Here is a 104,679-nt window from a genome sequence, read left to right as displayed (position 1 = left end):
TCACTGAATTATGGTCACTGTCACCAAAGTGCTCACCTACTAACACTTCTACCACTTGCTTTAACGATGTGCTAAGTTAATTACTTCTAAACAACCTCTCTCATGCAGAAAATTAACTATCACAAGTGTGGAGTCTCATTCCTTCAGGTGTTAATTGTTGTTGGAGATTAAAAAATATAACATTTAAAATGTAACTTTTATTTTTACTTTTGCTTTCTTTCTCTTTTTCTCTCTCTCTTAATCCAATCTTTCTTTCCCAATCTTTCTTTTTCAGTACCTGATTTGGCCTTGAATTCACCCACTCTAATTTACACTCCTTCTCAGTCCATGCGCTGTTTATTTCTCAATCCTTCAATCTAATTAGTTAAGGGGATACACAGTTGCTTGCCCTGTTCAGTCAGATCCCAGATGCCCTGTTTCCCTCACTGCGATGTTATCAGCTCGCACTTTCAGCAACTGCGGCACAAAATATCATTGTGATTAAATGGGCATGGGAACTCTAAATAACGGCAAATGCCGTCCGTCGTTACTACAGCAAATTATGGCCCATTATGTAAAGTTCCTTTTTTTAAAAAACAACCTATATGCCAACCATTGGTGTATCATGTCCATGTTTTGGAAACAGTGTCTGCATTTGTGGCCAGAAATCAACATTGCTCCTGGCTCAAGCTCACATCACTGTCTCCCAGCACAGACTCTCACTACCATTTCCAGCTCCTCCACTCACCAACATTCCTGGCTGCTACCTGATGGCCCTGTTGGATGGAACTCTGTTGCACACAGTGGTAGGAATTCTCATGATAGTTCAGTGTGTTCCATCCTCCACAGCAGTAACGTCAGCAGAACAGCAGTGAGGGAGGAAGGGTGCTAGCTACATGAGAAGGGAGTGCCAACCTGAACTGGCAGAGAGGACTACACCAGCCTGATCTGAGGTTGAGGGGGGATGAAGAGTACTTGCTTGAATTGAGGGGGGAAAGAGTGCCAGCATGAAAAGAAGGGGGAGAAGGGTGCCTCCTTGAACTAATAGGAGGAGGAATGTGCTGGCATGGAGAGAGGAGGAGTGTGCTGGCATGGAGATAAGGAGAGGGGAGAAGTGCCATTTTGATTTACGGGGTGGGGGGGGAAGAAAGAGTAGCAGTGTGAACTGGGAGGCTGCAAGAGTGTGTTGGATTTAGCTGCAAGTCTCCTATAAGAGCTCATCAATAGGTCCCATAGCTGCTGGACACAGAATTTGTAATAGTACATATCTACAATCTGTAAAAAGATTGTTACAGTTATTGCATCCGGGCCTTTCCAAGCACCTTTCCTATCGATAATTTATTGAAGGTAATCCCTTAAACTAGTGTGTGTTCATTGTTAAATTAATTCCCTATAAGAATATTAGAACCTAAGAAATAGACGCAGGAGTAGGCCATTCGGCCCCTTGAGCCGGTTCCGCCATTCAATAAGATCATGGCTGATCTTCTACCTCAACTCCACTTTCCTGCACTATCCCCATATCGCTTGATTCCCTTAATATCCAAAAATCTATCGATCTCTGTCTTGAATATACTCAATGACTGAGCCTCCACAGCCCTCTGGGGTAGAGAATTCCAAAGAATCACCACCCTCTGAGTGAAGAAATTTCCCTCACCTCAGTCCTAAATGGCCGACCCCTTATTCTGAGACTGTGATCCCCTGGTTCTTGTTATTATGTTCATAAATAAATAGACGTTTTCATTATGAACAGCTAGCTTGAGCTAGTCATTTATTCAGCCATGTGGACTAGTGTACAGGCATCCATCTTGACTACTGCCTTGTGGGTAGCCCACTACTAAACATACAGCTCCACCTAGTGTACCATTCTAGAATGACATGTTACTGATCATTACATCCCCCTTCCTTAGAGGTTAAACAAAATCAATATCAATCAATCATAACGACATAAACATCTTCACAACAGTCAACACATTTTCAAAGCTTTACTTTATGAACTCTAAGCTTTTCATTCTTTTATTATAGTTTTCTTTGTACTCAAAGATTAAGTCTATCAGGCTTTTTTACTTCACGTGTGGATCTTCTCAGCACAGGTAAGTCTGATGTGTTTTCATGAGAGCCTGTATGTGTGTTTGTGTTAGATTGTTCTGGTGGTGAGTGACAAGATTCAGTTGCGGCATTGTCATCGGTTTGCTCTTGGATAGTTTCTTGTGTTTTCAGGAAGGAATGGTGGTTCCTCCTGAGAATCTGTCCTTCCTCAGTTCTAATGGTGTATGACCTTGGTCCTACTTCCTCAAGAACTGTAGCTTTCCTGTTTCATGCATCTGGATCCTCAATCCTGACAACATCATCCCTTGTCAATGGTTTCAGAGTTTTGGATGACTTGTCATAGTGTGATTTCTGTTTCAGCTTTAACAGTTGAAGTCTCTGTCTCAGTTCCTTACTCTGCTTTTCTTTTGCACAGCAGGGTAGCGTGGTGTGCAACTTGCGACCCATTAGGAGTTCAGCAGGTGAAGAACCAGAGTCTAAAGGCGAGGCTCGGTAGCTCAGCAGGGCAAGATAAGGATCAGACTTTCTTTCTGTTGCTTTCTTCAGTAGCTGTTTGAGAACTTGAACACCTTTCTCTGCCTTACCATTCGACTGAGCATACAGAGGACTGGATGTGATGTGTTGAAAGTCATAATGTGCTGCAAACTGTTGCCACTCCTTACAGTTGAAGCATGGACCATTGTCGCTAACGGCAATCCTGGGAATTCCATGTCTGGCGAAGATGGATTTAACATGCATTATGACACTGCTTACTGATGTGCTTGAGAGCAGCGCCATCTCAGGATAGTTAGAATAGTAGTCAATCACTATTAGATAGTCTTTACCATTCAAATGAAAGAGGTCCATACCAACCTTTTGCCATGGTGCTGTTGGTAAGTCAGCTACTATCATTGGTTCCTTTGCTTGTTTGTTTTGGTGTTTCTGACATGTCTCACATATGCCTATCATGTTCTCAATGTCCTTATTTATGCCAGGCCAATAAATAATGTCTCTTGCTCTCCTTTTGCATTTTTCAATTCCGAGGTGTCCCTCATGAATCCTTTTGAGCATGTCTTGATGTAGAGCCTGTGGAATGACTATTCTGTTCTGTTTTAGTAATAGTCCACTTGCGACACTTAACTCTGACCTGATGTGATAGTACTTTGGACAGGAACCTTTTGGCCAACCATGATGAATGTTCTCTATTACTGTTTGTAACACTGTATCTTTTACTGTTTCTTCTGCTATTTGCTTTGATTTTGTGTCTGACAAATCTTTGCAGCTTCATCATGAGTCGTTGAATCCTTGGAGACATTTCATTCAGATTTTTTTTAATGATGGCAACCAATGGGCAGTGGTCTGTCTCAACTGTGAAGGTGGGAAGTCCATATATGTAGCCATGGAACTTTTCTAGTCCAACTACCAAGCCTAGACATTCCTTTTCAATCTGGGCGTATCGACACTCAGAATCAGTCATAGACCTGGAGGCATAGGCAACAGGCTTCCAATCTTCACCCTCTACTTGTAGCAAGACCGCACCTAGGCCATCTTTTGATGCATCCGTTGACACTTTGATTCTCTTTGTTGGGTCAAAGAAGGTGAGTACAGGTGTGGTTGTCAGCACTGTTTTGAGGTTCATCCACTCTTGTTCATGTCTTTCAGTCCATGCGAACTCATTTATTTTATGTAGCAGGTCTCGCAGACAGGCTGTCTTGGCTGACAAGTTAGGAATGAACTTTCCAATGAAGGTTATCGTCCCCATGATGCGTAGCACTCCTTTTTTGTCAGTGGGTCGGAGCATGTTGAGTATGGCATTTACTTTTTCCATATCTGGCTCTATTCCTTTACCAGATAGACTATCTCCTAGGAAAGTGACTTCCTGGACGCCAAACTGACACTTGGCTTTGTTGAGCTTCAGTCCATTCCGGCGTATGCTCCATAGCACTTTAGTCAGTCTCTCATTGTGTTCTTTCAGTGTGGAGCCCCAGATGATGATGTCATCAACATAGAACCGAACTCCTTCCAGACCTTCAATTATGTGTTCCATCGCTCTATGAAAGATTTCAGATGCAGATAATATCCCGAAAGGCATTCTGAGGAAACAATACCTGCAAAATGGTGTGTTGAAGGTACAGTATTTGGTGCTCTCTTCATCCAGTTTTAGTTGCCAAAATCCTTGTAAGGCATCGAGCTTTGTGAAGTATCTGGCACCTGACATTTCACTGGTGATTTCTTCTCGCTTGGGAATCTGGTAGTGTTCACGTTTTATGTTTGCATTTAAGTCCTTTGGATCCATGCATACTCTTAGATCATTGTTCTTTTTCTTTACACATACCATGGAGTTAACCCAGTCTGTTGGCTCTTCGACTTTCCTGATGACTCCTAGTGTGGTCATTCTGTCCAGTTCTTTCTTGAGCCAGTCACGCAGGGGTGCTGGAACTCTCCGTGGAACATGTACCACTGGCTGAGCATCCTCCTTTAGCTGGATCTTGTAAGTGAATGGTAGAACTCCAAATCCTTTGAACACTTCCTGGAAATTACTCACTACAGAATCCACCGAGTCATCTGGTCTACTTATGGCACAGTTTATACGGTAGACTCTCTTGACCAGTTCTAAGTCCTCACAAGCTTTGTCACCCAGTAGTGAATCAAGTCCTTCAGCCACAACAGAAAACATGAGATGATGCACTTTGTCTTTGACTGTCACTTTAAGTCTGCATACACCTAAGCTATCTATTTTCTGTCCATTATAGTTCTTCAGTAGTACTGACTTTTTCTGTATTTTGGGCTTTTCTTTCATATTTTTAATGTCACTCATACTGATTAAGTTTGCTTTTGCCCCAGTGTCTAGTTTCAATGTAACTAATGCTCCATTTACCTGCAGTGGCATCATCCATTTGTCCTCTTTTACTGCATTAACTTTATGTTCAGCATTGTCCATTCCTGAGGGCTGCACATTTTCTGTATCCTTTTCTATATTGTCACATGACACCATTCCTACAAAAAATGTCTCACTTAAATCAGTGTCCTCAATCACATTGACTTGTTGCCCTTTCTTTGTTTTTACTTTTGAAAAGCATTGTTTGGCAAAGTGATTCTTTCCATTACATTTTGTGCACATTTTCCCAAACGCTGGGCATTGTCTTGACTGGTGCTGCTAACCACAGCGTTTACAATTAAAAATTCCATCCTCCGATTTCTTTGCATTTCTGTTCTGCCCATGTTTCTTCCCCTCGTAGGACACAGCACCGACAGCAGCACAGTCACTCATTACAGTCGCATCATTATTAATTTCACTGAAAATCTTTGCGTGCTGCCGAGCTAGCTCACTGGCATGGCATATTTTCACAGCATCCTCCAATGTTAGTTCGGTTTCTCTCAACAAACGTTCCCTGACCTTTTTATCATGAATACCAAACACAATCTGGTCACGAATCATGGATGATTTCAGTTCAGAGAAATTACATGTCTGTGCTTTCAGTTTCAGATCGGTCACAAAGCTATCAAAAGTCTCATTTTGCTGCTGTGTCCATGAATGGAACACGTACCTCTCATAGGTCTCGGTCTTTTTGGGAGAACAATGTGTATCAAACTTCTTTAGCACATCGTCCATTTTTTCTCTGTCCTCCTCTTGATCAAATACAAATGTATTAAATACCTCTATTGCCTGCGGGCCTGCAACCGTGAGCAGTAACGCTATTTTCCTTGCATCTGGTGTCGTACCGAACCCGATGGCGGCAATGTAGAGTTCGAATTGTTGTTTGAAAGACCGCCAATTGCAGTCGACATTCCCCGTGAGTTTCAAACTCTCCGGTGGCTTCAAATTCTCCATGTCGCGTTTCACAATATTTAGCAGATATTACCAATCCTGGTACCATGTTATGTTCATAAATAAATAGACGTTTTCATTATGAACAGCTAGCTTGAGCTAGTCATTTATTCAGCCATGTGGACTAGTGTACAGGCATCCTTGTGGGTAGCCCACTAGTAAACATACAGCTCCACCTAGTATACCATTCTAGAATGACATGTTACTGATCATTACAGTTCTGGACTCCCCAGCCAGGGGAAACATCCTCCCTGCATGTACCCTGTCAAGCCGTGTAAGAATTTTGTATGTTTCAACGAGATCACCTCTCATTCTTCTAAACTCTAGAGAATATAGGCCCAGTCTACTCAATCTCTCCTCATAGGACAATCCCCCCATCCCAGGAACCAGTCTGGTGAACCTTCATTGCACTCCCTCTATGGCAAGTACATCCTTCCTTAGGTAAGGAGACCAAAACTGTACACAATACTCCAGGTGTGGTCTCACCAGGGCCCTGGTTATAATTGCAGTAAGACGTCTTTACTCTTATACTCAAATCCTCTTGTAATAAAGGCCAACATGCCATTTGCTTTCCTAATTGCTTGCTGTACCTGCATGTCCCTCTGAACACCAACATTTCCCAATCTCTCACCATTTAAAAAATACTCTGCTTTTCTATTTTTCCTACCAAAGTGGCTAACTTCATATTTCTCCACATTATATTCCATTTGCCATGTTCTTGTCCACTCACTTAGCCTGTCTATATCCCCATGAAGCCTCTTTGCATCCTCCTCACAACTTACATTCCCACCCAGCTTTGTATCATCAGCAAACTTGGATATATTACATTTGGTCCCCTCATCCAAATCATTGATGTAGATTGTGAATAGCTGAGGCCCAAGCACTGATCCTTGTGGTACTCCACTAGTTACATCCTGCCAACCCGAAAATGACCCACTTATTCCTACTCTCTGTTTTCTGTCCATTAACCAATTCTCAATCCATGCTAGTATATTACCCCCAATTCCACGAGCCCTAATTTTGTTTAATAGCCTCTTGTGTGGCACCTTATCGAATGCCTTCTGAAAATCCAAATACACCACATCCACTGGTTCCCCCTTATCTATTCTGCTAGTTATATTTCACCTTATACTAAAAAAATTTAAACGTTAGTTACTTAAAAAGTTAAAGTAACAATAGTCCAATGTTATATAAGGAAAGAAAATTATATAACGAGTAATGTAATTAAGAGATTTTAATATCAATACAAAAATAGATTTTGCATATAACACATTAAAAAAAAAGTTAACATTTAATGTTGCAGACTAAAGTATAGCTGAGAAGACCACAGAAGTTTCTTCTCATGAATTTTTTGATTAAATGTATCGGGATGAACATTTTATAATATCAAGAGTCCTTTTGATACTAGAGTGCAAAATTATACCTGCACAATGCTAGAAAACAAATTGTCTGAGCCTGTAATTGCAGACCAAATCTCCAAGATAAAAACAGAAAATGCTGGAAATACTCAGCAGGAAGGGAGAAGGGTGCTAGCATGAACTGAGGAGGGAGTGCCAGCCTGAACTGGTGGAGAGGCCTATGCCAGCCTCATCTGAGGGTGAGGGGGGAGAAGAGTACTTACTTGAATTGAGGGGTTGAGTGCCAGCATAAATAGAAGGGGGAGAAGGGTGCCACCTTGAACTAGTAGGAGGAGAAGTGTGCTGGCATGGAGAGAGGAAGTATAGTGAACAATGAGGAGGCACTTTACAGCCTTCTGGACTCAACATCGAGTTCAATAATTTCAGACCATAACTTCTGCCCCTATCATTTTTTTTCTCTCTCTCACATGGCAGCTGTCAATCATTTTGCCATTGCCATTTACACTTCATCTAGAGTCATCTTTTGTTTCTTAACTTGTCCCATTACCATCTCCTTTTGCCTTGCACCATCATCCCTTTTGTCTCTTAATCTCTCCTGCCTTCCATCCTATCACAGACCTTCCCTTTTGTTTTTTCCTCCCCTCCCCCCTCTCCCTGCCCCTACACTTGTATAAATACCTGTTACATCTCCAACTTTTTCCAGTTCTGACGAAGGGTCATCGACCTGAAACGTTAACTCTGTTTCTCTCTCTACAGATGCTGTCTGGCCTGCTGAGTATTTCCAGCATTTTCTGTTTTTATTTCAGATTCCCAGCATCCGCAGTATTTTGCTTTTGTATTAGTGAGGAGGATAGTGATAGACTTCAAGAGGACAAAGACAGGCTGGTGGAATGGGCAGACATGCGTCACATGAAATTTAATGCTGAGAAGTGCGAATTGATACATTTTGGTAAGAAGAACGAGGAGAGGCAATATAAACAAAAGGGTACAATTCTAAAGGGAGTGCATGAACAGAGAGTCTTGGGGGTATATGTCCACAAATTGTTGAAAGTGGCAGGGCATGTTGAGAAAGTGGTTAAAAAAGCATACGGGCTCCTGGGCTTCATAAATAGAGGCATAGAGTACAAAAGCAAGGAAGATATGATGAACCTTTATAAAACACTGGTTCAGCCTCAACTGAGGTATTGTGTCCAATTCTGGGCACTGCACTTTAGGAAAGATGTGAAGACCTTAGATAGGGTGCAGAAAAGATTTACAAGAATGGCTCCAGGGATGAGGGACTTCAGTTACATAAGAAATAGGAGCAGGAGTAGGCCATTCGGCCCTTCGAGCCTGCTCTGCTGTTCAATGAGATCATGGCTGATCTTCTGCCTCAACTCCATTCACCGGCCCTATCGCCATATCCCTTGATGCCTTTACTAGTCAGAAATCTATCGACTTCTGTTTTGAATATACCCAATGACTGAGCCTCCACAGCCCTCTGGGGTAGAGAATTCCAAAAATTCATCACCCTCTGTGTGAAGAAATTTCTTTTCATCTCAGTCCTGAATGGCCTACCCTTTATCCTGAGGCTGTGGCCCCTGGTTCTAGACTCCCCAGCCAAGGGAAACATTATCCCAGCATCCACCCTATCAAGCCCTGTAATAATTTTGTATGCTTCAATGAGATCCCCTCTCATTCTTCTGAATTCAAGAGAATACAGGCCTAGTTTACTTAATCTCTTCTCATTCGACAGTCCCACCATCCCAGGAATCAATCTTGTGAACCTTTGTTGCACCCCCTCTATGACAAGTATATCCTTCCTTAGGTAAGGAGACCAAAATTGTACACAGTACTCCAGGTGTGGTCTCACCAAGGCCCTATATAATTGGAGTAAGACTTCTTTACTCCTGTACTCAAACCCTCTTGTAATAAAGGCCAGCATACCATTTGCCTTCCTAATGGCTTGCTGCATCTGCACATTGTGGAAATTGACATTATACTTAGCATGCTGGGTAGAATAAAATGGCCAAGTAAAAGAACAAACTTGCTTAGGTTGTAGCTAAAGCAAGAAAAAGTAAATGTGTCACAACGTGTCCAGGACCAAGAGATCTTTCATAATACCCACCCACATTGAGGATGTGATAACAGCTATAATTGACTCACTAGCACAAGGGAGGCATAAGGCTATAGAATAGATAAACTATTAATGATTGTCACTAGACAGAGAAGCAAAACTATTGAGTAAGCTAATCATCTTGGTAACAAGATGATCAGACATGGGTAAGTAAATACATTTTGGTAACAAGATTCAGACAGAACCTCCTGACAGAATATATGATTAACTAACCTTGTCTGGAGATATTTCTGTCCTGCTGACCTTTTGATTGTCCTTGTGCAAACTCTTAATTTGTTTAAAATGATACAATACCATTACACGTGATTTATGGAACGCTTGCTTGTTTGAGTGTATAAATATGCTGCATTCGCTGATGTCCTTTAGAGATGTTGGCCTAGCCTTTGTCCAGGCAGCTCTCTCCTTGTGCAAGTAAAAATTAAACGAACAATCTGACGGTACTGCTTATGTTTTAGAGTCTTACTCGGAGTCGAGATTTCGACAACATTCACTTTCAGTGACTCATGTACAAGGACACCCAGGTCCCTTTGAGCATCTGCATTCCCCAATATTTCACCATTTAGGAAATACTCTGCCTTTCTGTTTTTTCTACCAAAGTGGCTAACTTCACATTTATCCACATTATATTCCATCTGCCATGTTCTCGCCCACTCACTGAGCCTGTCGAGAGCCCCTTGAAGCCTCTTCACATCCTCTTCGCAACTGACACTGCCACCTAGCTTTGTATCATCAGCAAATTTGTAAATGTTACATTTCGTCCCCTCATCCAAATCATTGATATAGATTGTGAATAGCTGGGGCCCAAGCACCGATCCTTGCGGGACCCCACTAGTCACAGCCTGCCATCCTGAAAAAGACCCGTTTATCCCTACTCTTTGTTTTCTGTCTGTTAACCAACTGTCTGTCTGTCTGTTACGTGGATAGACTGGAGAAGCTGGGGTTGTTCTCCTTAGAGCAGAGAAGGTTGAGAGGAGATTTGATAGAGGTGTTCAAAATCATGAGGGGTCTAGACAGAGTAGATAGAGAGAAACTGTTCCCATTGGCGGAAGGGTCAAGAACCAGAGGACACAGATCTAAGGTGATTGGCAGAAGAACCAAAGGTGACATGAGGAAAAACTTTTTACTCAGCAAGTGGTTAGGATCTGGAATGCACTGCCTGAAAGGGTGGTGGAGGCAGATTCAATCGTGGCTTTCAAAAGGGAATTGGATAAGTACCTGAAGGAAAAAAAAATTGCAGAGCTACAGGGGAAAGGGTGGGGGAGTGGGACTAGCTGAAGTGCTTTTGCAGAGAGCCGGCACGGGCTCGATGGGCTGAATGGCCTCCTTCTGTGCTGTAACCATTCTATGATTCTAGGCCAGGCAGCATCTGTGGAGAGAGAGAAAAAAGAGTTAACGTTTCAGGTGGATGCCCTTTCCTCAGAACTGGAAGAAGTTTAGAGACGTAAGAGCAAGTACAGAAAGCAATGAAGGTAAAAGGGACAAACGGAAATCCCGTTGGAGAGAACAGCAGAACTTGCTCAAGGGTGGGGGGGGCATTGCTGGAGGAGAAGGAAGTGGCAGTGGCTTTGAAACACTGATGGAGCCAAAGTGTTGCTCTGGGCGGGCGGACAGTGATTGACAGGCGGGCCAGCCCGGGTGCGCGCGCAGCACCATTCCCTCGGGCAGGGCGCCTGGGAGCGTCACTCAGCTGCCAGCGTGGACACAGCGCTGATAGCGGAAGCGGGAGCCCGGCTGCCGGAGTGAGAAGGGCCGCCGCTGCACCCGCTGCTGGACACGGAGCGAAAACCAGGCCGTCTACCCTTTTAAAAAAATACAAAGCATGGAAACCTCCTTGGAGAAGGTACGGCGCCGGTCTGGGGTTTGATGTGACGGGAGAGAGCGGCGTGGCGCAGGCCAGGCCGACTGGGCCCTGTGCCCTGGGCCACCGATAGGGCCCAGGGACTGCAGGCCAGTGAGGCCAGCTAGCCTGTCACTGTCAGTCGGTCGTACCCCAACCTTGTATCTCGGTTCGTTATTTAACATTAAATGACAGTTCGTGCACCGGGACGCAATTTTTTTCAGCCCTTCATTTCCGGGTGGGGGAGAACTCGAGGGCCCACTTGAGGTGTTTGGGTTCTTGGTTAGTTTGTGATTAGCTGGTAGTAACGATGATATATATATTTAAAGCTCCCGCACTCCCAGCATCTCCCTTGCTCAAAGTCCCAGCTTTATTCTGTGCGTTTCTCAAATAAAACTGCAAAGGTCAGAGATCAAATAAAAACAACATGCTGGGAATACACAGCAGAGAAAAGACAGATTATGAATGTTTCAGGTGTAGATTCTTGGTCAGAACTGAAAACATTTTACACCCAAAATATGTGTAATATGCACTGAAGTATGCAGGGATAGTGTTAGGATAACGTGAATTGATAATTTTATGGGGAGCCTCTGTGTCCTTTGAAAGATTTATATTTTGGTTATAAACTGTTGCACTGTAAAGCGTGGGGTACACAGAAACCAGTGTGTATAGCAGAGATATCATAGTCTTAAGGTCCAATTATTCAAATAGGAAAACAGTCGTTCAGTGTTGGTTTGATACTGATTTTGACATCAGATTGTGCACTACTCCACATTACTAGTTTTCAAAATGAGTGGGGAAAGGGAATTAATTAATGTAGGATGTTTGCTATGCAGTATGTTAAACATGTATGAATAATAGATTTCTGGGGTTTCAAAGAAGTAAAAAATAACTGGATTTGGATAATGAGAAATACTTTTTAGAGATTTGTATTCTTGGAGTTTTTTTTAGGCTGCATTTGTACTGTACTTACCAGTCTGAGAGGTAGCTGGAGAATCAATTCAAGCCTGACTGTTCTTTCTTTACACTGTCTGGTTTAGGATTGACTCTTAGGACTAGGAGAGAGCTTGTGTACATATTTATAATTCATTTTAAATTTAATGATTCATTTTAAAATGTTTTGAAGCTTAGATGGAATTGGAGCATCCACACATTAAAAATTGTAAACAACTATTGTGTAACTTCATTAAGTGTCAAAGGGGTGGTGGTGCAAGGAACCCCAGATAACTTTAGGGCAGTGTTACACCTGGTTTAAAGGTTGCACACTATAACGAGATGTGAAAAGGCCTCCCTGAGGGGGTCCTGCATTGTTTTGGAATCTGATCAATACCTTAGTTATGCTGCCAAGTTTGATTTGAAAAAGCATTACAGAGAGTACAGTGGTGTATTTAGCTTGTAACATTTGGTTTTCATTTGAAGTAAAACTTTGAACATTTGTTTTAGGCTGGGAATGGCAGAATGAGCCATGTGGAAATTTGAGTTTTATTTCAACAGTCCTGCAATAACTTATTGTATTATCCTTCAATACATATATCCAGAAGAGAGCTGATTTAGTTATGCTTGTTTGACAAAAGGAAATATTTATATTGGACATTTTGTGAATACAGTGGTTTTTAAAACAAATTAAACCACTTGATTTATAAGTTTTAATACAGACTATTAATGTGGTGGGCACTTTAATATGCTCCATTATTTCAAGTAGCAACTCTTGTCTCTTTCCAGAGATGACTGACAATCTATTTTTAACGCATTTTAAAGATGATAATGTAGTGCATTGACAGGGCCTCAGCCTTAAATATTACTTAATTTAGTAATTATTCACAAAGCTAGGATGAGTTTTGATTTTCTCATGGTAAATGCTGAAACATGGAATTTGTTGCTCTAAACTTTGCTACTGTAAAGTAATCGGAGCCATGCTTACTGCTTTAATGTGTATGGATATGGTAGCCTTGTGATTATGGTATTAGACTATCAATCGTGAGTTCAGCTTCCTCCATGGCAAGTTGTCAGATGAATTCATTATCTCTGGTAACTTTGGGTTAGCATAACCATGAAAGCTGCCAGTTCCTTCATCGTTAAAAACCAAACTGGTTCCCTAATACCTTTCAGGGGAGGAAACCTGCTTGCCCTACCCAGTCTGGCTTATATGTAACACCGATCCCACATTATGTGGTTAACTCTTAATGCTCTCAGGGCAACTAGAGATGAGCAAAAAATACTGCCATGGCAGTGCTGCCCATATTTCAAGAACAAATAATTTTTTTAAAAACACGCCTCTAAGCACAAGTTATAATTTTCATAGTGGCCGCTGAATTTGAAGACTTATTTTTTTCTTTTAGTTAGTGAGATGAAGTTGTGAAGCTAAAATGTTAAGTAAGCTCTGTGTCATTGGAACAAGTTGCATTTTTGGCTGAAAGGTCTATTGATCAATTTCTGGCATTTGATCCAGTGTGGGGCTAGAAAGGAAGCTTGGTTCCTAGTAGCTGATGATTATAGTCTGCATTTTGGAAATATGACCTCCATTGGTGTATGTATTTCTGGGACTACATATATGTGATATAATAATTCAGCTGGAGCAACGCGCCACTTGGGAAAATTGTCATAATGCTTCTGCAGCACACCTTAATTCATGTACAGAATGATTAGCTATTTACAAACCCCTTGTTTCTTCAATGTCATAATGCTTCTGTCCATTACTTGACTGAGATGATCTGTTGCATCATATCTATATTATATCTATATATTATAAATGTATATACACACACATTAGTACAGTCAGAAAAACAGGAGGATTGGATTTTTCCTATTTTCCCCTTTTTCTGATTATACAAACATTTTGACGAAGGGCCCGCATCCAAAACACTAGCTTCTCTGTTCTATCCACAGATATCGACTGACCTATATATTTCCAGCATTTTCTGTCTTTATTTCAGATTTCCAGCATCTGCAGTATTTCATGTTTAACTGCTTTATCTTTTCTTCTGTGTTTTGTTCCCATTAAAAGCTGTATTTGGTCAAAACACTCTATAATTTACTTGTATTTCAGAATGTTGTTACACTCTAGTTCCTTCAGTCAAAACCTGCAGCTCAGACCAGGCCACAATGAACCCTCTTCTCATTCTCTCCCTGCCTCACAGCCCCAGCCACTATTCGATGTGCATACCTGGATGATTCATGTCTTGCCTTAGTCTAGCCTTTCTTTAACTGTTGGTGTGTTTTTGAAAACCTGCTGCATCTGATCTATTGGCTTAGAGTTAACCTCAAATTTTGGCTGTGTTGTTCTATAATAGTTTCAAATGTGTTCCAAACATGGTAATTCAAAAATACTCACTTGTGATGTGAAGAAAACATTTTAAAAATTTCATTTATGGAATTATTTTTTTCATAACAATCTTTGTCCCTGAGCTACAAAAGCTGGAGGCAACATGAATGTGCAGGTTGCAGAAGAATTATTGGAAAGTTAGTTATTATTGAACTTTCGCAGGTCTCTCTGCTGCATTGTAAAATAGTTTACAACAAATTAAAGACGATTATTGAGGGCTAGCGGGAGAAGTTACTTTATTGTAAATTACTTGTCCCTTTATGTTTCCTGTAAGAGCATTGCATGGTGGTAGTTATGCTTTATGGGTGGGTATACTTAGCAAGCACACACACCAGGAAGAGTGCTGAGAAAGAAGGGCAATGCAACGTAGGCAACACAACTCACATTGATGCACTGACCTGCTTTGTTGAAGTTTTTTAAAAAATAGGTTTGTCTTGATTGCACCGTGTCAGGAAGGCAAATATTTGAAATTTGAGAAGCTGGGTCAAGAGTTCCTCAGTTTTTAGCTGCCAACAATGTTGACTGTGTATGCACTTTGTAAGAAAAAATTTGGAGAGTCTCTGGTAACTTAAAACATGAAGAGTGAATATAAAGTCAAGCTGGTTATCAGCAGCTCTGTTGTACATTAATTGTGTATAAAATGTCCGTAGTAACTTCTAGAAAGAATATACGATTCAGTGTGTTTTACAACACGTTTCTCCTCTCTTTCCAAATAATGGTTGATTAGGCAACCTGTTTACTGTAAATTGGAGGATTCTGGAGTAGTTTCACAGATATTTTAAATAAAAATAGGTATACATTTGAATCCACATTACTTACCTTAACCATTACATGTTCCTAGTAACAGCGTACAATGAAGTCAAAATCTTCATTCGATTCTTGGGGCAGGTATTTATAAAGGAGGATTATATATGTTTTGAAATGTGCTGAAGGCCACAGTAAATAGCTTCTAATCAGAAACTTGGATTATTTCTGCACCTGACAGTGTTTAGTCTTGTAATCTAAAGGCAGTATTTCACTCACTAAAGATGGTTAAGAAGAATGATGGTGACTGCAGGTTGTTTCACTGGCTGACTTGAGCCCTGTTGTCACTATTTACGGCTTTCATCTGTCCAGACCTATGATGAATGCATAAATTTGGCAATTATTAGCTAATTTTCAGCTGCTATCAGGCACAGAAAATTCTATCTCTTTAAAGAAAATATATGTATTTAAAATATAACAACAGAAAATGCTGGCAACACTCAGCAGGTCAGGCAGCATCGAGGAGAGAGAAACAGAGTTAATGTTTCTTCGAGTCGGGGTCCCCTGCTGAGTGTTTCCAGCATTTTCTGTTGTTTCAGATTTCCAGAATCCGCAGTATTTTGCTATTGTATATGTATTTAATAATGGATAGTTGCCTGCACTACACGCAGTTTACAACATAGAAATTTCCTCAATCTGCCTACTGTCCTTAATTCCAGAGTAGTATTAACAGAGACAATCGTACCATTCAGATCGGTTTCAGACACTGTTACATGGAGGATATTCAATAGTTTACAGTTGAGCATTCTTTTTATGCTACCAGGAAATTAAAAAAACATTAAATTCTGGAAGATCTTGGTTTTGACTACTGTGAATGGGAAATATGCTTTAAAAGTGACGTTTGAGCTCGGGAGCCCAGTCCGATTGGATAGTCTCACACTGATTAGAGTTTGACTAGAGTACTTGATTGGAGTATAACTCCAGTGTAGTGTCAAATCGTCTTTACAATATGCTCCTAATTTACCCGCTGGGAGCAGAGTTCTGCATATGATTATGAGGATACATGCACGGAGCTCTGCTGGACCTGATGTTTAAATTTCAGAAAGGCAGTATAAACGAGGCACTAATGGCTGCAAATTAATATTGCGGCTATCAATCTGAGACGGGTGGCTTCAGTGTAACAGCACTTCAAAAAATTTAGTACGTAGGCATAGAAAGTCAGACATTGTATATGTTAAGCAGATGAGAAATGATTGAATAGCAAACTTTTACTCAATGATGTTTACCCTCACTTAAATGGTGTAAGTTGTGTTTCTTTGTAACACTTTGCACACTGCTTGACAGCAAAGAACACTGCAGTGCCTTTAATAATGTAGGAGAGGCTTAGCCTATTTTTCTGCATTAGGATCAACTGACAACATTAAGGCCAAACTTTGTGTTGTCACTAGGGTTATTTAGCGTATAAATACCCTCTTAGAAAAAATATCCCACTTAAGCCAGTACATTTTAATACATGGTTTGTGTTATATTTTTAATTCTTCACCTCAAATTCCTCCGATCACTTCCACCATCAGTACGTCACATGTTAGGTAACTCTCCAGACACTATCCATGTTTGGAAACTTCAAATGTATAACTGTACTTGGTTATTTTTCACAGTTCAAGTGGACAGAGTATGAAAATTTCACACCTATTGTGGTTACTGAAATCCTAGTGAAAAAAACATTCCTACCATTGTGTGGAAATTTCACCCACCACTAATACTGAAAGTTATCGGCAACACTGTCAGCTAAGTTTGAGAGTGGAATGTTTAGCCAGTCAGCATTTTGACCCGGAATTTGGGTTAAGAATAACGGTGCTCACCGTTATTGTGGAGTAAACTGGACAGCAGCTTCCGGAGTACACACATGTGCAGTTAAATGCGGAAATCCAGAAGTTGCGGGCCGAGTTACCCTGCTCCTCCACAAGCTGCGCTGTAACAATATCTCGCCGATAGACTCGGCATTGAAATCCATGTAAAGGTGTAAAGTTGCTTTACTTACCGACTAAATGCGGCAGAAAAAGTTAGGGCTGGTGCATTCAGATGTAATTGAATTTTTAATGCCATGATAAGTCATAATTACTGTCAAACAACCTCTCTGGCACTGAAAATTTAATTTACAAGTGTGGAGTCTCATTCCTTCAGGATTGAATTGGTGTTGCAGATTTAAAAATATATTTTTTTTACTTTTTCTATCTGTCTCTTATTTCTCTCTCAATCCCATCTTTCCCTCTTTATTTTGCTTTCTGTACATGATTTAAATCTAATTTATACTTCCTGGTTTAGGCATTCGTGGCTCAGTGAGGATTTAAATCTAATCAGACTTCCCGGTTTAGACATCCGTGGTTCAGTGAGAATTTTTTAGTCTGATTGGTTGAAGAGCATGCCCTGCTCTCTCACGCCACAGATCTCCTGTAGAGGGCGTCATGTCGGATCAGATGCCCGATGACTGCAAGTCGCCGCTGAAAAGCCCACAAAAAGGCAGTGGGCAGCTGTCGGGGAAGTGGACAGCGAGCACCGTTCCTTCGCCGCTGACCGCAAAATCTGGGCCGTTGTATTTCAAATACTCAAATTTTAAAAAAAGTTCAAAAATCTTTTAAAAAATATTACTGTGTTTTGTGGAATTGCTGCTACAGCATCCTGCAATGTTGCAATCTTTAATTGGAATTCAGTAAAACCCCACCTAGTTATATATGTGAACAATGCCTGTTGCATGTAAATGTCACATTGAAACTGTACTTTAGTATATCAATTTGCATACTGTTTATATAGACATCTTATTTTACAACACCAAATGTTCCCACATGATGCCCATTGTGTTAACTATTTCATGATCTACTGTTTTGTTTGTAACATGATTTTAAACTGTATTCAGAACTCGCTATATAAGTAGCATTATAGTGTATTGTTTTGAAAGGTCAAATTAATAGTTTAATTCTTAGTGCTTTTTTTTTTACTGACATAATTTTGTCGACTTCGTACTACGGCACTAGGTGCTACTGTAGGTGTTAAGAAGTTACGATTGAAAATTTCTTTAAGCTTTGTTTCTGTTATTGATTCATATGTTTATAGTAGCTTGTTATGACATTCATACTGCCCAGAGTATTGCAGGCATTGCACAAAACAAAATGGTAATGATCAAGCTGCCATTTAGGCAACATTTTTAAATCCAATTGATTTGATTGGGGTGAAGTGATAGTGTATAAGTTTGATTTTTTTTTTTAGTTGTTCCTTCACTTCCAATCTCAATTATAAGTTTAAGTCCATTTCAGCAGTAAGATTGTATTGTAAGATGATCAAATAACTATATATAGCATAGTCTGTGCATTCAAGGTGTGATTTTTGCCCTGCACTCTTTGTTTTGCCCTACCTACTGATGCCAGAATTTACTTTGGCTGGACTTATCTGAATACAGAGCACGGTGGCATAGTGGTTAGCACTGTTGCCGCACAGCGCCAGGGACCCGGGTTCAAATCCGGCCTCGGGTGACTGTCTGTGTGGAGTTTGCACATTCTCCCCGTGTTTGCGTGGGTTTTCTTCGGGTGCTCCGGTTTCCTCCCACAGTCCAAAGATGTGCAGGTTAGGTTGATTGGCCATGATAAAAATTGACCCTTAGTGTTAGGGGGGATTAAATACGTGGGTTACAGGGTTACAGGGTTATGGGGATAGGGCTTGGGTGGGATGGCTGTCGGTGTAGGGACCGGGTGCTAGGGTTTGGATGATCAGCCATGATCTCGTTGAATGGCGGAGCAGGCTCGAAGGACCGAATGGCCTACTCCTGCTCCTATCTTCTATGTTTCTATGACTTGTAGCAGTCGTACTAGGCGGGATACTGCAACAAACGCAATTCTTTCTCGAGCGTGACACTCCTACTAGATACATATTGGGGCCATTATGCTTCAATTAACTTCTGTACTTTGAAATATTCAAATATTTGTTTGCATTTTTATTTGACAGATGGTGGATCCCACTTTAGCTGAGATGGGGAAGAACCTCAATGAGGCTATGAAGATGTTGGAGGATACTCAGAGGTTAGTTTGTAATCTGTAGCACTTAAATAACTTCCTAAAAACTGAGCGCTTTTGAGTGGTTTAGGAGGAAAGAATGTGAATTTTCTTGCATGCAGGAAGGAAAGAGAAAAATTAATGTTGGAATTATTACCAGTCAGTGATTTGGGAACATGTCTACTCAATAACTTAAGGTTGCACAACCACATTATAAAACATATTTGTTGTAAATGTCTTCTCTCATAATAACTTTGGTTGTTTCTTACAATTGTCAAAACTTTGAAACATTCACATGTCCTATTCACCAGTTTCTGAGAAATCACCTCAGTAACTTCAGAACTCATTTTGGAATTTTGCCAAAATTTAAGCAATTTCCTCTGACTCTGTTACAGGAAAAGTTCTGATATCCGGCACCGACGGGACCGAGCTGCTGCCGATCTATCAAAACTTCCGGATAGACCAGCGCAAATGTTGAAGGATAGGAGGTTTTCATCTCCGTATCTGGCAACAAACACTGTTGCTTAGCAACAGCTTGTAAACACTCGGCCCGTACCTTGGAAGCGTCTCTGAAGCTGTTGCTAAGCTACAGAGACGTTTTCCAGAGCCTGACTGTTTTTATAAAAAAAAAAAAAAAAAAAATGCTAGGAGAAGAAAAAAAACCTAACCAAAACGGCTGCTGATTTCTGCCGTTAGATCGAGGTTGCCGGGCATACAACCTCCGGATAAACCAAAGTTTCCTGTACTTGGAGATATTGGGCCGAATTTTGCGATCCCCTACGGGTGCGTACGATGTGCGCATGCGCCTGTAGGGGCTGCGCAAGTTCCGGGTTTAGGCATGCGAAGGGCATGCACAGAAACCTGGCGCTTGTGATCTGTCAAGGATCTTCTTGACAGATGCTCCGCATCCCCAGGAAAAGGGCCTCTGGGTGGAGAATGGGTGGAGAATTGCACTATTTGCCCAACTTGTGCCCGCTGAAAGGCCTGCTTTTACCGGCATAAGATGTTTTTAAAAAATAGAAAAATAAAATGTTATCACTCACTTATACATTAGAAACCCTGCCCAATAAGGTAAGTTTATATGTAACCCCGTTAAAACATTTTAAAAAATTCAAAAAATTAAATTTTTGTTTAAAATATTTAATTAAATGCCATTTTAATTAATTTTATATATGTAATTTAAAAATTTTTTTATTTCATGTGTTCGTGTATTTTTTAAGTCATCCCCATTCATACTTATGACAGCTCCGTACGTATGGAAACCCCATAAGTATGAATGGGAATTCCCTTCTTTCATTGGTTGGGCCAGCCTACGTGATCCCAGGGGCGCATTTCTACCCGGAGAGGCCCAGGATCGCAAGCCTCCGTATCTCCCGGACCACCAGGTAAATGCGTAGATTTTTTGATGATCGGCGGCATCTGCCCGCCGGAAGCCTCCGATCGCAAATTCAGGCCCTGTATGTTCATTCTCCATCGTGTGTTTTATCCGTTAATTAAACTAAATACAGTTCACACATTTTTGAGAGCTGTGGTAATTGTGGGCTAGACTAAGCAGCTATGGAAAAAATTGATTGTGTCAAATGATCTTTAGTTTGACCGTTATGGAACTTGTGTTTTTAATATTTCAATAATGACAGCAAAAAATTAGAATAATACTTTAAATATTTGGTAATTGTTTTACAATGGTTATGACTTCATACACAGGACTAAAATGAAATATATAAAGTAACAACCACAGGTTACATCACCAGTTTATTGTAATTGAAATTATTTAAGCAGAGGTATCTTTTAAAACAGTTTTCAATAAAATTGGTAACTTAAATGTATCTTTTCAAATAACATTTTGTCTATGTAAGGTCAGTAGAGATGTCGCTGTTTTGCAAGGCATGATTCAAATTAGTGATGTCTTCAATTTTATTAATCAAATTAGGGAAGCAGATGAAGAGAGAGAGAAAAAGAAATATGCCAGAAAAGATATTCCTGGCCCATTGCAGGGCAGGTGAGTAATGCTGCAAATCAAGTTTGTGAAGGACCTTCATTATTTCTTGTGTGTATTTTTTCTTTTTTGCAGTGTATTCCCATTTTACTTCTAGTTTTATATACTGTGGTAATGTTATTGGAAACATAGTTAGTCTGCCAAATTCTGGATGTTAATTTTATTTGTGTTCTTTTGATGTGATTTCTAAATGGCTACAATTATCCCATACAGAGACTTTTTATTTTGAATTACATTTACTTGAACACCTACCATTGTTAAATTTAGTTATTTTAAGTTTGTTACATTCAGTATTGCCACCCTATTGCCTCATGAATCAGGAGACAAACTCTTAAAAAGTCATGAGATTTGGTATAGAAATCATGAGTTGCTATTTTTTCCCAAACCGAACTCTCGCTCACCTTTGCTCCCGAACAGGAAGCACATTCCGCGACTTTTGCTCCCAGACAGGAAACTCATTCCGCGACCTTTGCTCCCAGACAGAGAGCGCATTCTGCGACTTTTGCTCCCAGACAGGAAGCGCAATCCGCGACCTTTGCTCCCAGGCAGGAAGCACATTCCACGCCCTTTGCTCCCGGACAGGAAGCGCATTCCGCGATCTTCGCTCCCAGCGTATCAGCTGTCAATAACCGATTACTGACATCAGAACATAAGAAATAGGAGCAGGAGTAGGTGGATCGGTGGCCCCGCTGTCGTGTCACTCACAGGTCGGCCTCACTCTTCTTTTGAGCGTTACTCTTTCCGGAACACTGTCATTCTAATCTAGACTCTTCAATCACAGAAAACCGTCTATTTCTACCTATTCTTTCTAATCCCTTCATAATTTTAAACACTATAAAATCACCTCAATCTCCTCTGATCTATTATATTTCAGATGTCCAGCTCTTGTTGTCATTTCCCCCCCCATCCCCAAGTAGAAGGTTTAGTGACTTTCTGCACGGTTAAGAAATAAAGATGGAGCTTTCTGTAAGAATGAAGGGAAGGGAAACATTCAAATGTAACTAACCACTGAATTAAACACCAACGATCATACACAATTCAGCTTGCTTTTCACCACCATGCAAAATAGTCACTTAATTCAGGAAAAAAACCACTATTGAAACATAGCAGGAAGACAGTAATTGTCTGCAAAGCCTCCTACCTGGCCCATTGTCATACCTTCCATCGGAACGTGCTGCTGAAAAGGTTCGATACAATTCGACAGCCTCGGCCTTTCTCTGATTTGCACTTCTAATGTCCTTGTTGACAACACAATTGTCTATTGGGTAGTAATGATGTCAATCAAATCATTTGCCGCCACTTCCGGTAACAATTGTAATCTCCGACTACACGTGCGCCAATCTTAGACTGCCCTCAATCTGATACCGTTTGTAATCTCCATGATTGGTGAAACAGTGTCATCTCTCCTGTCAATGAGAGCAGATGTAGTGTAGGGGGCTAGGCGGTAGGCAGCAGGCTGAAGATTTTTTTTTGCTGGAGCTGAGAGGGCGGAGTTTAATAAAGTAGGGAAAAAAATCATGGCTTTTCAGAGTTGAATCGTGAGTTGGAGTAAATTTTCATTAAAAATCGCGTGTCTCACGATTAATTCACAAGAGTTGGCATTACCGTACATGAAACATGACCTGATTCCATTTATGCTAGCAGCAACTTAGACTAATAGAGCAAAACTTCACAGATGGTAATAACCAGACAAAAACAAATGGAAGGAGGAGGATTAATGGTGGTGATGAAAAGTAACATCAAAGGTGTTTAATTTCCAGGAGACTTTTGAAGGGGAGAAGAGCGCTCGCGAAACCGAGGGGCTGAGAGAGAATTTCCCTAAGTGTGGGGCTAAGACAGCTGAAGTAGTCTGAAAAGGAGGCCAGAATTAGAAGCATGGAGGATGTAAACAGAAAAATTAGGCGAAAGGAGGCTGCAGATGTAGGGAGGTGAGAGGTGTAAAGAGATTTGTAGATGAGGACAGGACTTTGCAATTGATGTGCAGGTAGATAGGGAGCCAGTGAAGGTAGGCAAGCACAGGGGTGATAGAGGAATCGATCATCTTAGTGCAGAATAGGATGTGAGCGGCAGAGTTGCAACTTAAAAAGGATAGAACTCAGAAGACCGTCAAGGAGAACATTGAAATAATCTAATCTGGAAATGAAGATGATGTGGATAAGCATTTCAGCGGCGGTAAGGGTGGAGCTGGGAAATGTTGCAGAGATGGAAATAGGTAGTCTTGGTGGCAAGACTTTAGGGTTCATAGCTTGGATCGGTCTCAAATAGGATGGTAAGGGTGTGTAGTGTCAGGCTTAGTCTGAGGGAGCTGCCAGAGGGAGTGGGATGTGTGTGGAATTATAGGAAGGCGCCGGACATAGTGGCTTCAAGCTTGTTGATACTGAGTTGAAGAATATTCTTGTTCATCCAGGACTTGCTATGGGCTAGACAGTTGGGCAGTACAGTGGTAGTCGAGAATGGTGGCAGAGGGATAAAGATGACTATTGCCGGAATACATCTGGAAATTGAGCCCAGTGTTGACAAATGATATCACCATGTAGATAAGGAAAAGAAAGGTACCAAGGATGGAGCCTGGGGCACACCCATCTGTCAGTGGGTTGAAAAGTCATTACAGATGAGGTGCTGCCTATGTTGGAACAGATAGGATTGGAACCAAGCTAGGATGGTGCCATTGAGATAGACCACAGAGGAGAGACCGTGGCGAAGTCATTGTTTGTGTTGAATGCTGCAGAGAGGTCAAGGATGAGGAGTGTTCGTGCACCATGTCACAGTATGAAGATTTCATTTGTGACTTTGACAGGAGCAGTCTCTGTGCTGTCAGCAGGCCAGAAACTGGATTGAAGGGATTTGAAGAGGGACAGGTGGTTTTGGAGCTGGATAGTGAAGAACAAGTCTGAGTGGTTGGAGAAATTGGAGTTATTTGAAAAGACAGATGGATCAAAGGAGGTTTTTTGAGGCGTGGGGTGATAATTTCAGAGGCACTAGGGAGAGCAGGAGTAATTGTGTGAAAAGGGGTTGAGTGAGGAGGTTAAGGCAACAGGAGGTGGGCCTTGGAGAGGAGCTTGGTGAGGGAGCTGAAGAAGAAGCTGATATGGAATTGGGTAAGGATGTGGAGAGGACTGGAGAATGAGACAGCTGAGGCTCTTGATCATATATATGGTCTCAGTCTTTGAGATGAAAAAATCCATGAGCTCCTCCTATTCTGTGTTTCAGCTAAAAATGTGGGAGGCAGGGGAAAGGGTGGTAAGACATGGTTTGCCATTAAGAAGAGAAGTCTAGGTTCTTGCCCTCCAGGTGCAATATTGCTTTCGAGGATCGAGCTAGATCTGCTGGTGAACAGCATTTTGTGCCAAGTGTGTTTCAATCTGCAGAACTCTGCTTTAGGAATAAGGAAATGACAGTTATACCAGAGCAAGCAGTGGGAATGGGAGATAGTGAGGGACTTGGAGGGATCAAAGGCAGAGGCAACGCAGCTGTTGAGCTGATTGGATGCAGCAGATGTGTTGAGGTGGGTGAGAAGGCCCAAGGAATGGGAGTTGGGAGTTTGAGAGGGTGTTGGACTGGGAGCTGGGCGATTGTTTTCTCCAGGGATGGAAGAATTCATCATTAAACAAACTAGAATGCACACGTGCATTTTTGAAAACAGCTCTGCAACTTAAAATTGTAGTTATTTCTATGCAGACTGTTTCTTGGGTTAAATTGCTGAATGGATTTTAAAGGGCTGCATTATGTGCATATTAAGATATTTGAATTCATTTTTTAAATGAATTCTAGGACAGCTTGAAATCATTTCAAATATTTGCTTGTAAATCATGTAGTCATTTACTAACATTAGTGAAGACTAAATTGGTAAAAACAGTTTTTACAGCTGTGTTTCAATCCAAAATTCAGTGGTGAACTTGAGAAGTAAAAAAATAAAGTTTGAATTCACATGCCCTATAAATACATTTTAGCAAATATTTCAATATTTTGACTCGTTTAAAAGATCTGCATATTATATCAATAAACCTGAAAAACGCTTGTCACTTAAAAACCATGATTCTCTAACAGTGTTCGTCAATGGAATGCTCCTAGATAATGCCCCACAACTGCAATAAGTATATTTCGCTATGAAAATATACTCCTTTATGGAAAGCATTTTTAACTGAAAATAATTTGATGAAAAATACTATGTGAATATTGGGCTTCCAATTGGAGACACTGATGGGGCTAGTTTGCCGAGAAATGCTATTTCATTATCGCATCACCGGGACTTCTAATGGGAATCCACCCGGCCTCATTATTTTTGAAACAGTAGAATATAGATGAGTTTTTAACTGTCGCCAACTCTACAGGGAATCTCTATCTTGTGGATTCACTGAAAAGTACGACTGCAAAATGTTTATGTACTATATTTTTAAAAATGTAATAGGTATGCCACGCTGAGCAATGTTACATTATTCACAGTGGGGTTGCTGGAAACCAAGGCTCCGCACCCCAGCCTCAAAATGGCATTTCCAATCAGGAAGTAAATATGTTCTATTTTCAATTGAGAAACTGATTTTATTTTGTTTTATTTTTAAACACAACACTTTTTTTTTTCCAGTGGACAGGACATGACAACTATTCTTCAACTTGTACAGAACCTTATGCATGGAGAGGATGAGGAGGAATCACAGTCCCTTCGGTAAGTAGTGAATTTTTAGATATATTTCAGAAGGGGTAAATTAGACTAATATGGTTTTCTTTTTGGTTTTAAAAGTACTTCAGTAGTACAGTTAAAACTTATTTTGCACTTCATTAGTCAGGGTTTAGACTTCACTATTAGTGCAGTCATAAAGGTAATGAGCCAGTTGTGCAATACACATCTTTTAAACTACAAATTCATCACCATCAATTGCAGACACGTAACTATGAGCGCTTAGTGTTGTACAGCTCAAAATGTTATCGCTAGACAACCCAACTTTTGGGAAGACGAAATCTCTAATGGTGTAAATCACAATTCAAGTGGGCATTGTACAGAAATTTTGAGTCACTTGGTAGCACTCGCCTCTGAGTCAGAGCTTGTGAGCTCATGCCCCACTCCAGGGCTTGAACACATAATTTAGGCTGCCTATTTAGTGCAGTAATGAGGAAGTGCTAGAGTGCTGCATTATCAGAGGTGCTGTTCGTCTGATGAGACATTAAACCAAGGTCCCGACTGCCTATTGTGGTGGTTCAGGTAGACATTAAAGATCCTATGGCACTACTTTAAAATGGGCAGGAATTTCTCCCAGTATTCTGGCTGACATTCCTCCCCCACCCAACATTACCAAATAGATGAACTGGTCATTCCTCTCCTGACTGCTTGTGGGACTTTGCTGTGCACAAATTGTTTACCTACGTAACAACAACCATGGCATTTCTAACTAATGCCACTAATGTGAAGTGCTTTGGGACATTTTTGCAAGATAAGGTGCTTTAGATTGTGTCTTTTTCTTTCTTTACACATCTTCAGTAAATGGTATGTAGAATAAAATATCTTGGGTAAAATTAATTACTTCATCATTAAGTTTACTGGTTTAATACAAACTAAGAAATACTTGTACTGTTTTCATATTTTGTGAATTATCAGTATAATGCTTATATTTAGGTGTTTGGGACAGAAAGCAAGACTACTATTCATATGCAGTATTGGTCTAATTTGTAATAAACTGGGCAAGATATAAACATTTCATAATGGAAATACATTTTGAAGTGTTGTGTCCAAATGTGACAAGTAAAAATAATGTTTGTGTTTGCAACTAACTTCTGGGGGTAATATTGTAAGGACTATTACTACAAGGCTTTCGTTAGTAATGAGACAAATTAACTATTGGCAAATTAATGATATTTTACATCTTCATTCTATTGCAAGGCAGTTAATCCAATGATACAATGCTGGCTGCTTCCTTGGTCAGAACATTAATAAAAACTATGTAGACAATTAATTAAATTAGTCAGCTTCTTTGGCTTCAGAAATTGGCCCTAAATTACCTGTCAAAAATTAGCTTTTTCATGACATGACTCCTTATTTTTGTAATACAAAGATAGTCTTATTATCTTGATTTAGTATCCAGCTCATGCAGATAGTGCGGCTTTAGTAGAAGCATTTTTTTCTGCCAGTAAGAATTTTTACAGTAAAAGAATTTATGTGAAATTATAACATGGTAGAACACTATTTTGAAAGTTAAGGTAGCAACCTCTTCAACACAATATACGTTAGTTTTATGGTCAAAAAAATGGGAGACAGTGTGGTTAGATGCAGGTTTGATCTCTGCTCTGTTGTTCCTAATCTCTCCAATACTGCTATGGGGAGCTATTAAGTAGAAACAAAGTATTGTTCCCTCCTCCCCAGTAGGGTGGAGGAATTATCAGTTAGTTCGAGTGGCCTCAGTGGGTCTTTTCCTCACATGCCCCTTGGTGGTTGACAGCAATGTAGGCTTGGGAACAGACTGCCCGCACCACTCTCTTGGATACAAGAGATGCACTGCCTCGGGAAAAGTCAGCCAGGGCACAAAAGAGGATGCAGGCCCTCACAGGAGAATAAGATACTGTCAAAAATTAAAGAAAAAATGATGAACTGGTACAATTGAAGAAATGTTGCAGTGTTCCATGCATTTTCTTAACTTTAGTCAGAGCCCTTAGAGCTGTGTAGATTTTCAATGCCGATTTCCGTGACAAAGTCACCAAATTGTGCAGAAAGTTTGCCCAAGGTTTGAGGACATCTCAAGATAACACTTGAAATACAGCAAGAAAACAATGCTGAGAAAAATTGGTCATTTTTACATAGTATTTACAGCACCGAAATAGGCCATTCAGCCCAGCAGGTCAATGCCAGTGTTTATGCTCCACACGAACCTCCTTCCAACTTACTTCATCTCGCCCTATCAGCATATTGAAGCAGTTTACTGTGCTTAGCTTTTGAGTGTCCGTGTGGTACTTAGCTATTTATAGTCATAGCTGCTATTCTTTATCTAATACCTAGATGTTTTGTCTGAATTTTTGCCGAGATATGTGAGATAGCTAGGTGGCAGGTTAACCAATACTTAGTCTACCAGTAGCTGATTATGAATAAAGTCAATTGACACCAATCTTCTAGTCCCCATTATTTTGCATCTCTTTAATCCCTTGCGTTCCACACTTTTCCTCCTAAATCAGACGCAAAAAGTTTTTCCAAAACCAGTTGATTGAGGATCTGAGATCAATGGGGTTACGTATTTCTGGTGAATTGTACAAGGTGTGAAATACATAGGGGTCAACGAGCTGCAAATCAATGGGATTAGAAGATTGGTGTCAGTTAACACTGTATGGATTCAAGCACTTGGTATTAGTTCTAATCCATCTACAGTGGAGAAAATTAGAAAGTAAACGAGGGAAAAATACATTGGGAGAGAAATTCTGTGGCATTTCCCACGGTCACTAATTTTAATGTTATATTTATACTAGTATGCAAACCTACATAAATTAATGTGAGCAGTTGTGTTGATAAATTTAAATATTGCTCTTTCATTACTAATGCATTTTGTTTGAACATATATATTTTCAATGTGAGGGAATTTTCTCATGAAAACTATTGCTAGATTTTAATAACCTTTCTATGTTTAGCAGATTGCAGAACGTTGGAGAGCAGGGTCATATGTCCTTACTGGGTCACAGTTTGGCAGCGTACATTTCTGTGCTAGACAAAGAAAGACTGCGAAAACTGACCACTAGGATTTTGTCGGATACCACACTCTGGCTATGCAGACTTTTCAGGTAACATTTCTTGATAGTGCAAAGCACATGTAATTACATATTGTCCTTATTTAAGATAACTGAAAAGTAGCGTGGTACAGCATGTTATATTGTAACATTCTATCACAAGGTGGTATGATGCAAGTTTGTTGCTTTAATTCCTAATGTTGGATGTGGTAAATAGAAAGGCATTTCACCACTGGGAGAGAGGAAAGAGGGGCAAAATCAGCAGTGCCTTCCTAGAGACAGGCTGAAGCTATATTGTTAAGAATCTATAATGTTCTCAGACTGTCTTCTGCTGGGGAATTTTCAGTCAGTTATTTGTAAAATATAAAATAATAAACCAGTTTCTATAAAAACCAAATTAACTCTGGAATTAAATGTAGAACAACTTATTTTAAACCTAATTTGGCAACTTTTGATTTAAGACTTCTGAGTTTTTTATGTAGAGAATACAAAGATTATCCTCAAAATAAATGTTGTAGAAGCTTACAAGGACTGTTTTATTTATTTGATGTGCTCTGAAATTGGAAAATAAATAGTTGCTTTAAGTGAAGACAGCACAGAACAAATGGATTATCCTCCCTCCCCATAAAATGTAAAAATGTCTGACTTTTATTTGGATGTATACAGTGACCACTTACTGAGTGCATGATGCATTAACCATTAACTGTTCACAGCTCTTCAGCATTTGTGTGCTGTTTTAAGATGTGCTAATACAAATCTGATCTTTATGGAAAATGGTCCTTGGTATCATTTATAAGAATGGATTGATATGTGATTCATTTAATTTTACCAAGCCTCCACATATTTGCTCTTAAAAGAAAAGGAAATTGTTTCATTTGAAGTGAATAACTTTTTGCCTCTTTCTGTGAGGATACAAGGTTACAGTAACTAGCTAGTTTTTTTTTTGCATGGGTTTTATCTAAACATGAAAAATGAACCTGGAGAAAGCAATATACTAATACAGTTATGAAGAGACTCAAAATACTGCTGAAACTATTTCCAATGGAGCAAAGAAAGCTAAGGGATTTAACAGGTTTTTAAAATTAGGAAGGGCTTTTATACAGGTAGTACAAACCAGGAAAGACTATTTTCTCTGGTTGGGTAGTCAGTGATGAGTTATTTAATTTGAAGTGTCACTTAGAGCGAAAAAAGAGGAAGGTTGGAGCATGGAGTGAAGCTAAGAGGTGGGTAGTCTCACAGTGCTTTATCTTTACTCTGGTTATGACTCCAACCTGCTACAGAAGCATGCTCTGGGTCTTCGGGAAACTTAGTATGGAATCCTTTTAAGGAATGTTAGAACGCAGACGCTCTCATTCGCACTTTCATAATAATTAGTCATCCAGTGAGTGGCGCTCTGAGTCTGGCACCCAAACTCTCGAATTACACCATAGCCTTGTAATAGCTCTCACTCATCTTTTCATAATAGTTAATTTTCCATGTCATTGCATATGGGATTCACGACAAATGTAGTCTGCAAATGAAGCTGTGTTTGAGGGCAGAGATGAATTGGACCAGGGTGCATAGATGGGATTTGGTGGCCATTTAAAGGCACATAATATGTCTTTATTTTTATATAATACTTTGATTTGGTGCTATTTATAGTTAAAAGCAAAACCCATGGCAATTTGAGAAGCAGAGAAATAGAGTTGGTTGGAACATGGGAGAGTCTCTGCAATATAGGCTAAAGAGCTGGGAGATGCAAAATTGAGTCAGCACTGGTGGGAGGGTGTAATAACAGAGTAACAAGTTTACATAGGCAGTTTCCATTATGAATATGGACATAGGAATTTATTGTGGGGAAAGTTTGTCTCACATTGTGGCAAACATGACAACAGTACTGTTTTGTAGATCGGAAGTGCTGTCATAAGATTTTTAATATAGATATCTAGAACAGGGCTGGGCCAATGTCCTCGCGGGGAGGTTAACTAGTGCTGTGTGGGAGGGTTTAAACTAATTTGGCAGGGGGCGGGGGACCAGGACGTAGCAGCAGAGAGGAGAGACAAGTTGCATAGAAAACTAAGAGGGACAAGCAGCAACAGGCTAAAGAATAGTGTAGAAAGAGCAGGGATTAGATAGAGGTAAACAGCAAAGCAGACTATTGGCATGGTGTTGGAATGCAAGAAATGTTACAAATAAGGTTGATGAGCTGAAGACACAAGTTGCCACATGGGGTTATGATATAGTAGCTATAATGGAGACCTGGCTTAAACATGGGCAGGAATGGGAACTAAACATTCCTGGCTACAATGTATTCAGGAGGGATAGGGAAGGGAAAGGAGAAAGGGTGGCAGTATTGTTCAAGGATAATATTGCAGTTCTGTAGAGGGACGATATACTAGAGGGTTCAAAAGCAGAATCTATTTGGTTACAGTTAAGGAACAGAAAAGGAGCTGTTACATTGTTGGGTATTTACTTAAGACCCCAAAATAGTGAGGCGATAGAGGAGCTAATCTGTAAGCAAATTTCAGAGAAATGTAAAAATAATAGAGCAGTAATAGTAGGGTACTTCAATTACCATAATATCACGTTAAACAGTGTAAAGGGCAAGGAGGGTGAAGAATTTCTAAATTGTGTACAGGAGAACTTTCTTAATCAGTATGTTTCTAGCCCAAAGAGGAAGGAAGCAGTGCTGGATCTAGGGAATGAATTAGGGCAAGTGGAGTGTGTTTCATTGGGAGAACATTTGGGCAATAGTGATCACAATATAATTAGGTTCAAAGTACGGAAAGGGGATAGAAAAATCAACGGTGAAAATACCCAACTGGAAGAGAGCCAATTTCAGTGATTTGAGAAGGGATCTAGCACAGATGGACTAGAAACTAAGATTGGCCAAGTAAACAGTAAATGAACAATGGCAGGCCTTCAAGGCAGAGATATTGCGGGTACAAACCAAGCATATTTACATAAGGATAGATGGATCATCCAAAGCTAAAGCTCCCTAGAGGACAAAGGAAATACAGGCTAAAACAGAAAAATTAGGTTTATGACAAATGTCAGGTACAGAATGCATTAGAAACGCAGGCAGAATACAGTGAGTGCAGGGGGACATTGGAAAAGGATACAAGAAGGGCAAAGAGAAAGCATGAGAAAAGATTAGCAGGTAACATAAAAGGGAACCCAACAATCTTTTATAAACCTGGAAAAAGGATAGTTAAAGAAATGGCGTGGACGATTAGAGACAATAAAGGAAATCTTCTTGTGGAGGCAGAGGGCATAATTGAGATACTGAATGAGTAATTTGCATCTGTCTTCACAAAAAAAGAGGATGAAGTTAATGTCGCAGTAGAGGTGCAGGGAGTAGAGATATTGGATAGGATAAAAATAGAGAGAAAAGAGGTGCTAAATAGGTTGACATTACTCAAAGTTAACAAGTCACCTGGTCCAGATGGGATGCATCCTAAGTTGCTGAGGGAAGCAAGCATGGACATAATTGAAGCTCTTACAATCCTCCTTGGATATAGGAGTGGTGCAAGAGGACTGATGGATTGCAAATGTTACACCACTGTTCAGAAAAGGGGAGAGGGATAAACCTAGTAACTACAGGCCAGTCAATCTAACGTCAGTGGTGGGAAAACTACTACTGACCATTGTCGAGGGTAAAATTAATTCTCACTTGGAGAAGCATGGGTTGACAAGGGACAACCAGTACGGATTTATTAAAGATAAAGCATGTCTGACTAACCTGATTGAGTTCTTTGATGAAGTAACAGCGAGGGTTGATGAAGGTGGTGCAGTAGATGTTGTATATGTGGTCTTTCAAAAGGGATTTGATAAAGTACCACATAATAGACTTAGTCGGAAAACAGAATCACATGGGTTTAAAGGGATGGTGGTAACTTGGGTACGTAATTGCCTAAAGAGGTAGGAGGCAGAGAGAAGTGATGAACGTGTTTTTCTGACTGGAGAGAAGTATGCAGTGAAGTCCCCAGGGGTCGGTATTAGGACCATTGCTTTTCTCATATATAAATGACCTGGACTTGGGTATACAAAATTTGGCAATGTAGTCAATAGTGAGGAGGATAGATCGACTTCAGGAGGACATGGATAGACGAGTGAAATGGGAAGACACCTAACAAATGCAATTTAAGGCAAATAAGTGTGTGAAGTGATGGACTTTGGGAGGAACTTTGGGATCGGTCCTTGGACCCCAGCTATTCACAATATATAGTAATGATCTGGATGAGGGAACTAGATGTAATATCTCCAAGTTTGCAGATGACACAAAGCTGGGTGGGCGTGTGTGCTGTGAGGAGGATACCGAGAAACTCCAGTATGACTTGGACAGGTTGGGTGATTGGGCAGAAGCAATATAACGTGGATAAATGCGAGGTTATCCACTTTGGTGTCAAAAACAGGAAGGCAGATTATTATCTGAATGGCAATAGATTGGGAGAAGGGGAAGTGCAACGAGACTTGGGCGTCCTTGTGCACCAGTCGCTGAAAGTAAGCATGCAGGTGCAGCAGGCGGTTAAGAAGGCAAATGGTATGTTGGCCTTCATAGCGAGAGGGTTTGAGTACAGGAACAAGGATGTCTTGCTGCAGTTGTACAGGGCCTTGGTGAGACCACATCTGGAGTATTGTGTGCAGTTTTGGTCGCCTTATCTGAGGAAGGATGTTCTTGCCATGGAAGGAGTGCAGCGAAGATTCACCAGGCTGATACCTGGGATGGCAGGAATGACGTATGAGGAGAGATTGGGTCGATTGGGCTTGTACTCGCTGGAGTTTAGAAGAATGAGAGGGGATCTCATTGAAACTTATAAAATTCTAACAGGACTAGACAGACTAGATGCTGGAAGGATGTTCCCGATGGTCGGGGAGTCCAGAACCAGGGGTCACAGTCTAAGGATAAGGGGTAAGCCATTTAGGACAGAGATGAGGAATTTCTTCACCCAGAGAGTGGTGAACCTGTGGAATTCTCTACCAAAGAAGGCAGTAGAGGCCAATTCATTAAATATATTCAAGAAGGAGTTGGATATATTTCTTAAGGCTAAAGGGATCAAGGGATATGGAGAGAAGGCAGGAACAGGGTACTGAATTTGGACGATCAGCCATGATCTCATTGAATGGTGGAGCAGGCTCGAGGGGCCGAATGGCCTACTCCTGCTCCTATCTTCTATGTTTCTATGGAACAACATGGATAGGCAGTATAATATAAATGGTACTATTTTGAGTGAGGTGCGAGAGCAGAGAGACCTGGAGGAGCATATTCACAAATCTTTGAAGGTGGCAGAGCAAGTTGATAAGGCGGTTAAGAAAGTGAATGGGATACTTGGCTTTGTAAATTGGGCATTGAATACGAAACAAGGAAGTCGTGCTATACCTTTACAAAACCTTGGTTATGCCTCAGCTGGAGTATTTTGTGCAATCCTGGGCACCATGCTTTCGGAAGGATGTCAAGGCCTTGGAGAGGTTACAGAGGAGGTTTACCAGAATGTGACCAGGGATGAGGAACTTTATTTATGTAGAGAGATTGGAGAAGCTGGGGTTGTTCTCCTTAGAGCTGGGAAGGTTAAGGGGAGACGTAATAGAGGTATTCAAAATTATGAGGAATTTTGATAGAGCAAGTAGGGAAAAAACTTTTCCTCTGGCAGGTGAGTCGGTAATCAGAGGTCATAGATTTAAAATAATTGGCAAAAGAACTAGAGGAGAAACTTTTTCAAACCAGGGTTGTTGAGATCTGGAACGCACGACCCGGAAGGGTGATGGAAACAAATTCCGTAGGAGCTTTCAAAATTGGCAATTGGACATGTACTTGAAGAGGACTCATTTATAGGATTATGGGGAAAAAGCTGGGGTGTGGGATTAAACTGGACAGCTCTTTCAAAGAGCTGGCACTGGTACGACGGGCCGAATGGCCTCCTGCGCTATAAGATTCTATAATTCTCTGATATAGCCTCCGGGGACAAGAATTACGTTGAGCTTTCTCATTCAAGCCCGTATCTTCAATTGCTGCTGCCATTCTGGTTCCCAAATTTGCCATATGACTTCACATATTTTGATTAGAAGGGAGAGCGTTTCTGTGGATGCCTGTGATGAGAAGGGATAGTTAAACTAAAATAATATTCATTATAGAGCATAAACGTGAGCTTTAGTATTTAAACTGCACAATAGTGAGTTGAGGCCTGCGTTTTGTTCTTCAGGTATGAAAATGGTTCTGCCTATTATCACGAAGATGATCGAGAAGGTCTGTTGAAAGTGTGCAAACTCATCATTCATTCAAACTATGAGGACTATGCAACAGAAGGCTTTAACGTCCTGCATAACAAGTCCCCTGTCCTCTATATTAGTGCTGCCTGTAGAACAGGTCTGGGCCAGTATATCTGCAACCAGGTAAAATATATTACTACATTGTGTACAGAATAACAACTGAGATGGGATTAATTACAAACGTATTGGTTTTGGGTCAGTATATAATCAAAGGATCAGATATAAATGGACATACAAATACAAATCTGAGGGACCCATTCAATATATTCACACAATTCATTCTTTGCCATCCATTATTTGGAACAATGGCCCTGAATTTGCGATCGGAGGCTTCCTGTGGGGCAATGCCGGCGTACCTGGGGCCTCGGGATCCACGAAGACTCGTGGTCCTGGGGCTACCCACGGTCAGAGGCCCACATATCTCAGGCGCAGGCGGTTCGCGAGTGCCACTGGGATCATGTGGGCCGGACCAACAAATGACAGAAGGGAAATCCCCATTCATTCATACTTATAAGTATGACTTACGCCTGCTTTTACTAGGTGTAAGAATTTCGCGGGCATTCGCTGGGCAGAAATTGAGCAAATAGCCCAACTCTCCGCCTGCGGATGCCCTTTTCCCGGGGATGCGGACGATCTATCAAGAGAATTATTGACAGATCACAAGTTCCGGGTTTTAGCGGATGCCTAAAGCCGGAACTTGCGTGGCCCCTACGGGCTCGTACGCACCCGTAGGTGCCGCAAATTTCAATTCGGTTTCTGAAAATTTCTCAGCATTCTGCTCTATTGAGTTGACTGCACAAATGAAAGCATTAGAAATGGGAAACAATAGGTGTGCGACATTACAGGTGCACCAACAGTGCTGACATAAAGCTGCAAAATTGTAGAAAAATATTGTGCAAGGAGATAACTCTCGGGAAATAGTGGCACCAAATACCTTGGCCTGTAATTTGGGGTCAGCGGCGAAGCAAAGGCATTCACTGCTGGCTCCGAAGTAAGCTTCCCACAAAGATCTCGCAATCTCTCTGGTGAGAAGTTCAGCTTTTCCGATATGCAGTTGAAATCAGTGTAAGTTAATGGGGAATCCCTAGCGTGAGCTGCTGTGACATCAGCAAGCTGTCTAAGCAGCCAATCACATTGCAGAATTCTCACAGACCAGGAAATGAATAAGCTCCTTTTATTCTTAACTTTTTAAAAATGTAGAGAGCAAAACAAAGTTTGGGGCTCTCACATGGGGAAAAGGTAAACCTGAAATAAAGATGAACAAACTTTTTTTTTTTAAATTATTTTTTAATAAAGTTTCTTAAAATGTTGCTTTTGACTCCACTGGTCCTATCACCATCTCGTCTCGTTTTGAATACCTCTTAATGTCTCTTCTCTTTTGTTCTCTCCCAGCCCGGCCTCAATCTATTTCATTCCCTGTGCCTCTTTAGTCTTGATAAAGGGTTTTGACCTGAAACGTTGACTCTAATTTCTCTCCACGGATGTTGCCTGGCCTGCTGAGTTTTTCCAGCATTTTCTGTTGTTATTTCTTAAAATGTTTAATTTTTATTGAAATGGATAAATTTGACACTCCACAAAATTTAAATTAGTTTTTCAGGGCCATTATGTTTGTTTAGCAGTCAATAAATACGCTGTTAAAACCCCAGTTGCACCTAATCTAAAAGGGTCTAACTTTTAATGGCGTATTTAACAGCAATATTACCGTGGAAAAGCCGAAGTTTCCATCAGTTTCACGGATTACACTGATTGCCGGTTATTTGGTGTTGGGGGGGGGGGGGGCGGCGGAGTCCACAGCGCAGCAGCCAGTGTCGGAGCAGTGAATGACTGACTGCAACTTTAAAATTTCCTTGCTAAATCCTGAAGTTGTGGTCAGTTTCAAAGGGGTAATAACAGCGAACGTTGTTTGTTTGCTGTTGTTACCCACCGCAAATTTCGGGCCTTTGTGTCTTAAATTATACCAAATTCAAGTATTAAACTATAAAACAAATTGCCATATTTGACAACTTTTATGGACCTAGCAGGGATGATTTGTGTGTGTTTCTAAAGAAACCAAATGATGTATTTATTTAGAATCTAGAATCTTGTAAATGTTGCCGTGCACCACATGATATGATTTTTATTTTTATTTATTTTTATTTTTAAAAGGAAAGTGTATTGGTTGCAGGAAAATAAGGACCTACGGTATACTGTAACTAAATTGTGTGCCTGTTTTTCTCTAATGTAGCTTGGTCTCCCCATCTCCTGTATGTGCAGTGTGCCTTGTAACACCATGTTTGGATCTCAGCATCAAATGGTAAGTTTTCTTGATTTATTTATAATATATATATTGACAAGTGGAGGAGGAATGGGAATTCACACACTTAGACCTTACAACGGAAACTCTTTTTGCTGGTTTGTATTTTCAATCCACTCTCAGTTTCAAGAAACTCAATTACAGTACCACCGCATCATCATAATACGATGATATACTTCTATAACACCTGCCTGCATCTCAATTGTTAATCCCCAAAACTCTTTTTTAAAACACCAATTCTCTAGTGTTAATGCTGGCAAAGATAGTTATTCCAACTCTAGCTTGTCCTATTTTAATGGTTTGTTATTTATTGATTTGACAGGATGTAGCCCTACTGGAAAGGCTTATTAAAGATGATATTGAATGTGGAAAACTTCCTCTGTTACTTGTCGCAAATGCAGGTATGTAATAAAGCTGTTATATGCATTGGCACCTCAATTACCTGTGCTTCCAGTGACGACATTCTCAATTATCCGTGTGAACTTTCATCGATTAAGGGAGACTGGTGGGAGTTGGGGCCTCCAGCATTTAAAAAAAAAAAAAAAAAAAAATCAGAGCACAGTTTTAATGCTAGCAAGATCAGCTGGTCAATCAACGGATCTGATACCCGCCCCCAGCTTCTTTTCCACTACCAACCATCTCCTTAAATCCCTCTCGCCTTCATCAAGTATGGGGAGCTCATGGATTTCTTTGCCACTAAGATTGAGACCATCCATTAGTTAACTCTGCTGCTCCCCCCCTCCCCGACCTAGCCCTGATCCTGCACCTTTTACTAGTTTCTCTCCCATCTTCTCTTATACCCTCCCCAAGCTCATCTTGTCCATGAGCTCCATCTCCTGCTCACTTGGCCCCATTCCCATTGGCCTGCAGAACACCCTTTGCTGGCCCCCATGCTAGCTAATAGTGTGAATGGTTCCTCCCCTCGGGTACTGCCCCCCCCCCCCCCCTACTTTGCAAAGCCGCCGTTATCAACCCCTATTCATAATTCTAACCTAGAACCCTCTGTCCTTGCAAACTGCCACTTTTACAACTTTCTTTTTTCCTCAAGCCTTTGAATGTGTTGATGCTTCCCAAATCTGTGCTCAACTTTCCCACAACGCTATTTTGAATCTCTTAATCAGGTTTCCGCCCCTACCACGAGACAAACAAAAAAGACTTGCATTTATATAGCACCTTTCAGACCTCAGGACGTCCCAAAGCGCTTTACAGCCAATGAAATATTTTTTGAAGTGTAATCGCGGTTTTCATGTAGGAAACATGGCAGCCAATTTGTGCACAGCAAGGTTCCACAAACAGCAATATGATAATGACCAGGTAATCTGATTTTCAGTAATTTTGATTGAGGGATAAATATTGGCCAGGACACCAGGGATAACTCACCTGCTCGTCTTCGAAATAGTGCCATGGGATCTTTTACATCCACCTGAGAGCAGACGAGGCCTCAGTTTAACGTCTCATCCGAAAGACGGCACCTCCTCCAGTGCAGCACTCCCTCTACTGCACTGGAGTGTCAGCCTAGATTTTGGTGCTCAAGTCTCTGGAGTGGGACTTGAACCCACAACCTTCTGACTCCGAGGTGAAAGTGTTACCAACTGAGCCACAGCTCTAATAAAAGTGACATAAGATCTTCTGCGACTGGTTGACCACACCTTCGTCCTCCAAGGCTTCTCCTTCATTGTCCTGCGTAGTGGGACTGCCATTACTTGGTTCCATGCTTACCTATCTAATCGTAGCCAGAGCATTTCAAACAATGGCTTCTCTTCCTGCCCCTGTGACATTAACTCTGCAGTTTTCCAAAAATCTGTTCCTGGCCCCCTCTTCTGCTGCCCCTTGTCGATATGATCTACTGACATGGAATCACCTTCCACTAGTACGCTGATGGCACCCAGCTCGACTTCGCTACCACCTTTCTCGACCTCTCCACTACCTCTGTGCTGTCCAACATCCTGTCTTGGATGAGTCGCAGTTTCCTCCAGTTAAATCGTCTTCATCCCCATTACAAACTCCGTATGCTTGCCATCCTCCTCCCTGGCCACTGTTCCAGGTTAAACCACAGTGTTTGCAACCTTGGTGCCCTATTTGACCTCAAATCCTTTCCATTACAAAGACTGCTGACTTTCACCTCCGTTACATCGCCCACCTCTGCCCCTACCTCAGGCCATCTACTGCTGAAACCCTCATCCATGCCTGTGTCATCTCCAGGCCCGAGCATTCCAAGTCTCTTCCCATCCTTCGCGCTTTGTGAACGTCAACTCATCCAAAACCCTGCTTCCTGTATTCTATCCTTCATCAAATCCTGCTCACCCATCACTCCTGTCCTTGCTTATCTACATTGGCTCCCGGTCCCCCAAAGCCTCCAATTTAAAATTCTCATCCTCGTGTTGAAATCCCTTCATGGCCTCGTCACTCCCTATTTCTTTAACCTCCTCCGGCCCTACAACCCCCTTGGAACCTTTTGTTCCTCTGACTGGCATCTTGTGCATCCGCTCTGCCTTTGCCCCACCATTGGCAAATAACTGTGCCTCTGGCTGTCTAGGCTCTATGCTATAGAATGGTCTCCCTAAGCCCCTGTACCTCTCCACCTCTTTCAAGACCCTCCTTACAACCCACCTCTGACTAAGCTTTTCGTAACCCTTCTTAATATCTCCTCCTTTGGCCCAGCGTCCATTTTTGCCTGATAATGCCTCTGTGTAGTGCCTTGGGATGTTTTTCAACTTTAAGGGTGCTATATAAATGCAAGTTGTTGTTTATCTACTGGCACATGGCGTCCCCACACCGTGTAAATGCTATAGTCAGCATTTATTTACCTCCGGAATCCCGTAGGCAGCCTCTGCAGCACTGATATAAGCAGAGCTGCCAACTTTAGAATCCATACAGAAAGTGCCTTTGTTTAAACACAGTCCACATTAGCACACTTAAACAGGAAGGCTTTGTATTGATGTTAAAGTCAGCACCTCCACTGAGATCAGTGCTACAGAGACTGCTAATTGGATTGCTAGAGGTGATATTTGACCTATCTTACCTTAAATGAGTCTCAGACATGTAGGTTTTTTTTAACTTTATTTTAGGCACGCCAGGTGCAGGACATACAGATAAACTTGTACGGTTAAAGGAACTCTGCAATCAGTACAAGATGTGGTTGCATGTAGAAGGGTAAGAATAAATACCTTAATCAATTTCAATGCTAAATTTAATGATTTAATGCAGTTCATTTACTACAAAATGTTCTCGTCCTGTAAAAACGCCACACCATTTTATTATTACATTTGTGCAGCAAATTACTTAAAGGTTTAGTGCGATCGGTCCAAAGAAATGTTTTGCTGATGGAAACATGTTAAGATTTCTACTTGTACGTATTTTTAGTTGACACAATTGGTGTGTCCATTTAAAATGAAGAACTACATGTAACTACTAATTTTAACATAGTTGTTTTCCAACAGATAACGCATTGTTTAGGTACATGTAGTCCATTTCTTGCCAAATGTGCATGCTCAAAAGTGAGCTAAGTATAGCGGGAGTGACCGATTAGGATTTTGCCTATGCCAGAAATTAAATAAAAGGATCAGAGGGTAGTGGGTAAATGTCCCATATAGAGTGGTACTGGGTCATACCGACCAGGAAGGTTCCCAATTTGTGTTGATCTCAGCCGGGCCAGAGGTGTGACACTACAGTGTCTCCAGGCTAGGCAGGGGAAGACTAGATTAATCTGCACAGAGCCAGGAAGGTTTTGTATTCCATTAAGTACCCCTTTCTAGTACAGGTTGAGCGTCCGGAATCCGTGATGATTGGTGGCAGGGTCGTCCAGAATCCGCAAAATGTTCTGGAATCCGGAACTCCGGATTTTGGACGCTCAACCTGTACTTCAAAAAGCCATTAACTTTTGTTCTCTTTTTTTGAAAAATCCTATGTAAAATGCGAGTGATGCAATAAAACTCTAGTGTTGTGTTTTATCCTCCTTAATCTGCACAGCTCCACGAAGTGTTTCTGCCAGGCTGCGGCCACAGCACCACACCACCCTGGTGGCCTAGTGTGGGCCATCGGATGCTCTGCAGAGCTCGCAGCGTCCCTCCCCTTTAACAGAAGGGGAGGGGCAGAGAAACGCGTCAGCGCTACGTGGAGTGAGTGGCCCAGGCATTTCCAGACTCTGAACGTGTTTCTGATGTCTGAAGTCTGGAAACGCCCGAGCTCAGGTTGCAATATTTCCGGACTTTGGACATCAGAAACACGTTCCTAAGTCTGAAAAAACACAAAAACCGGTTCGGCCTCGGTCCTGAGGTTGCCGGATTCAGGACGCTCAACCTGTATACCTCTCTTGCCAAATGTTTTCACTGACCTCTGTTGTGTTGCTAAAATTAGATTTTTTTTTCTATTGCAGTGTTAATTTGGCCACATTGACACTTGGTTATGTTTCCTCATCTGTACTGGTTAGTACCATTTCTGGTTTCAGTGATGTAGCTTGTTCATTTTAGTTATTGTATTTTTACAGTTTAGATGATCCCTGGAGGCACATGGCATTTCAGTTAGTTTAAACTTAATATTCATAGAATGTATTATAATACTGGTTTCAAGACAATGTAATGTCGATAGCAAGTACGGTTGTGCTTCCAGAAAGCTGTGAGAAGAAATCTTGTTTTCAATTCTGAAATGAATGCTCAATGTTTGACTTTACTTTTATTTGGCTGTCATTAACATTTACTGTTTTACAAACCATTGAAGACTATATTAGGGTGTGTATCGTGCAGATGTTTAACTCTCTCATGTTTATAGGCTGCAACTAAATGTGACAGCATGACCTTGACCTTAGGACCCTGGTTAGGTCTCCCAGCTGTGCCTGCAGTGACATTATATCGACATGAGGATCCTTCACTGGTAAGTGGTTTATTGCTTCAGGGACAAATATCAAAGAATCTAAGAATTTATGTATGCAAATATAAATAATTTAGGATCATATTCTGTTAAATGTAAGGTATTGTATGTCCTGAAATAATTAGTAACTTTAATTGTAATATATACGTAAGTGTAAATAACTCTATTTGCACCAAATGTTTGATTAAAAATCCAGAAAAATATCCAAATCACTGTTATAGAAAGATGTTTCCAAAAGAAACTTTTACACTTCAAATTTAAAATAAGATTGTTTAAATTCTGTGTATATATCTTCAAAGACTTTTATTGAGCTCTAGAATATGTGGCCTACTCAGTGATTATTTTAGTCTCTAGCTGCGGGCCTCACCACAAGTCAGCCAGTTGAGAAACTTCGAGCTTTGCCTCTCTGGCTCTCTCTACAGTACTTGGGACATGATGGGATAGTTGACAGAATCAAGTATGCATCTCAGTTGGTAAGTGTCTGTTTATTGTTTTGTCTTTAGCCTGGTACTTAACCATCATTGAACAAATCATGAATAATGCCCTCAGAGAAATGGTGCTCCAAATTTGGTAGTGTGAGTACTAATAATTCTCATCTAGCCAGATAATTCCACACACAACATTTTTGCCTTTTGGGCGGCACACGGGGGAGATCTTAAGCTGCTTAACTTGATTCATGGTTCCTGTCGTCCAGTCAGGTAGACGTTGATGGTATTTGTGGGAGAAACCTGCAAACGATCCATCTGCCCTGATAAAAGTTTGGGTATGGACAGCATCTGTAAGGAAAAAATAGCAATTTCAAAATATTCAAGGAAACCTAGAAGCATGAAAGGGAAAATTTAATTTGGAAAAATGTTTGAATATTCCCTAAATAGATTGGAATGAGTCGAAGATGTCTTTGTTCCAAAATTTATTTAGTGTGTCTGTTAGGCATGTGACACCTTTCCCCACCCAACCCTATTTAAAAGAAGTTTGAATTTTTATTGCTTTTCTAACAGCAGATGTTGCTATTGTTCTCTGTAAGACATAAAAGTCCAAAACAAGAAATGTCGTTCCTAGCGACCAACTGCGTTTTGAACTCTACTAATATCTTTGATTCCATCACCTTACCCGAGAGGTTTTCCAAACAAAACATCTGTTTTTCATTTCCTTTTCACTAATTTAAATTTATGTTTTCTTGTTGAGCAATTTTTTGGGTTCACCATATCTACTACAATAGCAACTTGCATTTATATAGTGTCTTTAATGTAGAACAAAATTTTAAGGACTTCACAGCCAGAGCCAAAGAGGGAGATATTAGGAGTGGTGACCAAAAGCTTAGTCAAAATGGTGGGTTTCAAGAGGGAGGGGGAGAAGCGGAGGCTGCAGAGAGGTCGAGAAGGACAGGAAGGGAAAATGTGCCACTGTCGCAATCACAGAGGATGTCATTTGTGATTCTGATTACAGCTGTTTCAGCTAGTGGTGGGGTGAAGGGAAGGGGGGATGCACAAGAGGCTCGAGTCAGAGTATGGGGGAGTTGTAGGGCTGGAGAAGGCTACAGAGACAGGGATGAGTAGGGCCATTTAAGGATTTAAGCACGAGGATGAGAATTTTAAACTTGTGGTGCTGGGGGAACTGGTAGCCAAATGCGTATTGTAAATGGACACAAAGGGAATTTGGCATGGCAGACATTAGGAGAGATAGGATGTTCATAAACAGCAGACAGGATGGAGATGATATGAAACAGTCCAGTGAGGCCCTGTGATAGGATGACGTCTAGTTGTAGACACAGTGAAGTCAGAATGGAGTGTCTACAAACCAAAAGTTGTGGAGAGGGAGTCAATCCAGGTACTATGCTATTTAATACTTTATCTACCTCAATGGAACCCTCTCATCTTCCCGTGAGTTTAAGCTCTAATCTTCCCTCATAACACACTCCCTTGTACTTAAAATAGTTCTTGTTGCTGTTTTCTGCACTCTCTCTAATTCTTGTATGTCTCTTTTGAAGTATGGTGACAGAAACTGCACAGAGTAATCACAAGTCTGGTCTCACCAGTGCATTACATTACTTCAGCATAATCCCTGTCGATTTATACTCCAATGTTTTGGTGATGTGTCCAACATTCTACTTGCTTCTCCATGTTTTTTAACTCCTGCACAATGATCCTCGGTAAACACAATTATAGCAATGAAGTGAGTCAAACATCAGGGACAACTTTATTACTGTAACATTGGCCCGTATTTTCCAATCGCAGGCCTCCCGCAGGCGGAGGCCTGCGATCTGGAAAAATCTACGCCCTTACCTGAGGGCTCCCGGGACGCGCACACTTCTGGTCCTGGGCCTCTCCAAACTCCAAGTGCGCAGGGCCCACGTATCCCAGATGCGCAGGTAGTTCGCAGCGTCCCTGGGATCACGTGGGCCATGGGTTGCCAATCAAAGAAGGGAATCTCCCTTCATACACTTGACAGGAAGACCTGTCAAATATATGAATGGAGATCATCCCAAAAACATAGTAAAACTTTAAATACATTTTTTTTTTTAATCACATTTTTAAAATGATGACTTGAAATTACAATAAATTAAATATTTGAAAAAAATAATTAAAGTTTTTTATGGGGCTAAAAATATTTTTTTTTATAGTTTTAAATGATAAATCGGTGGAAACATTAAAAAAAAAAAAAAAACTTTTTTGAACTCTTGTCCTGGTAAAAGTAGGCCTTACACCTGCTTTTACCAGGCATAAGAATTGTAAGTGTTTTCTGCGGTCGGAGGGTCTCCAAAAAGCAGAACTATCCGCCCGCAGAGGCCCTTCTCCCGAGCAGGCGGAGGATCGGTCAAGACCATTCATGACAGATCGGAAATGCCGGTTTTCAGCGCATGCGCTGTGCATGCCTGAAACCGGCATTTCCGATGGCCCTGCGGGTGGGTACACAGCGTGTACCCACCTGTAGGGATCGGAATATCCGGGCCATAAACTACTAAAATAAGCACTTGTATTTTCCCTGTCCGTATGGTAGGTTGCCTCATGTGGTACTGCAGAGTACTGTATAGGAAGCAAGCTGCATATACTTTTGTAGACTAGCCTTCTGGATCAATGGCTATTATTCTCTTTGGCTTCTTTCTAGCTCTGGAGATTCTGGGCTTCGTTTCATAAGCTGGTACCAGTAGATATCTTGAATCCTTTGATACTGAAAAACACTTACATCTGAGTGGTTCCGCGCTTTAAGTCACACGTCCAAGAAGCAGTTAGTACCGGCTTGTATCAAAGCTTTCATCAGCAAAGCTCAGGCAGCTCATGTTTGCTGTCAAATATATCTGACTCTGCTGGTGGGGTCATGCTGCTCTGTGCAGAGGGCACAGCAGGACCAATTTCGGGCATCCTTTCTAGAATCCTTTTTGGTCTACAAAGGTTCAACAGCATGGCCATGAGTTAGGCAGTTGGGTGTTCATGGGGGAGGCGGGGGAAGCACATCCCATCCTACAGCAACATTACTCCTTTAACCCCGTGCCTTGAGCTCCAAGGATTCTATCTCCTTTTTACGTATGCACTAGTGAGGAATAACATACCATTTTTATTGATATTCTTGTGTAAATCATTCTTCGCAATTGCAACACCAAAATTGTTGAAAGTAATGCACTGGCTTGTGTATATTTTTTTTACTAAATATAGCATAGAAAACACTAAAGTATCTATGACTTGTTCTTGATTTAAGTCACATTATATGTATATTTATAATGATTGGGGGAAAGTGATAACTGGAGTGTTCAGGGATTAGTGTTGGGCGCTCTACTCTTTTAATTTATATTAATGTCTTAAGATTCAGAAGCTCAAAGCAAACCGGTCAAATCCTGATGACACCAAACTTGGGAGGGGGAATTGAATCTGAAGAGAATGCCAAAGACATACAGAATTATTTAGATAAAATATGTAACTGGGAAAATACTGACAGATGAAATTCAGTAGAGATAAGTGTAAAGTATTGCACATAGGAAGACAAATAGACACATTGTTGAACTAGCTAATGGTGAAGTTGGGAGACATCTAGGAGTGATGGACACTGGGTTTAACATGTCCAACTGTTGTAGAATAGCAATCAAAGCAAATTCTGTGTAGCCAAAATAATAGTCTAAATTGAAGGATGTTGTGTGGAAACTGCACAGTATCCAGGCAACACCTGGAGTGCTGTGTCAGTTTTGGTCACCAAAGCACAAGTAAAGTAAAGTTATCAGGCCATGGAGGTGATGCAGAGGAAGGGCCACTAAGCTGATCCATAGTATTGGAAAACAGTTATGAGGGGGAACAAAACTATAAAAACTTGGGCTTTTTAGCCTCAAAAAGATATGTCAAAGATAGGAACTCATAGAGGTATGTAAGATAGTAGATGGTTTGGAAAAGGTAATTTCAGAGCACTACTTCAAGTTAAGTAGTTACAGTAGAACAAAGGGGCACACTTCAAACTAGCGAAAGACAAATTTAGGACTGATATCAGGATGTTCCTCTTCTCTCTCTCTCACGCGCACACACACAGTGATGAACATGTGAAATGGGCTTCAGGGTAGGGGGCTGGAGGCAAAAACCCCAGGATCATTTAAGGAACAGTTAAATGCCATGATGGAAATACCTGTAGGTTCTTTCTGGATTGATGAACTGAGATGGGCCAAATGGTCATCTTATCATTTATCTTATGCCAGCAATGTTGCTATGTACTTGTATACAAAGAGTAGTATTCCTTTCTATTTCAATCAGGGCTATCTCTATATACTTTACAGAGTCATGGCCATATTTTTGTTAATTAGTTTTTTGGGTACAGTAAGCTGGGGGGGTGGTGGAATTGGAGGAGGAAAAAAATGGTAACAGTTGCTTCATTTATTTTTCAGAGCCAGAGACTGCTGGAAAACTTAAAAACACTAAATTCTATCAGAACTTCGGTATGTATTGTATTTGTATTTTCATGGCATTTGATGACTTGCGTAGAATAAGCACCGCATAGTGATCGCTTCAGTAGTGGTAATGTGACATTAGTAGAACACAAACTACCAGAAGAACATCCCAAGAAAAGTATTAATATTTGCAATTTTAGTTATGAAAGATTATATTTTTCATTTGGTTAATTGAGATTTGTATCAATTATTAAAGATAAAGGTGATAAATTTAATTTTAAACCAACTTGCTGGATGTATTCCAGAAATAACTATTAGTTTTAAGAAAGCTACTGTTGCGTTTCTTTTGAAAAATTGGAATGTACTGTACTGAACAGGATGTAGTGTGGACTCCCATTTTGAGTAACTTTACACAATCAATGTGGGCCAGAGAAAAAAATGTTGGGGGAAAAATTCAGTTGTTTGCACCTCCCGTTAGCGCCTTCAGAGGGCGCTAATTGGGGCGCAAAGCAACTAGCGCCTGGGCGCGGCGATGTTTGCGCCGCTCGCGAAATTAACTAGACATTTTGCGGCGGCGCTAAACACTACCGCCACGATCTCCTGCGCCAGCAGATCATGACATCAGTCGAGTGCGCAACGCCCCGTTAGCGCCCCAGACCGGATATTGAGTGGCGCCCCCTGCCTTACTGCCTGCCGCTAGCAACGACAGGTTGAGGGGAGCGCTTTGCTGTCAGAAAGGGACTGGGGGAGCGCTATTTAAAGGTGACCGCTTCCTGCCTTTTTTTGTTGGTGACATTTTTGCACCACGCATTCTGAGAGGGGGACTTCTGGAGAGATTCAACGCTGTGTGAAGGAGTTTTGAGTACTGAGCAGCACTTTGCAGGTTCATTTTGATTTGCCCTTCCTTGCTTCGCCAGCGCTCTGAGGTAGCGCCTCGCTCCTTGGCCTTTGCGCCTTAAGACAGGTGTGAAGCGCCTGATTTAGCGCTCCAATCACCTCCAGGGGCGATAAAAGCCAAGTTTGCCGTCGAAGGCAATAATTAGCGCCAGGCGCTAAACTTTGCGCACGGCCAATAAGGACGCCCCAAATGGGGCGATACTGAATTTTTCCCCCGTTCTCTTTAAATGTATTGTTTTCTTTTAGTATTGTCTTTGCAATCCAGTGTCTCCTCATGTCTAATTTCATTTGATTGCAGTTTAAAATATTCAGTTAATATTTTAGTTATTTTGATTAAAACTTTTTTTAAATAAATGAATAAACAGTTATAAAATAAACCTTCAAATCTGCTGAGTAATGAATTAATGAAAACTGGATGGTTTAACAATAATTTGTTAGTGATCACCTGTTAATTCTATTACATAAAACTGATCCTATTTGTGAGCAGCGTAGAGAATATATTGGAAGGAAAGCTGTTACTCTATTTCTGCAATATATCCAAGGAAACTTGTGGTGCATGTTAGGTTGTAAGCACCATAATTGATTTTAATTTCTGAATGCTTTGAACACATAAAGTGCATGAATATGATACTTAAGTGTTTTGATGCTTTAAGATTTGTGGATGTGATTTTAGCCTCCTGCCCCAACTTTAGTTTTCTACAGTTTGGAAGCAGAGATTTATTTTTGCGTTCTATTTAAAACAAACTAAGACACTTCTTGTCGTCAGACTGTCCCCTTTGAACATGAGCATGCTGGAAATTATTCATCTGTCTCCTTTTGAGTGTGTATAAGCTGTAATGATTCACTTCAAAAAATTGATAAATACACATTTCTTCTGGGGTGTTTTTGAAATTGATTGTAAGCATTGCTTGACGCATTTTAATTCTCTTCTGAAAATGGGAGATAAATAACTTTATCAGCAGCATTTGGATTTTCTTTGAAGATGGACTACAACAACAACTTGCTTTTAAAATTGAAAAATGTCCTTAGAAATTAGACAGAAGTGTAATCAGGCAACAATTGACACTGCGCCTAAGAAGGAGATACTAGAAAGGGTAACAAAGCTTGGTCAAAGAGGAAGGTATTAAGGAGGGTTTTACAGGAGGATAGAGGGGTGGAGAGGTTTAGGGAGGGAATTCCAGAGCTTCGGGCCTAGACGGTTAATTGCACAGCTGCCAATGTTGGGGCGAATGGAGTGATGAATGATGATGCAGAAGAGTCCCAAGTTGGGGGAGCACAAAGTTCTCGGAGGGTTGTCGGGTTCGATGAGGTTACAGAGATGGAGAGGGGTAAGGCCATGAAGCACTTTAAGTTGGAGGCGTTGGGGAACCAGGAGCCAATGTAGGCCAGCGAGAACTGGGCTGTTGGGTCAGCAGAACTGTTTATGGGTGAGTTATATGGGCACCAGAGCTTTGGATGAGTTGAAGTTTGAGGATGCGAGGCTGGCCATGAGCACATTGGAATAGTCAAGTTTGGAGGTGACAAAGGCATGTATATGGGTTTCTGCAACAGATGGGATGAGGTAGAGTCAGAGACTGGCAATGTTGCAGAGGTGGAAGTAGGCGGTCTTTGTAATGGCGAGGATTGAGGTTAGAAGCTCAGTTCAGGGTCAAATAGGATGCCGAGGTTGCAAACAGTTGGCTTCAACCTAAAACAGTGGCCAAGGAGGCTAATGGAATTGGGGCAAGAGTATGAAGTTTGTGGGAGGGGCTGAAGACTGAGATTAGTGTGTTGGAAAGCACTATTACATCTATAAATTCTGCCTTTCAATGCCGACTGTTCAGCTTACTCATTTTCAAAATGTTTCTCTTTAACTATTGGAATAGTGCTTCTTCTAATTAGTTTCAGATGTCGGCTTAGACCACTGTAGTGTCCAGTGAAGTTGGAGTGTTCCTGCAGAACGAAAGCGAAGGGAAAAAAAATCAGGGTGCATATTACCCCAACGTTCTCCTATACTATTAACGGCTGCCACAGAACAGCATTAGCAGAGGCTTGGGAGCTGTTGCATGCCCAGCTTTTGTACTAGGAAATGGTGTCTGGTTTTTATAACTTTTATTTTTAGGGAAAAAGGTCACTTTGGAAGTTACAATATATGGTTGGTTTTGGTTAAAACACAACCACAGATTTCAATTCTCATTCTGATTATTCTGCGAATGATAATTAATTCAAATTTAATTCTAAAAATTGCTTATGAACTGTTTTCTACTTTATAATGTTTAAGATTTTTTTTGTAATAAGACTGGTCTCACTGAATCATTTCAGGAAGTAATCACCAAACCCAAGGAACTGACATTTACTGGAAAGTCTATAGGGAATATCTTGGGGAATATTGTTTTGGCAATTGTAGGTGGGAGTAAAGTGATGCTCGTTTAACTGTTCATGCTAACTTGCATCCAATTCTTTTGAAACATTAATTACATGCTGCTACAAGATGTAGAAGTTACATGATCCATTCAATGTCCAATTTTCTAACTTGGAAAAAGCTTTGTCTAATTTAGTGTGCTTGTATCCATCAGAATATTACCAGTTTTTATAATTATAATTAAAATAGTCAAATATTTAACTAATATTTAGATGGAAAGAGGGCTGGTTAGTGTGAAATGTGTTGCCTTACATTGTGAGAACTACATGCACGTGTGGTGAGACACAATCTGCCATCAGTTGTTTATTAAGAAAGCCGCTAGTTGGGGAAAGAAAAACAAAATTGCCCAAAAAAGAAAAGCTCCCCAGCTATACTTGTATATATTTTGTAGAGTAACAGTATTGGGAAACCGGGCAGCACAGTGGGTTGGACACTGGCCTGGCATTGGGCTCAAACCCAACCCAGGCTGATTAGATGAATATATCCTTTACATGTGAAATGGGTTTGGGCATCTCATTCCAAAACCAAGTGAGTATGAGCTAAATTCAGCACTAACTGGCAATCTCACTCATTGGTCATAGCATGAACTGCTTTGGGAAATGGAAAACATGTCTCACTGGTGCTGTAGGGTTGCATTTCTGAAGTTGGGGCTGAGGCGTTTTTTTTTTCGTTCATGGGACCTGGGCATCGCTGGCAAGGCCAGCATTTATTACCAATCCCTAATTGCCCTCGAGAAGGTGGTGGTGAGCCACCTTCTTGAACTGCTGCAGTCCATGTGGTGAAGGTACTCCCACAGTGCTGTTAGGGAGGGAGTTCCAGGATTTTGACCCAGCGACAATGAAGGATCAGTGATATACTTCTAAGTCAGGATGGTGTGTGACTTGGAGGGGAGCTTGGAGGTGGTGGTGTTCCCATGCGCCTGCTGTCCTTGGCCTTCTAGGTGGTAGAGGTCGCGGGTTTGGGAGGTGCTGCTGAAGGAGCCTTGGCGAGTTGCTGCAGTGCATCTTGTAGATGGTACACACAGCAGCCACGGTATGCCGGTGATGGAGGGCGTGAATGTTTAAGGTGGTGGATGGGGTGCCAATCAAGCTTTGTCCTGGATGGTGTCAAGCTTCTTGAGTGTTGTTTGAGCTGCACTCACCCAGGCAAGTGGAGAGTATTCCATCACACTCCTTACTTGTGCCTTGTAGATGGTGGAAAGGCTTTGGTGTATCAGGAGGTGAGACACGTGCCACAGAATACCTAGCCTCTGACCTGCTCTTGTTGTCAGAGTATTTATGTGGCTGATCCAGTTAAATTTCTGGTCAATGGTGACCCCCCCCCCCCCAGGATGTTGATGGTGGGGGGTTTGGCGATGTAATGCCATTGAATGTCAAGGGGAGGTGGTTAGACTCTCACTTGTTGGAGATAGTCATTGCCTGGCACTTGTGTGGCGCAAATGTTACCTGCCACTTATCAGCCCAAGCCTGAATGTCGTCCAGGTCTTGTTGCATGCGGGCATGGACTGCTTCATTATCTGAGAAGTTGCAAATGACACTGAATGGCAGTCATCAGCGAACATTCCCATTTTTGACCTTATGTTGGAGGGAAGGTCATTGATGAAGCAGCTGAAGATGGTTGGGCCTAGGACACTGCCCTGAGGAACTCCTGCAGTGATGTCCTGGGGCTGTGATGATTGACCACCAACAACCACAACCATCTTCCTTTGTGCTCGGTATGACTCCAGCCAGTGGAGAGTTTTCCCCCGATTCCCATTGACTTCAATTTTACTGGGGCTCCTTGATGCCACACTCGGTCAAATGCTGCCATGATGTCAAGGACAGTCACTCTCACCTCACCTCTGGAATTCAGCTCCTTTGTCCATGTTTCGACTAAGGCTGTAATGAGGTCTGGATGCATGTTGGGCAGAGTAGAGGGAGTTTTATTCTGTGCTATATCTGACCTGGGAGTGTTTGCCATTCCATTCCCAAATACTTAATGAGTGCAAGAAATTGTGGGGGAAAACTATGAAGTGTATTTCAAGGTTATCTGGATACATTTTTCATTCTTCATTCCCATCATAATTTTGAAATGTTTTATTATCTTTTGACCATCTATCTGTTATGGCCTTGTAACACTTTTCAGCCTGTATGTCCATATGGAATATTGGATACTTGATTGACTATTCAGGAAAAATTGTCTCGTACTATTGTACTTGTCACTTGATACCAAATATTTCCGAGTTCAGTGTTACACCCACTTTCATTACCCTTTTACCTATGAAATACCATCTCTAGTGCGTTCAAAATATCCTCGTAGGCTTTGCTATTTGCAGTTATTTAAAATGATTTCATAAGTATATCTGCGTCAAAGCTTCATTAATGGCTGATTGTGGTGCTGCAGCCTTGTCATTTATCATCCCAATGTGCAGCTGCCTAAAGTTTATGTTGGAACTGTACAAAACTTTAAAGTGCCCTTTCCACATGCCAAAAATAATTATTACAATCCTAGTAGCTATTTGCGGTAATTGCTAAACAGCCTTCTAACCAATGCTGCAAAATTATCTCTGCTTACGCAGGTGGCTCCGTAAGTATTGTTTGTCTTTGCAATTACACACAAAATATATTTTATAACTTGGTTAGAGAATTGTTTGGACTGTAAATGGACCATGTGTAAATTATCCCCAATGGCTGTTCCTATTGTATAAACTAACAATACTTGGCTCCGAATGCTCATTTCATACCCTGTGTCAATCAAACCAAACTACAGATGATTGCATGTGCATGATGTGATGTGCATGTCATAGGATATTCATTTTATTTGCTCCAGTCATAAAAGGAAGAGGCTTTGACAAAGATGAAGGACATTTTAATAGTTGCATGGCAATGAAAGGCCTTTGACATACCAAGAAACATTCTGTATGCATTCTATTAAAATAGCTTGTATTTGTTTGCACTGTTATCTAAAGTGACAGTACAGATAAAGAAGTGTTCCAAATGCAGTTAAAACCTGTAATAACCCTTTACCTTCATAGGACTACAATTTCAAAAGTTTAAACACTCTGCGAAATGCTAAATAATTTCTCCATCTTGTCAAAAAAGCCAAATTAGAATTTATCTGAGATTGCACACTAAATGCATTTTTAAATTGCTCGGTAGTTTTCAGTGATCTGTACTCTACATTTAAAAAAAATTCTTTTAGACAATTTCTGATTTAAAATATTTCTATATACAAGCTAAAATATAAGCAAGGTTGTTGGAAGTTTTATCTGATGGTAAAAGGGCCTGTCCCTGGGGTGATCAAAATAGTATGTATATGGCAGTGGATCCAGATTTGGATACAATTAAGAATACCTATAGTTAGGGTAGGGGAAGTTACTTTTGCAGTCAGGTATTCCTTAAAGAGGATAGTCCACAGAATTGGGAAGTTTTCTGCACAGCTCCATTCTAGCTGCTTCCAAACTTCTACATTGCCAATAGCTGATGCTAAAGCTTCTACTGCGCAAGTTTTTGTTTTGTGGATTTTTAATCCTATTTACTTAAAATTGATTTTTTAAGTAGATGCTGTTATGTTATAATTGACCAAATCGCAGAATACTTTATTGTACAAACATGATAAAATGCACTGCAAGACCTTGTACCATGGAAGTGATGCCTCTTGCATTATCATTTATTTTTGTCCCGTTTTGATTGGTGCCTGTTCCTTTAAATCTAGTCACTGTGCACAAGTAGTTTAAAAACTTGCTGCCATTCAGAGCCCTGTACCAAGCCTATTCTAATACAATATTGCAAGTTTCTTCAGTTGCAAGCTAGATAGAGAAATAAATCAAATTTAAACAATGCTGTGATTGTGGTTCAGTTTGTATATGACTGACGGTTCCTTTTTAAACTTGAGAGGTGGGATATTGGAAATCTCGGTACTGTACCTGTTTTCCAGAATATTAAAAGAGCTGTTCTGCTCAAATCAAAGACCATGTTTGAAAATCTTAGTGAGAAGTGATCAGTTTGAAACTCCTGAAGGAGAGAAACGTTACTTGAAATTTCAAAAACACATTTTAGATTAATTACACTCCCATAATGGCAAGAAATTCTAGAAGAAAGAAGCCCTCGTTAGAAGGATTAGCTTAGTTGTTACAGTTGCAGTATTTTTATTTTATCCACTCAAGGAGTTTAGTGGAAGGAAGTCTACTGTATCATGTGACTGTGTAAGTGCTTGTACAACTTTTGTAAAAATAAATTTGCTTGATATTTTAAACTTAAATATGATGCTCCACCACTTTTAAAGGCTGGAGTGAGATCTTATGGAGGCATAGAAAAAGTCCAATAGGTTAAAAGCAATTACCAGGCAAGATTTGTTGTTCATTTCCTGGGCATATGACCGAAAGCTTATCTAAATTCTGAGGCAAGAATAGATACTCAGAGGTATGGGGACTTGGGACTCGTCCGTGAGAGTGATTCAAGATATGAGTGCTAAAATAATCTAGGATTAGGTTAGAAAAGACCCAAAGCATTGATAGATTTTCATTCTTGGCCTTCCATATGTACTGCTGTTTGGTTTGACAAATATAATGTACTTCAGAAACATCAGGAGTTCCTACTTAGCTCAAAGTAGGAAAATTACACTTCTGTGTATCATTAATTCAGCAAGTCATTGCAAGCAAAAATAAGAATGCACCTGACAAAAGATAATATTTTGCAACTTCCAAAATTTGTTGCTAGCTAATTATAATTTGGCAACTGATTAACAATAACAACTTGCATTTATATAGCCCTTTTAACATAAAGTCCCAAGGTGCTTCACAAATGGAAATGGATAGGGGAACAAAGGACATGGAGGGAGAGAATAGGAGAGCTTAATGAAGGACTGGTTGAAAAGATGGATTTTGGGACAGTTTTAAAGAGGGAGAGAAGTGGAGAGGCTTAGGGAGGGTGTTCCAGAGAGTAGGGCAAAGGGAGGGGCTGTAAAAAGGCCAGAGTACGAGGACTAAGGTGTGTGTTGGGGGTAGTGGGTACAAGGATGGAGGAGATTGCAGAGATAGGGTGAGGCAAAGCTGTGGCAGGAATTCAAGTCGAGGATGAGGATTTTAAATGTAATGCATTGGAGGAAAGCAAGCCAATGTAGGTTAGTGATGATGGGTGTGAGGGGCTTAGTGCAGGTCAGGAATAAGGCAGCTTAGATTTGGACAACTTGCAGTTTCTGGAGAGTGGCAAGGCAGAATCATCAAGTCTAGAAGTGACGGAATGGTTTTAGCGACAGAGGGGCTGAAGTAGGAAGACAGTATTTTGGAGGTGGAAATAAGTGGTCTTGGTGATGGATAGGATGTTGGATTTGAAGCTCATCCTTAGGTCATTTACGACACCCAAGATTTTGCACTGTCTGATTCAGACTGATTGAGTGGCTAGAGAGGGAATTAGAGTCAGTGTTAACAGATCAGAGGTGATGGCGGGAGATGAAAATTATAACTTTGATCTTTATTACTGTACAGTTAATGTTCTGTTACTAAAACACTTTTTTTTAAAGTAAATAAACATAAATCTTATGCACTGCCTCTCTTATTGAGTTTCCTCTGTCTTTCCTAGTGTCATGTCCTAATTCTTGCTATATTTTTTTCTTGCCAATTTTCTCTTCTCTCCTTCCCATCCCCTCCTCTCCTGAAGACGTTAACTCCTTGCTGGATGCCGATCACCCTCTGGTACCTCGTCCAATTGGCCTTTCATGTGTGAGCCATGACGGTGAGTGCCAGCAGGATAATCAGTTATTGTGAAGCATCACAGTTTGTTACTGTCTTCACCTGAGGGCTACACAGCACCATCCAGCAGAGGTTGCTGGATAGCAATTAGGAGCAGCAAATTTTGGCTAACTTTTTTTTTTCTTTACCTAAACCCAAAGGCATTGAGGCTAACCTGTATACTCTTACATCTGTCCTATCTGAAATCTAATGCAGCACAGACTGAGGATCGAAATCTAACTTCACACAGACTGTAAATTAAATCTACAACCTTCCTGGCCTGTATGGCTCAAGTGCTCACTATTAGGGAGCCCAATGTTTTACTATGTATTATTTTGCCTTTTACCTTTATTTCCTCATTAAAAAAAAAAAAAAATAGTTTTAAGTTTCTGATTTAGCTATTTTCCTCTGACCTGACCTATGTTCCAGAGCTGACACCCACATTTCTTCCCTGATTGGCTGAAACTAGCTCTTAAGGTTGTTCTTTCAAGAATCAAGTGTTAGGTCATTAGCGATGAACCTACACATGTCAGGCAAGTGAGTTTACTGCAACTGTGTTGAGTGCTCCATTTGCTCAGCAAAAGAACTCTTTTCAATTGTGCTTACTCACCTGGCTGCCAACCAGTTATCTAGTTGCTGGTATTACAAGGTTAACTGTGTAGCATACTCTCTGTTTAGTGTGGTGAGCATTAAATAACATAATGGGAGAGCATTTCATGGATCAGGGTTTTGTGCATGGGTGTTATGTTTGTATAAGAAATATTTTGGTATTTTTGAACTCCATTTGGATCAAGCATGTTTATCTGGATTCCGGTGTATCATTTTTTATGTTGCTTCTCACCTTTTAACTTTCCACTTGGAATATAACTCGCAGAAATGGAAAATGTCAAAGGCTTTTTATTACTACTTTTGGATGGTATATTGCTTCTTTGTGTTTGAAATGGGCACTGCAGTAGAATAGAGAGAAAAGACTTTTAGTAAGAATTTGGAAATTGGTTTATGGGCGCTATTCATCTTTTGATTTGAGGTCAAAGACTGAGCTCAGTATGTTTGGCAGAGAACCAATCCTACAGTCCTACAGCATCCTTCTAGAAAATAAAAATTCTGCTTTAATAATCAGTGGTCAAACCTTGCCACTAAAAGTCATTGGAATTAGTTGGTAAGGTGATTTCTTTTTTAAAAACTGCATTTTTATTTGAGTGAAATAGTTGGACCCATAAACCAAACATTCAAAACATCCCTTCTTCATAATGATGGGCACCTAATATTTGTTTTATTTTATTAAAAGGTTGAAGATGAATTTAATTCTCCAGTGGTAGTGTTCAGATTCATTCAGGAGCACTTAAAATCAGGTAAGAAGCCGAATGCTGTTAATGCCTAGCAGTTACATGTTTCTGCTCTTTAAATCTCCATGACTGTCAGTTAGTCATAGGCTAAAGAACAAAGGAGTAGAATCCTTGACTCTGTATCTGCTTAATAAGTTTAGTAGTACAGGAACTATTGTGTTCTATGGAATATTTGATTACGTGTCAGCTTGGCTGAGTGGTCGCTCTCTTGTCTCTGAATCAGAAGATTGTAGGTTCAAGCCCCACTCTAGAACTTGAGCACATAATTTAGGCTGACACTTTTTAGTGCAGTATTGAAGGGGTGCTGCATTGTCGGCGGTGCTCTCTTTCGGATGAGAGGTTAAACCAAAGCCCCATGTGCTTGTTCAGGTGGACATAAAGGATCCCATGACATTATTGGTTGGAAAATCTTGTGGGATATGCTGCCATCTGTGCCCCAATCCCTGATATATGCTCTTGGTACATCGGGAGAATGGAGGCATTATATATACACTATGGTTTTACGTACAATACAGGTAAAGAAATGTGGGAACACCTACAGCTTGTTACAATTGTGTGTCCCTCTGCACTTTCAGGGGATTGTCTTATTTTTGGGAGCTGTGCCCCTTTATTCAGGTTGTATCACCATGGATGTTCCGAGAAACTATTGGAAGTGTGTGCCAGGACTCTCCTCAGAACAGGGGGTCTCGGGGGGGGGGGGGGGGGGAATAGTAACTCAAATGTAGATGAAAATAATTCATTTTCAGCTTCCACCAGATTTTTGGTTGCTGCTCTACAGCAGCAGCATCGAGGCCAGTGACCAGGGTCAAAGCTGCAGGTCTCCCCCATTTGTTGGTGCAAGGCCCTGCCTGGTGGCAGACCTGCACCGACTGGGTTGTGACCAATCCTTGTTAATGTCTCCGTGCACCACATTGGGCTGTAGATCGGTCTTGACATGTACAGCGCCTGTCCAGCACTGGGACAGAGGGCAGCCAGGAAAATCAACTTTTAATTACGTGTACAGGAAACTTTGTGTTATCCGGAGGCTAAATGCCCGGCAAGCTCGAGCCACCGGCAAAAATCAGGAGCCGTTCGGTTTTTTTTCTTCTCGTGGCTTTTTTTTTCCCCAACAGTCAGGCTCTGCAAAGTCTCTCTGAAGCTGTTGCTAAGCTACAGAGACGCTTCCAAGGTACGGGCTGACAGTTTAGAAGCTGTTGCTAAGCAACAGTGTTTGTTGTCAGATACGGAGATAAAAAGCTCCGTATGCTTCAACATTAACGCTGGTGTGTCCGGCAATTTTGAGGGAACGGCAACAGCTCGGTCCCGTCAGTGCCGGATAGCACAAAGTTTCCTGTACATTGTATCTAGGCAGGAAGGAAAAGAGGGCGTTGCTTTGTTCCAATTACCAGTAAAGGGTAGGTCCTGCCCATTCATCGGTGTGTGCAATTCCAAGGTATGCAATATGTTAGAGAATGGGAACTATTTCTAGTAAATAAAATAGCATCATGGTACAGTGAGGAATTCCATGGACTGATCAGTCTCTAATATCAGAAATATGTGTGTATGTGTTGGCAGATTTTGTTACTAATAACACAGCAGTGAGACCTGCACTGTTTGAAGATCAACCAATAATTGCAACGTCACAACAGAATTCCTGTTTGTTTTGTAATTTTCTTTATTATGAAATAATCATTTTGGAGTGACCAGCAATTTGCTTCCAAGAACAAGAGGTGATGGAGGATCAGTGGCTGTGTTGGCTTCAGTCTAATGATTGACAACAGCAATAGAATTTGCATCTGTTCCTCCATGTGATCCTCAGGCAACGTTCTTCTGGGCGTTGTTAAAGAAAACATGAAAGGATGCATTTGAGGTGACCTCAGCTTGTGGGTCTTTGAAGAAGGACACACAGTCTGTGATGTACATGTCAACCCTGTCAGGGAAGTCATTAATGAATTACTTGAAATGTCTCTTGGGAACCCCTGTAGTTCTGCTAAGTACTTCAGAATCACTGAAGGTGACTTGTCAGAACCAATAAGTGGAGCGGCCAATGTTAAGTGACAAGACGATTTTGCTGTTTTCATCCAGGTGTAACAAGCAAATCAGGTTCAAATGGATCTGTCGTAAGAAGCAGGATTTGGAATTTCCATTTCCACATTTGGTTAAGTTCCCCAAAACATTTAGGGGGAGAAATTCATTATAGCCCCGTTTGGAACGCTAACTTTTAAAAGTTGAAAAAATTAGCACCAGGCGCTAATGTCTGTCTTTTAAAAAATTTGGTTTTGTGCTCCAGGAAGGAAGTGGAGTGCTAAATCAAGTGCTCCACTTCCTTCCTGGAGCGCAGCAGGCGGGGCGGTAGGTGAGCAGCACTGCACACTGGGCCGTGCAGCACTGCGGCATTGGAAGGCTCCTTCCCCCCCCTTAAAGGGAAGGGCTATTGCTGCAAGTTCTACAAGGAAAAAACTTACCAGGGCCGCGATCCGGCCCGATTAGCCCGATGCACTGCAGCAGAGTGCCGGGCTGATCGATCGCTGGAGGAGAAAAACAGAAAACAGTATTTCAGATTTTTTGCTACTTGCCTTTAAGTATCGCCCCTGAAGTGCCCAGCCTCCCGATGAACGCCTCCTGCAGCTGCCGGTGTTTTTGCCCAGCGATGCTGCAGGGGGCGGAACTGAAGTTCGGGACCGGGGCAATGCTGATGCTGTCACGATCTCCGGGCGAAGGAGATCGGGGCGCAACGCCATACCGCTACCACAAACCTCCCACTGAATATCGCGGGAGTCGATCTTCTTGACGTGCCTGGTTGGTAAGTGATTTCCGCCCTGTTATTGCACCTGCCCCCCCCCACCGAGGCGATAACGGGAGGTGCAAAGGTACCCAATTTCTCCCCCTTAAAGCTTTAGTCTGCACTTTATCAGACTCTGCCCCAGTTACTATTTTCCTCTTCCAACCACTCTTGGATCTCCTCCCCTCCCCACCAACCTATCCACTACTTGGCCCCTTCTGTTCCTCATCTAAATACTTCTCTTTCTTCAATTTCATCTGAAGCCATGATGTCAACTTCCAAATGTATGGTGATGACACCCAGCTTACTTCACCACCTCTCAAACCTTCCGCTATCTCTGTACTATCAGACTGCTTATAGAATCATAGAAATGTACGGTACAGAAGGAGGCCATTCGGCCCATCATATCTGCGCCAATCGTAAAAGAGCTTTCCATTTTATGGCACTTCAGGTGCATATCCAAGTACTTTTTAAATGTGATGAAGGTTTCTGACTCTACCACCCTTTCAGGCAGTGAGTTCCAGACCCCCACTGCCCTCTGGGTGAAAAAAGTTCTCCTCAACTCCCCTTTAATCCTTCTACCCATTACTTTAAATTTATGCCCCCTGGTTATTGACCTCCCTGCTATGGGAAATAGGTCCTTCCTATCCACTCTATCTAGGCCCCTCATAATTTTATACACCTTAATTAAGTCTCCCCTCAGCCTCCTCTGTTCCAAAGAAAACAACCCCAGCCTATCCAATCTTTCCTCATAGCTAAAATTCTCCAGTTCTGGCAACATCCTTGTAAATCCCCTCTGTAACCTCTCTAGTGCAATCACATCTTTCCTGTAATGTGACCAGAACTGTGTGCAGTTTGTTTGTCCGACATCCAGTCTTGGATGGGCCACCCAGTCCATCACTGGCCACTGTCCTCTGGTTGACCTAGTCTGTTCGCAACCTCGGTGTCCTATTCAACCTTGAGCGAGCTTCCAACCTCTCCATCACAAAGACTGCCTATTTAAACCTCCATAACATTGCCCACCTATGTCACTTCCTCAGCCCATCTGCTGCCAAAACCTTCATTCAGGTCTTTATCACCTCCAGACTTGATTACTTCAGTGTTCTCTGTCCATCCTCCAATCTCCATAAATGTCAGCTCGTCCAAAGCTTTGCTGTCCATATCCTATCCTACACCACATCATTCCCACCCATCATACTTGTCCTCGTTGACCTATGTTGGCTCCTGGTCCTCCAACGCTTCAAGTTTAAAGCTCTCATCTTAGTGTTTACATTCCTGCATAACTTCACCTCTTCCTATCTTTCACTGCCTCCAGCACTACAACACCACTCATACACTCTGTTCCATGACTCCACCATCTTGTGCATATACCTCCTTCCTTTCACCCCGCCATTGGCAACTGTGCCTTCAGCTGCCAAGGATAAGATACCACATAAAAGGTTGTTATGCAAGATAAGGGCTCATGGGGTTGGGGGTAATGCATTAGCATGGATAGAGGATTGGTTAATGGACAGAAAACAGAGTAGGGATAAACGGGTTATTTTCAGGTTGGCAGGCTGTAACTCGTGGGGTGCCGCAAGGATCAGTGCTTGGGCCTCAGCTATTTACAACCTATATTAATGACTTGGATGAAGGAGCTGAGTGTAATGTATCCATGTTTGCTGACGATACAAAGCTCGGTGGGAAAGTAAGCTGTGAGAAGGACATAAAGAGCCTGCAGAGGGATATAAACCAGTTAAGTGAGTGGGCAACAAGATGGCAGATGGAGTATAATGTGGGGAAATGTAAGGTTATTCACTTTGACAGGAAGAATAGGAAAACAGAATATTTTTTAAATGGAGAGAAACTATTAAATGTTGGTGATTTAGGTGTCCTAGTACAAGAAACTCAGAGTTAAAATGCAGGTACAGCAAGCAATTAGGAAGGCAAATAGCATGCTGGCCTTTATTGCAATGGGGTTGAAGTACAAGAGTAAGGAAGTCTTGCTACAATTGTACAGGGCTTTGGTGACACCATACCTGGAGTACTGTGCACAGTTTTGGTCTCTTTATTTAAGGAAGGATATACTTGCCTAAGAGGCAGCGCAACGAAAGTTCATTAGATTCCTGGGATATGAGTGTTGTCCTGAGGACAGATCGAGTAGATTGGGCCCATACTCTGGAGTTTAGAAGAATGAGAGGCGATCGCATTGGAACATATAAGGTTCTGAGGGGGTTTGACGGGGTGGATGCTGAGGGATTGTTTCCCCAGACTTGGAGTCTACAACTAGGGGGCATAGCCTCTGGATAATGGTTCGGCCTTTTAAGACTGAGATGAGGAGGAATTTCTTCACTCAGAGGGTTGTGAATCTTTTGGATTCTCTGCCCTGAAGGGCTGTGGATACTTAGTCGTTGAGTATATTCAAGGCTGCGATAGATAGATGTTTTGGACTATAGGGGAATCAAGGAATATGGGGATCGGGAGGGAAAGTGGCGTTGAGGTCAAAGATCAGTCACGATCTTATTGAATGGCAGAGCAGGCTTGAGGGGTTGAATGGCCTACTCCTAATTCTTATGTTCTTATGAAATCCCTCCTTAAATCTCTGTCTTTCCATTTCCCAACATCCTCCTTAAACTCACGTCTTTGACCAAGCTTCCCGTCATCATCTCACCTTTGGCTCAGGTCCCTTTTCCTTACATTTCTTCTATGAAGTACCTTGGGATGATGTTCTACATTGAAGGTGCAAAATCAATGCAAGTTGTTGAAGTCTGCATTCTAGCTCGTTTTTATAAATTAAATTAAAAAAACAAATATTGAGATAAATCAATTGTTTGCCAATGAGCAAATTTATTTATTTGTTTTTCAATTGCCTAGGTAAAAATTCTGCATGGAAATCTCACATTGAGATACAGTCATGTACACCAGGAGTATTTGATCAGTCTTTTGGAGGTTCTCTTATAAAAATGTTAGTGAAGCAGGGACCAGAGTGCAAGTATTTTAACACCATAACATTATTCATCTTTGATCGTTCTACAGGGACAGGCAGAATGTGGCTTTAACCTCAATTGCATGAGTGCTTTTTATTAGGAGAATAACAATCTTCACATGATCAAACGGAGTGTCAGCCAATTCAAACCTTTTTTCAGAGAACTGACAGCAATTGCCCTCCAGGATTTCTAAGTCAATTAGTTTATTATATGCCTGGTGCATTTGGATCAATAAACAAAAGCGAATATTGTTCCTTTTATTGTGTACCTGTACATGAATAGGATTATAAATGATTCCAAATACTGGCCAGACACCATATCCATATCCGGCTTCTCGAACTTACTCAAAGGCAAACTGTTTTGAAAGCACTGTGGCTTTAAAGATAGGTTTGTGTACACTTTGATTCCATACCTCACTATTGGCTTCCTTTCTATGGCACATAAAATGGGGAAGAAATTGGGCCATGTTTAAAACTGGCATGAGTTCCAATTTAGGGCACCAGCATTTTGCAGCCCAAGGACGCCTGAAAGATGTCCAACCCGCTATTGGGTCGGGCTGTTTTTCAGGCATTCCTGGTGCTCACCTAAAACCACTGTTGGGCTGCTTATTTACATATGTATGGTGCCCAACAGCTGTTTTAAGGCACTTTCCCCAGCGAAATTGGATACCGTTGAGCAGAGAAGGTGCCGGGAACTCTGCACTGTAGCTTCAGATTCCATTCCCTTCAGCTGCTCACTCAGGCTATACCAAATATCGTGCAGTTTCAGTATCCTGTTGGACCCTGATCTGAGTTTCAAACCCCACATCTAGTCTGTCACCAAGACCACCTATTTCCACTTCTGTAATGTCGGCCTTCGCTCCTACCTCATACCCATCGGCACTGAAACCCTCATCCACATCTGTGCCACTAGCAAGCTCAATTTCTCCAACACACTCCTTCCTAGACCCCTGAGCTCAACCGTTCACAAAACTCCAACTCATCCAGAACTCCATCCTCCACATCCTATTCCATTGGAAGTTCTACTCACCTACTCGTCGAACTCCACTGGCTCCCATCCCAGGTTTGACTCTGTGTTTAGCTAATTTCAGCAAGATGGCAATAGGGCTGTCATGCCATAGCCCCCTTGGTTCCAACTATCCACAGTTGCCTACTGGAAACGGTACACGTGGACATCTGATGATCACAGTATCGGGTTCAGATGTGAAGTCTTCTCCTCCCCCTTTCCCCATGGCCAGCACTCCTTGGGTACCAATGGATGAACAGCACCTATAGAACCATACCAGAGCAGGAGTTAACACCTTCAGGCGAGGAGGATCAAAGAAAAATTGGCCAACGCAAATATATATCTGCAGCATTTCTTTCTCATTTGTGATCTCCATTTTAATCTTTTTATTAATATTTTCAGCTCCAGGTGGAGCTCAGTATCAAACTGCTGCAGCACAGGAATCCACAAAAGACAGCAATGAGAGAGAGATTGATGATGCCCTGAATCGCTGGGTAAGAATTTAATGTGAAGTTTGTATTCTGTTAAGTTTCCAGATGTCCCGATACATCAAAAAAAAATTATAATCAAAAGTTAAATTAGTGTCCATATTGGTCAATTAAAACATTCAAGAGATTCAAAATGAGTTCATAGCAAGTGCATTATGTTTTTACAGTTATTCACCAAATTTATACCCTGTATTTCTGTCAACAGTTAGGAGAACAGCTAGGACAGTTGGTTCCGACCAGTGGTGTAGATGTTGTGGAATTGGAAGATGAGGGAGTGTGTATACGATTTAGTCCATTGATGACCGCAGCTGGTGAGTAAATAGCTTGATTTGATATTTCTATTAGTTTATGATTTGTAGGAAGGATTTGTCTTCATTGTGTAAATACTTTTATTTATACATTTTTAGTACCATTGAGTTAGCATAAGGTGCAGGGCTGATGTTCTATAATATCCGTTATTTCTTTTTGCACTGATAGATGCACCAGAAGCTTTCCTTATAGAGAGGTAGAGGGGACTTTCCAAGCACCAGACTAGTCTGGATTCAATGTCACATGACAGCAAGAGGACAGTGTTGTGTTGTAATCCACTGTAGCATCCAGTCTCCTACCCTCAAAGGGGCCCTGAGTTCTATAAACTGGTGTTGTATTCTTTCTTCTTTCATATGGTAGTAGCAAATCAAATGTCAATATCTAAGTTGGATATCCAGGCCAAAGCGTAACAGCGTGAATATCTTGTAGGCTGCACAGTATTGAATTACTTGAATTCATATCTGGGTAATAGCTCGGCTGGGTGAAGATTTAGCTGAACCATTTTTGTCAATATCAATTCTGATGCTGATTCCAATAGCCGCCTGCAATATACTGTGTCTACAGAAATATTAGGAGAGGGACCATACATGCTCCCCCAAAGGTTCCAACAATCCTAGCACTGATCTTGCATGTACAAATTATCCAGATTTTAACTAGTAATGACCTCTAATCCCATGCGCATTTATCTTTGACTTCATTACTTCTCTTCATTCTACTGGCTAAAATGATGTTGAACTTTCTGGTGTGTGTATCAGTGCAATTCAGATATTTAATTCCAGTATCAAATCGTCACATTCAGTCAGGAAATTTGCTTCTCCTGTTTAGCTGTGCTGCATGTTATCAAAGAGATTATTGTATCTTGTCTTTGTTTTAAATGGACCTTTTCTATATAAAAAACAAAGGGTTTGTAGAACGTAATGATACAGTATAGCTACCAATCTTAAAACACTATAGCATTGAGAATTCACCATTTCCGACTAAGTGGGAGACAGAAAATGAATTACTTGTCGCATAAGCTTCATAATTCCAAAGTCATTTAATGAGGTGTCACTGGGTATTTTGTTATTACACTACTGCCAGCTATCCTGTGAATATTAGGTGTTTCTAAAAATGAGAGTTCCAATTTTTTAAAATTTAGTCCTGAATACCAAGCCAGAACATGTGGACGAATTGGCTGAATGCCTGAAAGCAAAAATTCCAATTCTAATTAGCACCGCACAACTTCGAGAAGAATTTAAACAGGAGGTTTACCAGACAGCTGGTCTGACCTACATCGAAGATCTGAGTTGGCCTGGATTAGGTGCTGTACGGTAGGTCTTTCAAAATGTGTTTATCCAAAAATATTTTTCTAGATGTAGCCTATGAAAATATGCATGATTGGAATTATAACAGCAAGAATAAACAGAATGTACATAGTCCCATATTATGCACTGGTAATATTTTTAAAAAATAGTTTAAGGGATATTGATAGAAAGATTCACCTGATTTAAACACAAGTGAAAACACACTTTTTCAGGACGTGGCTTTTTAATGATGGTTTTGGAATAGAAAATGATCTTTTCCATCAAACAAAATTAAAAGGGTACCTGGTTAGTTTAGTTGAAAAATAATTATTGAAACTGTACACACTGTTGACATTTCTTCGGTTTCTCTGCCTGTGGCTGCAATGCTTTCCACTAGCTCTGGCACATCTAAATTCAGTTACCATACCAATATAAATGCAGTTCTTCTTGCTTCCAAACTCAGGCCCTGCAGATTCAAAGTATATTAAAATAAATAATAAAATGGGCTGTGAAATTGGCACAAACTGCTCCTCAGATAACTGCATTTCTTTAGATTATAATCAATATGAAGTACAAAATTGGCCACGATGTCCACAAATCCTTTCCTAGAATTAATTAAATCAAATACCAGGAAATGCTTTTATTTCCACATTAATAAATAAGTATCAAACATTGTTCTTCCTCTGGTCAGCTTAAGAGGAGTTTTTTGGCATCAGTGTGTTGCATTTACATTTCCTTAGGTTTGTGCTTCATAATAAATTCTTAAAAATAACTCATATCCACATTTATTTTGTGCACATCTCCCCTAATTTACTTTTCGCAATTTCCCCTCCCTCCCAAATGAAAATCTCCCCTGCTGCCTTCCATTGCAACATCTTATTTCAACTTTCCTCAGGGCAGTGTCCTAGGCCCAACCATCTTCAGCTGCTTCATCAATGACCTTCCCTCCAACATAGGGTCAGAAATGGGGATGTTTGCTGATGACTGCACAGTGTTCAGCGCCATTCGCAACTCCCCAGATAATGAAGCAGTCCATGCCCGCACGCAACAAGACCTGGACGATGTTCAGGCTTGGGCTGATAAGTGGTAGGTAACATTTGTGCCACACAAGTGCCAGGCAATGATTATCTCCAACCAGCGAGAGTCGAACCACCGCTCCTTGACATTCAACGGCACTACTATCACTGAATCCCCTGCCATCAACATCCTGGGGGGGTCACCATTGACCAGAAACTTAACTGGACCAGCCATATAAATACTGTGGCAACAAGAGCAGGTCAGAGGCTAGGTATTCTATGGTGAGTGTCTCATCTGACTCCGCAAAGCCTTTCCACCATCTACAAGGCGCAAGTAAAGAGTGTGATGGAATACTCTCCACTTGCCTGGATGAGTGCAGCTCCAGCAACACTCAAGAAACTCGACACCATCCAGGACAAAGCAGCCCGCTTGATTGGCACCGCATCCACCACCTTAAACATTCACTCCCTCCACCACCGGCGAACCATGGCTGCAGTGTGTACCATCTACAAGATGCACTGCAGCAACTCGCCAAGGCTTCTTCGGCAGCACCTCCCAAACCCGCGACCTCTTCCACCTAGAAGGACAAGGGCAGCAGGCGCATGGGAACACCACCACCTCCAAGTTCCCCTCCAAGTCGCACACCATCCTGACTTACAAATATACCACCGATCTTTCATTGTCGCTGGGTCAAAATCCTGGAACTCCCTACCTAAGCACTGTGGGAGCACCTTCACCACATGGACTGCAGCAGTTCAAGAAGGCGGCTCACCACTACCTACTCAAGGGCAATTAGGGATGGGCAATAAATGCTGGCCTTGCCAGCGACACCCACATCCCATAAAAAAACAAATTTAAAAAAACTTGAAAGGCATGATTTTCAGCTTAGTGTGGCTTCCCATGGTTGGTGGCTCCAGGATGACCCTGACATTGATGCAAAGTTGCAGCCCCATTAATAATGAATGGAGCCATTCTGGGATGCACGAGGCTCCTCCTCGACACTGAATTCATGGGGACCCAACCTGGCTGGATGGATGAGGTGAGAAATTTAACATGTCTTTTAAAAACTTTTTTTTAAGTAGATGGGATGTGGAGGGAAGTTCTTTGAATCCTCCCTGACTTTCCTTCTGCTTTAAACATAAATATGAAATGGTAAGTTTGAACAACTCCTTTGATGCCTCTTGTTAGTTGAGTTTAAATTACAATACTGAACTGTGTAAATTATCTGCAGGTATGAAATTAACAAAGAAGAAACTGACCCAGAAAAACAGCTAATAGCAATGGAAAAAATCACGACTGGATTGCTAAAGAAATTGAAGGAACTTGACTCCGATCTGATGTTCTCAACAGGTCAGAAAGCCCTTCTACCTAATACAGGTAGACTATCCTTTATCCGAAAACCTCGGGACCAGCCGAGTTTCGGATAAAGGAGAATTTCGGATTTCGGAAGGTGGGTCGGCAGGGGTCGGCGGGGGGTCGTGCGCACGACTTACGCTGACGCTCAGCGTAAGTCAGTCGGGGTCACAGAATCACAGAAACCCCACAGTGCAGATAGAGGCCATTTCGGCCCATCAAGCCTGCACTGACACATATCCCACCCAATCCCTGTAACCCCTACACCAACACATATCCCACCCTATCCCCGTAACCCTACGTATTTAATCCCCCTAACACTAAGGGTCAATTTATCATAGCCAATCAACCTAACCCGCACATCTTTGGACTGTGGGAGGAAACCGGAGCACCCGGAGAAAACCCACGCAAACACGGGGAGAATGTGCAAACTCCACACAGACAGTCACCCGAGGCTGGATTCGAACCCGGGTCCCTGGCGCTGTGAGGCAACAGTGCTAACCACTATGCCACCGTGCTGCGGGGGTCGGGGCCGGCGGGGTCCGCGGGGGGGTCGGCGGTTGTCGGGGCCGGCGGGGGGGATCGGCGGTTGTCGGGGCCGGCGGGGTCGGGGCCGGGGGGGTCGGCGGTTGGCGGGGTTGGCGGTTGTCGGGGCCGGCGGGGGGGGTCGGCGGTTGTCGGGGCCGGCGGGGTCCGCAGGGGGGATCGGCGGTTGTCGGGGCCGGCGGGGTCCGCGGGTGGGGGGTCGTGCGCACGACTTACCCTTTATCCGAACTTCCGAAACCGGAACCCTCTAAAAACCGAAGGTTTTTTCGTTCGTACGCACGACTTAGCTGAACGAAAAAACCTTCGGTTTTTAGAGGGTTTCGGTTTTCGGAAGTCCGGATAAAGGGTAGTCTACCTGTAGGATAAAATATGTAAAGCAAATTAGCTCGAAGATGGCACGGGTCATGGGTTCACTGAGTTTCTCTAACTGAATTTCCAACGTCATGCTGCTATGGGGAAGTACCAAGAGGTGACCAGAAACATCCTTGCAAAGGAGGGAAAATAGAGGGGCATCTCATTATCCTTCTAATGTACAAAGTGCAAGACAGCAGTCAGTAGGTGAATGAAGAAATGTGGGAGAAGATCTAATGGAGTCCAAATGGGATCTCTATTTCTGTTCTAAATTTCGAACTCCATCAAAAAAGTTAACATATTTAGCTTAACAGAAATAAACTCTTACATTTGTTTTGCTGATGCCACATGTCCTATTGTTGGACACTTTTAAGATAGAGTGTAAAAAAAAAAAGTAAACCTTTATATTTAGCTTGTGGACAAATATGGCAACTTTTGCTGGTACAGAAATATTTTTTTCTCCTAACCTGAACCCTTCTCCGCTGAAGCCAACAGCTCAGGTTTGGGTGCAGTTCTATGGGAAGCATTGGCCCTCCAATACCTTGCGTTTCTTCGCTTGTGAGCCTAGATTGTAAGCATCAACATGGGATGGAGGTAGAAGGAAGGCATCATAATTCTGTCCTCGTGACACAATACCAGTGCGCTTGCATCAGGATTCACTGGATAGTGATCAGCAAGGAAACCTCAGCTGCTTGCTTAGATTATACTCCTTAGCCCAGGGATGTTTAGGTCCGTTGTACCAAACTCACCAGAGGAAGAACATTTGATTTTATTTATTAACGTGGAGATAAAAGCAATTAGTGGTATTTGCACTAGTTGATTGTAGGAAAGGACTTGTGGCCAATTTAGTACTTCATATTGATTTATAATCTAAAGAAATGCAGTTATTTGAGGAGCATTATAGTTGTAGTTTGTGAAACTTTTATTATTTACTTTAACACTTTGAACCTGCAGGGCCTGAGTTTGGAGGCGAGAAAAATTGCATTTATATTGGTATGGTAACTGATAATTTAGATGTGCCAGAACTAGTGGAAACCATTGCAGCCACAGGCAGAGAAATAGAGGAAAGTTCAAAGGTATGTACAGTTTCAATCATTCTTTTTCAACCAAACTAATTTCATTTGATGGAAAAGATCATTTTCTATTCCAAAACCATGCTTAATTTTGTATGTTGATGGCTCCAACAGTCTTTTAAAACTTTACTGAAATGCACCATAACTCTACGCTTTTAAAATTGTCACTAATGTTATTTTCAAACTAAATGTACATAAATTCTGAATATGTTGTCTTATTCTAACCTAATTCCACCAAGATCTCCATATTTTATTTATAATACCTATATTATACATATCCCCCTGTCTGGCAGGTGTATTTAAGTAAGTACTGTTGCAGTTTCCAAATGTAGTCAAATCCAGTCACAGTGATTGATGCGGCCACTACAACCAATTTCCTATTTGTATTACTGCTCCGCGCTGCTCATCCTTCCTGGAAGACTGCTTATTCTCCATGGATTATACTTTACTGGTCAGCTATTTAAAACTACCACGCAATGCTGCTGTTTGGTAACACTGCGGACCAGCACTTTGAACACAGTGCTGTGCTCATAGTGCCGGTTTGGGACTAAGTCAGGGGAAGTAAAGACTGATCAAAACATTGTTCTTTAAAATGAAGGCTGAAAGGAAAGGGTGTTTAAAGTGCTGCTCGGAGGTGAGCAATGGGGAAATCGGGTTTGGATTTTGGGTACCTTCCTCTCTAGCATCTTCTTCACAACATTTCCATGTGTTTGTTTCTACAAAATAGTCAGTACCGATCTCTACAAGCATGGAAGGTACCACTTTCCATGCAATGTGGTCTTGGAATTAAAAAATTGACCCTTCCATTGTGGATTACTACAAGCCAATTCTACTGTATTCCATTATCACTCCTTGAATGGGCTAAACCAGGACTTTTCCTTTGCTCAGTTGAATTAGTCTGGGTTGAATACAGCAGACACATTTAAGGTTTCTGAAAATCTACTGTGTGGTGAAAAAACTACTTGGACCCTTATTGTCTAGTACTAATGCCAACCATAATTCTCCCCCCTTGTATTTGTTTTGAAGTTATTGGAGAACATGACTGAAGTAGTCCTTAAAGGAATTGTTGAAGCAGAGCAGCAGTTGCAGAAGGCCAATGAAGCTAAGCTCCTTGAAGAAGTAAATATAAATACTACCAGATTAAGTTTAACACATTTTGATGAAACACTTTAATGTACAATATATCAAATGTTGTTCATTAGAAACAAAATTGGTAACAATATAGAATTGCACTTTTAAATAGAATACTTTTAAATAGTGTTTTTACATTTAGTAATCTATTGCTGATATTTGTTTCATTTCAGTAAAACCTTCAAAATAACTATATTTGCAGAAATCACTAGGGGTGCAGTTATACTGCCACTTTTCAGTGAATCAAAAGTGACAGTATAGTTCCAGAGCCACGTGCAGTGGTAGAACATTACAGTATCAAACTATTTTTTTTTAATGCCCAGAGTCTTCTGGACAATCCCATCATGCTCTCAAAACATCTCAAATTTGCAGGTTAGGAATATGAGTTTCAATGTTGCTCTCTTCTAACTCCAAAAGTTTGATTTGGAGCCAAACAGCATAAATTGGGTACCACCAAGCTGGAATCAATTGCATACCTACTAGTCTAGCTATATTATAAGCATAGCCTAAAATGCACATTACTTGTGTTTTTAAAAAAAAAAAAAAAAATCTGATAGCAGATAAACTAAATATTTAACAAACCTTAATGTCAACTAATGCAACATCTCTCAGATGCAATTTTTGAATTTGAGATATTGTTGTATGACTGCTTAGGAATATCTGCAGTGGAGAGCAAAATACAGTGAGACTGAGGCAAATTATTAAAAGTAGTCTACTGTTTTGGAATTATTTGAACTGGTTTCCATTCTGGCACTGTTTACATAAAAACTCTTTTTTTACATACATACAAATTCTAATAGATGCCAATCAGTGAGTAGAGAATAATGATTGCAGGTTATCATTGCGGACATAGATGACCACACAAAGCCAGAATCCTTTGTAGTTATCACTTTGATCCTTGAGATTAAATTTAAATTGCTCAATTATTTATAATAAATTCTGATTTATTGTAGAATTTTATTCTATTTTTTGATGCCAGTAATGGTGGTTGATGTGTGATAACATTCACACACATTGAGAATTAACAATTGCAGTTTGCTTATTTGCACATTAAAGTTGATTAGAGATATTGCCCAACCAGCACAAATAAGCTTTTAATAAGTAGAACCATACAAGAAATCAAGTTTAAATGATGGAACCATGAAAATAATCGACAATTGTATTTTTATTTGTGCACTTATTGTCCTTTATCACATTCTATCTTTGCAGGGAGTTCTGCGCCAGATTCCTGTAGTTGGTTCAGTGCTTAATTGGTTTTCCCCAGTCCAGAGCTCAATTAAAGGAAGATCATTCAATCTGGCAGGAGGTGAGCTATCAGTTCTAAGTTCTGTTCCATTTGTAACACATTTCCCATTTATTAAATTCTATTCATAGTGCATACATTTATTTTGCTCATGATTTTTCAAAGAATTGAATATTGTAACAGTATTTTTACACAGGTGTAAACAAACTGTTTAAGTATGGATGATGGATCTAGAGCAAAATTTTTTTAATTTCACCCATTATTATAAAACTTCTGAAAACAGACTAAAAGGAACCCCAGGAACAAGTGTTGTCAGATTCCCCTTTCCTCAACTTCAAAAACTCTGCCGTATGTTTCTTTTGTTGCCAATTTTCCTCTCCTGAAGGAACTGACTTCTGCTAGATATGGTACAGTCGGCACCAGTCAGCCTCCAATACTATGGCCATTCCTTATGTGTGTCTAGGTAGTGTGTGTTGAGAGACTATTGGACTGGTGGCACCGCAGCCCAGCTGGACCCTGTCCATACACATGCACTTTCCAACAGGAGTTACTGGAAATCCTGACCATTTTTTCTGCATATCCAGGATGCTACAGTGAATTACTGCACCCATACGAGCAACACTGTTGAGAACAGCTTAACTCAGCACAGACCAATAATTGAACCTGGAGCCTTCTGATATTTATGTCTGAGTTGCATGATGTTTACCAACTGAGCCATCAGGGCAGCATCCTTTCCTATGTTACTGAGCAGAATAGGATGTGTCTGTTTGAAAAATTATTTGTCACAATTTTGCTGTGTTTAAGGTATAACAAGCAATGGTATACAATGCACATATCAGTGGAAACTGGTATTTGTGGTTATAAATTGATTCATCAGAATTTTCACACAATAAATGTTATGACAGGAAATATCAGATATCTCAGTCTTTTATTCCTGATTATAGTTTCAGCTGTGGCTCAGTGGGTATCACTCTCTCCTCTGATTTAGAAGGTTGTGGGTTCAAGTCCCACTCCAGAGACTTGAACACAAAAATCTAGGCTGACACTCCAGTGCAGTAGAGGTGTCGACTTTCAGAAGAGACGTTAAACTGAGGCCCCATCTGCTCTCAGGTGGGCATAAAAGATCCCATGGCACAATTTCGAAAAAGAGCAGGGAAGTTATCCCTGGTGTCCTGGCCAATATTTATCCCTCAATTAACATCATAAGAAAATACACGTAGGAGCAGGAGTAGGTCATTTGGCCCCTCGAGCCTGTTCCGCCATTCAATAAGATTATGGCTGATCTGATCTTGGTCTCAACTCCACTTCCCTGCCCGCTCCGCATAACCCTTACCATTCAAAAATCTGTCTTATCTCCACCTTAAATATATTCAATGACCCAGCCTCCACAGCTCTCTGAGGAAGAGAATTCTAAAGATTCATGACCCTCTGAGAGAAGAAATTCCTCCTCATTTCCGTTTTAAATGCCCACTTATTCTAAAATTATTCCCCCACGAGGGGAAACATCCTCCCTGCATCTACCCTGTCAAGCCCCTTCAGAATCTTGTATGTTTCAATAAGATCCCCTCTCATTCTTCTAAACTCCAGTGAGTATAGGCCCAACCTGCTCAACCTTTCTTCATAAGACAACCCCTTCATCTCCGGAATCAACCTCGTGAACCTTCTCTGAACTGCCTCCAATGCAAGTATATCCTTCCTTAAATAAGGAGACCAAAACTGTACGCAGTACTCCAGGTGTGGTCTCACCAATGCCCTGTACAGTTGTATCAGGACTTCCCTACTTTTATACTCCATTCCCTTTGCAATAAAGGCCAGCATTCCATTTGCCTTCCTAATTACTTGCTGTACCTGCATGCTATAACTTGATGTGATTCATGTACAAGGACCCCCAGATCCCTCTGTACCTCAGCATTTTGTAATCTCTCCCCATTTAAATAATTTAAAAAAACATTATCTGGTCATTATCACATTGTTGTTTGTGGGAACTTGCAATGTGCCATTTAGCTATTGCGTTTCCTACTTTACAACAGTGACTACACTTCAAAAACACTTCATTGGCTATGAAGCGCTTTGGGACGTCCTGAGGTTGTGAAAGGCGCTGTAGAAATGCTAGTCTTTTTAATATTTTAAAACTGCAGAAACAGCCAGGCAGCAGACATTTTCAGGTATGTTCCAGCAACTGCTTCAGTAGTTGTCTATAGCCTCCAATATTTTAAAAGCATAAAACTGATGAACAGTAAATTACCGGAAAAGAGAGACCATGCTTAACCAATTTACAGAATCCATGCTGTTGGACCTTTGTCCATCAGAGATATGCCTTGTACTGCAAGAGAGCTTGAACTCCATTTGTTTTCATTAAACTTTTAGCAGCAATTCAAAATCACGGCTAGAGCTGCCGAGAAATTTGCAGCAAAGATTTCAGATTGCAATCACAAACCACAGCCCCCCTGTTGATATATGCCATCTGAAAGGGCAACTGTCTTCTGAAGAATTGTTTTAAAACTGATTATTGTAATCTTAAAGCATTGTTAATGCACCGCCCAACTGTGTCCCTCACAAATCTCTTGCAGCCCCCAGAAGATTCCCAATTTTCTGCCATCAGTCCTACTAGTACAGGGTGGCCCAAAACTATAAATATTCCCTGCAAACAACTTGGAAAAAATAGAACCTCCACTTTTAAAATAAGAAAAGGATTTTTTTTTTTGGAGCTGCAGTTGTTCAGGAGAGAAAGAGAGGGAGTGAGTTACAAATTGCTATCCAGGCTCCACAAAATGTATAGGTACGGAAATTTCCAAAATTTGAATTTGATTGGAAGTAGAGTGTAGTATGGGACTTTGGAAAATCTGAAAATGATGTATTCACATTGTTCCAGTTTAGAACTTGGCAAAAGGTACCAACTGTAGTCCAACCACCAGTCAGTCCCACCACCACTGCTCCTGCAGCAACCTGACGCAGGCTTTGAAAGGCTGGAATTGTGGCCCTCTGCCCAAAAAGTAGTGGTACCCCCTGCATTACTGTGCCTATTTCAAGATAAGATAAAATATAACTACTTAAACATTGAGTGATTTATTTTGGTACAAGATTGTATCACAGAATATAGAAAAATACAATTTTAAATACAGAATAGGTATTTGCTAAATGAATAGAAATATATCTAGTTATGGCTGAATACAAAGCATAACTGAATTGTGACTGAAACGGTATTATTTTAGTGTACCTTAATTTAAAATATACATCTAATTGAAAAAGGGTTCTATTTAAAACTGGAAGTTTATCATTTTGCATTTAGTCTTTCAGAATTGAGTATTTTTTTGTTGACGATGTAGATGCAAAGAGGGTGTAGAGTTTTTTCTTCGTAATAAGCTTAAATGAAAAGTAGGTAATAAATACAACAATCGTTGTCCATAAATTTTCCCCCGTCCTGATCCCCTTCCCTTTCTTCCTCCTGTTCAGTTTCCAGTCACTAACCACCAACTTCTGAAACACTCAAGACATTTCTCGAAGTAATGAGCACTGCCGGTGGTGACCAGTATACCCAGCACCAAACAGAAATCTGATTTGAAAACTTTGGCTATAAAGCTATTCATGTTTGAACTTGTATATCTACACTTAATTGGCCTTGTGCATTTAATCATCAAGGGTGACTTATGCAGAACTTTCTAACAATGAATGTTGCTATTTGTGCTCATTATGTAGGTTCATATTTACTACCATTTTTCCCCACTTTATTTTCTGTTATGTTTATCCTGATATTGTTTGGCAGGTTCTCTGGAGTCAACAGATAACCTATATGCACTGAAAGCCCAGACCTCTGGAGGAACCCCGCCCCCAACACCTACAGCGAGTAGCACCAAACGCAAGTCACCTGGTATGTTGCCTTTTTTTATTTTTCTCGTTCTTGCTTTTGAAGATATGCAGTGTGACAGCTGTACAGATCAGTCATCTAGATTTTCTTGATATAAAAAAAAATCAAAAGTAAATCACTTTGCTGAAATGTTGAACCCAGGAACTAAAAGTGTTGTCTCTCTGCCTCTGGAGTGAGTTGGAAATTGGGATTCTGCACTGAACTTGAGATAGTGTAAATTGATTTTATACGGTCAAAATTCTGATATTGAATCTAAATACCTAACCCACTATACAATATGAAAAACAGCCCAAAACCATAAATAAAAGTTAGATTTATAAATTTAATGTCATTCCGATTATAGGAGTATTTGTTTTGATTCCAGTGGTAAGTATAGTGTGATATGTAATATTGATGGGTTTGAAAATGAAAGGAAAAATCAGTTTACTTAATGCTGTTGGGATTATGCAATTAAAAAAAAATTAAACGTAGGAGCATCTCTCATCAGTATATGATCATTGTACAATATATTGTCATGCTCCACCCTACAAATACTAAGGCTACTTTATACTTGTGCAAAGGTCTCAATCTCGGTTTATTCCCTGGGGCATTGACAAAATACTTGAATCAACCAAGTTGCTCAAATGCACCTCTTAACAGTTACAATCACTTGTCCACCACCTATTTGGTGAACAGTGTGTGCAAGTCAAAGTGTAACCGGTCCCAGGCTATAGCCGCTCTTGAGACAGCTACGCGGAAGTGTGCAAGAACAGTCAGCTACGACCAGTGGGTTTTTTTTTCCATACCTGTGAGGCAGTGTTTAGCTTCCACTTAGTGGCAATGCAGCGATCATGCACAATAACAGGATATTTTCTTAGGCAAGAATCCATTCTTGCATGTTAATGGCTAAGTGTTGTTGAAACTATTTTCAAACCTAATTAAAGAAGCATATTAAATGTGCTACAAGTTTTTAATGTATATATTACAATGTTTATCTTAATAGGACAGAAACTGTTTAGAAGATCTTCCAGGACTTCTGCCTCGGATATGGTCAGTGAAACTTCTTCAGTGGGACACATGGAAGAAATGGAAAAATCTCAAACCATTACGGAACCAACCAGACTTAAGTTTGAAAATGATGTCCACAAAAGCGCTCAGCTGAATGGTGATTTGGAGCTTCCGGGTCCAACACTGCCTGAAGGAAAACCTGATACAAATAGTATCAACGTACAAGAAGTTCACCAGACCCCTGTACCAACAGAAGCTGAGGATTTAGAGAAAGAAAATCTTAGATAAAGCAAAAAAAACCTTTTAGCAGTAAGACTTTGTACACAGGAAAAGCACATGTCTGATGTTTGGGATAACATGGAACCTTTACTAATGTGAATTGTGCCATGTGATAGTACAGTAAGGATACTACTGTTGTATGCCTTTAATTAGGATTTTGCACATTGCTGTGATATGACTAGGAATTTCAATTGTCGTATCGGTTTCCCACAGCAGATTGTAATTGAAAGTTTGATTTAAAAAGTTGATTGCAAATTGTCTCTAAAATGTTGATCCTAATTGGAATCTGTCATGTGGGCTGAATCTCAAAAGTGCAATTGTTCTGTTTTCTGTAGAGTGCGAAGAAAACTCAAGTTTCCTTCCTTACACTATCAGCCTGACTAACTACATTTGCAGTACAATTAAGTATGCTATCACCCCATGAATATGGGTTAATTTGTAGTTATACTTTTGTTTAAAATTAGTAAACTTTACTATTGCTGTCAATATTTAATTGGGTGGGGATCATTTTATTTTTGTTCATTTTGCACATTGGTGGTTTTGTCCTTTAATAATTAACTGTACCACCCACACTATATGTACATCTCTTAATTTAAAAAAGCTCAAACCCTGCTGCTTGAACATAATTTAAGCTTCAAGCAAAAAAACATAACTTTTAAATTCAGTGTTTGGATTTTTAGTTCAACAAAATCAAATAAAATTTGTTTCAGAAATGTGATTCTGGCTGATTACTAGAAAATATACTTTCAAAATGTAGAGACTTGACATGTATTTGAAACAGCCTTGGAGGAAGTGTATGATGCCAGGATGTGGTATCTTCAAGGTTTTGACTGGACTGAACATGGAGCAAGTAGAACAGGTGTTTATGTAGATGTTAGGGGAGTATTCCATTTTACTGCCTGTCCACCATGCAATTACTACCAACAGAATGCACACATTATCCAAAAGGCTGCATCACACAAGAAAATCGAAATAATTTATTTTAATTCTTATTCATTACATAATCAACAAATATACTGGTACTCTCACCAGGCTTAATGGCGTCAGTATAATAATCATCACTCCAAAAAATTTCCTTAAGCGAACTCCCATCTTCATCAAATGTGAGGCATACATAATATCTCCAATCCAGCATGGGTAACCTCATTCCACAACGACCTGCACAAGAAGCATTCTGTATACGGTGGTCCATAAATTAATGTACTTCCATCCAGTAAACTGGTTACATGATTTTTTGAAGCAACACTTGCATTGGACTGCCTTAAGCTTTTTTAATGCAAAAACAAGCCTCCTGTGATTAGAAGCAGTTAAAGCACTTGGGTGTTAGTGGCACTCTAATCCAAAAAAATTAGGCAGCACAGTCAATCCTCTCCCACAAACCAGCTGTAGTTTTTTTGTAGATCCTGGACCTGCCCTTAGGAAATAATGACGCCTCTGGATCGTCACTTAGAAATCGGAAAATAGATCTCATATGTTTAATAAAATGTGGGGGTTCAACAACTGGAGATGTTGAAAAATTCTGTAGAGATAGAAAGCATACAGCAATAAATATTGTATATATGGCCAAAGATGTGAAATTTCTAATAAAGTATCCAAATTCTGACCTTTAAGTAATTGCCAGTGGGCAACTGGCAAACATTTTTACAGCAAACTTCAAATGTTGTACCTGTAATATCACTTGATCAGTCTGCTGCAACCAGAACTGAGCGGCTGGAAATGGTGTCCACTGGTAAGGTTCAATCTGCAGCTGTTCCACTTTTGCATCATAAATTGACAACATCTTAGAAGACAAAAATGGATGACTTGGAAAAGAAATGTACTTTAGAGAAGTCAGCTCTATTTTTAGCACATCATCTTGGTGACTTACACAGGTCAACTTTAAATTGACTTTTAATTTTTGAGGTGATTTTGGAACTTACAGAACCCCCCATAAAAGTACGAGCAGAGCGGATAACCTCATCTGGACCTCTATCTGGGAAAGTTGCGTGAAAAATCTCTCCGGTTTTCACATTTACACCTGAAAGAAAATTAACCAAACCACAGCGAACTTGCTCTTTAAACAGCAAAAAAAGTTTAATGATTTCAGAAGCAAGAAAGCTAATTAATACCAAACCCAATATTTGCACTGAATGGAAATAAAGAGCAAGCACTGGCTATTTTTTTCCCTTTCCCAACCTAAAGATACCAGGACAAACTACATTACATTACACTTATTGCTACAAGATTAGCTAACTCAGTAAAGATCAAATCTAGCATCCTCTGGCTCTGTGTCACTCAGTACCACACTACAGTGAATTTACTGACTGAGCCATTGGGATAGCCCTTACAATAAAGGCAGTCATAACATTTAACAATTCTATTTTCACCACAATTATCTACTCACACAACTTTGTCAATGATTTTCAAATTTGTTTTCATATTCCACTGGAGGGTCAGAGCTGCAGATTCTTGATCAACGATTTAAAACAGAACGCGATCATTTCAAATATGTTTGTTTTTTAATGCTTCCCATAGCTGTATTGATGTGGCGCTCTCTTAACCAAACAAATTCTTGCTAAAACAAAATGATCACGTCTTTTCTTGTAACACTTGCTCGGCTCATGAGCTTCCAGGCTTCAGGTACTGTCAACCAGGGGTGCAATGGCAACACTACACTTGTCCTATGCTGCTTAATCTAGGAAAGCAAAACAACTATTCCCCCCTCCCCCTCAATCAGTATCTAGTGTTGGTAAGCATCAAGTGAGGACAAGATGAGACTGTGCCCTCTATGGCTAAAAAGCCTGGCAGCACTCAATCTAGACTTGTACAAGAGAATGGTTACTTGGGCAAGGTGTTAGAGGGCTTCTGCTGCCAATGGAATGATCTCACAGCACAAATCAGTTTGATCGGAAGAGGGGTGAAAAAATGAACTTGAGTGCAAGCCCAGAGCTCATGCCCACAATAGAAAACCTAATCTCCATACAGTAAGTTTGAAACACAAAGAAAAGATTTTGTAGTAGATGCTGAGGATACTTCACAACTTAAACTTGGGGAAAAATGAAATTGTGGGACAGGTTGGAGGAAAAAATTGCAACAAATACTCACCTATTCCATATATTACAGGCCAGTGAACACTTTTCTTTACTACATCATTAAGCTCTACAAAAGAACATTCATTTTTTTAAATATATAATTAATATAATGCCATGTCATTTGTTGTACAGATCATACAAGTGAGGCAGAAGTGAGAAATATTAGAAAGAAATAACCTGCATTTATATAGCGCCTTTAATGACCTCAGGACGCCACTAAACACTTTACAACCAATGAATAACTTCTGCAGTGTAGTTACTGTTTTAATGTAGGAAACACAGCCAATTTGCGCACTGCAAGGTCCCACAAACACCAATGTCAGCAATCTGCGATAGAATGAGTATTCTTTGTCTTTGCTCCTGGAAGTGACCCTAGGGCAGAATATTTAGCAAGAAATAGCACATAACAGAAGTGTGGAAAAGGAGGCACTGGGGTAGAAATTGGATAGCCTGCCGCCGCCGGCCAATGTGGCTGAGCAGCGCTCTAGAGGTCCCGCGCCAGCCGTTCATCGACTTTTCAATAGAAATACATTTTTCGCGCATGTGCGGTTAATGGGCCCATGCACCCAAAAAACATTACAGGGAATATTGCTGCCAGCAGGTGCAGGGAATGATCCCTGCATTGGAACAAATATTCCCAAATCTCAATTAAAACTGACACTGGCAGCAGTCCTCAGGAAGGTTAAAATAAAACAAGGTTACTAAAGTTACAAAGCATTGTGAAAACTATGTGCACACATAGCAACATCAGTGGCTTTGGTATTACTGTTGAGCACAACATAAAAGTTCTGTCTTGGTGCCTAGCAAGATAACATTGAAGAGGAACAGGATGGAACTGAAATACTACAGAATTAGAAAACAGGAAATAAAAAGGAGACCAATACATGGGTTTTGCTTAGACTGTCTTGGCTAGGTTCACTGAAACACGAACAGTATTTTGGAGATGGACAGATAAAAAACTAAAAGTAACAATATAAGTGAACTGATTTTAGAGAATTTTTTTTAAAAACTTATTCTGAGATAAGGGTGTCGCTTGCAATTGCGCATTGCTTGTTGCCTTTGAGAAGGTGGTGGTGAGCTGCCTTCTTGAACCACTGCAGTCTGTGGCGAAGGTACTCCCAGAATGAATTTAGGTAGCAAGTTACAGGATTTTGATCCAGGGATGAAGAAGGAACGGTGATATATGTCCAAGTCAGGATGGTGTGTCACTTGAAGGGGAACTTGGAAGTGATGGTATTACCATGCACCTGCTGCCCTTGTCCTTCTAGGCGGTGGAGGCCATGGGTTTAGGAGATGCTGCTGAAGGAGCCTTGGCGAGTTGCTGCAGTGCATCCTGCAGAAAGTACACATTTGAGCCACGGTACGCCGGTGGTGGAGGGAGTGAATGTTTAAGCTGGTGGATGGAGTGCCAATCAAGCGGACTGCTTTGTCCTGGGTGGTGTCGAGCTTCCTGACTGTTGTTGTACCCATCAAGGCAAGTGGAGAGTATTCCATAACACTCCTGACTTGTCCCTTGTGGTGAAGAGGCTTTGGGGAGTTGGGAGATGAGTCACTGGTCACAGAATACCCAGCCTCTGACCTGCTCTAGTAGTCAAGGCATTTATGTGGCTGATCCAGTTGTGTTCCTGGTCAATGGTGACCACCAGAATGTTGATGGTGGGGGATTCAGCGATGGTAATGTCATTGAATGTCATGGGGAGGTGGTTAGACTCTCTCTTGTTGGTGATGGCCATTGCCTGGCATTCATGTGACACAATTGTTACTCGTTACTTATCAGCCCAAGCCTGGATGTTGTCCAGGTTTTGCTGCATGCGGGCATGGACTGCTTTATTATCTGAGGAGTTGCGAATGTTGTACAATTATCTGCCCACATCTTACAGATCATTAGTAAAAGTGAAAAATTCAATTTTTTTCTTTAACAATAGACCTAAAACAAAGTTTAAATTTATAACAGTCATACAATAGAGGACAAGATATTAATCAAAACAAGGAGGAGACAAATAATTTAAAATCAGTCTGAGTAAGGGTTTCATAACATTTTTAAAAATGAATATATTCCACAGTAATCAAATTCCAGTTCATCATTCTTACTGCAAGGAAAAACAGTGAAAAGAGTTACAGTAAATATAAATTGATTTACCTGTTACACAGTATGTTTCCAAATGAATGTTCTCTGACTGACTGTTGAAAGTTTCTGCAAATGAATATAGCAGAAAACTATGATGATTATATACAGAATGCTTAGAGAGTGATGTCTTGGATGCAACTATTATGGTTTGCAGACCTCTAATTTATACCCAACAGAGCTCCGAAGGATGTCTAAAAACAGATCAGACAACCAGGTGACAAATTGCAGTATTAAGTTAGACCGACGCCACATAAGTCAGCTCAGTTCACAATGGAACTCACCATTAATAATGCTAAAGGCGGTTCAATGAGGTAGTACGAGTTACAGTTCACATCAGGGAGCAATTTCTGAACAGGACAGTGATATACGCTTCTAAAAACGTTAGAGATTCTCTGACAAATGAGTAATCAATGTGCTAGTGGTGTCACACAACTCACAGTGGCAATTAAAAGTTTAAAGAAGTTTCCCACTGTCGCAGCAAGTTTCTCTAGTGAATAGCTGAATCGTATAGACCAGAAAGCTGCCTTTAAGCAAAGTGCACAAATTCCAACTTCTTTCAAATAACTTCAGATAATTCACATATATGGCATATAGCATGTTCTGTCACATCTTTTTGCCTGATATCTGGGATACTCATCCAATCAAGAAATATTTCACCATCTCTGAAAATAATTTTCTCCACCCCATTCCCACCCGCACACTCTTTGGACAGCAGCCATACTGATTCCTTCTCAAGCTTCCATCTTCCTTTGGTTCTTTCCATCTACAGATGTTCCTATATGTTTATTTATTTTCCCTTCTCCCTGCCTCTCCGCTTCATTTATTTATTTACAACTGAGCTACTCCATTCTTCCCCCATGGAGTATCAACTCCCCCTGCTCCTGTCCTAAGTGCCAACTTCTCCCGCTCACCCCACTAATTCCAGCCTCTTCTTGCTCATCCTCACTGACGACTAGCTCCCGTTGTTCACCCCCCAACTCCCAGCTCCCCTCTGCTGAGTGCCAGCACCTGTGTAGCATTTTGGAACTTTTACATGTATGGCCTGGAAGGGATTTTGTTTTATGTAATGATATTACTATGAAGTTAGATTCAACTTACAATGGGTTAAGTCTCAGCGATACAATATTTTGGACAACATTCGGGGCCAGTCGACATGAAATCTAGATTACTGCCATAGCCATTTAGAAAACGAATTAAGAAACACTGGGTGGAGGCCTCGGTGATTGTCTCTCTTCAGGAAACTCATTAATGTTTCCAATCAGCCATCAGACTGTTCACTTGTGCGTTTTGCTGCAGCTTCTATGGGAAGTACTGCAGTCAAATATCTAAAATGGTCATATCGCTAAGAAAACATCTTTGGTCATCAACACAGATAATCTCCTTTGTTTCAGTCGATGTTGGTGGAATACACATTATGAGTTCATTAAAATCAGAAAATGTTCTGTCCACAGACTAAGGCAAGAGATAAATTGCTCCTTCTAAATCAGTCAGGGACAGAGACTCCAAAATGGCAGAGTGAACCCATACTGCTTGTAATTTAAATGCAATACCAGTTAGCTTAGGGTCAAGCTAACTTAAAAGTGAATTTTTACCTGGAATGGCAGGCAAGTCTGTTTTATTATTTTCCAAGAAGGAGGAGTGGTAGGAAATTTATGAATTTCACTGTCAAAACTGTATCCAGTTTACTAATTTATTTCATGTAAAGTAAACTAGTTTGTTAAGTTACAAGCATGCTTCATCTCGCTAGATAGAGTATCTTTTAAGAAATATGAACAGGAGTAGGCCATGTGGCCCCTCGAGCCTTAGTTTGCCTTTTGTAACAACAGGAGAACAGACTTGGTGGCACATGCAAGGTCACAGCATCCAGTACAAGCAACAAAGATTCTATGTTATGGACCCTGGGTCATTCTATTGTTTAACTAGATAGTGAGTGGGGAAGATGCACTTCAGATTGTAGGGGATGCCACATTCAGTGCCAACCACTGCACGAGTGTCGGCTGCTGTTGCTGTCTACTGCAGAACATCATCCAAGAAAAAAGAAACCAAAACAACCCCAACTACTAAACAACAATGTGCATTTATATAGTGCCTTCAATGTAGAAAAACGTCTCATGGCACTTCACAGGAGTGTTATCAGACAGAATTTGACACTGAGCCACATAAGGATATATTATGACAAAAGCTTGATCAAAGAGGTAGGCTTTAAGGGGCGTCTTAAAGGATGAGAGGGAGGTCGAGGCAGAGAGGTTTAGGGAGGGAATTCCAGCACTTTGGGCCTAAACAGCTGAAGGCACAGCCACCAATGGAGAGGCGAAGGAAATCAGGGATGCACAAGAGACTAGAATTGGAGGAATGCGGAGTTCTCAGAGGGTTGTAGGGCTAGAGGAGGTTACAGAGATCAGGAGGCACTTTAAAATCACACCATATTCCCTGAGGAAAGCCACAAGAGGAAAAAAGAAACTTGGGAAATGTATTTTCCCCAGAGATAGTGGTCTTATTGCAAAACAGAAAGATAACCACAAATAAAGAAAGCAAAAGAAACAAGATACAAAAAAAGCAGCATTTTTACAATAATTTCAATGATACTTTCATTTCTCTTTCTTGTTTTTCACCACAGACACTACAAGAGATACACTAGTATAATACAGGTAGACTACCCTTTATCCGGACTTCCGAAAACCGAAACCCTCTAAAAACCGAAGGTTTTTTCGTTCAGCGTAAGTTGTGCGTACGAACGAAAAAACCTTCGATTTTTAGAGGGTTCCAGTTTTGGAAGTTCGGATAAAGGGTAAGTCGTGCGCACGACCCCCCGCCGACCCCCCCGCCGGCCCCAACAACCGCCGACCCCCCCGCGGACCCCGCCGGCCCCGACAACCGCCGACCCCGCCAGCCCCGACAACCGCCGACCCCCCCGCGGACCCCGCCGGCCCCGACAACTGCCGACCCCGCCGGCCCCGACAACCGCCGACCCCCCCGCGGACCCCGCCGGCTCCCCCCCCCCCGCGTACCCCGCCGGCCCCGACCCCCGCCGACCGACTTACGCTGAGCGTCAGCGTAAGTCGTGCGCACGACCCCCCGCCGACCCCCCCGCGGACCCCCGCCGACCCACCTTCCGAAATCCGAAATTCTCCTTTATCCGAAACTCGGCTGGTCCCGAGGTTTTCGGATAAAGGATAGTCTACCTGTACATAAATTATGTGAAATTCCAAAATGTCTCAACAGTAAAATATGAGATTTAAACCTACTAAGAAGTTTAATAGTGAGCTTGTGTGACAGCGACCTTTCATCAATGAATCCTCCAACAAGGTGAACCTCATATCTAAAATACAAAATTACACCAAATTAACAAACGTTTTTGGAAGATGATGTTTATCTAGGTTGGAAAATCCTATGGATTAATGGAACATTAATGTTCTTTAAAACACACCATATTCCCTAAGGAAAGCCACAAGGGGAGAAAAGAATCTTGGGAATGTATTTTCTCCGATATAGTGGTATTATAAATAAACAGAACAGTAAAAATGTGGGTGAAACATATGGATATCTGCCAGTCCAGGTGATGTTCGGCCTTAGTCTTTAACTAGGGAAGTTCCAAGCAATCTAGACCCCTTCCAATCTAGACAATATGCTGAGACCTCCCTTTAACCATGTTCCTTTTCTTAAAAGGAGCTGAAATCTGCATAAGCTTCTGCCTCACAGTCCACCAGTGACTGTCTTAACAACTAAGGTACAATGCTGCTCACGCATGTACACTTCTACTAATCGACCCTGTACACCAATGTAGGATATTAGGATTTTTTTCTCTCTCCCACATGGCAGCTGTCTCTCATTCTGCCAGAACATTTCACACCTAATCTAGAGCCGTCTTTTGTCTCCACTAGTCCTATCACCATCTCGTCTCATTTTGAATACCTCTTAATGTCTCTTCACTTCTTTTGTTCTCTCCCAGCCCTGCCTTTCGATCTATTTCATTTCCTTTCCAGTTTTGAAAAAGGGTTAGACCCGAAACGTCGACTCTATTTTATCTCCACGGATGTTGCCTGGCCTGCTGAGATTTTCCAGCATTTTCTGTTGTTATTTAGGATATTAGTGTATGCCTGCCCCTGCCCCCATCGTGGAATTGCAATGTGCAATTCAATCTGATATGTATGTGTGGGAACTACTACTTTATACAGAATTACTCTGTGTTTTCAATAGTTTCAAGCTTAATAAAACAAATGTATAAAACTAGGTTAAAATTCAAATGAATCTTTTATTAGTCTCTTTAATATTTAAAAAATTGTATGATTTGCAAAATTGCTGTTCATCAATCTGACTCCTGGAAATTCTACTTATATTAAAAGAATATTATCCCAGGAGAGAGTCTGGGCAATGTTGTATTCACCACATCATGAAAGGGAATTTACAACAACCCTTAATTTATACTCACACTTGGCCTGGCTGCTGATTGGTAAAATCTTGTTTGGCTCAGAGCAATGCTGCTCTTTTGGCCAAGTTATTTAGGTTGCCCTACACTGTCACATTGGGGAGAGTGCATTACTATGTTTAGCAGCATTGCAATTACATTTAAAAAAAGAACATGTTTATAATGTTGCTGTAAATAATGGACACAGTAATTCTTCCTCCTGTATGAAGAGATTGAGTGCATCAATCAAGTCTCCACCCACTCATTATTAATAAAGCTTGTATTGTTTTATTTAGTATAACTCTCTTAACCAATACTAAGATTAAGAGTTTTACCAAGAGAGGGTAATTGAGAATGCTTGGATGAGGAAGTAAGTAATCTGACTTGATTCCAATCAAAAATATCAATCCAGAAGATTATAACTTCTGGACAATCCCACGTACGTGTCCTAATGTTCCTGTCTCTCATCACACCCTCAGTGGTTAAGATTACACCTCACACCCACCTCATGCAATTCAATAGGTGCAGGCTGGGTTCTATTGATTATTTCAGTTTGGATTATTTGAAGCCCTGTGTTATAGGTGCTCATCTACATCCAAATTTCTTAACCCACATCCCAAACTGGAATTTTCCACTTTTCCAACATGACTGCTCTTACTCCTAGACCATAATATACCAGCAGGTAGATTAAAAATTGAAAATTGTAACAACCAGTGCAAAGCTGATCACAATTATACAAAGCTCCCATTTCATAGCAGTCTATAGATCACCATTATTTATTGTTTAACGATCCATCTACAAGATGCACTGCAGCAACTTGCCAAGGCTTCTTCAGCAGCACCTCCCAAACCCGTGGCCTCTACCACCTAGAAGGACAAGGGCAGCAGGTACATGGGAACACCACCACCTAAAAGTTTCCCTCCAAGTCACACACCATCCAGACTTGGAAACATATTGCCATTCTTTCATCGTCGCTGGATCAAAATCCTGGAACTCCCTACCTAACAGCACTACCCTCCCTAACAGCACTATGGGAGTACCTTCACCACAGGGACAGCAGCGGTTCGAGAGTGCGGTTCACCACCACCTTCCCAAGGGCATTCAGGGATGGGCAATAAATATGCTGGCCTTGCCAGCGACACCCATATCCCAGGAACGAATTTAAAAAAAAATCCAGCTACCAGATTGGTTACTCCAGGTGTGCCCTTATATTAGTTTTTCATTGAGATCTTACCTTCCAAGATCACATCCTACTGACAAGGACTTCACAGCATTTAACATCATGGACACCGCCATTTCTGTAGCTGACCCATCATAGTGTCCCAAACTTGTAGCCCCACTCCCTAAAAATGAATCCAGATAATGTGTATAAGGCAAAGAACAGAATTTACAGTTTTAACTATCAGATATATGGGGTGAATGTAATAAAATTACCCAGATACGTAAATATACCTCAAGTAGAATTCTGAACTTAACAAAACAGAAGACTGAGAGGGAGGGGAAAAAATTCAACCAGGATTCCCATTCCCGAGAGCTATCCAGGAGGTGGGGGGTGAGTGTGTGTGTTGTAGCCAGAGAATTACCTGCAATGGCTTCTCTTCCCACTCCTGCACTGTTACCTCTGGTCAGGGAGTCCAGAACCAGGGGTCACAGTCTAAGGATAAGGGGTAAGCCATTTAGGACAGAAAGGAGGAGGAATTTCTTCACCCAGAGAGTGGTGAACCTGTGGAATTCTCTAACACAGAAGGCAGTTGAGGCCAATACATTAAATATATTCAAGAAGGAGTTGGATATATTTCTTAAGGCTAAAGGGATATAGAGAGAAGGCAGGAACAGGGTACTGAATTTGGATGATCAGCCATGATCGCATTGAATGCCGGAGCAGGCTCGAGGGGCCGAATGGCCTACTCCTGCTCCTATCTTCTATGTTTCTATGTGTCCCCTAAGGATCTATCCTTAGTTCCCTCCTATTTCTCATCTACATGCTGTCCCTTGGCGACATCATCCGAAAACACAGCGTCAGTTTCCACATGTACACTGACGACACCCAGCTCTACCTCACCGCCACCTCTCTCGACCCCTTCCATTGTCTCTAAATTGTCTGACTGCTTGTCATACTGGATGAGCAGAAATTTCCTCCAACTAAATATTGGGAAGACCGAAGCCATTGTCCCCGCCACAAACTCCATCCCTCTCCCTGGCAACTGTCTGAGGCTGAACCAGACTGTTAGCAACCTTGGCGTCATATTTGCCCGAGATGAGCTTCCGACCACATATCCGCGCCATCACTAAGACCGCCTATTTCCACCTCCGTAACATCGCCCGACTCTGCCTTTGCCTCAGCTCATCTGCTGCTGAAATCCTCATCTATACCTTTGTTACCTCTAGACTTGACTATTCCAACGCACTCCTGACCGGCCTCCCACATTCTACCCTCTGTAAACTTGAGGTCATCAAAAACTCTGCTGCCTGTGTCCTAACTCACACCAAGTCCTGTTCATCCATCACCCCTGTGCTCGCTGACTTAAATTGTCTCCTGATTAAGCAACGCCTCGATTTTAAAATTCTCATCCTTGCTTTCAAATCCCTCCATGGTCTCACCCCTCCCTATCTCTGTAATCTCCTCCAGCCCCAGAACCCTCCGTGATATCTGCGCTCCTCCAATTCTGGCCAGTTGACCATCCCAGATTTTAATCGCTTCACCATTGGTGGCCATGCCTTCAGCTGCCCGGGCCACAAGCTCTGGAATTCACTCCCCAAAGCTCTTTCCTTCTTTAAGATGCACGTTAAAACCTACCGCTTTCCACCCTAATATCACCTTATGTGGCTTGGTGTCAAATTTTGTTTTATATCGCTCCTGTGAAGCACCTTGGGATGTTTTACTTCGTTAAAGGCGCTATATAAATACAAGTTGGTGTGTGGGCGTGTGAGTGTATGTAGAGACGTTGAGCAAGGACAACATCAGAGTCAACTGGGATACCACCCGTAGTTGAACAACCTGTTCAGATTTTTCTTTATCCAGAGAGTGGTTAGAATGTGGAACTTGCTACCACAGGGAGTGGTTGAGGCGAACAGCATAGATGCATTTAAGGGGAAGCGAGATAAACACGCGAGGGAGAAAGGAATAGAAAGATATGCAAATAGGGTTAGATGAAGTAGGGTGGGAGGAGGTTTGTGTGGAGCATAAGGACGGACCAGTTGGGTTGAATGACCTGTTTCTGTGTTGTACATTCTATGTAATTCTACGTAGATTCACTGTCGAGTCTCATACGCAAGGAACGGCCATGGGGCAAAGCAGGGGAGAGCAACTAGTGTCTGTGCAGTTGTAGCACAGCAAAGAGTCTTCAGGAGGAGAAAGTGGGGGAAACACAGATTAAGTAGATTTCATACAATTTCATCATGAAAGTGGCTGTATTTTCTATGCCTGCACAATTTGAAAGACCATCTAAAAGTTACAGTAGTAGCTATTACACTAGAGCGCGCGCTCATCTAGATCCTGTCTGCAGAGGACAGCATGGATGTGGGATTGGAAGATGGAGGGAAAATGAAAGAGTAAATAAAAATGACTAAAGGAGTTATCCAATTTTTTTATGAAACCAACCTTTTTGCTTCACTTAATTTTAAAAAATCTCAGGCAAATCACACAATTATCAGTTTACATACAATTAGCCAAACAGTCCAATGCTGTACCAGAGTTCTGTGTGTTTTGTGATGCAGCACTCCACCACCTACAAGGCACAAGTAAGGAGTGTGATGGAATACTCTCCACTTACCTGGATGAGTGCAGCTTCAACAACACTCAAGAAGCTCAACACCATCCAGGACAAAGCAGCCCACTTGATCTGCACTCCATCCACAGCTTAAACATCCGATCCTTCACCGTTGTACCGTGCTGCAGTGTGTACTATTTATAGGATGCAATGCAGCAAGTAGCCAAGGCTTCTTTGGCAACACCTTCTAAACCTTTGGCCTCCACCACCTCCAAATTCTCCTCCAAGTCTTGGACATATATTGTCGTTCATTCATCATCACTGGATCAAAATCCTGCAACTCCCTACCTAGCAGCATTGTGGGAGCACCTTCAACACACGGACTGCAGCGGTCCAAGAAGGCCAACCACCCTTTCCTCAAGGGCAATTAGGGATGGGCACTAAATGCTGACCTTGCCAGCAACACCCATAACATGAGAATGATTTTTTTAAATCTAATTATTTGTCAAATTTAATCCCCAAATATATTACTTGCCCTGCTGATTAATGTTCAGTTTTAAAACTGCAGAATTTCAGAGGTTGGAAAGAATGTGACCATTTTGGGTAGTTACTAATTGAGACACCTATCCACACTGTTTTACACAATGAATCTTCTCACTATCAGAAACATATAAGTTTGTAGCTCATTTGCACCACTGTACAACACCCCTCATTACCTGTGTGTCGCAGAACTACCAGATGGCAAGTAGTTGCATCTTCTGTTCCAAGTATAGACACAGAACCTGTGGTTAAAAAGACATACAGAAAACATGAGTCAACATCTCTGCATTTTACAACAAATAAGTTTTCATCACCTCTGAATTCCCAACTCTGCTCCAAGGGCTCAATGTAAATTTTACTTTCCTTTGAATTGGAAGTAAATTGCCCAGGTTCCATCCTGGCCACAGAGTGTCACCAGGTTACGCTTCTCCCAATTCTTGTGTCACAACTCTGTATAAATAAAAGACACTAGACCTGTGTAGTAACAGAGCTGCTGGGAGAGAATCAGGATACCTGCAGCCCACAGCCAAATTAAAGTTCTTGGCTTGGCCTGCTTCACAGTAGACTGCTTGGCATAGTACACAGTGCTATTGTGCACTCATAAGTAGCTGAGTCTATTTTTTGCCATTTAAAAATTCAGAATTTGGTGACACGGTGGGTTAGAATTCAGTCCGTTCAGCATTGACCTTGAATCCAGTGGAACAAAAGTCTCACCTACTTGGCAAAAGTCCACAAAAATTGGTGGCTGGTACCCTTATCCCTAGAAAAACCTTTACTCTCTCCCATCATGGCAGTTCTCCCTGGTAGGGCCCCTATTTTCGCTCCCTCAAGTCCAAGAGGCGAAGACTTGAGCGGATCTGCCACACAACAGGACTAGCCATCCATTACCAGATCTGGCTGGACCACATCAAGTGCTCCTCTGCCAAACTCACCCATTTCAACAGAATCATCCTGGAGAGCAAAGATAACCACGTCTTCTTTTTTTCACAACCAACTGTCTCATTAAAACCTTCTCCCCTGCCCTCTCCACCTTCACCTCCAACAATAAGTGCGGGGAGCTCATGGACTTCTTTGTCACGAAGATTGAGATCAACCATTCAGCTGCCTCTGCTGCTTGCCCTCTTCCTCTTATCCATCAAGTCAAATCTTCCACAGGCTACCAATTGCACTAGCCCCGAATCCATGTCTTTCTCTAGTTTTTCTCCAATCTCCTATCATAAGAACACAAGAAATAGGAGTAGTGTGCCATACGGCCCCTTAAGCCTGCTCCGCCATTCAAAAAGATCATAGCTGATCTTCTACTACAACTCCACTTTCCCGCCTTATCCCATATCTCTTGATTGTTTGTCTTAGTGTCCAAAAATCTATCAGCCTTGAATATACTCAACAACTGAGCATTCAGAGCCCTCTGGGGTAGACAATTCTAGAGATTCACTGAATTGGAGGACCTACCAATGAATAAGTAGCATCTTTTCAAAGAAGATAAAGAAATCAATCTAACCTCTAACTGACCTCTCAGGATGTGCCTATCACAACAATCAGACCTTGTGATGGGACAGGATGTCAAACAGCTCCACCTTAGCAGAATACTGCATAACTTTCTAGTCATTATGAAACAGTTCCTCTAATTAATCAATACCATGTGACGCTACTAGTAAAAAAAAACAGAAGTTCAACGGATGAGCCAGTTACAAATTCAGATCTGACATTGACATCTATTCAGGTTCAGTGGAGTCAGTCACTCCCTGAAGCAGTCTGTTGCCTGCTTTTTTTTTTTACAGAAATTGACTCCCACTGCCCTATGGTACAGAAGTAGAGGAATGGATTCAAAGACAACATGGCTATTGCAGGTTTTGGATCAATAAACTAGGAAAAGTATGACGCACTTGCATTTATATAGTACCTGGTCTTGTCCCCGGGATGTCCCAAAGCACTTTACAATCTATCAATTTGTTTTAAAGTGCAGTCACTGTGCAGGTAAATGTAACAGCCAATCTGTGCTCAGCAAGGTGTTTCCTAAATTACAACAGTGACTACACGACCAAAAGTACTTCATTGGCTGTAAAGTGCTTTGAGACATCCTGAGGTCGTGAAAAGCGCTCTATAAACGCAAATTCGTTCTTTAAAAAGGTTACATTCGTTCTCGTTAGGAAAAGTGATCCACACTGTCTGTGTGGAGTTTGCACATTCTCCCTGTGTCTGCGTGGGTTTCCTCCGGGTGCTCCGGTTTCCTCCCACAGTCCAAAGATGTGCAGGTTAGGTTGATTTGGCTATGATAAATTGACCCTTCGTGTTAGGGGATTAAGTACGTGGGGTTACAGGGATAGGGTGGGATATGTGTCGGTGCAGGCTCGATGGGCCGAAATGGCCTCTATCTGCACTGTAGATTCTGTGATTCTGTGATTGATTCTGTGATAAGGTGGATGTAGAGAGAATAAAATCAGCAATGCGTATGACTACAAGCCAAAGAAGTCACAAGCAAAACTTCATTTAAGGAACAACTTTTTTTTAATGTTTGTAGATAGACATCCACCTCGTGCACTAAACTGACTCAATTATAGACTTTGGAAGGCAACTGGATCAACTCTATATTGTGCAGCGCAGCCAATGGAGAGAGACTGGTTTGGGATAGGAAAAAAATAATGAAATCAATTAGATCAGGTCCTTGAAGTGAAGCTGGGAGATGGGGCAACCTAGATGTCCGAACGGCCTTTTTTCATTCCTGTGGCTTTATCTTTGAAAATGTGAAATATAATGATGCTTACCAGCCTGAGGAGTTGTTGCTGCAAATTCTCTTTGCTGAATATATAGAAGACCTTTAGGGTCTATCTTGCCCGCTGGCTTGGATTTCAGAGCTTTTGCACCTTCCTGCATGAAATAACAGAATTAGGGTTTACTAATATGGATAATATATTTTACCTTCAGGTGAGGCAATGTGCATCCACTTCTGGTTACTCTGTCAAGAAGTTCACCTCACATGAAAAAAACAATCACAGAATAAGGAAGTTCTATGGTTTGGGTGTTCATGTTAGTATTTCCTGTTAGAATAATTAGCAATTATATCTTGCACTATCCTCCAAATTTGTTTTCCAAGTCATTACCAGAGAGGTTAACAAATTCAGCAAAGCTCCATCTTGGGTTATAAGGAGAATTTGACCCTTTCTACAGTATTTAGATTGATGACACTATTGAGCAGAGCTTACTTAAGTCTGTGCTTGTGCAGTGACAGACTCATACTAGGAATGATTGCTGTTTGATACTCATCATTGAACTAGTTATTCCAGATGTCTGAAATCTACCCACAATGCAAATTGAGTACACAAGTCAAAAATTTCACTTACATAAGTCTCCTAATTGTTCAGTAGGTAAACACACCACAAGGTGTGGAATGAGCTATACAGCCCAGACCTTTCCCAGATTTAATACCCACTCTATCCTGAGTGGCTGATTTCAACCCAGGTCAGCAATGGCGCACTATAATTGGCCCCTGGCTAGGAAGGAGAAAAAAGTCCGGATTCTCACTCTTCATCAAGATCTGAAATGGTTACATGCCTGTGATCATTTTGGCACAAAGTAATGCAGAATGCTGAAAACAGTAAATTGTTTGGCAAGACTGTATACATAGAATCACGGACCAGGTTGAAAATCTTCCTGATCACCATCAGAATGTTTATACAGCAGTATCTGAATTATAATTCAGAAAATAATAGAATATTCAGCCTCTGTTATACTCGAATACCCAACTCACTGAACTTATACTGACTCCACAATGATTTATATACATAGAGGTTACAACATGGAAACAGGGCATTAAGCCAAACCATTCCTTAGATCTAATGGATCTTCAGCAGAACTGTTCTATTTTAAAATACATTGAAATAAATAAGTTCCAACACAGAAACAGGCATTCAGCCCAACCAATCCATGTCAGAGTTTACCCTCCGTGCAAGAAAGTAGTTCTAATCACATTTAGCCATCTTGTTCCTGTAGCTCATCAACTCCTCATCCACCTATCCAATCTCATCTTAAATGCTGACATCGTTTCTTCCTTAATCACCGTCCTTGTAAGTGAATTCCACATCCTCACAACTCTGTGTAAAGAAGTTTCTCCTGCCCTCTGTTCTAAATCTAATGTAATCTTGTATCTGTGACCACTTGTTCTTCACCCAGCTACTGGAAACAATACTTCCATCTACTCTGTCCCATCTTTTCATAATTTTACACATTTCTATCATATAAGAAACACTTTTCCCAAGTCATTCTTTGAATTTGTATTTTCTCATATCAGGCAGCATTCTAGTCAATCTGTGTTGTACCCTTGCTAAAGCCTCAATATCCTTCCTATTACACAGTTACGAAGAATCATGTGTGTAGAAATTAAGATAATTTCTTTACAAATAAAGTTAAGCCATTGATTGCTCAAATATTCTGATCCACTCTCTGTTCAATTACCTAGAGCATGTTTACTTCCAATTCCTTCTCGATGGGCTTTCAGACTCCTCCTGCATAACTCTAGATACAAAAGGCATCAAGGGGTATCGGGAGAGAGCGGGAATATGGTATTGAGATAGAGGATCAGCCATGATCATACTGAATGGCCTACTCCTGCTCCTATTTTTCTATGTTCTATGTTTCTAAATGCAGATTTGACAAATCTGTTACTTTCAGCGAGACTTGCTCTATGTTTGTTACAGAGCAGAGATGTAACCAGTTTTTGTGACCCAATATAAAAAAAATCAGTTCTAACTTACTTCAGATTTGCAAACCCTCAGAGCTGTCGACATTAGAGAAATATCAGAAGTAATGTGAAGAGTAAAAATATAGATTGCAAATGCATTTAAACATGAGGAGCTGTGTTTTGACAGACATCCCTCAGAGGTCACTTTAATATCAAAATCAATCATTCTCACTCCAATAAGCAACACTTGCAAAATGGACCATGATAAATGAATGAAAAAGACTTATTCATCCTGCAAAACCTAGTCTCCCCATCACAACAACTTGTATTTATATAGCCTCTTCAACATAATAAAACGTCCCAAGGTGCTTCACAGGAGCATTATGAAACAAAATTTGACACTGAGCCACATAAGGAGATATTAGGGCAAATGACCAAAAGCTTGGTCAAAGAGGTCAATTTTAAGGAGCGTCTTAAAGGAGGAAAGAGAGGTAGAGAGGCGGAGAGGTTTAGGAAGCTAATTCCAGAGCTTAGGGCCTTGGTAGCCGAAGACACAGCCACCAATGTTGGAGCGATTGAAATCAGGGATGCTCAAGAGGCCAGAATTTGAGGAGCGCAGATATCTCGGTTGGCGGGGGGGGGGGAAAGAGGTTGTCGGGCTGGGGAGATTACAGAGATAGGGAGGGGCAAAGCCATGGTGGAATTTGAAAACAAGGATGAGAATTTTAAAATCGAGGCATTGCTTAACCAGGAGCCAATGCAAAGCGAGCACAGGGGTGAACAGGACTTGGTGCAAGTTAGGACACAGGCAGCAGAGTTTTGGATGACCTCAAGTATACGTAGGGTAGAATGTGGGAGGCTGGCCAGGAATGCGTTGGAATAGTTAAGTCTAGAGGTTCTTCACCCAACTACTGGAAACAGTATTTTTCAAAGGCATGGACGAGGGTTTCAGCAGCAGATGCAGTGAGGCAGGGACGGAGTCGAGCGATGTTCCGGAGGTGGAAATAGGCAGTCTTAGTGATGGCGTGGATATGTGGTTGGAAGCTCATCTCATCATTACAGCATCACAACAGTCTCTTAAATGGCTCCAAGGATTTTGCCTTCACTAACTTACGCAGAACTCCAATCTAAGTGTTGAATACTCTTTGCAGAGGTTCCTGAGATTAGGCATTTGCCTCTCACCAGTTTAAACCTATGCCACCTACTGGTGTGACTTAACTTGAAGTAGTGCTCTAGATATAGCATTTCTATACTTTTTCATATCTTATATACCTTTGCAGTCATTTCCTTTCAAGGATCAAGAGCTTATGTTTCTCTAGCGTTTGCTTATAGCTCAGATCTCTGACATTAGGGATCAGCAACATGGCTCTTCTCCATGCTAGCTCCAGGGCTTTAAAGCTTGCTTTCTGACCTGATGTGAAAAACAAGGATATGGTCTGCTCAGAGCACTATACAGCTCCCACATACAGCAAGAATAACTGCTAAAACTGTAAAAACAATGATTCGTCACAGTAAGACCAATGTGGCAACTAAACAAAGAACCGCTGAAACTATAAGACTAAGGTACTGTCGGAACATGCTGATGGGCCTTAATCTCAAGGACAGACACATGAGCAGAGTCTCATGGAGAAAAACTCATAAAAGTAGCAAATAGCATTTTCTTTATTTGGTAATAACTGAAGCTACCACTAAAGGTATAAAAAGGTTGACAAATTTGGAAATAGCGAGAGACCACAAGAAACATTTAAAGTAGTCATCAACGAGGAATTAACCCCTCAATCTCCCAGCAGTATTTGATCACCCTTGTGTCTGAGTTGTACTCCCAGATAAGGTCGCGTGGCATCTTTATCTGAAAAACCTGTGTGTCTTAATGTCAACAAGATGAATTATAAAGTCTTGGTTGATTCTTACCTTTCAAGCATACTAAAGGAAAAAAGAGATAAACCCTACAATACTGTGCTGATTTAGCAATATAATTCAGTACTTTAGTTACTTTGATTACTATTCCACAGGGATTTGACATAATAAGCACCCAGTTTACTACCACTCCCAAATGACTTCACTCTGAGGTAGTTCAACACTATTCGTAAGAGAGTATCACCCATTTTTTTCACCCAACATGCAGCATCTTACTGAAGGATTTTGGACTTTTTTTTGATATGGACATTTTGGTGCCTGCTCTCAAGAAAGTCTAAGTAAGGTCTTTGGAGCAGAAATTGTTGTCGCGAGCTGCTGTCCCAGGAACAAAATATAAAAACACAGGCTTACAATGATTTTTAGATCAAAAGAAGCAGTCAAAGAAATCACTGATTAAAAAATTAACCCCTTTATCTCCCGAAAGAGGAACTGATCGCTCCGAGTTTCAAGTTGCACTCCCCAGAATAAGGTTGTATGGCATCTTGTGTCTTAATGTCATTAAAATTCTTCAGAATTAGTAAAATAACTAGTGCCTTGCTTGATCCTTCATACCCTAAAGAGAAAAACCCTACATTACATTTATTCACAATTAATTTCTTCTGCCAGTGGTCCACCCACTCAGCCAATGAAGTACTTTTGAAGTGTAGTCATTGTTGTAATGTAGGAAACGCAGCAGCCAATTTGCGCACACAAGGTCCCACAAACAGCAATGTGATAATGACCAGATCATCTGTTTTTGTTACGTTGGTTGAGGGTTAAATATTGGCCAGGACACCAGGGATACACCCTTGCACTTCTTCAAAATAGTGCCATGGGATCTTTTATGTCCACCTGAGAGAGCAGACGGGGCTTCAGTTTAACGCCTCTTCCGAAAGACAGCACCTCCAACAGTGCAGCATTTCCTCAGTGCGGCACTGGAATATCAGCCTAGATTTTTGTGCTCAAGTCTCTGAAGTGGGACTTGAACCCACAACCTTCTGACTCAGAGGCGAGGGTGCTACCAACTGAGCCACAGCTGACACTATGGATCACTTTGGATTATAAATGATAAAATATTGGGGATGTGGAGGAAAGAAATTGCATTGATATAGTACGATAGCAAAATGGTCCATCTCTGACTCTTCCCTTCCTCGACTTCTCCGTCTCCATCTCTGGGGATAGGTTATCGACCAATATTCACTACAAGCCCACTGACTCCCACAGCTACCTGGACTACACTTCCTCCCACCCCGCTTCCTGTAAGGACTCTATTCCATTCTCCCAGTTTCTCCATCTCCGCCGTATCTGCTCCGACGATGCCACCTTCCACACCAGTGCTTCAGACGTGTCTTCCTTTTTCCGCAACCGAGGATTCCCCTCTACCGTGGGTGACACTGCCCTCGACCGTGTCAGTTCTATCTCCCGCACTTCTGCCCTCACCCCTGCCCCTCCCTCCCGGAACCACGATAGGGTTCCCCTTGTCCTCACCTTTCACCCCACCAGCCTCCACATTCAACGGATCATCCTCCGGCATTTCCGCTACCTCCAAAGTGATCCCACCACCAAACGTATCTTCCCCTCCCCTTTCAGCATTCCGTAGGGACCGCTCCCTCCGAGACACCCTAGTCCACTCCTCTATCACCCCAAACAGCCCTTCCCCTTCGTCTGGCACCTTCCCGTGCAAGCGGAGATGTAACACCTGCCCCTGTACCTCCCCCCTTCCCACTGTCCAGGGCCCCAAACACCCCTTCCAGGTGAAACAGCGATTTACTTGTACTTCTCGCAATCTAGTATACTGTATTCGCTGCTCACGATGCGGTCTCCTCTACATTGGGGAGACCAAACGCAGATTGGGTGACCGCTTTGCGGAACACCTCCGTTCAGTCCGTAAGGGTGACCCCGAGCTTCCGGTCGCCTGTCATTTTAATTCACCGCTCCATTCCCACTCGGACCTCACCGTCCTTGGCCTCTTGTATTGTTCCACGGAAACTCAACGTAAACTCGAGGAACAGCACCTCACCTTCCGATTAGGCACTCTGCAGCCTTCTGGACTCAATATCGAGTTCAACAATTTCAGATCATAACCTCGGCCCCTATTACACATTTTTTCTTGTAATTTTTCCACTCCTTTCCCCCCCCCCCCCCCTTTTCCTTTTGTTTCTCTCTCACACCTGGCAGCTATCTCTTGCCCTGCCAGTACACTTTACACCTAATCTCAGCCTATTACCATCTCGTCTAGCTCTTTCACTTCTTTTGTCCGATCGCAGCCCTGCCTTCGATCTATTTTCTTTTCTTTCCAGTTTTGAAGAAGGGTTCGACCCGAAACGTCAACTCAAATTTCTCTCCACGGATGTTGCCTGACCTGCTGAGTTTTTCCAGCATTTTCTGTTGTGATTTTGCATTGATATAGCGCTTGTCACGACCTCAGGACAGCCCAAAGCACTTTGCAGACAATTAAGTACTTTTTGAAATGTAGTCACTGTTGTAAAAGGGAGAGAAATGTCGCAGTCAATTTGCGCACAGCAAGATCCCACAAACAGCAATGAGATAAATGTCCAGATAATTTTTTTTTGGTGATGTTGGTTGTGGAATAAATATTGGTAATGTGACTAAACCTCCAGGAATACATCCAACCACAGTTGTTAAAGCTAGCCACCAACTGACAGTCTCTGCCTTTAGCCACTGGCTCTCGTCCTTTACCTATTTACCCATTTACCGTTGACGCAGCCCAGCACCAGACCCAGGCTGAACACGCTCCTCAATTATAACGTCCCAAACCTCCTCACCTTTAGCTGCGGATAACGTGCGATGAATTCTCCGGTGGACGAAGGCAGGTGTATTGGATGGTTATCAATGAGAAGCGGCATGGTATCCACAGCCGCAGCCCTTTCCACTGCTACCGGTCCTCCGACTCACCAGCAACGTCACACGCGCCGTAGCGCTCTCTGGGAATTGTAGTCACCTGACGCGTGGAATGCCGCCATTATCGGGGAGGCGGCAGCATTCGAAACTACAGCTCCCAGAATGCACCGCAGCCCGGCCCCAATTGCATTGCGCTGGGGAACAGAATTCGGCAACGGGTGGGTAGACAGACCCTTCAGCAATTAGTTTTTTACGGTTAGTCTGAGCCCGAGAGTTACATCCTGTGGCAATACGCAGATCTCTCTAGTGTAGGAAGTTCTTTTGACTTGAGTATTCCAACACTCCTGGCTGACCTCCCACTTTCTACCCTGGGTAAACTTGAGGTCATCCAAAACTCTGCTGCCCATGTCCTAACTGGCACCAGGTCCTGTTCAGCCATCACCCCTGTATACGCTGACCTACGTTGGCTCCCAGTTAAGCAACACCTCAATTTTAAAATTCAAATCCTTGTTTTCAAATCCCTCCATGGCCTCACCCCTCCCTCTCTAATCTCCTCCAGCTCTACAACCCTCCTCAAATTCTGCCCTCTTACACATGCCCAATTTTAATTACTCCACCACTGGTGGCCGTGCCATCAGCTACTAAGGCTAATCTTTGGTATTCCCTCCAGAAACATCCCCACCTCTCTTTCCTTCTATAAGATGCTCCTTAAAACCTACCCCTTTGGTCATCTGCCCTAATATCTCCTTTTGTTTTATAAAGTTCCTGGGAAGCACCTTGGGACGTTTTACTACATTAAAAACGCTATATAAGTTGTTTTTGTTGTTGACAAAAATGTGGAGTAGAAGTTTTAAGGTCATTTTCTAAAATCAAACCTAATAATAACATACTGTAAGAAATACACTAATCTTGGATTCAATTTTATCTTCAAATTGTAAATTGTGCAGTACCACAGGCAGTTTGAAGTCATATACATACAAGCATAACATTAATTTCTGAGTTCTGATGACAGGCCATCGACCTGAAACGTTAACTCTGTTTCTCTCTCCACCGATGCTGCTTGACCCGCTGAGTGTTTCCAGCATTTTCTGTTTTTATTATTTAATATTCATGCAATTGTTGTGAAGCACAAGACATGATTTTTTATATATTGAAAATAGTTCATTTTATAACTGATATTCAATCAAAAGACACTAGGAAAAGTAAGTGACTTTTGGATGCATAGTACCCAGACCATAATTTCCCCCTCCAATTCAGAAAAACTCCTCCCCAAATATCTACAACAGAAGTCTAAATAAATTGAAAAGAGAGGCCAGAACTGTATAGCTACCATACCAAATGACTTGACAAAGTGGAAAGATCTCCATCTCAATTCATCCAGCAAACATTTGTATGAAGTGCTACATCTAGACATTGAATGAGTACATCATATTTGGGAGACCAAAACCTGCAATGGGGGTTGTGTAGTTCTAGTGTAGCTTAATAAATAAATAAGCCTCAAGTAAGCCTAGAGATACAAGAATATTCATTTTTGACTGTAAAACTAACATTCAAAGTATTGTATTTAATCACAGGGATGCTTATTATTGGTTTGACAAACTCCATTTATAATCACTCCTCCATTATCATTCAATGGGGAAAAAGCTACTTCAAAAGTAGTAAATACAATAACACTTCATAATTAATACGTCCTGAGGATATGAAAGGCTTGATATCAATGCAAATTCATTCTTTAAGATTGCACTGAAAAGACAAAAGACTACACGACAATCTCCAGGAATCTGAAGTCAGCACTTCACCTAGAGACTGAGTGGTTACTGAGTGAAAGATGTCTGATTAATGAGTTAAACTTTGTAATAACCTAAAAGCTTACCAATGCTGTTGAACATCAACTTCTGACAAGTACATTCTGTAACCTTGGAACTAAATGTTACTGTTATAATGCTGTGATGTAACACTTAAACATCAATTTTATTCCAGTTCTGATGAAGGGTTCGACCCGAAACATTGACTGTTTCTTCTCTCCTCGATGCTGCCTGACCTGCTGAGTGTTTCCAGCACTTTCTGTTGTTATTTCAGATTTCCAGCATCCGCAGTATTAGGTCACCCAATCTGCATTTAGTCACCCCAATGTAGAAGAGACTGCATTGTGAGCAGCAAATGCAGTATACTAAATTGCAAGAAGTACAAGTAAATCACTATTTCACCTGGAAGGTGTTTAGGGTCCTGGACAGTGGTAAAAGGGCAGGTGTTACATCTCCTGCGCTTGCACGGGAAGATGCCGTGGGAAGAGGAAGGGCTGTTGGGGGTGATTGAGGAGTGGACCAGTGGTATCTCGGAGGGGAGGGGAGGGGAGGGGAATATGTGTTTAGTGGTGGGATCAGGCTGGAGGTGGCGGAGGATGATCCGTTGAATGTGGAGGCTGGTGGGGTGAAAGGTGAGGACAAGGGGAACCCTATTGTGGTTCTGGGAGGGAGGGGAAGGGGTGAGAGCAGAAGTGCAGGACATGGAACGGACACGGTCGAGGACCATATCAACCATGGTAGAGGGGAATCATCGGTTGAGGAAAATGACTTATCGAAAGCACTAGTATGGAAGGTAGCATTGTCAGAATAGATGCGACGGAGATGGATAAATGGAATAGAGTCTTTACAGGAAGCGGGGTACGAGGAACTGTAGTCCAGGTAGCTGTGGGAGTCAGTGGGCTTATAGTGGATGTTTGTCGTTAGCTTATCCCCAGAAATGGTGGCAGAGAAGTCGAGGAAGGGAAGGAAAGGGAGGAGTCGGAGATGGGCCATGTGAAGGTGAGGGAAGGGTGGAAATTAGAAGCAAAGTGAATGAAATTTTCTAGTTCAGAACGAGAGCATGAAAAGGCACCGCCGATACAGTCATCAATGTACCAAAAAACAAGGTGAGGGAGGGGACCGGAGTAGGGCTGGAACAAAGAATGTTCCACATATCCTACGATAACATAGGCATCAGCTAGTAGCTTGCAACTAGTACATTCTTTCACTAGAGCAATCTCAGTACTTGGCTAAACTTTAATAAAATATAAGCTTACACTAATTGCTTTAATGCTTGAAAATTAAGATTACTCTTTAAAACACGCACAGAGTACTCTCTTCAACTTGTACGAGTGCTGAACTGGTATAAAAGTATAAATAAAAG

At 41.4% G+C, this 104,679-nt stretch overlaps 2 protein-coding genes across 6 annotated transcripts; one reads left to right on the top strand and one right to left on the bottom strand.

The window, feature by feature from the left end:
- The first annotated feature begins 10,959 nt into the window (after positions 1 to 10,959).
- On the top strand, positions 10,960 to 78,939 carry pdxdc1 (pyridoxal-dependent decarboxylase domain containing 1). Of its 4 annotated transcripts, none has more exons than XM_086000783.1 (24): positions 10,960 to 11,147; positions 19,207 to 19,280; positions 21,184 to 21,252; positions 25,832 to 25,912; positions 28,855 to 29,001; positions 35,127 to 35,316; positions 37,418 to 37,486; positions 37,809 to 37,887; positions 40,555 to 40,639; positions 41,862 to 41,910; positions 42,254 to 42,355; positions 42,700 to 42,825; positions 47,211 to 47,261; positions 50,412 to 50,492; positions 57,507 to 57,570; positions 64,699 to 64,790; positions 64,990 to 65,095; positions 66,232 to 66,403; positions 68,625 to 68,743; positions 70,598 to 70,719; positions 71,743 to 71,835; positions 73,057 to 73,153; positions 76,854 to 76,958; positions 77,938 to 78,939. In XM_086000783.1, the coding sequence occupies exons 1-24, from the start codon at positions 11,127 to 11,129 to the stop codon at positions 78,228 to 78,230; spliced, it is 2,487 nt and encodes an 828-aa protein (XP_085856909.1). In that variant the 5' UTR covers positions 10,960 to 11,126; the 3' UTR covers positions 78,231 to 78,939. The 4 variants fall into 4 exon arrangements, with proteins under 4 accessions (XP_085856909.1, XP_085856908.1, XP_085856911.1 ...); XM_086000782.1 differs by having other exon boundaries at positions 28,852 to 29,001; XM_086000785.1 differs by lacking the exon at positions 50,412 to 50,492.
- Positions 78,940 to 79,185: 246 nt separating this feature from the next.
- On the bottom strand, positions 79,186 to 101,587 carry ntan1 (N-terminal asparagine amidase). Of its 2 annotated transcripts, XM_086000786.1 has the most exons (11): positions 101,436 to 101,587; positions 94,841 to 94,943; positions 92,252 to 92,317; positions 89,060 to 89,168; positions 86,666 to 86,739; positions 83,433 to 83,486; positions 81,306 to 81,359; positions 80,141 to 80,238; positions 79,888 to 80,001; positions 79,602 to 79,740; positions 79,186 to 79,379 (listed from the first exon to the last, which is right to left on the bottom strand). In XM_086000786.1, exons 1-11 carry the CDS (start codon positions 101,514 to 101,516, stop codon positions 79,204 to 79,206), a joined length of 1,068 nt encoding a protein of 355 aa, XP_085856912.1. In that variant the 5' UTR covers positions 101,517 to 101,587; the 3' UTR covers positions 79,186 to 79,203. The 2 variants fall into 2 exon arrangements, with proteins under 2 accessions (XP_085856912.1, XP_085856913.1); XM_086000787.1 differs by having other exon boundaries at positions 79,186 to 79,740; positions 101,436 to 101,586.
- Between the last annotated feature and the right edge of the window lie 3,092 nt (positions 101,588 to 104,679).

This window comes from Somniosus microcephalus, chromosome 11 (assembly GCF_052327205.1).
Source record: "Somniosus microcephalus isolate GS21.2 chromosome 11, FLI_Smic_1.0, whole genome shotgun sequence".
Lineage (NCBI taxonomy): Eukaryota > Metazoa > Chordata > Chondrichthyes > Squaliformes > Somniosidae > Somniosus > Somniosus microcephalus.
Note: the sequence above shows the minus strand (reverse complement) of the source record. Positions and strands in the feature narration are given on the sequence as shown.

Coding starts and splice junctions, on each gene's coding strand:
- pdxdc1 (XM_086000782.1), top strand. CDS start 11,127: ATGGAAACCTCCTTGGAGAAG. Junction 41,911..42,253: donor ATGTTTCCTCATCTGTACTG/GTTAGTACCATT, acceptor TCATGTTTATAG/GCTGCAACTAAATGTGACAG. Junction 42,826..47,210: donor TCAAGTATGCATCTCAGTTG/GTAAGTGTCTGT, acceptor TTTATTTTTCAG/AGCCAGAGACTGCTGGAAAA.
- ntan1 (XM_086000786.1), bottom strand. CDS start 101,516: ATGCCGCTTCTCATTGATAACCATCCAATACACCTGCCTTCGTCCACC. Junction 92,318..94,840: donor AGCAACAACTCCTCAGGCTG/GTAAGCATCATT, acceptor TTTTAACCACAG/GTTCTGTGTCTATACTTGGA. Junction 80,002..80,140: donor GTACTTTTATGGGGGGTTCT/GTAAGTTCCAAA, acceptor TTGTCTTCTAAG/ATGTTGTCAATTTATGATGC.